This window comes from Orcinus orca, chromosome 1, assembly GCF_937001465.1.
Source record: "Orcinus orca chromosome 1, mOrcOrc1.1, whole genome shotgun sequence".
Lineage (NCBI taxonomy): Eukaryota > Metazoa > Chordata > Mammalia > Artiodactyla > Delphinidae > Orcinus > Orcinus orca.
In genome coordinates this window covers 91,790,338-91,934,516 of record NC_064559.1, presented here as the reverse complement: position 1 = coordinate 91,934,516, position 144,179 = coordinate 91,790,338, and the positions used below count along the sequence as shown (strand labels likewise).

General features: G+C 44.0%; 1 protein-coding gene and 1 non-coding gene across 2 annotated transcripts; one reads left to right on the top strand and one right to left on the bottom strand.

The window, feature by feature from the left end:
- Positions 1–71,639: 71,639 nt before the first annotated feature.
- Positions 71,640–125,952, bottom strand: LMX1A (LIM homeobox transcription factor 1 alpha). The gene is made up of 7 exons (XM_049709952.1): positions 125,948–125,952; positions 122,976–123,208; positions 85,224–85,396; positions 82,239–82,316; positions 80,728–80,797; positions 78,619–78,789; positions 71,640–76,660 (listed from the first exon to the last, which is right to left on the bottom strand). Exons 1-7 carry the CDS (start codon positions 125,950–125,952, stop codon positions 76,500–76,502), a joined length of 891 nt encoding a protein of 296 aa, XP_049565909.1. The 3' UTR covers positions 71,640–76,499.
- On the top strand, positions 91,701–91,830 carry LOC117197544 (small nucleolar RNA SNORA33). The gene has a single exon (XR_004478210.1). It is a non-coding gene; the product is annotated as a small nucleolar RNA SNORA33 (small nucleolar RNA).
- Positions 125,953–144,179: the final 18,227 nt, after the last annotated feature.

Below are 144,179 nucleotides of genomic sequence, written 5' to 3'. Positions count from 1 at the left end.
GGGGTAATCAATTAACAGCATTTGCAGAGTAATCAGGTTCTGGACTGAGCAGAAGTTTAGAACAAAGTAAATTAGATATAGTTATAGGAAATGTCATTCAAGTTACAGAAAGGCTTAATAAATGTCTCTATCCCACAGTAAGTACAATACATCTATCTTGTGGATAGAATTCTTGGAACCACTGGATATACCATTTTATTTTCTCTCTGGTGGTACTAAAATCTGCTGATGATTTTTAAATTTTCAGTTCTGGTTTTTAAAGTTACCATAAGGGCTTCCCTGGTGGTGCAGTGGTTAAGAATCCACCTGTCAATGCAGGGGACACGGGTTCGAGCCCTGGTTCGGGAAGGTCCCACATGCTGCAGAGCAACTAAGCCCGTGAGTTACAACTACTGAGCCTGCACTTTAGAGCCTGTGAGCCACAACTACTAAGCCCACATGCCACAACTACTGAAGCCCGCATGCCTAGAGCCTGTGCTCCACAACAAGAGAAGCCACCCCCATAAGAAGCCTGTGCACTGCAACGAAGAGTAGCCCCACTCGCCACAACTAGAGAAAGTCTGCACACAGAAGCGAAGACCCAACACAGTAAAAAATAAATAAATTAATAAATAAATTAATTAATTAAATAAAAATAATGTTACCATAAACCCAATGTATAATATGAGACAAGTTATAGTAAAGTTGAATGTTTTGCAGTTCAATTGGTTTTCTTAGCCTTGAATAATTCTGAGAACACTTCTCATATCCTGGCTACAACCATTGCCTTGTCTTCATCAACCAAGTCCCATAATTAGCTGAACTAGAATCATTGCAAGAGAATATGTCATTGACTATGGGCAATGCCAAAGTGATGTTTGTGTAACTTACAAAGGTCCAAGTTGGAAAGGATTTGAAGTTCATTTATCAGACCCCTACATTAGTTCCTAAGGAAAATTCCACCTAAGCTATCCTGAGACATGGTATAGAATCACTTGAAAGACCTGCAAGGAAAACCAGCAAAATGAGTGCTTGCTCTGTATTATTCTTTAAAATGATTTAAAATAGGAAATGAAGCTTTGGTCATAGAAATAATAAAATATTAAGAAATAAAATAGTCTCTACTATTCATTCATTTATCCCTTTGTAAGTTTGGCAGATATTTATTGTGGACCTCTGATTGACTGTATTAAGTGCAAGATGTGTCTGTGGCAGCTACCGGACCATCAGAGACTGGTGTCCTTTTTCCATGGTGTAGAGTTGTTGCTGGAAAGTGTTTCCCAGCCAGGACTACATGCTCCAGCATCTGAGTGACCAGTTCTGGTCTAAGCAATGTGAGTGTAAGTGATGTGTGTTACTTCCAAGCCAAGATTGTTAATATCCTTCCCCATTTTTCTTTCCTTCTGTTTTGTCTTTGGAGACCCTGTTAAAGATGGTGGCATCACAAGATGGAAGAAGCCTGCACCTCTGAGTCACCACTTGTTGGAGAGCCTGCCAGGAGAACCACCCAGCCAGGAGCACTGCATTGTATTTTATGTGAACAAGAAAAAATATTTTATTTTGTTAAATCACAGAGTTTGGGGGTTGTTTTGCTATAGCAATTAACCTACCTTGACTAATACTTAATACATAGGATTGGGGATAAAATTCTCATTTATTATAGGTAACTGTTCCCACTATTATGATCTTATTACATTGTTATGTAACTTTATTAGAAAATATTGGGGATTTGTGAGAACTTCCCTCTGGGGATATGAAAAACCTTCTTTACACAACAGAGTCTCACCAAAGAATGAGAACAACCCCAAATTAAGTGCATTTTGGCAAACATTCTGTGCATAATTTGGAAATTAAAGTCTCTCAAAGGCAATTGCTTAGTTTACTGAATGGAATATTGGAAAAGTTAGCAAATGAGACCATTGGGGACATGTACATTTTTAATAGGAATACTCTGTAAGGTCTGAAAAATTTAGCACTAATAGTTTGACTGTCTGTTTAGCTTTCACACCATGCCCTCCAAGCCTTCAGATATGTCTGATTTATGAAGAGCTACACCATCCGATGTGACATGGCACACAGAATTGGAAGTCCACCCATCAAGGAATGTGGCCTGGGTGTTGGGTCCTCAGAATGCACTTATGACTTCTCAAGCCCACCTCTCTCTGGAATTTTTGACATGCTTTATCCTTCCCAGGCTCACAAACTAGAAGAGAATAGCATACCTACAGAAATCACATAAAAGTTTCACATTACACTCACCATGATACATGCAACAAAGTCAAATATGTTCTGTTCTATTTCCTTTTATAAATGTTGATTGAAAACCAATAAACTGTTTTCATGATCCACTAAAGAATTAGAACTCTCCATCTGAAAACTGTCCCATCTTCTCTGTGTCACCTTTTTGCCTTAAAGTGCTCTTTTCCTTTGTGCTCTTTCCTTAACTAAAGCCTGCACTTAAGAAGGTTTCATTCATTTCCAACCTATTGAGAATTTGAGTCAAATTTTTACCTTCACGGGAAATATTTGAAATTTTTAGCCTTCGAGCTGAAGAAATCTTAGATCTCTTTTTCTTTTAATCAATGAGTTGACAAATAAGTTCGGAAAGGCTAAGTTCTTGGAATGGCTGGTGATAGAGTTGGGGATCAGAGCCCAAGTCTCAGATATGGGGTCATTTCCAATCATTGCTCTGCCACTTTACTAAATGAATGACTGTGCCCTCTCATTACCAATTTCAGGATTAATGAGATGTAAAGAGTTTTGTGGAGACAGGGTATTGAATACATGGAAGATTCTCAAATTTTATGTATGTTATTTATGTATGTTTGTATGTGTTTTTGATGATCAAATATCTCATTTGCTGAAAACTCTATTCCTTCATACAGTTCTATGGATTCTTTTATTGTGGTAAAATACACATAAAACAAAATGTACCATCATAACCATTTTTAAGTATACAGTTCAGTAGTATTAAGTGTATTCATATTGTGTGCAACCATCACCACCATTCATCTTCAGGACTCTTTTCATCTTGCGAAACTGAAACTCTCCACCTGTTAACAATAACTCTCAAATCCCCCTTCCCCTCAATACCTGGCAACCACCATCCTACTGTCTCTACCTCAAACTGTATTTTCAGATATCTTTTTCATCTAGGCTACCCAGCTGCAGAGGTGGAGTGGACAGGCAGGATAGCAGTCCAGCTCCATTTAGATGTGCACAGAATCCTAATTTTAAATGCTGCCTCTGGGCTCAGCAGGTGGCGCAGTTGGCCATCAGATGCCTCTGAAGCAGCTCATGAAATTAAGGAAACTATTAAGAAAGCGGGAGCTGGTGTGGAAGGTAGGCGAGGACAGCAAGAAGGCAGACACTGATCGGCACCTTGCACTCTGGCCACGGAAGCCACGTCTCTGCGGACAAGCAGGGCAGACACGGTGACTGACAGCAATAAAGATAGAGCAGCTGGTGTGCCATTAATCATCACAAGCTCCAGGGAATTCATCCACTTGCAGATGAGGACAAACAGTGCAGGCTGTCGTCAGTGTATGCTGGGAACACCCTTCAGTCACCCTGGAGGCATGACTTCATGTCCTTCACCTTTTCAACTTGCTTTTCTAGGTGGCTGTGACATTTATTTCCTGACCTCGGGGTGACAATTCATAAAGGCAAAATTATCCCAACCCAGCACCTTCTAAGCCTTTAGGCTTAATCCATGTAAATCATTACTGTAAATGACAACCTCCACCACTGACAGAGCCATATGGGTCCTAGAGTCCTGATCTTATCCCTCTCCTGTTTGCCCCAAGCAAAATATATTTTTTTGATCACACTCTTAATCCCTTATGTTTATGGTAGACTCGTCTTATATGGACAATGTAAGCAATTTACCAAAGTCACCCTATGAGCCAGACAGAGCCATTGTCAATAGTAAGCATAACGTGAGGAAAGACAGCAATGGCCCTGGACCATCAGCATTACTGATAGTTCTTGTAACAAGTGCCACATTCAAGCACTAATAAACGGCCAGGTGGGTATCTCCACCCAAAGAGCCAATATGAAATATTCAAGGAGAAAATAACAGGACACCCTTCTCAGTTTGGACTTCACACCAAGAAGAAACTCCAACAGTGGCAAGTTCATAGAAGCAACAACCTCACTGTTTAGGAATGCTGTGGGGCTGTGAATTGCCAAAGAATGCACTAAGCACCCTAAATACTGTATGCAAGAGAGCCTTGGATTTGGAGTGAGACCCTTGAGCTTAATTTCAGGCTAGCTGTAACCCTGAATAAGACAAACTCTCTGAATCTTTTTTTTTTAATTTGGCAAAATGGATATAATATCACTAGCCCCTGCCTTTTTCACAGGACTGTGAAGATGAAATGAGATCGTGTAAATAAAGCACCCTAAGCCTAAGTGGTGAAGGCAAAGTAAAAATATGCAGTTGGCCATGCACGTAGGTAGTCACATGTGTCATATATACACACAGGCAAAGAATTTTGATTAGTTTCATTATTAAGAATTCTTCATCAGTGCTTAATGAGAACCGCTGCCTGCTCTTCTGCCCTAGGAATATTCACTCTGTTCTATGAAATAAGTTCAAGTTGCAGCAAATGCATTGCCATTTGCAGGACCTTGGAATATCTGAAACAAAAGATGATGTGTAAGGAAGGTAACCATTTTGCAATGTGTGACTAAGGGGGTACATATACTGCAAAGTTATATAGAAGGGTTGTCCTAATATGTCCTAATGGATGTTACAAATTTCCAGAGTACAGTAGAGGGGCGTGGAATCACATTCGATAAACTACAATGAAAATACCATGTTCTTGCTTGTGAAGGCAGTTCTGTTTGTTGTCCTCATGGACATCAGCGTTCATGCATCCCATGTGTTTACTGGCAGCTGTGGTGGTTACTTAGTGCTATGGTCTCAAAGTTTGTGTCCCCCTCCAAATTCGTATGTCGAAATCCTAACCCTCAGAGATAATGGTATTAGTAAGTGGGGTCTTTGGGAGGTGATTAGGTAGTGAGGGTGGAGTCTTCATGAATGGGGTTAGCACTCTTACAAAACAGACCCCACAGAGCTCCCTTGCTCCTTCCACCATGTGAGGACACAATGAGATGTCTGCGACACAAAAGAAGGCCCTTATCCAACCATGCTGGCACCCTGATCTTGGACTTCCCAGCCTCCAGAACTGTGAGAAAAAATTTCTGTTGTTTATAAGCTACCCAGTCTGCAGTATTTGTTATAGCAGCCCAAAAAGACTAAGACACACAAGGAAGTGTTCAATAGAGGTCTGAGAAAAAGAGAAAAAAACATAAATCAGGCCAGTTCCTTCCAACCTGAAGGTTGAAGATGATGTAGGCACAAAGGATCTGTGCACAAACTTATCTTCACACAAGTAATACATGCTTGCTTGTCTGTGATGTGTGTCTGTGATGTGTCCATCGGGGTATCTGCCTACTAATATCCAGATCATCTATCTATTCCTAAGAGCACCTCCCACCATGCATGGCCCATTTGTCTGTTCCCCCCACCAACTATAGGCAGAGTTCTAAGAGGGCAAGGACTGTGTTTTCTTTCATTGTATTCTCAGCAGCTAGCAAACTGCTTAATAAATATTAATAAAATGAATAAATAATGAGCATGGCCAATTCTCATTTTTCTAAAAGAGAATTTACCAAGACATTAGAAACATAGCTCTTTTGCAGAGTCAGTTTGAACAATTCCTTTTGGGGATGCCTTTAAAAATAGGGGAGATGCCTCAGATGCTGTGAGTCCCATCTTGTTAGAAGGAAGTAGCACGTTCTAAATCCATGGACCATCTGTATCAGAATCAGAAATGAGACTTTAGAAAATACAAACTCCTGAGCCCAAGACCTGGGGGTTTCTGAGTCAGTAGATCTGGAATGTGGTCCTGAAATCTGTAGTTTTAAAAATTCCCATTGGTGATTGTCATGCATCTCCAGGCTTCAGAATTACTAGACTAGGGGACTCTAGTCAGCTTCAGGGTGAGTTTAGACTGGGTCTAATTTGAAAATAAGTCCTTCTCTGTCTAGATTCAAGTCAGAAAATCCTGCCTGGTTAGAGCTCAAGATGAAATGTAGATGTCGAGCAGTTGGCTGATTCTTCTGGATTTAAATACTTGAGATTACAAAGTGGGTTTAAGCCTCTGAAGGGATCATGAGCTCATCTTTCTCTGAGGCTCTCAGATTAAAAAAAAAAAAAAAAAAAAAAAAGGCTCCCTTCAGGGCACAGAGCAGGTGCTGAGATGGGAGAAAGAGGATGGGATTAGATTTTAAGATTTAAAAAAGTAAGAATTAAATAGAACAAAGAAATTTCAACAAGGTAAGTAGCATGATTTTTCTGCAGTCATTTGTAGTGAACAAATGGGAAATTTACCTATCACTTAAACTGCTCTGCATCCTAGATAGTTCTACTGCATCCATTTAGGAAATGGTGTTATCCAAAATGTCACGAAGGATGAAACTCAGGGATGTAGAGGAGAAGTGACTCTTAGTTGTAAGCAAACCAGATCATCTGCTCTTTTTATTTGCTATTAAGTAATAATTAGCAGAGAAAACAATCATCTAGCCCAAGTTTTTAGGCACATCAATCCTATATTTATGCTACAGACTTGACAAATTCAGTAAAGTATAAGTGTTCAATTATTCAGTCAACATTTTTGGACAATAAACTTTGTGAATCTCTCTGCTAGGCAGTCTGAAGATTCAGATGTGAATTTTTACATGGTCCTCACCCTCCTGTAATTTATACTCCACAAAATCAGTAACTTAGAATTTTATATGTCTTTAAATATTACAAAGTTATTTCTTATCTATTAAACCCAGACTTCTATATCTAACTGCCTATTCTACATCAACACTTAAATATATAATAGGCATCACTATCTTACCATATCCAAAATTTAACTCCTTATGTTTCTCCCCAAACGGGCTCAACTTTCAATCTTCCCTATCTTAGTAAATGGCCTTTCCAATTGCTCAGGTCAAAAAACTTGGAGTCATTCTTTTTTTTTAACATCTTTTTTTGGACTATTATTGCTTTACAATGGTGCGTTAGTTTCTGCTGTATAACAATGTGAATCAGCTATATGTATACATATATCCCCATAAACCCTCCCTCTTGCATCTCCCTCCCACCCTCCCTATCCCACCCCTCTAGGTGGTCACAAAGCACCAAGCTGATCTCCCTGTGCTATGCAGCTCTTTCCCACTAGCTATCTATTTTACATTTGGTAGTGTATATATGTCAATGCTACTCTCTCACTTCATCCCTTAGAGTCATTCTTGACTCCTTTTTACTCTCAACATCATCAACTCCTATTGGATTTACCTTTAAAATGTATCTAGAATCTGACCTGCCCTGCTGTTACCACCTTGGACCAGACCACCATTATCTCTCCCCTAGACAACAGCAGTAGTTTCCTTGCTTCACTCTTAAACCTATGTGATTTATTCTTAATACCTAGCTTGAGTAGCTAGAGAACTTTCTTTAAAAAGTAAGTCAAGTCATATCACTCTTCTGCTCACTTCCCTCTAATGGCTACCATTTTGCTCAGGATAAAAGCCAAATCCTTAGATTGTCACCTTTCCCCTTCCTGAATCCTCATTTACCCACTCCCTTCCCTTAACTCTATGACTATATCTCTGTTCAGCACAATAGAAACATTCTTCAAACACAATAGAAATATTCTTCAAAGCACTAGAAATATTCCTGCCTCAGGGACTTTGCACAGCTTGTTCTCTAGGCTTTAAATGCTCCTTCCCATATATCTGCATGACTAACTCCTTCATCTGCTTCAGGTTTCTGCTCAAATCTCACTTTCACAATAAGGCCTATTCTGACTACTCAGTTTAGAATTTCAGCCTGAAACTCTCCACATATACTCCCGATGTCACTTACTCTGCATCTCTCTTTTTTTTTTTAACATAGTTCTTATTTCCTTCCAGCTTATTACATAATTTACATATTTACTAAGTTTTCAGTTCATTATCTTCTGCTCCCTGGTACAATGTAAATGCCATGAGGCCAGAGACTTTTTGCCTGACTTGCGCATGGTGATATCCCAGGCATCTAGAATAGTACATAACAAATGGGACAGACTCCATAAATGATCATAGAATGAGTGAATATACTTTACTGAGTGCTTTTTAAAAATATTGATGTTTTATTTCATCCTCACCATAACACAACGAGGTAGGTAATATTATTATGCCTACAAAGTAGGTAATATTATTTATCCTTAAAAATATAAGAGAACTGAATCATAAAGAGACTTGAGTACTCAGCTCTGAGCCATTAGCTTCCAGGGCCTGTACACTTGGCCATTACGATAGAGCTAGAGCGTGAGAGAGGATATCTCCACTTAAAAAGTGGACCAAAGACCTTAACAGCATGTTAAAAAGGGGTAGAGTCTAATGCAATGACACAAGAAAAGGAAATAAAAAGTGTACACATTGGGAAGACATATGTCTTTGTTCACAGATGACATGATCGTCTATGTGGAAAGTCCAAAAGAATCGACACAAAAACTCCTGGAAATAATAAGTGACTGTAGCAAGGCTGCAGGATACAAGGTTAATATACAAAAGACAATTGCTTTTGTACATACCAATAATGAACAAGTGGATTTTGACATTAAAACACAATTAGAACCTCCCAAGAATAAATACTTAGGTATTTATCTAACAAAATACATAAAAGATGTATATGAAGAAAACTACAAAACTCTGATGAACAAAATTAGAGTTAAATAAATGGAGGGATATTCTATGTGCATAGATAGGAAGATTCAATATTGTCAAGATATCAGTTCTTCTCAACTTGACCTACAGATTCAATGCAATCTCAAATAAAATGTCAGCAAGTTTTTAAGTGGATATGGACAAAATGATTCTAAAGTTTATATAGAGAGGCAAAAGACCCAGGTTAGCCAATACAATATTGAAAGAGAAGAACAAAGTTGGAGAACTGATGCTACCCAACTTCAAGACTTACCATAAAGCTACAGTGATCTAGACAGTGTGGTATTGGTGAAAGAATAGACCAAAAGATCAATGGAACAGAATAGAGAGCCCAGAAATAGACCCACATAAATCTAGTTAACACTTGACACAGGAGCAAAGGTAATACAACAGAGCAAAGATAGCCTCTTCAATAAATGGTGGTAGAACAACTGGACATCCACATGCAAAAAAATGAATCTAGACACCTTTCACAAAAATTAACTCAAGATGGATCATAGAGCTAACGTAAATTGCAAAACTATACAACTCCTAGAAGATAACAGGAGAAAATCTAGATGACCTTGGGTTTGGTGATGCCTTTTAGGTTACAACACCAAAAACACAATCTACAAAAGAAATAACTGATAAGCTGGACTTCTTTAAAATTAAAATCTTCTGCCCTGCGAAAGACAGTATCAAGAGCATTGGAAGACAAGCCACAGTCTGGGAGACTATATTTGGGAAAGATGTATCTGATAAAGGACTGTTGTCCAAAATAAACAAAGAACTCTTAAAACTCAACAATAAGAAAACAACCCAATTTAAAAAATGGACCAAAGACCTTAACAGACACCTCATCAAAGAAGATAAACAGGTAGCAAATAAGTATATGAAAAAATTCTCCACAGCATATGTCACCAGGGAAATGCAAATTAAAACAACGAGATACTACTATACACCTATCAAAATGGCCAAAATCACACTGACAACATCAAATGCTGACAAGTATGTGGTGTAACAGGAACTCTTACATATCATTGTTGGGAATACAAAATGGCACAGTCACTTTGGAAGACATTTTGGTGGTTTCTTACAAAACTAAAAGTACTCTTACAGCACAATCCAGCAATTGGTATTTACCCATAGGCGTTGAAAACTTAGGTCCACACAAAAACCTGCACATGGATGTTTATAGCAGCTTTATTCATAACTGCCAAAACTTGGAAGCAACCAAGATGTCCTTCAGTAAGTAAACGAATACACTGTAGTACATCCAGAAAGTGAAATATTATTCACTGCTAAAACAAAACAAAACAAAACAAAAAAGAGCTATCAAGCCATGAAAAAACATGGGGGAACTTTAAATGCACGTTACTAAGTGAAAGAACCAGTCTGAAAAAGCTATATGAGTCCAACTATATGTCATTCTGGAAAAGGCAAAATGATGGAGACAATAAAAAGATCAGTGGTTTCTGGGGGAGATGAATAGGCAGAGTATAGAGATTTTAAGGCAATGAAAATACTCTGTATGATATTATAATGATGGGCATACGTCATTATACATTTGTCCAAACCCACTGAATGTACAACACCAAAAATGAACCGTAAAGTAAACTATGGACTGTGGGTGATCATGAGGTGTCGATGGGGGTTCATCCTTGGTAAAACCATACCATTCTGGTGAGTGATGTTGACAGTGGGAGAGCTGTGCATGTGCGGGGTCAGGAAGTATATGGGAAATCTCTGTAACTTCCTCTTAATTTTTTTGGTAAACCTAAAACCACTCTTTAAAAAAATTGTCTATATAAAAAAAAAAAGGATTAGAGTTAGAAATCTTGAGACAGTATGTGTCAAAATAAGGGCAAGCAGAGTCCTTAGATCTTCCCACATGTATGGCTTTCCTAGGGCTGCCATAACTAATTACCACAAGAAAACACTTATTCTTTGAGAATCTGGAGGCCAGAAGCCTGAAATCGAGGTGTCAGCAGAAACGCGCTCCCTCTTACGGTTCTACAAAGAATACTTCCTCGCCTCTTCCTTGTTTCTAGCGGCTGCCAACAATTCTTGGTTTTCCTTGGCCTGTAGCTCTATCACTCCAATCTCTGTTTCCAATTTCACAGCCTCTTCCCTCTGCGTCTCTGTGTTTCCCCTCTTCTTCTTATAAAGACACCAGTCACTTGATTTAAGGCCCACCCTCATGTTGTATGACCTCATCTTAACTAGTTACATCTGCAAAGACCCTATTTTCAAAGGTCCTGTTCTGAGGTTCTGAGTGGACATGAATTTTGAAGGGACATTATTCAACCCACTACACCATTTGTGACAGATTTCTTATGTCTCAGGTTTGGAACAACCTTATAAAGACATCTAATCAACCTCTTATCAGGTATTAGAATCCCATCTACAGCATTGTCATCAAAAGTTGGTCCATTCTCTGTTGGATTATTTCTAGGAGTGGCATGTCAATGCAGCCCACTCACTGCTGTATAGCTTTATTAGGAATCTATCTACATAATCCATTCTTATGCTGAATGTGTGACAAACAGAATAATGGCCCGCCTAAGATGTGCATGTCCTAATCTCTGGAACCCATGAATATATGGCAAAAGAGACTTTGCAGATGTTTAAGGATCTTGCCACAGGGAGATTATCCTTGATTATCCAGATGGGCCTACTCTAATCACCTAGGTCCTTATAAGAAAGGAACTTTTCCCAGCTGTGTCAGAGGGACTTCAGAAGAGTGATCAGAGAGATGCAATGCTGTTGGCCTTGTAGATGGAGGAAGGGAGTCAGGAGCCAAGAAACGTGGGCAAACTCTAGAAGATGGAAATAGATTCTCCCTTAGAGCCACTAGAAGGGACACGGCCCTCTTGCCACCTTGATTTTAGTCCACTAGGCTCCATGTTGAACTTCTGACCTATGCAACTGTAAGAAGATAAATTTGTATTGTTTAAGCCCCTAAGTTTGGGGTAATTTGTTACAGCAGCAATAGGAAACTTACACATAGTGGAAACTGACATTCCTGTAACCATCCCCCATTGGCTCTAGATCTGCCTCTGGAGTAAATCAAAACACATCTTTTTCTTTCTTTCCTAGAGCAGACATTCAACTACTGGAAGACATATTTCAAATTCCCCCTAAATCTTTAGTTTGCTAATTTAACATTGTCGGTGTTTCTTCATATGACAATTTTCAGATGCTTTATCACTGTAACTACAGTATATTTTTGTCCTCCTCCTCACCCAAAAAAAGTTGGTGCCCTGAACAGCACACTAACTCCAGAGTGGAATACGGGGGAATCAGCCCCTAAAAATGCTCTAGATTGCTAATTCCTCCCTTGAGCATAGGTGTTCCCATCCCCAATACTTCAGTGTAAACAGAGCCCCACATGATTCTATACAAGACTTATTATGGGAGAATGGAAAGAGCAGGGCGTTGGAATTAAACCCACCTGAGTTTGAACTGTGACATTTCTATTTTCTGGCTACATGGTCTTAAAAAAGTTAAGTAGCCTTTCTGTGTCTTGGTCTGTAATTCAGCTATAAAAAGTGGGGTTTATAGGTTGTGAAAAAAATAAATAAAATGAAATAATGCATTTGAAAATATTTTGCAGAAGGAAGGCATTAAAATAGGTTGATTTCCTTTTTTCCTAGTTCTAAACACTATATTTCCATTCACGTGGAGCAAGTTTGGACTCACTTTTTAGGCAAAAATATCACATCCCAGGTGATATTTTTATCAAGTTTATAATTACCTAAAAGCCTAAAGTCTTTTTAAGGGTATGCCTAGCAAGCCACCTTCACCCTAGTCAGTACTGGAACAGTTATTGATTTTATGTTATATTTATCTCGTGAAGTTTGGTTTATTGTCCCAGTCCACCAATAACATTGGGATTCTAATTTTCTCACTTAACATATTGGTCGTTGTGCCTAGCTTGAAATCATATGAGTTTGTCAGATGTTTCATTAAATACCTGTAGAAATCCCAAGAAGAAAGGAGATGAGCCTATTTTAGCATCACTTGTCCTCAATACATTTACGCCGGATCCAAGTGTTCACTGTTTCCTTGTCCAAGAGCTCACAAGCCAGCTTTCCAAAGACCTTTGATTTCTGGATTCCTCAGATTTCAGATTGTGCAGGGTCTTTCCAGTCAGCTCATATGCAAGTTCTCTCCTCCTCTGAAAGCAGTCCGTTCCTCTCGGGAGATTTGCATGTATGTAGAGCACCTTGTTTCTCCTTTATTGCTTCTCCTCCTTTCCAGGGCTTAAATCCCCTCCCAACAACGTTGATGTTGACCTTCACAGTTGTACAATCTTTCTTTTTAAAAAAGTATAGAAGCAAAGTAGGTATTGGGGAGCTCTGTTTTCTCTGTGACCTGTTCCTTTTCAACATTGACCTTCAGCAGAGAGATATCCTTTGTTACTGGATTTTCTTGCTCAAATTCTAATTCTAAAAGTATTTCTATCATTTGATGCACTTTGGTTGACTTGTAAATTGCCCCCCCAGAGGTCAATGGCATGGCGTTCTGTCCATCATTATTTTTAGGCACTTATCTCCATAGCTTTTTATGTCTGAACTCACAGATACATTCCCTGAGGACAACTCAGTTTATATTCCTAAAGCATAAGATTTGTGTCTAACTCTGCCCTATGCTCTTTGGTGCCGTGAAGTACCCACAATTTAGAGATTGTAAAGTCAAGTTTGGTCCTTGCTCTTCAGACATGATTTTGGCTTAACATCTCTCCAATCCCCAGAACCGAGAGTAGCAAAGGAATCTCCTCTCTTCCCCCAGGGAGGGCTCTCCTTAGTCCCAGAGGGAAGGCAGACCCTGGGGGGCTGAAAGCCCAAAAGTGATGGTTCCTCTTATCCCTTGCTATTGCTGAGAAGCTCAGAGAAAAAATCCCCTGGTTAAAAATCATGGTCCTATTCTTTCTTTCATCTCTGTATTTCCCTTTACTCAGATTCCACCTGCAGCAGGACTCAGGAGCCATGAAACACTGTGGCTAACAGCCTTATTTTCTCATCTGTAATATGTGGTTAACAGACCTGTCACAGAGGGATGGTATGAGAATTCAATGAGATGATAACTAGAAACCACTTAGCTCAGTGCCTATAAAATAACAAATGTCAATTAATGTTTGTCATTATCATTCACTGGAAATATGTTCCTCCCATGTAAGGTTAGAGCTTGTGTCTGGTAATTCAGCCTACCTAAAAGTCAGGTGAGGCTGCCACGTGGTCCAGGCAACCCACCACGGAGCATTCAGCCATTAATGTGACAACGGAAGAAAACAAGAAAAGGAACAACTACAGAGTGATAGATTCTGTGGTCCATTTACAGATACGGCCTCAAATGAAAGCTGAGTCTATAAGACATGAGGGCCAGAACTCAACCTGACTTCTTCCATAGAACTAGTGGTCATTCCATCAGAAAAACTCAGTCATTCAATTATTTGACTCCATTGCCCAGTTATTTCTGGGTCGTAAGTATATGGCAGATTCTGGTGGAAAATAGCCCAGTTGCATCGGTTTGCACAGAGAGAAGGGAATGGTGAGGGGTATCTTTTGTTTTTTAAATCTCAGCACACAGATGGATTTGAGAGAAGAATAGAGTCGAGGAGGACAGCAAACACAGCTTCCCTTTGTCCATCTGTCGGAACTGGCACCAAGTTGTTGGCAGCCTTTCGGGAGCCTCTGTGCCTGGGCTGGGTTAACTTGGCCCCATGCGTTTAAGAATATTTGATTTGATTGCACAGCAAAATGCTTTTGAAAAGCTGGGCTATTATCCCTGAAATAGAAAAATTTAAAAAAATTTGAAAAGCACCTTTGAAGTCAGCTACCCAAATGAAACTTGTGACATCAGAGCGATGGCAGATAAGTGGGGGGCAGAACAAGGCCGTCATTGACCGCTGAGGAGGCCAGGCCGATGCCACACTTTACACCCTACCAATATAAGTCAAAGATGAAAGATGCTCCGGGCAGCTCGCCTGACCCCTGTGCTCTGTTATCTCCAGTTGATTGCACAGTGTTTCACTCTGAACAATCCCTCACTGTCTACCTGGTGCAGGTGAATCTCAGCAGAACAGGGGCTTGGGCGGCTTGGCCAGGTTATAGGAATGCCATGCATAGCACAGGGGGCCAGAGGAGGGCTTGCTTGAATCAAGCACTGTCTTTATTACTCCTCTTATCCCCTGGATGCTGAGGACAGAACAGCTAAGTGCAAATTGAGGGCAGCAAAGAAAACCCAGGGCGTGTGTGGTGACAGACAGGCAACTCTCTCTCCAACTGATAGAACATCAGAGACTGAAAACAAGCTCCAGCTGCCACACTGCCCCCTGCAGATTTACATACAATGTACTGGAACCATGTTATAGCAGGACTTTAAACAAACCTGGATTGAGTTCTTGCATCCCTTAATATATAACAACTAGTTGCTGAAAAAGTTCAACTGCTAAGGAGAGTCCATCAGCGGTTCTCAAACTTGAGCATGTATCAGAACCACCTGGAGGACTTGTTAAAACACAGATTGCTGGGCCCAACCCCAGAGTGACTGATTCATTTCTACCAAATTTCCAGGTGATGTTGAGGCTGCTGGTGCAGGGCGCACACTCTGAAGGCCACTGGTCTTTACGGTAAATATCAGTCTTAACATTCAACACCATCATAAATGAGATTCATTTGAATTTAATACAGTTCAACAAGAGTCAGGTGCTATACTAAGTGCCGAGGGTACAAGCATGAATAATAGACTTCAGCTGAACAGTTCAATACACTCTAAGTTCTATCTAGAACAAAATGGGATCAAACAAAGCCCAATGGTATCCAATAAACCCAACAGAGCATTTGGGGAATCAGTAGAGTGGGTTTGCAACTTTAACAAAAAGAAGTAAAGGTATCTTGTATCTATCATTAAGAATAGATGGAACATGCAGTTTAGGAAGGGAATTTGGCAGAGAAAGGATTAGTCTGTTAAAAAAAATTTTTTAAGACAGAGGCAGAATGGCTGTGCATATCTAGAAGACACAATATGGAATGGAAATCCATGAAAATGAGGGTGAGGATGGGTGGATGAATATGAAAGGAAAGAGGGAAAGAAGTAGAGTCATTGTCAACGGCACAATTAGGTGGAGGAAATAGACAAAGTAATTCTGATTCCATTTTCCATTGGAGTCTGACTTAGGCACCTGTGAAAGAGAGAAGTCCCTGGGGGTCTTTCAAGCCTTCCTCTTCCACGCCGTTTCACCTTCTGTCACTTCCTCAGATACTCAACACACCGCTGTAGCTTCCGTAAGTTATCTAGGGCAGCTGAGGCAGAAGAGGAAAACTACTCTCAAACTGGAAATGACTTGATTGCTCCAAGTCTTCCTTTTCTGAGCTGGCCTCATTCATTCATTCAGTAGCAGCCCTGAGCAGCTCCTGAGTTCCCAGTAATGCGATGGGCTCAGAGGGGGTGAGCTCTACCCTCAAAAGCATGTGACATGATCACTGTCTTCAGGAAGCTTCCAGGAGACAAGAAGACACTCTTAAGAAGTTATTTTTCATTGACTAGCAATTTTAAAACTATTGTAAGAGATGCTACAAGCTATATGTGATTAAGGGCCCCGTGAGTAAATCAGAGTAGGAAAGTAGGGCTGTAGAAGACTGAACAGTCTCCACTAGGAGCGAGATGGGAACTCAGAGTAAAACATGTGTAGATATTATACAGTTGGAGAGATATTATCCAGATATTATACAGATATTATACTGATATATATATCTGAATTATACAGATATTATATTATACAGATATTATATCTGTATTATACAGATATTATATTATATATCTATATAATACAGATATTATATTATATCTGTATTATACAGATATTATATTATACAGATATTATACAGATATTATACAAGATGGGAACTCAGAGTAAAACATGTGTAGATATTATACAGTTGGAGAGATATTATCCAGATATTATACAGATATTATACTGATATATATATCTGAATTATACAGATATTATATTATACAGATATTATATCTGTATTATACAGATATTATATTATATATCTATATTATACAGATATTATATTATATCTGTATTATACAGATATTATATTATACAGATATTATACAAGATGGGAACTCAGAGTAAAACATGTGTAGATATTATACAGTTGGAGAGATATTATCCAGATATTATACAGATATTATACTGATATATATATCTGAATTATACAGATATTATATTATACAGATATTATATCTGTATTATACAGATATTATATTATATATCTATATTATACAGATATTATATTATATCTGTATTATACAGATATTATATTATACAGATATTATACAGATATTATACAAGATAGGAACTCAGAGTAAAACATGTGTAGATATTATACAGTTTTTTTCATTTGAAAGAAAGAAAGAAAGAAAGAAAGGAAGGAAGGAAGGAAGAGAGAAAGAAAGGAAGAGAGAGATAAAGAAAGAGAGAGAGAAAGAAAGTGGGAGGCAGGAAGGGGAGGGAGGAAAGGAGGGAGGGAGGGAGGGAGGAAGTAAAGGAGGTGGGAGTGTATGTAGTATACTGAAGGGCAACACAGTTTATCTTGGCTGAATCAGAGGGTTTGTCTCAGGTTGAGAAGAGACCTAGCAAAGTACTGCAGGCTGTCCTAAGGAATTCTGACATTATTTTCCAGATAATAGGAGATCAGTCATGCATTTCATTCATTCATCTATCTAATCCACACTTATGGAGCCCATACTGTGGGCCAAGAACAGAGTTCACTTGCAGGCTTAGAAATCGGTAAGACTAATCCTTGCCCTTTAAGTGTTCACTGGCTAGTAGGGAGACTCCATGGAATAAGATAATAACACAAAGCAGCAGCTGTAAGGAGGGAAGTTTGAACAAGGACAATGAAAATCAGAGGAGGCAGCAGGTGACTCTCCTGGGGGGCACTTCGGAGAAGCTTCACAAGACCTAACTCCTTGAACTGGAACTTGAAAATGAACAGACAGCCTGAAGACGGGCAGCAAAAGCAATCATCACTTCTCATTGTGGTCATCTAAGTCTGCTTCCTACTTTTCTCACCCACCAATCCTGTGTCATGAGTGAATGAAGGAATAAATGAAGGAGGGAAGGAAGGGAGGGAAGAAGGGAAGAAGGATGGCACAGGCTACAAGAGGGGAGGACAGCAGAAGGACATTTAGAAGGGGTGACAGGGATGTCAGCTGAACATCATGGTGTGCACGTGACAGCCCTAGAAGGAGCTCGTGAAGCGTGCCCAGCACTGCAGCTATCAGGTGACAGCAGAAAGACATTCTTTCAGCGCAGGGAAAATTCCCATATTTTTCCAAGCACGCCGTGTATGGCTGACCATCTGCCTGGTTCTCTTTCTACTCAGGGACAAATGTCCCCTAGTTGTGAGAGAGGATAGCTGATTGGTCTCTGCTCTGGCTTGAGGCACCCAAAGTCCCCTCATCTGTGCTGCCTCCACTCCACCAGGTTGGTGTGTGAATTCACTCCCATAACAGGCTTCGTGCATGGGTTAGGAAAAGATCAGGACTCCTTTTCAGAAGGCCACAATTAAGAGGAGAATGTGTCGGCCAGAAGCGCCGTCACCCCTTTTCCAGAGCTTATTAGCTAGCTTCTATAAAGTGAAAGGAAGGAGCTTTGAAAGGGGAGCCCCATAAGGAAATGGATCCTATCCTGCTATGAAAGCTAACCTAGGACCACCCTGCCAGTGAGTAACGGGAAGACTAATTTTTTCAAAGCACCACTGTCTCAAAGCCCAGCAAACAATCTATCTGAATAGATCATTTATGTGAAAAGCAAACTTTCAACAGCTAGAAGATCAAAGGAGTGATTCCAGTTCAGAACTGGATTTCAACTTTCTTTTGTCATTGGTGTATTCCATTAAGCATCATTCTTCAATCCTTCAGTCTCTTACGACCCACTCCTCCCCCTTCCCTAAGTGGAATTCTACCTAAGAGAGGAGTTGTACTAGCCCGGGACTCTGAATTAAGGTAACTTGGGGGTTATGTGGCCTAAGCGCCCTCCACAAGCAATTTTCCCCATCAGTCAATTTCTTCCTATTAGTGAGAAGGACCCCCAGTATGGCTGCTCCTGTGGTTGGATTCCAGGTCACTGCTGTGCCCCATGTAATTTAGGAACCTCTTTGATTATGCAGGTGAATAGCTCTACCTGTTTCCCCAGCAGATGTTTGGTTGAAGTTCCTTCCCTGTGATTATGATTTTCTTTGGTCAAAAGAAGAGTAACTTGAGAAAGCTGGTCCAGGAATGAAGGACAGGGAGGCAGCCACAAGATGAATTTTTGAACTCTCCAGACTGCATTTTTGACTATACAATCCCTGAACCAACCTTATTATTAAGTGTAATTACCAGCCCGAAGCACAAGCTCCAGGACCGCTACAGAGGACCTGAGCTTGCCGCTGTAGGTACCACCCAGGTAAGCTATACTCTTTCATGCACAATCATCTTACCAATTGAGGGATTATGAACTCGTGGGTGATCATTGGGTCAAGGAGGCTCCAAATGCCCAAAAACCCTGATAGGATCCTAAAGAATGTAAAAACATCCATCATTAGAACCTTAAAAGCTAAGCACACCCAGGCCCCACTTGAAAACACTAAAGATATGTTTAATGCAACATTCTTTCCCAATATTAATTATTGCAAAATAATTAAAGCTTCTCCCTGTCCCTAAAAAAAGAGACGTATATCAACTCCAGGCTTGTTCATTTGATAATACTCCTGGGAGATGGGAATAGGTGTTGGTTTAAGGATTACTAGGCCCTATTTCATAGGAGCCACAGTCACTAATCAAATAAATTGTTGGCATTGGGCCACTCTTTTTCACATTGTGATTGTGAAAAGCATGCAGATATCTACAGCAGCACATATTATCTCAATAATGCACCTCAGATTATTCCAGTGAAATATTCAAAGAGCAGAAGAGAGTGAGAACATGTACCTCTGGGGGACGAGAAGAATGCCAGGAGCCTGGGAATGTAGGCTGAGCCAGTCCCCACAAGTAAGACGTTTCTGTGAAGATTAATACTTGATCTTGAAAATTTATGAGGATATTACAGTCTACTTCTTAATATATCTGTGCTCCTCTTCCAACAATGACTTAAATTACTTATACCCCGAAAACTGATGCTCCAGGAAGGTTTGCAATGTTCATTCTGGAGCTAATCTTCTGTACCCCAGAGGACTGGTCCTCTGGCTCAGGAAACAAGGTCACGGAGGACACAATGTCTTGGTGAAAAGACGGACCACCAGCCCCATTCTTCTTCGGGGTAAGAGACCAGCCCAGGAAACTTTGATCTATGGAGATCCCCTAGTAGATATCGTAGCTGATCTTAGACAATTGGGGCCCCAGTCACTGTCTATTGAGGACAGATCACCTAGCCTCATTCTTACTGTTTGGGGAGGCAGATGTAATAAAGTGATATTACCTTATTATATAAATCAGAGATGCAATGGGTTTTGGGGGGGGCGGTTTTTGTCTGCGCCAAGCGGCTCGCGGGATCTTTATTCCCCGACGAGGGACTGTACCCTGGCTCGCAGCAGCGGAAACTCGGAGTCCTAATTCCTGGACTACCAGGGAACTCCCTCAATGGTTCTAAAGGGTGCTGACAAGTTGAAAAGTTGAGAAGTGCGTGTGTATACTAAATATGAAATCAGTCCCAGCAGTGCATTAGTGTACCACATGGTAAGAAATCAGTGGAGAACCTGAAGGAACCAGAAATCCTGAGCAAAGCGGTGAAGGAACGAGGTGTAACAGAGGCGGAGTCAAGAGCGCCATCTAGAGGCAGAAAATGGCAGGTCAGACGGGTCAAGCTGGGTAGGAATGAAGTGGAAGGAATAAGGGTCAACAGTGCGTTTCCCGGGCTGAGATGACGCACAGAGCACAGGGGATGAGGACGCGACCTCCAAAGGAAAAGTTATAACAAGAAGTTGTAGTTACTGAGCACTTTTCAAATGAGACAGGTATGATTCTTAATCCCATTTTTTCAGATGAGACAACTGGGATTTAAGGGAGATGAGCTCATTTGCCAAATTTCCTTCTTTTTTTTCTTCCTCCCTTTCTTCTTCACTTCTTTTCTTTACATTCTGTGGGTCAGTCACTGTTCTAGGCACAACAGAAAACAAAAAGACAGTTCTGGCCCCTGTGGAGTTCACAGTCTAGTGGAGTAATAATATAACTTTATATAGAAGATAATATGTATAGCATACTTCCAGGTAATGAGAGCGATGGAGAGTCATAATGACTGAGAGAGGGAGAGAGAGTGATGATGGTGGTGAAAGGGCATCCATTAATACAGATGCTCAGGAGAAGGTTCTCTGATAAGGTGACATTTGAGCAGCGACCTGAATGAAGGGCAGGAGGGAATCATTAACATATATACACTACTATATGTAAAATAGATAACCATCAAAGACCTACTGTATAGCGCAGAGAAATGTACTCGATATTTTGTAATAACCTATAAGGCAAAAGAATCTGAAAAGAATACATATACAAAACACTGAATCACTGTGCTGTACACCTGAAAGTAACATATTATAAATCCACTATACTTCAATAAAAAAAACTTTACAAAGAAAAGGTATCTTTGGAAAGAGTATCCTAGACAAAGAGGATAGCAAGTTCACAATGCACTTGTGGGTTGGAGGAAGACTGAAGAAGCTGCTGCATCTGGAGCAGAGAGCAGGAAGGATCAATGATAAGAGATGAGGATGGAGAGTAACCGGAGCACATACATACATTTGCCACATCCATGGCAAGGACCTGGGAATTTAAGCGCAATGAGAATATATCAGGTTGCTGGGGCAGAATAGACTGCAAACGGACAATAGTGGAAAGGGATGGGGGTGTGATGGTGATTCAAGTGGAAAGCAGTATACTAAGCTTGGTAATGATGGAGGTAGAGAGGACTGGCTGGATCCAGGTTATATCTGAACGTAGGACCAATAGGATTGGCTTTAGGATACAGCGAAGTCTAGTTTTAAACCTAGGTAGGTGAGCCCACACCCAGAGCCCACACTCTGGCCAATACAGTAGGCCAGTCTCACTGCATCAACCACCTCCATCCTCCGTTTCCTCCTATTGCTTCCCTGCTCTCAGCTGCCATCCAGCATTCACATGCTGCCTCAGAAGCTCCCCAGCTTGCCCTGAGTGGGGTGCCCATCAAATGTTTATGAACAAAGTGTCACCTCTCTGGGCCTCTGTTTCTTCACCTGTAACCTGCCAAGGCTGGGATAATTGTCCTCTAAGGTCACTTTCAATCCTGATTTTCTTTGACCTGTGATCTAATTCCCTATAATGCAGAGAGGACAGAAAAAGCTAAGATTGTGGATATTTATGGAATTTTTTTTCTCTGCATGAGTATGTTTTAAAATATTGCCTGGATAGTTCTTAAGCGTCCTGCTCTATTGCACAAAAAGAATCAAGGTGCTGTAGAATCATTAGGGCTTTTGAAAAGTTGGAATTGAAATGATTTAATTATTGTTTAATTAAAATGATATGAAACTAAAAGTTCACCTCTTAGAAAACAATTGGGTGGGTTCTCAAATAGTTAAATACAGGATTGCCATATGACCCAGCAATTCCACTCCTAAGTATGTATCCAAAGAAATTGAGAACAGGTATTTGAACAGATCCTTGTACACGAATATTCATAGAAGCACTGTTTACAATAGCTACAAGTTGGAGCAATACAAACATCCATCAATGGATGAAATGATAAATAAAATGTGGTACATACACTTAAAAGACTATTACTCACCCATCAAAAGGTTAGAGGTCCTGATGCACGCTACAACACGGACGAGCTTTAAAAACATGCTGAGTGAAAGAAGCCAGTCACACAAAGTCCTGTATCGTGGGATTCCTTTTCTATGGAATATCCAGATTAGATAATCCGTAGAGACAGAAAGCAGACTGGTGCTTGACAAGGACTGAGGGGAGGGTGGAAATGGAGAGCCACTGCTTAATACATACTGGATTGTCTTTTGAGGTGACGAAAATATTTTAGAACTAGATAGAGGTGGTGGTGGCACAGTGGACTAAAAGCCACTGAATTGCACAATTTAAAATTATTAATTTTATGTTATATGAATTTCACCTCAATAAAAAATAAAGCAGTTCCTCAAGTGCTCAGTAGCTACGTTCAAGGGCTCAGTAGCTAGGGGCTACCATGCTGGGCAGCCCAGCTAAACTGAATATTTCCATCACTGTAGAAAGTTCTATTGGACAGCTATGATTTAGACAATGCATGGTTTCTGAAACGATTGTGGAGAGACCGCAGGCATGGAGAAGAATAGGGAGAGCTGGATCCCATTGTTTTTGGCCCCTGCTCTTCACACAAGTTCCATGCATGTCTGTCCTCCATCGCAGAGCATCCTCAGCTCAACATTTCCAGCCAAATGCCCACCAGAGGGCACTCACATACCCCAGAAAACAAGGCTGAAAGAAGAACGCAAGGATCAAAGTATATTTTTAGCATCCAAGGCTGAGTCACTGAATGCTAAACAGGGGGTAACAGAAATGTGTGGAAACAAAGATTTATATGACAGATTCCATGTGAACTATCCTATTCCCACTTGTAAAATTGTTCATAATTGGGGGAAATTTCCCTTCTTGGTCATCTTGGATCTCAGCACATTTATGTGCCGATATATACAGGCACACACTTAAAGCAGATTAATGTGTATATATAGAGATATCACGCAAATGTAAAAGCTGAAGTCCTGTGGCACAGAAATTGTCCATCCCTGCCCTCCGCCAGTAAGTATAGTAAACCAAAACACCATGCTTCACAAGCATTTCAGAGAGATAACCCTCTAATTAAGGCAGCAGGCTCTTAGTGAACAAATTATCCATCTGGGATAGGAACTATACCAAAACCATTTGAAAATCACCATCCCTTCTGGGACATTAGTCAGTGAGAGCATTTATGTTTCACTGTTTGAGTTTTCACGTGAATCCTCTCACATGAAAAGCTGTTGTAATCTGAAAGTTGACCATTATCGTAGTTGGGTGCAGGCATTGCTGTCATTTTGCAAATCTCAATGTGAGAAACCAATCTGTCAATTTTACACTTGCAGAATAACTTTGTACAGGACACATCTATTGCCTCTACCATTTGGCACTTGGAGGAACTAAGATAAAATCCCTCCATTCCTGAATGTGGAAATGTTTTGGGTTAAAGATATAAACTCACAGGCTTCTGGAAGTGGAAGCCACTCAGGACAGGGGTGTAAGTGTAACTTGCCCTTACAGTGGTTGGTTGTTTTGTCCCATGATCATCAGTTTGGGTTTTCTTCCCTCCCGTCCTCCCATTCTCCTTCCCTTCTACTCTCTTTCCTTCAATCTGAGGTTGATTTCTCAAAATCGGAACAGTCTCTCCTAATTCTCAGCTCTCCAGAAAAAGTGGACAAAGCCAGACTTCAGCCTTGGATTAATGGCAGTCAGTGGTATAACAAAGAGAAAAAGTTACTAGACCTTCCTCAGCTGGATACTTAGAAATGAAAGATCTTTTAAATATCCTGTTATGTAGTACTTTATAATTTTTAATTTCGTGTATGTATAAAAATTTTATATCTACCTATTTTGTTGATACACATGTTCTTTAGGTCTTTGAAATCCAAGACCAAAATGCCATTGAAATTCCACAGGACCATCACTCCCTCACTTTCCTCAGGCAACCTTAAATATCTTCCATCCTCAAAAGTATTCAATATTACCTAAAATCAACCACATGCAGGCTAATCAGTTGGAAAGTGCTGTAAATTAGGGAATTATTGGCCAACCCAAACCCATTTACACAATCTTAATCTTATGTCTCCCTAAACCCTTAGAATTTGCAAGAGAGAGCAAAATGTAAGCAGCATTTCCCAAAGAATGTTTCACAGAAAACCAGTAAGAGAAGCACTGAGGAGAACAAAATGGACTTGCTGGCCAAATAAATTTGGAAAACATTGAGCGTTTGATCTTTCTCCTGACTCTTCACAATTTATATCAATGTACTACAGTAAAGGCTTTGAGGAGCTGCATTGTCAGTGCTCTATCCAGACCTCCAAGATTTCTTTACAGTACTTCATGCTCATCGCCAGCCTCTGTGTCCCCCACAGTTTTCTTCAGAGAACTGATAGGGGCCCTGAGAGCTGGAGTACTGAGTTCACATTACCCTGGGAGGCTCATGGCCAGTGATGACTGGGGCAGGAGTTTGGAAGCCTAGCTCCTTGTCTTGGAGTAGGACAAATTCTGCCAAGTAACATAAGCCTCAGAGTTTCCTGGGGTTGAGACTGAAGCTGAGACATAATCTGAAACTATACCCTGCCTCACTTCTTCCACTTCTGTCCTGTCTCCTGCCTCACTTACTGCCTTCTGCAGGGAGCACTTCCTTCATAAATCCCTGCCCATATGGCCTCACCTCAGGGTCTGCTTCTGGGGCAACTGACCCACCATACCACTTAACTCTGTTTCGCTCAGGATTTTGTTTGTTGATGCATTCATTCAACAATATTTTACTGAGTTTCTATCATGTGCCACCATTTCCTAAAAGTCCTTGATCGTGAGTGGCTGGCTAATGGTTGGCTGGTTTGTGTCACCAAGTACATAAGTGGGTGAGCTTTGCCATCCAAAAGAATGAAATAATACCATTTGCAGCAACATGAATGGACCTACAGATTTTCATACTAAGTGAAGTAAGTCAGACAGAAAGGCAAATACCACATGATATCACTTATATGTGGAATCTAAAATACTCCACATAAAATACGAATCTAAAATGAACATATCTACAAAACAGGAACAGAATCACAGACATAGAGAACAGACTTGTAGTTGCCAACGGAGATGGAGGGTGGGGAGGGAAGGACTGGGAGTTTGGGATTAGCCAGAAGCAACCTATGATATATAGGATGGATAAGCAATAAGGTCCTACTGTATAGCACAAGGAACTATATTTAATATCCTGTGACAAACCATAATGGAAGAGAATATATATGTATGTATATCTGAGTCACTTTGCTATACAGAAGAAATTAACACAGCATTGTAAATCAACTATACTTCAATAATTTTTTTTTAAATGAATAAATGGGTGAGTTTTCCCTCCCATGTAGCATCTGTCAGATTTCTGGGAAATTAGAATGCCAAAGAACTTACTTTAGAAAATGCTGACACGCAGAATTAGACATGGCACACACAAATCTCCCTCTCAAACAGCACTGTACATTCCTCAAGGCAGAACTGTAGGGTATATTTCTTTGTATCCACGTTATTATTGTTCATTCTGCATTGTGCCCTGAAAATACTCTGGACATGGAGTCAGAAGCCTTGAATTCTTACTCATCCTCATGAAATGAGGAGAAGCAGGAGGAGACAACCTGGTGATAAGATGTAACACTGGTAAATATGGGGGCGGGGGGTTAACACCAATTTTGTAGGATGAATAAAATTTTGGCCACCTGGCAAATCTGGACAAGATTTTCAAAAGAGTGTTGGGTAATAATTTCTCCCAAGAAGCTCCAAGTTCATTCCCAGATAGGGTGTAATCTATCTCCAAACATCCCTAAGAAATAGGAAGTACTTCAGAAGCTCACAGTATAATTTTTAAAGTTATGTCTGCCCAGTATTGAAACGTTTAATCAATTCATAGAACTCAGCATTCAATTTTGGTACTTGACATCACAGAGGAAAATGATCCAGGTGTTCTGAGGCTGGATTGAATGAGTAGAAAAGAATCTGGAGGTGAAAACTGAGTCAGGAGACATGCTTTCTGTCTCTACCTTTTATCTGCCCACCTTTCTCAAGTGAACAAAGAATTCAATATTTCATAGAAGCCCAGTGTGATGGGATAGTGGCTAAACCAGGGTCCATCAAGAACCAAGCTTGGTCAGGGACAAGCAGAAATGGGCGACCTGCTGGCTGCTTCTGGGGCGAACACAATGCACACGATGCCCAGTGCTGTGGCCTGAAGCCAAGCACTGGGATTCTTTGTACTTAGGTAAGATGGTTAAAAAAAACAAAAACAACAAACAAATCACCACCTGTGCCTAATACTCCTATTAGAAACGAGTAAGAAAAAGGAGGTGATTGAAATGACAAATAAAATGGTATCTGTGCGTATCTGCATCCTGGTCACAGCCTCAAAGGTTAAGAAGGCCGGCTTCAGGTAAATGGTGGAGGAAAAAGACTGGGAACAGGCAAGAAGTGATCAGAATTAAATGAGGGGCTCAGACGATCAGAGGGTTAAATATTCAGAACAGGAAGACACTGTGGAACAGGCTGGACCATGAATGGCTATACAGAGAAATCAAGGCTTGCAATAAGCCTCAGTGGAGTTAAATCTGGGGAGTTTGGTTACAAGTTCATAAAGTCTTATCCCAGGACACTCCCTGCCTCCTTTAGAACTGAGAGAAAGCCCTCTGAAATTCTAATCTTGACTCTTCTGAACAAAAGAGTCTAGAACTATAGCATGAACATTTTCAAGACCTGCACTTTTAACCAATCATCAAGGCCCATTGTTGACTTTTCCACTGGCTCACCTTCTGTCCATACTATAATACCTGTCCACATGCCTAGGACCCTTCCTCAGTGGCAGAGTTTTATTACTTGAGATCGAACAATTTGAAAGGAAGGAGCCATAGAATTTAAGAAGCTCAATGTATCCCAAGCTGCTAGTCTTTTACTTAATAGACAGCAAAAAGGTGTGGGCACGTAGGAGGGGAAAGGGACCTGAATCTGTACGTATAGTAAAGTCCAGCCACTGATACTGGTATGACCACCTACAAGACAATTATTAAATAGCACAATGCATATGACACTGTGCTACACTGTGGGAAGATCTCATCCAAGACAGGTGCAGCGACACAGGGCAGAGTGTCCAAACATCATCACAGTCTAATCATTGCCCTCCATTGCCTGATGGGTAGGGAGCATGCATGCTGCTGAGGTCAAAGGCATGACCTCGGTGCAGTGAGGAAAACTGGGTACTAAAAGTTAGAGTGCCTGGGTCCAACTTTTAGTTGGACCTCGGCACTTTCTAGTTCTGTGACGTTGAGAAATGCACTTAAGGTATCTAACTTGGGTTTCCTGTAAAATACCTGCCTTGCTTACTTCAAAAGACGGTTGTGAGGAAGTCAGATTTATCCAGTTTTGCCATAGCTCTAGGAAAAGGTTTACAGAAGAGTAAGGTAATTCAAGACTGACCAGAGGAAAGAGTTGAAAATCTGTGAGATGTTTCCTGTGGAAAATGCATACTTCAAAGGAGGTATGATTGGTTTACTGTTTTCATCTACCGTAACAAAAAACGTGACATTTATGCCTAGTTCAAGCATCATGTTTTTACATAATAAGAATAACTACTAAGCAATCAAACCAGAAATCTCATCACTTATGTCAAAACCTTCATATCAAATTTATCGCATTTATGTCAAAGAGACTACAAAATTCACATATAAAAGGATGCTGTTTTGCTAAAAACATAAAATTAAATTCAGTACCAGGACAAAAGACAAAAAAAAGACTGTTGAGAGAATCAGATGAAGGAACAAATGTGAAAGCATGTTGCACATGCAGAAATAGAATACAAATGGAAATTCTTTCAATGTAATCAATATTTAATTCTCCCCAAGCCAGTGCAAGATGGCGCAAGGATAATCATCATCATAATAGTTAAAATTTATCTCTTTTATGTCATAACTCTTTTATTTGATGTAATTTCAAATTACAGAAAAGTTATAAGGAAGTACAAAGAAAGCTGTATGTCCTTTACCCAGATGTACAATTGGTAATAATTTGCCACATTTGCTTTCTCTCTCTCGTGTCTCTCTGTCTCTCTGTGTCTCTCTCGTTGCAGACATCATGTCCCTTTAGCCCTAAATAACTTACTGTATATTTCCCAAGAACAAGAACATTCTCTTATATCACCCCAGTACAATTACCAAAATCAGCAGATTCAACCAACCGCAGATTGTATAGTTCTGTAGTATGTATTTATTGAAAAAAATCTGTATATAAGTGAACCCGCACAATTCAAACCTGTGGTGTCCAAGGGTAAGCTGTGTATATATTAAGCATAATATACATATAGAGAAAACATGAGTTTATACTGGTACTTCCATTCAAATCAATACTACCAGCGCATTCTAGCCCTTCCCCTGCCCATATTTGTAACTTTCTTCTCTGACAGTGAGTAACCTGGCTTCCATTCACAAAATACTTATTTGCCCAATCTTGAAACACTCACACAGTAGTTTCGAAATTGCTAACCCTGTGTTACTTCACTTAGTATGATAAATATCATATGATATCGCTTATATCTGGAATCTAAAAAAATGATACAAATGAACTTGTTTACAAAACAGAAATAGACCCACAGACATAGAAAACAAACTTAATGGTTACCAAAGGGGGAAGGGAGGGGAGGGATAAATTAGGAGTTTGGGAGTAACATATACACACTACTATACATAAAATAGATAACCAGTATTATGTTAGTTTATACTGTATGGCAAAGTGAATCAGCTATACGTATACATATATCCCCTCTTTTTTGGATTTCCTTCTCATTTAGGTCACCACAGAGCACTGAGTAGAGTTCCCTGTGCTATACAGTAGGTTCTCATTAGTTATCTATTTTATACATAGTGTCAATAGTGTATATATGTCAATCCCAATCTCCCAATTCATTCCACCACCACCCCCTTTCCCCCTTGGTATTCATATGTTTGTTCTCTACATCTGTGTCTCTATTTCTGCTTTGTAAAGAAGATCGTCTACACCAGTTTTTCCAGATTCCACTTATATGCGTTCATATACGATATTTGTTTTTCTCTTTCTGACTTACTTCACTCTGTATAAGAGTCTCTAGGTCCATCCATGTCTCTACAAAAAAGAAAAAAGAAAAAAAGGAAAAAAAATGGGCCTGAATATTTGTATTTGTGGATGTATTTGAGGCAAGAAATTTTGAAATTTTTGAGTACAGAATCAATTATCTTAAAGTAATTGCTTAATAAAAGCTTCAAACTCTTCGTGTTAAAAAAAAAGGTACAATGGCATGCAACGAAACAAACAAATCTTGTGTGATAGTCTGATGCATTTTGACAAACATTCAAGACAAGGAACATTGCCGTAACTCTAGAAAGTTCCCTGAGCCCCTTTCCTGTTAATTGCCCTCCTCCACAAAAGCAACCATCATTCTGATATCTAACCCGATAGACTAGTTTTGCCTCTTCTTGAACTTCATAAATATGGAATCATACAGTATAAAAAAAAATAGATAACCAACGAGGACCTACTGTATAGCACAGGGAAATATACTCAAAATTTTGTAATAACCTATAAGGGAAAAGAATCTGAAAAAGAAGATATACACAACTGAATCACTTTGCTGTACACCTGAAACTAACACAGCATTGTAAATCAACTATACTTCAATTTTAAAAAAAGAAAAAAATTGCTAACCCACACCACTATGAAAAACAAACCTGCTAAGTAGAGTTCAATATTTATTTCTTATTCTTTTTTACTTTAGATTGAGGTTATATAGTGAAAATACTGTGGTCAAATGTCACTTGGATTAGTTTTATTTCCTCCTTTGGTGTGATTATGTTTTTCATACGAAATGTAAATAGACCCATTTGTTTCTGTTTGTATTCCATTTTATTCCGTTTCTTCTTCGTCCTTCCTGATTAACTTTTTTGCGTAGTAAAACGTTGACCTGGTTCCAAAAGTTATCATACAAAAAGGTATTTTTAAATTGTCCTTCCCCAATTCTTTGCACTCCATTCCCACCACTCCCTGCAAATAACTAATCTCATGAGTTTGAGGTTTACTCTTTCTGTGTTTCTTTTGGCAAAAAAATAAGCAGATGCATGTATATTTCCTTAGAAAAATTAATAGCAGGATTATTACTGGCTTACAGGAAAGACACAATCGGTACACACCATATAGTCAGTCCATCAGATCAGGTTGCATTTCCTACTGACTCAGAGGAACCTGCAGGGGTCAGCAGGGGACACAGAGCCAGCTCTCGTGAGCTGAGTGGATATTACAAGTTCATTGCAGTCTGAACCCACATCCATCAACTGGCTGCTAATCCTTCTTGACAGACATCCCAGAAGAAACTTGATGTGTTAACTAGTTCCAGAGTTTAACGAGTGTGAAAGCCAAGGTTTGTGTTTGAGAAGCTGGAAGTAAAGTGATTTATTTCTACATTTGACTGACCATGAGAAGTCACTCAGAAAGTGGCTAGACTCAGTTGTTTCAGTGCTCTTCCACCTCTCCACCCCAAGAAAAAGAGCCTACATTTTTAGGGTTCTCCATAGGGCTGTGCTTAGGAGACCCAAGAGTCTCGAGTCCCAAGCCCTTCTTAAGATGCATTTGATATACCACCCTGTGCAGGCGACAATAGCAGGTCTGTCTGCCCGCCTGTCAGTGGGGCCTCTCAGCCCCACAGGTGAAGAAAAAGGACGGTGGCTCCACCTGAGTGCACCTGTGCTCACCTGAGCGGAGTCAAGAATGTGAACAATTCAAGTATTCTCCAGCCGAGAAACTCAGCTGCGAGGCTGAGAGGCTCTGGATGCACTTTTCTCTTTGGGAATTTCTCCTTTGCTTTTCTTAGCAGGACACAGTCTGTGCTGCATGGCAGGCGGAGAGCCTCAGATGGCTGTCTTGGCTCAGGCAAGCAGCGCTACAGCAAAGGAGGCAGCTTCAGCTGTTCTGTACAGCCAGGAGCGATAAAAGCCCACCTGGGCATGAGGGAACGCCCCCCGGCTCTGCCAAGTGTGCAGAGGGGCAAAGCTTTCTCCTCCATCTCCAGCTCTCCTTGTTTTCTCATTCAGTCCATCTTACATTCCCATTTCAGTACACTCAGTTGAGAAGTGTAAAGAGATACATACCCTTAGGGCACCGAAAAGATAAATCCTGCCCCTTCCTGATCCCATCGTAAACCCTCTTCAGGTTGACAGCAGCTCCCCTCTAGCCCCATGAGGCAGAGAATAGGGAATTATGTGTTGATGGATGGTAAGATATATGCTAGTACACTAATGTTCTACTACTGTGGCTCTTTCATAGAATCTTGGATTTGGAAGGACCTTGAGGTCACCCAGGCCAGTCGCCCACCTCCCCAGGAATCCCTCTGCAACACCTTTGACAGGCGGCCATTCAGTCTCTGTCTGAACCCTTCCAGTGATAAGGCACTCGGTACCACTGAATAGCAGACTGCTACTCATCCTTCAAGACCCTGATCAAGTGTCATCTGCTTGGTAAAACTTCTCCCAACTCCCCCAGGCAGATCAGTTACTTCATAATTTGTGATCCTTCAGCACTTTCCCTTCAGTCCATCAGAGCCTATTGCATTGGAATTTATCTGTTTACATTCATATCTGTCTCTCCTATTGGTCTCTGAGAGAGTGAGCTCTGCATATTATTCATCATTGTATCCTCAACTCTTAATACAACACCTGACACTTAGATGATGTTCCAGTAATTGTCGTTGACTATGAAGACGAATGCATTCCCCTAAAATAGCTCATACCATATTTAAACAGCTATAATTATTTAAAAATCCATCCTTATGTTGAGCCCATGTCTTCTTTCCTGCATTTTCCACGCAGTGATCCTTATTCTGCCCCTGGGCAAAGGGACAACAGGAAACTAGAGCTGATCAAATTTCCACTATTTGCTAGACGCTCTGCTGGACAACTTTAAGTAAAATCCATTTATTCTTTCATTAACCATCCTTCTGATATTTGCAGTCCTCATGGCTCCCGTGATGCTCTCCTGTTTAGGTTAACCCTCCCTGGTTAGCTGATGTGGCTTTAGGACATCAGCTCTCCATTTGCCCAGTTCTGCATAGGTTTACTTTGGAGAAGCTAAGGAAACTCAGAACCATGTGGTGAGTTCTATTATCTGTCCTTGGAATGCAATGGCTCACCAGATAGCATGTGACAGCTGCTCAATCTTACAGAGGGCAGATACAGAGGCTTAGGAAAAGAGGTCAACACTTTTCCTAAGTGCCAGCCACAGTACTTTGGTAGGACGTCTGATTTTCCTTCAAGCCAATCTCAAGGGAAGATCTTATTTTCTCCCAGCTAATGAAACATTAAACCTCTTTTTAAGATTTCCTTTCCATTTAGGTCACCACAGAGCACTGAGTAGAGTTCCCTGCTCTATACAGTAGGTTCTCATTAGTTATCTATTTTATACATAGTAGTATATCTCTGTCAATCCCAATCTCCCAATTCATCCCACATATGTATACATGTAACTGATTCACTTTGCTGTACAGCAGAAACTAACACAACATTGTAAAGCAACTATACTCCAATAAAAATTAATTAAAAATTAAAAAATAAATTAAAAAAAATTAACTCTGAGACCAAAGGGCCATACACCCCATCCTCAGAAGATTATTGTCACTAGTGTTGAATCCTCAGGCCCAGGTTTTTATTTGTAGGTCAATCAGCATTTTTTTCGAGTCCTGCCTGGATCTATGTTCTATTATGATTTCAGTTATTTTCAAGTAGGAATCTTCTCTGCAAAATGCTGCCAGAACGTGAACATATCTGTGCATCTCTCGTATCAGGTCTCTTTGCTCTGCAGAACACCAAGAGATCTCCGGGGGGGAGGTGGAATGGGAGGGGGAAATGACACAGAAAGCAAAGACATGCGTATCCAGATCAAACCTGATTGCGTGGATTCAGCCCCCTCTCCACTTCCACCGAAATGCACCGAAATAGCCAAGTGCTTCCCTTCCTTGCCATCTCCAAAGACAAATCTCTGAAGATGATGTATTTGATTTTAGTCACTCTCTTCAAAGCTGAAAATATAGTGCCCAGCCACCCCTTAACCATGTAACTTTCTTTTCAAAAACCACCCCAGGATTCCTTCCTCACTCCACATCATATTAGGCTCATTTTACTGATAACAGTTTTCAAAACACAATTGTTCCCCTCAGCTTAAATCACTTCTGTGCCTTACTGTACCCCAAGGGACCACCACTTCTACCCTGGGGTCTGCACTGCATCTTTGTAGAAGCTTCCAACCTAACACATGATTAAAGTTATTTGTTTATACAAATGTCTCCCACAGTAATCGTCTCTGAGCTTCCCGAGGGCAGGAACTCTGTCAGTCTTTGTGTTTCCAGGATCCAGCATAATCTCTGACATGTAGGAAGTACTCATTTGGCACTAATGAACTCCTTTTGCAACAGTCCCCAAATTGCTGTGTCAGTGTGTGACCTTAATCACTCCTCACACTAGTGGCTTTGAATCCCAGCTGGAGAGTTTGTTAGAAATGCACACCACAGAGCTGTTGACTCTTTTATTGGTGGGGTCAGGAAACTTGCATTTTTAGATAAGCACCCCAGGTGAATCTGATGTTGGTGTTCCTCATACCACACTTTAATGAACAGTGACTAACCTGCAGCCTTCTTTCCCGTCATGCTCTCCGTTCAGGGTAATTTGCCATTTCACACCCAGAAAATTATTAGCCTGGTAGATCAGTGACAAATTATAAATATCATATATCTGGTGTTCAGCAAGGCAAATGTCAAAATCTCTTATTAACACAACTAGGTAAATTAATAGCTGGTTAGACACTATCAGTCAGCACAGGAGAGGGTAGACTCCAGTAACAATTAACCATGAAATCCCAGTGACTTAATGTCGCAGAAGTGTACTTCTTCCTCAATGGACTTGGCAGGGAACTTGGTTCATTTGTGCAGCCAGGCTGATAGAAGTTCTATATTAAAATATGCTTCCAGAGACCCACAGCAAGGAGAAAAGGTGGCAAGTCTTGCAGTGGTCCCATGGCTTTGGCCTAGCAGTGACACCTGATCACGTTTCATTAGGTGAAGCAAATCCAATGACCACACCCAAACTCCATGGGGACGTGTGATCCTACTATATGTTTGGGAGAAGAGGAGAACCTAAACATTAATGAATAGCAATAATGACTACCCAAATACTCACTCACACCTAATATCGAAGTAGGGAGAGGGTGTCAGAGAGGCTGACACAAAGTACGTGCTCAATAAATGTTTATCAGATAAATAAAATGAGAAAATGTAGCACCCATGTAGGGAAACTACTGTCATTATCTTTCTACTTGCGAAGCTAGTTATATTCTGGTTTAGTATATATTAAAATGCATGTTCTATGCTATTGAGTGGGGGACCAGTAGATTACAGAACATCTGTTTGGTATGATTATGATCTCATTACCCAAAGTTATGGATGTACACATCACACCAGATATAGTTATATGTTATACAATGAGAAATAAATGTCTGGAATGGTGCTCCACCAAAAGTTATTAGTGGGTGATTTCAGTCTGGTGAGTTTTTATGTTTTCAAATTTTATTTTCCTATTTTGTTTGACACATTTTCAGTAAGCATGAAAATCAGAAACAATAAAGCAACTTTTGTTCTGAAAGAAAAAACACAGATGCTCATTGTAAGGGAATGAAGTAGACAGTACTAATAAAAAGCATGCATGGGAGAAAAATTAAAAGAAAATAGTCAGTATATGTTCTGAAATAAGAGCAAGTTTAACAAATGGCCTAAGATACAAAGACGTCTGTTCAAGGATAATCAGTAGAGCACTTATGATAGTGGACAATTGGAAATGTCCATTAGAAAATAAGTGCGAGCTCCAAGAATAGTATGGACTTGTGAAAAGGACACAGGGGCCAGCTGGAAGGGGCTCCCAATGGCCAAATCTAGGACAACATGAACCTTAAAATTAATAATAATAGTAATGAGTTATAATCCATTGAATAAACTAAGAACCAGAGAAGCTCTTGGAGGCTCCTTCACCCTCAGCACTCACTACCGCTGTAGGCACATGGTCAGTTCTCAGCCCTCATATTACTTGATTCAGAAGCAGCATTCAACACAGTTGATTCCTCCCTCCTCCTCTAAACATTTAAAACACTTTCTGACCTCCAGGACACAACACTCTCCTGGCTTTCCTTCTACTTCGTTGCTTCCTCCTTCTCAGGCTCCTTTATGCTTTCTTCCTCTTCTACCTCAAACTCTCAACATTGGAGTCCCCCAGGATTCAACCCTAGTTCTCTTCTCTACTTGTCGTACTTGCTCTCCTCCGGTGATCTCAGGCAGGTGCATCACTTTAAGTACCATGTATACGTTGATAACTCCCGTTGTCTGTCTCTCCCCCTGGCCCCACTCTCACTCCTGGACTACAGAGTGTACATCCAACATCTTCAGCTGGATGCCCAGTAGACCACTGCAGATCCAATATGTCAGAAACTGACCACGGATCTTTCCCCCAGAACTTATTCTACCTCAACCTTCCCCCATTTCCGTTGATGTCTTCTCCAAACGTCCATTTGCTGACACCAAAACCCTGGGATCTTCCATGATGGCTTTTTTTCTCTCATGCCTCCCCGTTTGATCTGTCAGAAAATCCTGCTGGTTTTGCTTTCACACATATACAGAAACCAATCACGTTCTGCCCCTTCTTACGCCACCACTGATTGTTTTCCCCACCTGGAATGCTCAGACAGCCACAGTCTAAATCTCTCACCTCCTTCAAGTCTTTGCTCAAATGCCATCTTCTCAATAAGGTCTTTGGTTAAAAATGTAACCCAAATGCTGCTCTATTTTCTTTTTGAAGGCACATATCATCTTTTTAGAGACTATATGATTCGCTTTTCATTTTGCTTATTGTTGGTTGCATGGCACAACACAGTGTGAACTCCATAAGAAGTATGATTTTCATTTGTTTACTTCCATGATGTATCACGTGACACATAATAGATATTCAAGAAAATTTGTTGAATTAAAAATTGCCATTTAAATTTATTCATAATATATCGTTGTGGGAAAAAAGCCAGTTACAAAACCAGAAAAGCAACATGATGTTATTTGGGGGAAAATAGTGCATATATGTAATAAAATATACATAATAGAATGGAAGGGACATATAACAAAATGTTTACAATGGCTTTCTCTAGGAAATGGGTCTAAATAATTTCCATTTTCTTCTTCTGGCTTTTTAGATTTGCATTTTTTAAAAAACATAAATATTATGCATTTATTATTTTCATAATCAAAGAAAATTCTTTATTTTCCTTTTATGGAAAGAGTTGTAAAAATAAAATGTCACCCAGAAGCCTACAGAGGCGAAAAAGAAATCTAATGTATGTTTATGGCAAATTCCTAATGCGAGGGAGGGTAGTGAGGATGCCGTAGCATCATGGCTATGAATTTGGGGTTTACATCCAGATAAACCTAGGCATTATTCTGATCTTAAGTGGTTCCCTCATCCATAAAACTCAAATTCACAAGGTTAAATGAAAAACGCATGAAAACCATTTAACCCAGTACCTAAATTAGTACAGTAAGTACCAGCTGTTATCACTTATCTCATTTAATCCTCCCAACAAGCTAATTAGGAAGCATCATTATTCCCATTTCCTAGAAGACAAGTCTAAGAGGAGTTAAGTACTTTTCCCCAGTAAGAGGTCAGTCCAAGATTTTCACCTGAGTTTGCCTGATAGGCGAGTCCACACTCACGGCGCTACGCTGCACTTCAACTCAAATCTGCACAAACACTGCAAATGTCACTATTTCATTATTGGGTAAGGAAGAAGCAACAAAAATTAGAGCATTCCTTCCCTGCTTTTAATTTTAAGATTGATGAAGGGGATGTCTAGAATCACAGGAAGACAGAGCTGCAAGAGTGTTTAGAGACCTTAAAAATAAGGAAATCAAGATCTGGGAATGTTAACGGAAGTTGCCAATGTTCGGTGGCTGGAACTAGACCTGGCTGCCTGTCCAGCCTCATTTCCACCTCACCCACCAAGTCAAGGCCTCATCAGGTACCTTGCCATGCGCCTGGGCAGCCCTGTTGGATCGCCTCCTCCAGGCTCCCCTCTCCCTGGGGCAAAGTGCACCAATTCTTTCCATTTTCTTTTAGGGCGCTTATCCAAGCCTTTCATCATCTCCACAGGTCTCTCTGTATTTTTTTTGTTTTTTTATCTTTAGTCTCTGAAGCTCAACTAAGGAACAGTTTCATATAAAGAGTGATTCTTGAGTTAGGAGAGAAATAAACATGCATCTGCTCGTGGGCAGCTGTAGTGAGGGAAGAGGGAAACGCATGCTAGCTGCCTCCCTGCAGGTCATCTCTCCTGGTAAGGATCAGTGGGCATGAGGGCTGGCCAGCCAGGGGGAGTGAGAGAAGAAATGAAATCTTAATTTCCAAAGAGCCTGGGGAATAAAGCTGCTGGGAAGAAAAAAAATGTGATCCTTGCAAAGATAAGACAGGCAGGGAAGAATCAATAAAATTACCAGCTTAACTATGAAAACATTTGACTACTCTGTTCTCTATACTGTCTCCTCCCAACACACATTCATGTACCCCCCCGCCCCTCCCCCCGACACACACCAGCAGCTGACATTACTGTCATCATAACAGCATGTTTCAACTCAAAGTATTTGAGGATCGCTCTCAGCATGCTGAGTTCCGCTTGGCATCCGTTCGTGTCTGAAGGACACCTCTACACATATTTTCCCCCTATTCCTACAGTTTTCCTTATCTCACCCCCAGTGGAAAACCAATTGTTAATGAAGATGAAAAGTTAGGTTGAATTAAACCAAAGATAAATTGATGTAATGGTTGAATGGTTAGTAGAAAGATCCTTGAACTGGAAATCACAAGATTCAAGTTTTATTTCCTCATGTCCTAAAATACTGTGACCTCAAGACTCTACCATAAAATAAGGATCACATCTCTCCAGGTCTCACCTTCCTCTACCAGAAAATAAGGATGACAATGAAAATTATCCTATCTAATGGCAGGTGACTATGTCAAATAGATGGTTTTATGAATCCCTTCCAGTTCCACAGTTCATTTATTTCTTTCTATATCTAATTTTTATTCTTTTTAACAGGCTCATTGAGATATGACTGGCATACAATAAATTGTAGATATTTAAAGAAAACAATTTGATAAGTTTGACACATGCATACAGCCAAGAAACCAGCACCACCATTAACATAATGAACACATCCGACACCCTCAAACTTTCCTCTTCACACTTGGTAGTCTCTTCCTCCTGTCCCCATACATTATTTTACATTTCCTAGAACTTTCCATGATAGAACCACATAGTACATACTCATTATTGTCTGGACATAATTTATTTATTTAGTCACAAGTATTTCCCAAACTTCTATAGCTCCAGACAGTCTTATCCTCAAGGTGGTTGGTGAGTGCTAGAAGGAAAAAATGAGCAGGAAAGAGGATAAGGATGCTATTCTTGGTAAGGTGGTCACTCTAGAGCCACGTGGATGCCTGGGGGAAAGGCAATCCAGGAAGCAGGAAGAACAGTACTTTCTCTGAATTCATGAACTGCATTCTGTACACATTTCCAAAGGGGCTAAAAGTCCTCCCAAAGTCTGCTTCCTTTAGAAACGTTAGAAGTGTGAAGGCCTGGCCAGCTCTGTCTTGGAAAGGCCAAGTATTGAGAGTTAGGAAAACGGGACCCCTTTTCTTCTTCCTCATGCCTTCCAGGACCAGCTGGAACGTAGCCACCTGTCTGTGAGCGGCGATTTTTCAAGAGTACTGCTGCAAACAGGCCCTCAGTTCCAGCGGATCTCTCGTGCAGAGCCCTTGTTAACAGCCCCCCCGTCCCCTTCCAGCTCCTAGGAGGATGATGACTCTTCTCCCAAAGCAACCTAGGAAAGCAAGCTTCCCGCTGGCTCCTCCCCTCTCGGTTCAGGGGCCGCGTTCTCTCACTCTCAGGCAACCCTGAAGCTCTTCTCCTCAAGTGGCACTTATAAGGCAGAGCATTGGTGTGATGGGAGGAAAGAAATAACCAAGCAAAAAAACCTGCCCCGAACTACTGCACAGGCCTCCCTAGGAGGATGCCGGAAAGTTCCACCAGGTAGCATTCTTTCAAATTAAAATAGTAAAGTGTCACTTTAAAAAATGCAAACATGGCGCAGTGTTGATAACCCTTTAGTGTATGATCTGCTCTTTGCGCGTGTTGTGGGTTGAATCATGGCCCCCCAACACGTACGTTCATGTCCTAACTCCAGAACTTGTGACTAGAACTAGTGCCCCTATAAGAGAGAGAAGGGGAGAAAACAAACACACAGGGGAGAAGGCCAGGTGAATACAAAGGCAGAGAGGGAGTGACACGGCCACAAACCAAGGACTGCCCGGAGCCCCCAGACGCTGGAAGAGGCAAGGAAGGACCCTCCTCTGGAGCTTTGGGGAATGTCAGCCCCGGCCAGCACCTTGATTTTGGACTTCTGCCCTCCAGAATTGTGAGAGAATAGGATTTTTTTGTTTTAAACTACCGAGTTTGTGGTAATTTGTTTTGGCAATCCCGGGAAACTCACATGACGCCTCAGCATTAGATTTCATATTTAGCATTATATTTATTAGATTTGCTTCTTCTGGCCCTCAAAGCTCTGAGACGTGGGACATTTTCGTGTTTCACAGGGAAGGGAAATGGAGCATTAGGAAATGTTGCTGAAGGGGATTGTGACGAGCAGACCCGGGGAGGGCACAGAATGTGGCAGATGGGTCACACCAGAATACTCTGGGGAACAGGAGGACATGGGCACCTGGGGTGAGAGGTGACAAGAAGGGGTCGGCAGGGCCTGGGCCTTGAGGGGTGATGACAGCTAACCCCACAGCCTACACATTTTTTTTTTTCACACAGAGGAAATGACAGCCTTTTTATTTTTATTTTTTTATTTATTTAATTTTTGCATTCCAAGAGACCCGGATGAATTTTACTAGTGTACAAAGCATATTGCGTGAATTTACCAGGGGTCTTTATTCTGACCTCACATATGTTCTACAAAGCTGTTTTTTTTTTGTTTCTACTTACACGTATATCTATTCTTTTTCAAATTATTTTCTCATTTAGGTTATTACAGAATATTGAGCAGAGTTCCCTGTGCTATACAGTAGGTCCTTGTTGGTTATCTATTTTAAATATAGTAGTGTGTATAGTAGTCAGTCCCAGACTCCCAATTTATCTGCACCCCCCTTCCCCTTTTGTAACCATAAGTTTGTTTTCTAAGTCCCCATGGCCTGCACTCGATATTCCCGCAGTTTTATGTCACTGCAGCTTCTAGCCTAAAGCTCAGAGAATGGACCTCATTCCCAGGAAGGACTCCGGCTCTCCCCAAACGAGCTGTTGATCCAACTCAGTCTCCTTGGAATAGGCCCTGGGCTGAGCAAAATGATTTATGAAAAGCGTTCTCAGCCTGCATTCATCTGAAGTGAAAGCTTGAAGAACCATCTGACTGGTGCTCGAAGGCAAAAAAAAACGGCTGTTGGCTTCAGATGAAGAAGTCGCAGGCAACCCAACCCTAGTTTGGAAGCCAGTTCGCCTGTGATTTGTCACACGGAGAAGGCTCCAGGGACTCAGGAGAAGCGGCTGATTTAGCAAGCTGGCACACATCCAGCTGTGGGTAGGAACACATGCACCCACCCAAAGCAGCTGACAGTTGAAACATCTTGCCCAAATTCCTTTTCTCGGCTGAGTTTGATGGCAATGATCGAACAGCCTCCTTGGGAAGCACCTTGAGGATACAGAGGGGAAGAAAGCTTCCTTTGGGGTTTCCAAAACACTCCCCTTTCATGCTTGTTTTTACTTAGTCATTGCCTCCCTCCTGGCCTCCGGCACCGAGCCTGCATCCTGCCTGCCCCAGGTAACCAGAGCCCTGAAAATACACAAAGCTCCACTATGCCAGAGTGATGTTATCAGGCGGGCCTGGCCTGCTCCACACGCTAAGACAGCGGCCGAGCCAGGGTGGCCAGACCCGGAGCTGAAACAGGATTCCCATGCGGCCGGCCGAGGACAGAGTGGCCTTTGTGAGGGACAAATCATATTTAGGCTGGTTCCTTATTAACATTGCAGTCATTAGAGCATTTTCTTTCCTGACTTCCAGCGCCAAAACCCTGTATAGGCTTCTGTAGGATGAGGATCAACCCTGGAGTTGACATTGGACGGAAAAGATGATGTGGCTTTATTTGTCCTCAGTCTTTGTGGGCCCATCAGGACACTTAGCACACCATAATTCATGATGCAGAGCAAACCTTGTGTGGACGAACCACAGGACTGAAGGCTTGATAGAGCAGGGTTAGACCAGAAAAGATTTGGTCATCATAGAGGGAAATAGTGTCTTTTACAGGAAAGAGGGCAGATTTGGAACTATATAACCTTGGATTATTGAGCCTTAGACCACCTTTCCCACTTAAAGCAGCACTGAAGGTCCTACTGACAAAGATGACCAGCCGTTGGCTTCCATTCTATGTGTGAGGAAAGCCGAGACATTCACATGGCGTATGGATAAAAGACTCACTATCTCCCTATGGCTATATTGGACTATGCTGGCTGTTTAGAATCCCCTTCTTTCTGTAGGATCCTCTTACAGTTCTACAAAATGGTCTCATGGCTAAAACTCACTGGTACATAACTGGTTAGGACATTTAACAGAAAATTTCATCCTTCATCAAAGCCGAGCTCAAACAACACCTCCTCAGCCAGAGCTTCAACTCCCCCGGACCATAATAGCCCAGTGTTTACACAATACATGTAGCCAGAGCAGATCAGATTATACGGTTTAGGATAGGTGGAGGGAAGGGAGGGGCTTTGTAAAAGAAAGAACACAAAATAAAAATTCAAATTTGATAGGAAAGTAAATATTTATATAGAATGAGAAAAGAAATAACGAATTATAAAATTTTAAAAGCTGGCAGGTACAACAAACATTGCAAAATCCAGAAAAAAACGTATTTTTTGTGAATGAACTGCCTGATACATTTTTATATGTTCCCTACATTTTTAGCTACATACTATTTTGTATGCATACATATTTTTGTAACGTTTTCTACCAAACAGAATAAAAAGATAATTTCATCTTTCTTTTAGCATGGTTAATTAAACATCGTTACTATTGATAGGTGGGACGCATAAAACATATAAACACACAGAGATTTACTCAGTATTGTACTACCACTACAGTTTGTTCCTACAAACACAGGAATCAGGAATTCTGATAGATTCTATATCATGTAATTCTCATTACACACCCACATACCCACACACCCACACTTTCTACCTATGTATGTATAGCGGGTGTGGGTGTATTTATAATTGCATGTATTCCATCCTTAAGTATGTTCCTGACCTGAGGAAAATTACATTTTGATTAGTCATTGACGAGAGCCAAATCCCCTACTTCCAATTTGATGTTTGGAAGGATTTTCCAAAGACTAGTTTCTGGGTCCATATATTTCAAGTCTTCTTTCACTCCTATGATCTACACAGTTCTGGTGCCAGGTGTGATGTGATCTCTGGCCCTGCATCTTCATTTCATCAGTGAACTGGAATGTGGGTAGTAGGCGTATTAGTGGGAGCCATTTCTGTACCAGCTTGGCTAGAGTAACTGTACACAGAAGTGACCACAGAAAGAACTAATCCCCAAACAACTGTAATCCCAAATCCACTGCTCCTTAACCAAACCTCAAAATTGCTCTTGTAGCACCACCCAACACTGAGGGAGATGGGATGGAAAGAAAGGCAGAGAGAAGAGAAGGTCTTAACTGATTCCATTTAATTCCATTTCATTGTACAAATTTTACAAAAGCCCATGACCGGGCTTCCCTGGTGGCACAGTGGTTGAGAGCCCGCCTGCCGATGCAGGGGACACGGGTTCGTGCCCCCGTCCAGGAAGATCCCACATGCCGCAGAGCGGCTGGGCCCGTAAGCCATGGCTGCTGAGCCTGCGCGTCCGGAGCCTGTGCTCCGCAACGGGAGAGGCCACACAGTGAGAGGCCCGTGTACCGCAAAAAAAAAAAAAAAAAGAAAGAAAAAAAAAAAAAAGCCCATGACCACTTGAACACATTCCTAGAACTTCTCCAAGGCTCTTTGAAGGTGCCCATGGAAGTGAGCTGTATTAAGACTGCAGATTCATTAGTTTCACAGGAACTCTGCCCCCTTTATATTACCTTTCTTGATTAACCTATTATATTGTCGCTTACCATTATCCTGCATTTATGTCTTTACCACTCACTACCTATGTGATTTGAGTCATGTCTATTAACCTTGCTGAGTTGCAGTTTGAAAATCTGTAAAGTGAGGGTGAAATAGAGAACGTTCCTGGGGCTCTTGGGAGAATGGTGTGAAGTGATGGCTGGGAAGGTTCTTGAAAACCAGCAAACAGTCGCCATGCCCATGGCAGATCTGGTGATGGAAGTGGCAGTGGATGTGTCCTTCACACTCATTGGTTATGACATAGGGGACAAAGAAGCAGGTGAGTCTCTGAACGGACCTTGGACCCTCAGAATAGCAGTCAATTTTTAAACAAAGCTTATGAGACCCTTTATGGGCTGGCCCTGCTTATCTCTCCCACCTTACTTCACCTCTAAAACTTTTCTCTCCAACACCCCCCCTACTCCATTCTTGCTGCTGAACCACTAGGGAATTTCTCCACCATGCAACACTTCTCTGGCCTTTGGGCCTTTTCTCATGCTAATCTCTCTGTCTGGAAGACTCCTATCCCCACAATCCCCCTGTTTGCTTCACTACCTTTTTTTTTTTTTTTAATTTTTTCTTTAAAGTTATTTTATTTATTGATTTTTGACTGCATTGGGTCTTCTTTGCTGTGCGTGGGCTTTCTCTAGTTGTGGCGAGTGGGGGGTACTCTTGGTTACGGTGCGCAGGCTTCTCATTGCAGTGGCTTCTCTCATTGAGGAGCATGGGCTCTAGGCGCACGGGCTTCAGTAGTTGTGGCACGCGGGCTCAGTAGTTGCAGCACACAGGCTTAGTTGCTCCGTGGTATGTGGGATCTTCCTGGACCAGGGCTCTAACCCGTGTCCCCTGCATAGGCAGGCGGATTCTTAACCACTGCGCCACCAGGGAAGCTCACTACGTTTTGATGGTCCTGCAGGACGCAGCTTAGCTGACGCCCCCTCCAGGACATTGTCTCTGAAGCCCTGGTCTGTGTCCTACGTGTTTCCTGGTCCACAGTACACCTCACCCCGACATGTCCCAGCGCATCCTGCTCTTCCTCTACCTCTGCACTTGGCGCACTGATTATAACTTCCTGCTCGTTTATCTGTCTTCCCCCACTAGCCTGTGGGTTCCTCAAGGACTCAGTGTACTTAGTGCCATGACTAGCAAACACTAGGTGTTCAATAACTATTTGTCAATGAATATACAGGTGAAAATAAGAAAAAAAGCTGACCCTGCAATCCCTTAGTGGCATCTGGAAGAAGCAGCATAAGGCAGCATCCTCTGGGATGTATCTTTGGGCAGTCGGCTGGCTTAAGAGCAAAGTAAACTTTCTCCTATCAAATGACAGAGGGTGAAAGCCTCACTCCCTAAAAGCACCTCTTCAAGGAGCATGGATACCATTTGCTAGAGTCATTGATCCCAGACCTCAAAAGGTTTGCAGAAGTTGTTGGACTAAATGAAGGAACCTTCTACAGGTCAGGGACAGGTGCCCTGAAAACATAGGCCTCCCTGATTGCTGGGTAACCAGCCACATAAAGGAGTTGCAGGTGGCTGTATGAGGTGTGGTGCTCACTCAGTGGCCAGCCTGGGGCTACTCTGAACAGGAAGAAGGACTCTGCCTTGCTGTGGGAGCACAGGAATAGAAGTGGAGGAAAGAAATGGGTCATTAATCAGAAGATAATGGCCTGAGGTCAGCCTTCTTTCAACCCCAAAATTCATCTCTCAAGTTCAGGGTGTTGCCAACAAATCAACTTTTCTTTGGAGAAGTGTCTAACCTGTGCTTGAATAAAGTCCCGTTCTCCTATGCGTAGGCAGAAGCAGAGCAGGAAACCTCTGTCGTGGGATTTTTTCTTTTAGATGCAATGGGGAAGCCACTTTACTCGCTCCTAATTTTCCTTTATGGTCTGAAATTCCACAGTTAGACATGCATTCCTTTGGCTTAGTATTTCCTTCCTTATTAAAATACAAATATCCTTGGCAGCCTGTGTTTTGAACCGTATCCATCATTTAATCCACTCCTGACCTCAGGATTTGCTACTTGAGTCAGGGGAGTTGGGAGTACTCTAAAGAGGATTTCAAGCCCCAGAGTCACTGTCCCCTCCTTTTCAGTTTTTCCAAGTGCCTTTGTCCCTGTCCCAACTAGAAATATTAGTAATCCTATGATACTCTTCACCATGGATACTGTTTTCTTTCTCTGCATTTTCTACTTCTCTCCCTCCATTATTTCTCTTCTTTCATTCAATTTCTTCTCTTCTTTTCTCTCTAATCCATCTACCCCAAGCCTGGAGAAACATCCATACATATGTTCACGGGCATTCTTTAACATAGTGGCAGTGTGGTATATGAGGAAGAGCACAAAAGCTTTGTTTTTCTAGCTTCTATTGTTTAGTACATATGTGACTTTGGACAAGTCATTAGTCTTATTTTTTCCTTTGGAAAGTGGGAATAATAAGTTATATCAACCTAGCAGAGAGCTGTCAAGACTCAATGTAGCCTGGCTGATATGGTTGGGTCACAGCAAACCGTTTCTGCTTTCCCCTCTATCTCTATCTGGGCCTAACAAGAGCCCTCAGTGAACCCGTGGGCATCGCTCAGCTATGGGGACTGGAGATCATTAATCTCTCTTGTCAGCCACTTTTACTATTATCTTTTCATTTTCCCTTTACTCTTCCCCCTATAATAGTGTTCTTAATTAGGTTGCAATAAGTCTGTAACATGGCAGCCTGGTATTGTAAACACAGGTGCTTTTCCTGATCAATTTCAATGGAAATTCCACAACTTTAGAACAATGCTTCCAAAAGCATGGTATTCAGTCTAGCTGTATCAGAATCTCTAGGAGCGTTTGCTAAAACTGCAGATTCTTGGGCCCTATCCCAGAGTTCTTAAATAGAGATCTCTGGAAATGTGGTCTGGAAGCCAATGTTTGCCAAGCACTCCAGGTGATTCTCATGAGAGCTATTGTCTTACAGGTTAAACTTAGTCTTACAGGTTAAGCTTAGTACCTACACTGACTATTGCAACAAAGGGAAAAGCATTCATAAGCTCTTACTGACTCTTCATAGCAGTAAGGTAACCTTTTTCCGCCTGCCATTAAGACCCAAGAAATGACTTGCCAGGAGGCTCACAGCTGGTTAGTGACAGAGAAGGAAGGAAACCCAATTCCCTGCTAGGAGGTTCAGGTCTGTCTCTACTGCACCATGCTGTCTGACCCTCCAGCCACCATCAATCCTTCTTTCAAAGAGTTCTCACCACTGAAGAAAATAGTTCCAGAATCTTCAGGCAAAAGAAGTAAAATAAGTGTGCGTGTGTGTGTGTGTGTGTGAGAGAGAGAGAGAGATACAGAGACAGAGATAGACAGACACAGACAGAGCACAGAGACAGAGAGACAGAAACAGAGAAAGAGAGGGAGAGAGAGAGATGTCTCTCTTTTACTACCTAGCTCATTACATTTTCTCTTATTTTCAAATTCATCATGAAGGTTAAATGCTTGATATGTTCTTTTTAAATTCTTGAAAATTCAATTTCAGGTGAGTATAATCATAATTAAATTTCATTATGGAGAAGGAATTTAGATGGCCAATGGCATTTTTGTCTTAATACTGAGATTTGATCTATATGTCCATTTAAGTATCTTATGTTCTTCCTTATAGTTGGGAGCTGTTCTATCAAGTTTCATGCTTCCACCTGATAAAAGATTTTTGGACTAAGGTAATCATTTAAAACATAGCTATTATCTGGCAGAGAAATTAATGTAATGATGTCTCAGGAAGAGTGAAGTTGAAAGAGCAATGGTCTGAATGTCAGCAGATTTGAGGTTCCAGCCCAAAGAATAAGATTGGAACCCTGGGTAAGTCACTCATCCTCCCAGGTCTCAGTTCCCTCATTGGAAAAATAAGATAGAAAATTTGAATGCTTCATGCACTGTGTTCTGCACAGTGATGTGCCTTGATACGTTAATGATCATTCATGGGAAATGCTGCCATACACCACATCCCATCTCAGAGAACCTTGACACATATTCTTGTAATAAAGGCTGTGAGAAACTCTGAAGAAAAGAATTTAGTCTAACTTTTCTCAACCCAACTTTTCCCAAGCCCATTTCATTCTCCATTCAAAAATTATTGATTGTGTATCTACTTTGTACAAGGCAGTGTTCCAGGAGCTAGGGATTAAGCAGGAAAAAGAACACACTGAAATGCCTTCCCACAAGAAACTTACATTCTAATGGGGGAGACACTAAAAGCAACATAAAAAATTGAAAAGTATATAGGATATTAGATGATGAAAAGTGTTATGAAATAAAATAAACCAGGGAAGAGAGTTGGTAGAAGGGAGGTGTGAGTGACCAATATTCTTTAAGAATAATTCTTATTAATATCTCTGGACCTGATGTTGTGCAAAAATATAACCTGGGCGCCCCTCTACTGGAAAGTGTCTAAAGGCTTATCTGCTCTTAAAGTCATCTGTTTTGCTATGAAAGATCATACTGAGAATCTCGCTGGTACGTGGGGCAAGATAGAGTTGGTCTGTGGCACCATAACTGATTATATAGTCAGATAACCCCCATGATGTCACCTAGAGAGTAACTCAGTCCACCTACCCTTTGTTCGCCTAGCACTACACTGGGTGCTATTAGGAGACACTAAAGTAGAAACCATTGCCCTGACCCTAAGGCAGTTGAGCGTCTTACTGGATAAAATAACTGAGAGAGTAATTCCAGGTCAATGTCTGCAGTGCAGTTGAATACAGGGAAAGATATTAGACAGAGAATCATGAGGTTTGTTACCTACAGGACATTCTGCCCCTAGTCAGTGGTTTTGTACCGTCACTTCACCAATCTCGGCTCAATTTTGTTACATTTAAAATGCAGATGTTGGACCAGATGACCTCCAAGTTGCTTATACTGGTGAAATGTTATTTTATATACTTGTATGAGGTAGATCTATGCATTCACTTAATAAACATCTATTGAGTTCCCAGTGATACTTGGCTCTGGAGTCAAGGTAAATGATGCAAGAAACCTTCTTTGAAAACCTCTCACATTTAGTAATGCTTTTTTGACTAACGTTTGCTGAGCACTTACTATGTGCCAAGAACTATTCTGAATGCTTTTCATATATAATTCACAACCTTTTGAGGAAGATACTGTTTTTTGCCCCATTGTGGGAAGCAGAATTCTAAGAGAACCCCAATGACTCTTGACCTTGTAGGATGCCCTCCTGTTGAATGTGGGTGGAACCTGTGAATCTGATGAGATGTCACTTCTGTGATTAAGTTATATTATATGACAAAAGGGATTTGAAGATGGAGTCAAAGTCCCTAATCAGAAGAAGGGGTGATGTATTTTATATATAGCAGTGTGTATGTGTCAATCCCAATCTTCCAATTTATCCCTCCCCTGCCCTTACCCCCAGTAACCATAAGTTGGTACTCCTTAAACTAACACAACATTGTAAATCAACTATACTCCAATGAAATTTTTAAAAAAATAAAAATGAAAAAATAAATTAGAAAAAGAAGGAGTAATGTCAACAAGATGGAGATATAGGAGTTTCCACATTCATCTTCTCACAAAAACATCAGTTTGAACAACTAACCATGCCCAAAAATATCGTCACAAGAGCTAAGGATTCCAGATGAGGGATTACAGCACATGGGTGGAGCACAGAAATAAGAAAAGACAATTCAAGAGGTTAGAAAGGACAGTATCACATTACACTCATCACCCCTCCTGCAAGCCTGGGCAGTGCACTACAGAGACAGACACCCACCCCATGGGAGAAAGAGAGTGCAGTGAGCACCCAACTTCACTGGGGACCCCAGCATGAGGTCCCCATCACCCCAGGCACCCACAGACCCAGTCTCCAGACCCACCCCTGCATCAGGACAGACTCTGCAGTTCCAGGCTCTAGGCTAGCCCCAGCACCAGGCTGGTTCCCATGGATCCAAGCTCCAGGCAAGTTCCCATGGCCCCAGGCTCCTTTCCCGCCCAAGTATCAGTCCAGCACTCACAGACCATGCCTCCAAGCCAGCCCCTGCGGCCCCAGGGTCTAGGCCTTCCCTAGTGCCAGACCTTCCCCTGCACTCTCAGGCTCTAGGGGAACCAGGGTCCAGGCATGCCCCAGCAGACCTCAAGGCTAGGCTGGTCCCCACTGACCCAGGCTCCAGGCCTGCCCAGGACCAGGCCAGCCCTCATGAACCCAGGCTCCAGGTCAGCCCACATAGACATAGGCTTCAGGCCTACCTCCACAGACCCAGGGTCCAGACCTGCCTCGGTGGGCCCAGTCTCCAGGCCCACCCCTACAGACCCAGTCACCAGGCTCACCCCAGTACTCCCTGGTGCCTAGTTGCCCCCTGCAGACCCAGGCACCAGACTGGCCCGTTTGAGAACTTCAAGCAGCAAGCGCGTCATGGATACCACCAGGTGAACATCTGGACAGGCCGACTGGTAAAGGGATTTCCCTGCCAAAGACAGTGTGTAAAGACCGGAAGAGATGCCTACTTCTTCAAAAGCACAGACATCAACGCAAGGCTATGAGTCATGACCTCAAGGAATGAGGTCACCGCCAGGGAATCAAATAAAGCACAAGTAACCAGCCCTAAAAACGTGGGGATCTACAGGTTGCCTCGCAATTCAAAATAATTAGTTTGAAGATCAGTGATGCAGACAGTTAAACGAAATCAGGAAAACAATATATAAACAAAATGAGAAGTTTAACAATGAGATATGAACCATAAAAAGAACCAAATAGAAATTCTGCTGGTGAAGAACACATATGGTGGGACTGAAAAATTTCATGCAGAACCTCAATAGCGACTCAATTATCAGAATAGATAGAGCTCAAAACGTTACATTTGAAATTACTCAACAAGAAAAACGAAAAGAAAAAAGAATGAAAAAGAATAAAGAAAGCCTGTGGAAATCATGGCGTATGATCAAGCAAAAGAGTGTACTCATTCTGGAAGCCCCAGAGGAGCAGTGGGCAGAAAGCTTATTTAAAGAAATAATGACAGAAAACTTTCTTAATCTGAAAAGGGAGAAAAGCATCCAGATCTGTGAAACCCAAAGAACCTCAAATAGATTAAATATAAAGAGAACATTGCCAAGAAACTTCAAAATCAAATTCTCGTAAGTCAAAGACAAAGAGAGAATTCTGTCGAGAGCCCGTGGTAAGATATTCAGGACTTTTGCTACCTGGTTGTTATACTATTGGCAGCTTGAAGGGCCATAATGGAAGTATTTACCTCATGGAAATCAGCAAGCACTACAAATCAGGGTTTTCTGTTTGTTTGTTTGTTTTTTTAAAGGGACAGTAGGTTAACCAGCTTTACGACTGAACTGATGGTTCCTCAGACACAGTATAGAGACCGAACATCTATCAAGTATGGCTGGTATTCAGAGAAAAGGAAGAATCATTGCATGATGAGGTCCGAGTAGGACAGCAATGAAAAGTAAGAGTCTGTAGGTGGTTCAGGAAACACGGCAGAGACTGTGGGAAGAGCATTTCAAATGGAGGGGCAGCACATTTGGAGCGCGGCACAGAGGTGGCGAGGAATGTCGTGTGTGCGCACCTGGAACGGAGGGCCATGCTGGGCACATCATTCTCCATCATGAGAGGCTGGCACGGGATGGCATCCTGAGAGCAAAGTGTGCTCTGCAAGGGAGGGGTCTGGATGGATCCCAGCAACCTACCAGATGGGCTGGGGGTGGGGCACTCACAACTGTCCATCAGGCACGACCCAGAGGCCCAGGGCACAGTATACTGGAATGGGAAGGGGGAGACCAGGGCCCCATCAAGAAGGAAGAGTGCTAATATGAACCCAGCGTGAAACCAGCTCAAATCAGCTGGCACTGCACTAGGTGTAGCCACTTAATAGAACAGACACATTCACTGGACAATAGAGGCAAGAATGGCCTTAAGGAGTTTGATTCAGTTTCAGTACTAAGTAAAAAAAATACAAATGTATCAACATTTAGTTGCGTACATTTTCTCAGAGCCCTACTATGCAGTGTCAAAAGAACTGGTTGAAAAGAAAACATTCCATCCTTTTAACCCAGGTGCATTGCGGTCCTGGGTACAATAAAAACATTTACTGGTATGTGTGTTTAATGCCCTCTGTTGGACACCCCCTTGAGCCTCTCTTCAGACCCTCTTCCCTAACTGCTGCAACCGGCTTCATGGAGGTCTGACTGGACAGCCCTCACCTCAGACTTCACCACTCACCTCCCAGCTCCTTCTTTGTTGATGCTGTGCTTTGGGTCACCTGTATTGGTGACCAGCTGACTCCACTCATGCTTAACTCTGCTTGTGCTTCACTCCTGCTTCCTGCTTCCTTTCTTCTCCTCTGTTAAATCTTTCACTCAGTTCTGCTGTCTGAGGAAACCAAGAGGAGACGTGTACTAACCGAATGACTTAGTATCTGGTAGACATAAATAAGAACAACAGAGATCTTAATGACTGACCTACCTACCAGGAATAGATTGATGGATAGAAAACTTTCTTAGTGAAAAGCCACAAGTAGTAGGTTTGTTCTGATCCTCAGATTTCCAAATTCCCCTAACCCAGACCTATGTGCTAAAGTTTGGATAACATGCAACATACTCACCATAATTTGGAAGAGAGAAAATTTCAAAGTTTGTTGGTTAAGATGTACAAGATGTTGGTTAAGATGTTTTAGTGGGTATAAAAAATATCTTGTTTGGGGTATATTGGTAACAATTTGCTCAGAGCTGAGGCACAAATACCATTGGAAGGAGGAAAATAGTTACATCACCAAACACAATGCCTGGAAATCTCTGACATCACTAGTCTAAGTAAGTCTAAGAATTACTTGCTTATTTTCTATTGAATTTCATGGGTAACTCTTTTTCCACACTGCTTCAGAAGTATACACATTTAAAGTTTAATAAGTAACTTTTTGGAGGGTATTTTTTAATGCTCTCTGCACAATGTAAAGTGCTTTAACGGGTTATCAGTTTTAAGGTTCACAACTCTGATGTGGGTACAGTATTATTATTATTACCCATTTTATAGTTAAGAAAGCTGATATCCAGAGACATAAAATAACTTCCTGAAGGTCGTACAGCCCTTTAACAATATAGAATAGAGCTGGGGATTTAGATCCAGTGGGGGCTGACTCCAAAGCTTGACTCCTAACCCAGTCAACACACTGTCCCACATTTTGATGCCCTGCTATGTTCAGATAGAAAAGTGAAAGATTGTGCAAATATTTGGTGAGTTGGGAATGTGGTAAAACATCAACGGATAGCTCAGAGCCTTACTGCACTTGGGCCAACATGACACCAAGTTAATGGATGAAAGTGAGGAATAAAATCCAAACAGGGCACTGTTTGGTACCCAGATGGGCTTCCCACTGAGTTAAGGTGAATCAGTTTGACTTCGTTTTGTTTCTCATGGATTGAAACAATCAACCAGTTGTCAGGGGTTATACTGATACCAATCAATTTGATTTTAAAATGCACTAAGTCCATTTATGAATGTTCCTAACCAAACTTTTGGCATTTTAATCAATTATTTGACCCAATTAGGATGCAGAAAGAAACCAATTACTATTTATAATTTATCTCAGCTTCTTGTCTAAACTGCTCTAAAATGGTTACTTGATGGCAAGAGCTGCATAGAACTGAGAAAAGGGTCCAGTAACTTATGCCTAAATCACATTAATTTGAGTATTCTTACTTTTGGAAATTATTTTGTTTCTGTCTAGAAAATTGAGTTCCTAGGCAGATCGTGTTCTACTTCTGCAACTGAACTGCCTCTACGTAGGACCATGTACGTACAGAAAGTTCAAAGACTAGATCTTGAGAATGTTAGAAAAAATTAATCTCTCTCCCATTTGTAAGAGTAGGAGAACTGAGGAATCTCACAATCCCTTTTTCTTAATCTTCTCAAAGAGCTGAGATCCAAGAACCTGTGGTTTTTCTTAGTTCTGAGAACACCTAACATTTGAACACCGGGCCTGTTATGTCACAGATCTAGTGAGGGGAGGGGGCCCCAGCTGTAAACCTAATTGGTCAATAAAATGTAGAAGAAAGGGCTGCAAGATTCCTGACTTTATGACGTGACAATGAGCAAACCACGTAACTTCCCTGAGCATCACTTCTCCTCATGTATGAAGCGACACAAGGTTGTCGTGGAGATGGAATAAGATGATACATGCGAACACTGTCCAGGGCTGTACATCTGCAAGAGGAAGATTTTATGTTATCCTCCTGTGCCCAGGACAGGTGATGTACCCAGATAGGAGGCACTTTGGAGGGCACGGTAGGCTGAATAATGGCCCCAAATATATCCACACCCTAAGTACCTGGAACCCGTAAATGTTACCATATATGGCAAAAGAGCCTTTGTTTAAGGTCAGGATCTTGAGATGGGAAGATTGTCCTCTATAACCAGGTGGATCCTAAATGTAAATCGTAAGGTCCTTACAAGAGGGAGCAAAGGGAAACTTGACTACCTACATAAGAGATGTGACAAGGGAAGTGATGGACTGGAGTGATGTGATGAATAAAGGATCGCCAAGGAGTCATGGCAGCCTCTAGAAGGTGGAATGAGGCAAGAGACAGATTCTCTCCTGGAGCCTCCTGGAAGGAACCATCCCTGCTGACGCCTTGATTTTAGCCCTAGAAGACTCATTTCAGACTTCTGACTGCCAGAACTGCTAGAGAATAAACTTGTGTAGTTTTAAGCCACTAAGTTTGTGATCAATGGTTACAGAAGCAACAGGAAACTAATACAGGAACCAGGGATCTGGTTCCCTGTCGCTATTGCTGCTTTCCTGCCTGCCTGCCAAAATGGGATAAACTGCTCTCATGTGCCTTCCAAACATGGAGCTCATGTCATGCTTCCAAGCACACCTTTCTGGATATTGTAGGGTTTCTCTAAGGAAAGTCATTATTCCATTTAACACTAACAGTGCATACAAGGATCCAGCCCAGTTTCTCTCAGGCAAAGGGAATTTACAACAGGTGTAAAGAGGAGACACAGTTAAGAAAAATCCTAAAGTGCTGCCTGTAATACAGGTGGCCGGACCAAACAAATATTCAACCAATTACCCATCCATTGGTCAACATGTTTGAGCAGTTGTATGTGTAGACAGTCACCGTGCAAGTTAACAAAAGAGAACACAGGTTTTCTGAAGAAGGAAGTAGTGTGGGTTAACAGAAAAAATATAGCGAAAAGAAGTCTTGCCTCTAACCCATCAGGAGGCTTTAACTAGTCACAACCTCTCTGAATCTTGGTTTCCTCTTAAGAGTAGGGGTTACACTGTAGGCAATGTTTGTGCTTTTTAAGTGCCTTGCTTGCTATATGAACTTCCCTGAATACCCACAACAATACTATAAGTGAAGTATTGCTATTTCCATTTCAGTGTGAAGAGCCAAGCCCTAAGTTCACCACACCCTCCAACATCGGTACAAGTCTGACGGCAGACGCCACGCTCCTCTCACTGCATCACGGTGCAAAACCATACTCAGCCTTCAAGCTCCCTCTCACCTTTAATGTTCTGCACCTGTCCCTGCCTTTGCCCAAGTAGTTTGTTCCCTCTGCCTAAAATGTACTTACCGGGCTTCCCTGGTGGGCAGTGGTTGAGAGTCCGCCTGCCGATGCAGGGGACACGGGTTCGTGCCCCAGTCCGGGAGGATCCCACATGCCGCGGAGCGGCTGGGCCCGTGAGCCATGGCCGCTGAGCCTGCGCGTCTGGAGCCTGTGCTCCACAACGCAACGGGAGAGGCCACAACAGTAAGAGGCCCGCGTACCGCAAAAAAATAATAATAATAAATAAAATAAAATGTACTTACCTAACCTTTGTTTATCGAAACCCATCATTTAAGACCCAGTTGAAATACCATCCTGTCACTTGGAATGAATTCTCCCTTTGTCACATCTCATAAAAACTTGCATGACATTTGTGACAACATGGATGGACCTGGAGGACATTGTGCTAAATGAAATAAGTCAGATGGAAAAAGACAAATATCATATGATCTCACTTATATGTAGAAATAAATAATAAACACAACAGCAAACCAAGTTCATAGATAGAGAACATATTGGTGGTTGTCAGAAGTGGGGAGAGGGGGTGGGAGAAATGGGTGAAGGAGGGTCCAAAGGCCCAGACTTCCAGTTATAAAATAATTAAGGTATGGGGATGTAATGTACAGCATGGTGGCTATAGTTAATAATACTGTATTGCGTATTTGAAAGTTGCTAAGAGATTAGATCTTAAAAGTCTTCATCACAAGAAAAAAATTTTTTGTAACTATGTATGATGATGGATGTTAACTAGACTTACTGTGGTGATCATTCTGCAATATATAGAAATACTGAATCATTATGTTGTACCCCTGAAACTCATATAATGTTATATGTCAATAGTATCTCAAATTTTGAAAAGCGTGTCAACATTTTCCATTTTGTGCTCTTTATGAACAAAAGCAATGGTGAGAGCCTTGTTCACCATTGAGAAGTCTGGAAAACTAAAATGTGATTGTATGTTATAAAGATGGAGATATTCTGAAAAGTGAGGCAAAGCAAGGATTTTGACAAGGGACAGTGTCTCTGGGAGGGTGAGAATGAACACCTTTAGGAATAAAAAGAAAGGATGTTAACTGAGAACTCAAGGGAAACCTTGAGGAGAGCCACCTTGCGTTCTGACTCAATTTCTCCCGCACTCTTGGTGGGAATGAAGAACGGTAGAGCCACTATAGAAGACAATTTCAAGGCGCCTCAAAAACTTAAAAATAGAACTACCCATATGACAGCAATCCTGCTTCTGGGTGTGTATCCAAAAGAATTGAAATTGAGATCTTAAGAAATATTTGTACTCCCAAGTTCATTGCAGCATTATTCACAATTGCCGAGAGATGTAAAGAACCCAAGTGTCCATCAACAGATAAATGGATAAAGAAACACACACAATGGAGGGCTTCCCTGGTGGCGCAGTGGTTGAGAGTCCACCTGCCGATGCTGGGGACGTGGGTTCGTGCCCCGGTCCAGGAAGATCCCACATGCCGCGGAGCAGATAGGCCCGTGAGCTATGGCAGCTGAGCCTGCGTGTCCGGAGCCTGTGCTCCGCAACGGGAGAGGCCACAACAGTGAGAGGCCCGCGTACCGCAAAAAAAAAGAAACACACACAATGGAATATTATTCAGCCTTAAAAATTAAGGAAATTCTACCTTTTGCAACAATGTGGATGAAACTGGAGGACATTATGCTCAGTGAAAATAAGCCAGTAACAGAAGGACAAATACTGCATGATTCCACTTATATGAGTTATCTAAAATAGTCAAAAGTATAGAAGTAGAAAATAGAAAGGTGGTTACCAGGAGCGGGGCTGGGGAGAATAAGGAGTTGTGCAGTGGATGTAAGGCTAAAGTTATACAAGATGAAGAAGTTCGAGAGATCTGCCTTGTAACATAGTATCTCTAGCTGACAATACAGGGTTGTGCGCCAAAAAAATTTAAGAGGGTAAATCCCATGTTGAATGTTCTTACAACACACACACACACACACACACACACACACACAAGGGGCACAAGGAAACTTTTAGAGGTGATAGATGTTTATTACCTTGATTCTGGTAATGATGTCTGGTGGTGTATACAAATGTCCAACCTCATTAAGTTGTATACATTAAATATGTGTGTTTTTTTTGTCTTCAGTTATACCTCAATAAAGCTGTAGAATAATTAAAAATTTTTGTTCCTCTGTAGGATTGAGAGTGAAAAGAAAACCACAAAACTGGGAGAATATATTTGCAATGTATATAAGCAAAGGATTACATCCAGATGACTAACAGTATTCTACATATCAGTACAAAACAATCTTTAAAAAGGATCACTCACCTGGGCACTTCACAGATGAAACAGAAACAGCTGACACACATGTGAACATTATGCTTAAGCACATTAGTAAGCAGAGAAATGCAAATGAAAATCACAACCAAACACTCCAATTTTTTAAAAAATTAGCATTCTGAATAAAATACATGTAACTTGTAAAAGGCAAATGGCATGTATAATTATGTTGGGAAATACTTTTACTTTCCCAAATGGAATTCTCAAGGGGTTCCCTGCCACCACTGAGAACTTCTACACAGTAAACTCCATGAAAGGGATGGTGTTTTTTTTCTCCTCATTATATTCTCAGCACCTATAATGCCTGGCACTTAGCATATACTCATTAAATATTTGATGGAAGGGAGAGAGAAAGGAAGGGAGGAAGGGAGGAAAGACTGAGAGCACAGATTATGTCCTAGGTGCTTGCACGTTTAGGGCCTTAAATCTCAAATCTGTAGTTTGTGGAGATGAAATCCTGAGACTAAGTCCAGGCCCTAAATTTCAGAACCTTAGGCAAGTCAATTAAGCAGCGGGAATCCATTTCCCCAGTTTAAAGGGAACAGGCCCCATCACATGGTGGTGGTGAGGATCAAGGGCAGCTCTGCTTGGAAAGTGGCTGGTCACCTACTAAAGGTCCCCAAATGCTTTGGCCCCAAGGTCTTAGACCTCCCTGTAAACATGTTTCTGGATCATTTGCCTCCAGGGCTATAAACCCCTCCCCTCCTTCTGGCTACTGTCTGTACCGCTTGAATGGCAGACAAAATCTTTTGCAAAGATAAGGATGCAGAAAGGGTGTTGACAATAAGCTTCACTGGCCTCATGGGAGCAGGCAGGTCCTGTATCGCTGAATGAACGTGAATGAAGACTGTGATGGGGCAGAGATACCTGTTTCCCTTGGGGGCAGAGTCAGGTCATGCATGGGCCCAGGTCAAGAAACTGAGAGGGCCTTCGGGGCTGGGGGTGGGCTGCAATCTAAATCCATTGTTCACCTTAGGGGAAAGGCCTTCCCTTTCTGACTCTCCCCCTCCCAACCCAGTCTAAAAGGTTGGAGGTTTAGGAATGTTATCCAACCTGGGCTTAGCCACAGTAGCAGGCAGCTGGGCCACTAGGGACACAAGGACAGGAAGATGGCCTTTCCATCCATACATGTCAGAAGAATTGGGGCAGCCCTCCCAGGGCCACAACAGCAGGAGAAGCCCACATGCCCCAAGGCGGTCTACCTGAGACCAGTGGCTGGCAGAGACACTGCTGGAACACCGGTCCCACCACCCCTCCCGGCTAGCAGGCGGCACCAGTCCCAGGTCAGCACGTGTGCTTCGGACGCAAAGGGCGGGGAACTGGGACAGGGCTGAGAGACTTCTAGGATCAATGGGACTCAGGCTGCCGTGGGTGGCACAGCAACAACTGCTGTAGCCAAAAGTCCCCAGGAGGGTGGGATATAGTGACACTTAGAGGGTGGAGTCAGCCCTGAGTGCACTGAAGGGTCAAAAAGAGATAGCAGTGATGGATAATAACAAAAAGATAAGAACCACATTTTCCTGGACGATCATTATGTGCCTGGCATGTTACATGCTTGTGTTCTTAATCCTTGCAGTCACCTTAGGTACAGAAACTGGCATCATGACCGTTCTGCTGAGGCATAGTCTCTCAAGGTCACACGAGAGTGCAGTCCAGAGCCAGTCTTATGAGCTCAGGGTGTCTGACTCTCTACTGCTCACTCCCTACTGCTCTTATGCCCACTGAGAACAGAAATCTGTTTCTGTGGTTGGTTTTCTGATCTGAGACCACTGTGTGTCAGGCCCTGAGCTCTTATGAAGCCAAGGCCAAGGCAGAGCTGCAAGAGAGACAGGCCAAACCATTTCATTTTGGCATATATTAACCCCTATAAGTCCTGGCACCAGCTAGGGGTCAGACGTACAAAAGTGGAGGACAGACCGGGTCCCACCTCCTGTAGCCCATGACACAGTCCAGTGGAGGCTCCAAGAGCCTGAAAAAGGGCAGAGGCCTGGACATGGAAGGAGGGGCAGTGGACCTCCTGGAGGACATGATAACTAATTTGAAACCTGAAGGATGAGTAAGTTAGTCAGGTGTGCGGTGGTGGTAGGATGCTGTACGACAAATAACCTAGGCCAAAACCTGGAGACGGGAGAAGGTGCAGCAGGCTGGGTGATTGGAGGTCTGGGGATGAGAACTTGGAGGGCACAGGGAAGGGGGAGAAGACGAGGCTGTGGATGCTGAAAGCCACAGCGATGGTGTCCAGTTTGCCTTTAGAAAGATCACTCTGGCTTCAGGGCACACATAGGGAAATAGCAGCCTTCCCTGCTTGCATGGACAGTGGGATAAACACCATTGTTATTATGGATGCAGGGGTGGGGCTTAAAAGTAGAGTCCGGGAAGGGTCTAGAGCAGCAGTCCCCAACCTTTTTGCCATCAGGGACTGGTTTTGTGGAAGACAATTTTTCCACGGACGGTGGGGTGCGGGGGTATTGTTCAGGTCGTAATGAGAACGACGGGGAGCGATGGGGAGCGGCAGATGAAGCTTCGCTCGCTCGCCCGACACTCACCTCCTGCTGTGTGGTCTGGTGCCTAACAGAGGGGTTGGGGACCCCCTGCTCTAGAGAAGCCTGGCAGAGCCTCCTTCTACTGCACTGCAGGACGCACCAAGGCCCTAGAGCACACTGCTTGGAGAAAGATGGACCAGGGCTTTTGGCTAGAGGCGCAAGGGGCAAGAACCCACAACCTGCCTTGTATTGACCCATGTGCCCTTGACAGAAGCATCCACAAGCAGACACCACCCTGGGGCTGGCAGGTTCAACCAGGGCAGGGGGCAAGCCCAGAGCAGTTGTTGGGACAGCTGTGTCTCGTGTCACTTTCCCTCCAACCCATCCTCCCCACTGCTGTCAGAGTCCCCACTGCTGTCAGAGGTATCTGGTATAAAACATAGCCCCTCATGTCACTGGTCTGCTTAGTGCTCTTAAGGAAATTGTTGGTAACACCGCTGAAGCCTTCACCTGATTCAAGGAAGTAGCCCCACATTGAACTAGTAGTCATTGCATTCTTCACTTCCTCACACTCCCATTTATTTAAAAGCCACTTTCATTTAAGAACGTTATAGATGAGGGACTTCCCTGGTGGCACAGGGGTTAAGAATCCGCCTGCCAATGCAGGAGACACGCGTTCAAGCCCTGGTCTGGGAGAATCCACGTGTCGTGGAGCAACAAAGCCCTTGCGCCACAACTACTGAGCCTGTGACCTAGAGCCCGCGAGCCACAACTACTGAGCCCGCATACCTAGAGCCCATGCTCTACAACAAGAGAAGCCACTGCAATGAGAAGCCTGCGCACCACAACAATGAGTAGCCCCCGCTCGCCGCAACTGAAAGCATACATGCAGCAACGAAGACCCAACGCAGCCAAAAATAAATAAATAAACTAATTAATTGTTTTTAAAAAGTTGATGATTTCATCTAACAGATATTTAACAACAACAAAAAGGATGTAATAGATGAGCCAGTAAAAATGGTTAATTTTATTAAATCTCAGCCCTTGAATACAGGTCTTTTTAAAGATTTGGTGTGATGCTATGGGAAGTACACACAAAGTGCTGCAGCTGCTTACTGATGGATGACGTTGCATCGCACAAAGCTCTTATGTGATTGTTCAAGGTGCGAGCTGAACAAGCTGCTCTTCCTGCAGGATACCATTTTTACTTGAAAAAGTGACTGACAAACAATGGTTATGCCAATTTAGGTATTTGTTAGACATTTTCTCAAAAATGAGCAAAGTGAATTTTTCAACTCAAGGGGAACAAACAGACAATTTTTGTTGCCAATGATAAAATTCGAGCGTTCAAAAGAAAATGAGACCCTTGAAAACTCCCATGTACTTGAGAGCTTGACAGCTCCCCGGTCCTCAAAGACTGCTCTGATGAGATCGGTGGTGATATTAACAAATGTGATGTTGAGTATGGTGTAATGAAATGTGTCAACGCTGGGAAGAGTTGTCTAGCTCAGAGAATCAATAGTTTCCAAAAGACCAAGGAACGATGTCACAAAATGAACCATGGATTTAAAAAATCTATTCGAAGTGCAAGATTGACCCTTGAATTTTTAAAAATAAACTTTATTTTTTAAAGTTTGTTTCCCTGAAGTATAGTTGATTTACAGTGTTGTGTTAGTTTATGCTATAGAACAAATTGATTCAGTTATATATATATATATATTCTTTTTTCATATTCTTTTCCATTATGGTTTATTACAGGATACTGAATATAGTTCCCTGTGCTATATAGTAGGACCTTGTTGTTTATCCATTCTATATATAATAGTTTGCATCTGCTAATCCCAAACTCCCAATCCATCCCTCCCCCACCCCCTCTCTCCCTTGGCAACCACAAGTCTGTTCTCTATGTCTAAAAAAAACCTTCATTTTTTATAACAGTTTTAGATTTAAAGAAAAATTATGAACTCAGCGAGTTCCTACATAACCTGTGCCCAATTTCCCCTATTATTAACATCTTGTACTATCATAGTACATTTGTTGTGATTAATGAACCAATATAGACACATGATTATCAACTAAAGTCCATTCTTTATTCAGATTTCTAGAGTTTTCACCTAATTAACTTTTTCCGTTCCAGGACCCCATGCAGGATATCACATTACATTTCATCACTATGGCTCCCCTTGCTCTGACGACTCCTCAGACTCTCCTTGTTTTTGATGACGTTGATAGTTTTGAAGAACATCGGTCAGGTATTTTGCAGAATGTTCCTCAGTTGAATTTGTCTGACATTTTTCTCATGATTCGACTGGGGTTATGGGTTTGGGGATAAAGACCACAGAAGTGGTATTTTCATCACATCATATCAAAGATATATACTGTCAACCTGATGTGTGACTGTTAGGTTCGTTTTAGTCACCTGGCTGAGGTAGTGTCTGTAAGGTTTCTCCACCATTGAGTTACTCTTTTCTCTATTTTCATACTGTACTTGTTGGAAGGAAATCGTTAACTGCAGCCCACACCTAAGGAGTGGGGAGTTAAGTTCCCCCTCCCAGCAGGCAGGGTACGCATATAAATTATTTGAAATTGTTCACACGGGAGATTTCTCTTTTCTCCTCCATTTATTTGTTTATTCAATCATTCATGTATATATATCAATATGGATTCATACTTATTTTATACTTTGGGTTATAATCCAATACTTCTTTATTAACTTTGCTGCTTAAGTTTTTCTAGCTTTGGCCACTGGCAGCTCTTTCAGTTGACTTCCGTGTCCCTTTGATGTACCCCCATCATTGTGTGTGTGTGTGTGTATGTGTTAAGGATCATCTTGTAGATATCCTGCCCCAGTCCTACTAGAATCGGTCATTTCTCCTAGGATCCCCAGTTCCTTGTATTAGAGAATGGTATTAGAAACCAAGATCTAGGTCCTAGGTACTAATGGTATTTAATGTAACAGACAGCATGGTTTCAGATTCAAATAACCTTTAAGGAACTACAACTTGTCAAGTTTGGGAGTAACAGGAAAGAAGAATAGCCACATAATCTTAAAAAGGCTATTAAAATACTGCTCCCTACAAACACATATTGATGTATCTGCATGAAGCCAGATTTAACAGACTGAGTGCAGAAGCAGATATGAGAGTCCAGCTGTCACTGTGAAGCCAGACGTTAAAGAGATGTGAAGAGTGTAAAACAAAGGTAATGGCAAATTATTTTTCTTTTGGAAAATATAGTTATTTATTTTTGTGGTATTTATGTTAACGTGTAATAGTTTATTATGATTATTTTAAAGGAGCTAATAAATATGTTACATTTTTCTTGGTTTAAATTTCTAAGATGGTAAATCCCAATACATACAGTCACATAAACAAAAGTTTGTTTTTTTTTTTACGGTACACAGGGCTCTCACTGCTGTGGCCTCTCCCGTTGCGGAGCACAGGCTCCAGACGTGCAGGCTCAGCGGCCATGGCTCACAGGCCCAGCCGCTGTGCAGCATGTGGGACCTTCCCGAACCGGGGCACAAACCCGTGTCCCCTGCACCGGCAGGCGGACTCTCAACCACTGCGCCACCAGGGAAGCCCAACAAAAGTTCTTTGAGTTTCTTAATAATTTTTAAACGTGTAAATGGGCTCTGAGACAAAAAGGTTTGAAAGCTGCTGGCCTAGCCACAGCAGATGATTGTCATCTCTCTCGAGCCTCTTTCACCTTCCCTGCACCCTTGCCTACCTCTGATCACGCTGGTGCTTAAACCCAGAACACCATTCCTCTCCTGGTCTCCAGGCCAACTCCCTCTCACCTCCCAAGACACAACTTGAATATCTTATGCAAAGCATTCCCCGAGTCCCCAGGCAGATTTAAGTTTGCCCTGTCCTATATTCCCATGCTCCTTGGTACAAATTTCTATTTCAATGTGTGTCTTGTACTGATTGTAATTTTGTGTACCCGCTTCTCTTTTGAACAAGGGCAGGGGCTCATGTGATTCATCATTATACACTGATGCAGAATGTAATGCCAGGCACATATTTGGAGCTCAGATATGTTTGCTGAAGGAATAAATGAACAGCTGACCCAGTGACACCCATCTCTTCTGGTGACTGAGCAGGCCCCCCTGCTGGCTTTACATCTGAATGAAATATATCTTTCTCCATTTTTCTAGGGCAAAGGCTAAATATTTACGTCTTGCAAATTTCATTTAATTCAGCGAATAGTTTTCAAATGTCTGGTATATTCCAGGCACTGTGCTAGGAATTAGAGGTAAGAGGTGTGGAGATGATGTCTAGCAGGAAATAACTGGTCATTTTGATGTTTGTCCCTGATATGTCTTCCCTAGTTAAGGGCATCCAGGACCAGTTGACATAGAACAGTCAGCTGCATAAATAGGCCAAGGAGCAAGCAATTACCCAGTGAATTCAAAAACTGTAGGTAGCTACCCTAAGGCGTGAAGTGTAGAAAAGATTTTATACTGGCTGGTGGTCAGATTTATCCAGATTCAACAACCATGTGCTATGATTCCTCTTGAATAATGATACACAAACATGACCAAGTCCTTGTTCTCTCAATATTTTAGCATTTTCTTTTTGGCAAATATGGGGTAAAAGGAGGTAGAAAGAAGAAAAGAGAGAGATGATGCAAGAAAATTAGAGAATTCAACTGACGGTGCCCTTAGCCAGTAACACGAGGGAAATGCTAACACGTTGCATTTGCAATGGAACAGCATTTTCAGATATTTCAAGCTAGAACTGCAGCATCTTCCTTTTCGCCACTCACTGGGTATTAGAAATTTTTTTGGCCCAAATTATCTACATGTGTGTTGTCTGATACAGTAGACACTACCCACATGTGGCTATCAACGAGCCGAAACGTGGCTAGTGGGACATGTTGAAAAATAATATTTTGAATATATGGGATTTAATAAAATATATCATTAAAATTAATATCACCCATTACTTCTTACTTTTCTTTTAAACATGGCTAATGGAAAATTTTAAAACCCACGAGTGGCTCATATTATATTCCTAGTGGACACTGCAGTATACTGTAGCCTCACTTCACCGTCTGATGTTCAGGTTAGCAGAGGCCCTGGTTCGAGTCATTTCTCTGCCCCATAATGACTGTTCACTTGGCTAGAAACCCCTCCATTTAACTCCAAGCCAAGGTCTCTGCCTGCCTTTGCAAAGTGAGGTAATTAACATAAGATCACTCAGAGCAGACTCTTGCCCTCTCCTGATAATATCACGTGGAACTCCCCACCTGAAAGATAATCTCCCAGCAAATCTCAGCCTGGCCATCGGGCAAGATCTGAGGACAAAAGAGGGGTTGTTGATGGAATGTCCCAATCCCCAGAGGAAGGTCAATTCCGAATTCATCCTTTCTCCTCGCTGCACCCTCCTGCACCTGAGGAGACCTTCATTTCCCTTGGAATCTCCCCCCAGAAGACCCCCACCTCTGAGCCTGTCCAGCTTACTGCTCTGCAGTAACAGTTGTCAGCGGCAGCCCTGGAATCACGGCAGGCATGGAGCAGCCTCCCTGGAGAAACTCCCTCTGAGCCGTTCCCCTGGCCGGGCTGGATCCCAGACGCGAGCCTGACATCTCACAAAGGCTGGTTCGAACCCAGTTCCGTGTTCTGTGTTTGTATTCATCAAAGGCAATCTTCCTCCACAAAGGAAGACGGGACGTGGTAAGATCTACTTGGTGTTGCCGATTTTAAAAGGCATCCCCATGTTTCTAGTCACTCAGGTCCAAAAGGTCTTTAATCTCTCTCTCTTCTTCCCTTGTCTGATCAGTGATCAAGTCCTGTGACGTCCGCCACGAAATCCTTCCCCCGATTAGTACCCTTTCTGCCCTTTCCCATCCCCCTACACCAGGCCATTACTTTGCCCAGAGTGACCACAATAATTGCCCCCAGATTAAATGCTGCTACTGATCTCATGCTTCTACGCCTCATACCAATCTGGCAACCGGGCATCTTTATCCCCATTGAGTGATAAGAAACAGGTTTGAGGGGGAAAACGTGTGGCTGGAAGTGGCAGAATGACAAAGCAAGCATATCTGAATCCAAAGTGCTCTTGTGCTCTTTCTACACTGGTTTCCCCATCACCGTGGAATGAGAAAGAGAGAACCGAGGTCATATCTGTCTAAGTTGTGTCTGTTTCTCCATTGGTCAATGTCTGAATGAAAAGTGAAAAGTTCAATCCATCACCCTAGGTCTTCCGAACATCTGACTGTTGGGGGTTGTAGGGACCCAGCTGGCTGACATGTTTGGAGTCCTGACTTGTTGGGATCTATACTTTAGGTCTCTGTTTTGTATTGCTGACTGTATTTTGTTTTGTATCTATTTGTCTCATATAGATTGTTAAATAAACTGTCAAATATTTTCCTAAATAAATATACTAAAAATACTTAATAATATGCCATGCCTCCTTACTAACCTTTAAACTTTATGAGAATGGAAGCTGTGTCTATCTTTATGGCATCCCATAGCAGTGTCTCTTTCTCGTAGATGCTCAGGAGATGTTTGTTGAATTGAAAAATTTCTAATGCCTGGTAGATGAGGTCCCAACCGCTAAGGAAGCATCTGAGGTCCTTCCCAGCCCACAAGGCCATAATTTAATTTCACAGCCTTGGGTCAGCCATTCCCCAACCCCTCTTCCCCTGCCTGCAGTGTTCTAGCCACAATAGAGTTCCCCCCAACACTGTATTCTGCTCTTTCTGGATTGTCCTCCCCTCTATTCCTGGCATTCCCCTCATCTTCCAAGGTCCCAATTAGATATCACCTCCACCGTGATGTCATTGCTAACCCTCCTTCTTCACTTTGCCTCTGTGGAACTCTGCACACACCCTTGCGAAAAGTCCAATTATATCATACGGATTTATTTACAAACCTTTTCTCACCAGCTAGAATTATGCTCTGTGGGGAAGGATTAATTATTTCCAGAACCTAGTGAGGCAGGAAAATATGTGACTCTAAAATATTATTTTATTCTATTGCAGCAGAATTCAATAAAGGCAAATGAGTAAGGATTCAGGACATGGGGGGGAAATGTCTTGATTGAAAACATAATGAAGAAAAGCTTTTTCTCATATTAAAAAGGGATCCCTGAGAGAGATGCGAGAGGGAGGAGATACAGGCATGTATGTATATGTATAGCTGATTCACTTTGTTATACAGCAGAAACTAACACATCCTTGTAAAGCAATTATACTCCAATAAAGATGTTAAAAAAAAAAAAAGGGATCCCTGGCTTGATTAGGAGAAGGAAAAGGGTGGGATACCACATAGGTTTCCTAGTAATGTTATCAGAAGACCCAACAGAAACCACTGCAAGGTGGGTCAGGACCCTGACAGCTATGAAAAAGGTAGATGGCATTGACCATGGTGATGGGCGCCTTGGGTTGACAGCCAACACCAGATGGGCCCCTTTCTCTTAATCTTTGGCTACACTGACCCTGCCCAAGACACAAGACTATAATATGGCCAAGGAGAGGGAAACCCAACCTAGAGGAAAAGGGATTGAAGCTAGACTAGGTTGCCATATAGAAAATAAGACAGATATTCTTCTTATAAAGCTGAGTTTTCAAATTAAAATTCATACTCACTATTCTAGCCTAGTGACTGGCACAGAGATAGCTCTGAAAAAGTTTGCCTAAAACGTTGAGTGGATGAATGAATAAATTTATTTAAATTTGCCATGCAATTGCTAAACTTTTATGGTAGGTCTAATGGGTATTTAATTGTTGGAGTTTTGGGGAATAATAAATAACATCATTGGTTCTGTTTCCCAAGTTTGTGACTAACCAGCAAATATTACAAAGGAATCCGCCAAATGGAGATTTTTTTAAAAATCAGCTTTATTGGTAAATCTAATTAAAGGATGAAGTTTAGATCTGCAGCCACATTCAAGATCCATAACACAATCGCCTTAAATGGAACTGTTCCCCCAACTGCATTTCTGTCCCAGGAACCTTCCACATGGATGAACCAGGAAAACCTAATGCTGAGTCCAGGCCACAGAGAGACACCAAAGACTCACAGACTCAGCAGGGCTGGGCCATGCATGCTCAGCTCCTTTCCCCAAACCACCATTCAGATACTTCATGCAACTCCTTCAGGGAGAAGGAAGTTAGAGGGGAGGAGAGAGGCCAGAAGTGTTTCTCCAGTGGAATTCTCCTCAAAGAAACATGAGACAAAGGGAGCAAAGTTTCCTCTCTAAAATCAATAAATTGTTTGTTATTGGCATGATGTATGATTTGTGATCAATCAACTCCACTTGGCCTCCCAAGTGCCTTAATTCTCTTCCAATCATATTAGATTGGTCCTCCACCCAGGCCTATCTGTTCAAGGCAGAATAAGGTAGACCAGATGCCTTAGGTGTCTTTACATCCTTTTTCCTACTTCAGAGTAGGAGCAAATTTCCTTAGACTAATTAGTTCGGCCTCCTGTTTTCTGCTTTCTCACCCAGATTATAGCAGATGGTTGGAGGAAGCAGTTTGTGTATCACAGGAAATTAAAAGAGCATTTTGCTTCTTTTCAACTCTCATGTCTTCTGGGTCCCCAATACACACAGATATAACCATTCTTAGGATTTGTCCAAATTCTAGTTTAGGGCTAGGATTAAGAGAAAATACCTGGCCAGCCACGAGAGAGTGTGATTTCTGGCCAAATCTCCTCATAAATATGTGTTATATGTGTGTGTGTATACATATTATGTACATACATACGCATATGTAAATACAGGTATTTATACATATATATGCATGTATGTATACATATATATGTGAATAATTTAAATCATGAATATGAATGTATATAAATGATTTTTACAGCTACACTGGTGGCTAAAACTGGGGTATGTAGGAAACAGTGTATAGAATTGCCTGTTCATTCTCTTTCAGGAGGCTGGGTAATCTGAACAAGTTCCACATTGGTTGTAGATGCCCAAATATATGTAAGATATTTAGAGAAATTTGTGATGAGGTGAGCAGATAAAAAAGCCACCTTGACATCCCTTTCTTCAAGGGACAAGAAGACCCAGCTCTAAAGTCTCTGCTTTTTAGATCATCTGTATATTCTAAAATCATAAGACTATCATTCCACCATCTATTTGCCTTGCCTCAGTTGACTCCCATTACCTAGGAATATATTGTCTGGACATTTCACTTTTTATCTACAGAAGGGGAACAAAATGAGCCTAGATTTCTTCCTAAATGGGTTAGGATTAGACTTAACTATGAGTCAAAGAAACACAAAACAACAGTAACTTAAAAAAAGAAAGTTTATTTTTCTCTCATATATACGTTAGAACATAGATAGTTCAGGGTTAGAATGGCAGTGTGTCTCTCAGAAGTCCTCAGGAATCCAGGTTCTTTCTACCTTGTTGTGTCACCATGTGTGGCCTCCATTCACAAATTCATCTCACAACCTCAAGACAGTTGCTCCAGTTCCAGCCATTATATCTGCATTCCAGGCAGGAAGAAGACAGTGACACAGAAGAAGAGGGGAAGGGCACATACCAGTTGTCTTTTAAGAAAGTTACCTCAAAGATGACATATGACACTTCTGCTTATCTCACTGGTCAAGATTTAACCAAATGAACACACTTAACTGAACTGGATTTTGAGAAATGTAGGCTTTATTCCAAGTTACCTTGTACCAGCTAGAAATGGAAGGTATTGCTTTAGGAGAGAATAGATTAAGGGAAATGACTAGCAGCCTCAGCCACACCTTGAAATGGGATATCTTGGATCTGTGTTAGTAAATCACTGGCAACAAGCTCCTGTCACCAATAGCTTCACCATCAACCTCATTCAATGCCTCAAATTCCACCATTAGTCACCCCTCCACTCCAACCAGAATGGCCTCTATGCATCTGTACTTGAACACACCTTGCATCCTTTCCTCTGTACTAGTACGCACTCTGGTCCTTTTGTTTAGAATGTCCTCCCTCTTTCTTGCTACCTTTCTAAATTCTATCCATCTTTGAAGGCTCAGTGCAAGCCCCACCTTCTTGGTAAAGCCTCTTCTCTCCTTACCTTTTCCCAATAACTTCTCTCTTTTCAGAATGCCCAAAGCACACATTACCTATGCCAGTAACCTGACACCTGGAATATATAGGCATATATGTTGAGTTTGTTTGCACATCTTTTACTTTCAACTAGATTGTAGGCTCCTTGTAGGAGGAAAGGTATCATAACTTCTCTGTACCTCTCACCATCCCTGGCATGCATGTGCTTCTAAACTTCTGAGTATCTTGACACTTAGAAGTCAGGGCTGGGGGAACAACAGAAAACTGAAATCTGGGAGAAATAAATTAGAAAATGCACTCCGACCCTAACTAGCTCTACAACCTTGGACTTAATTTCTCTGAGCTACAGGTTTCTCATCTATAAAAGGAAGGAAGTAACACCAGCCCAGGCTAATCCAGAGGGTTGTGGTAAGGACCTCACACACACACACCCTTTGTACAAGGCAAAACACCACACAAATTGTAGGTAAGTAGCTTTGTCAGGGCTTTTTGACTGCAAGCAACTGAAACCAACTCAGGCTAACCTGGGCAAAAAGGGTCTTTATTGGAAGAGCAGGAAAGATTGTTCACAGAATCATAAGGTATCTGGAACTCAGTCTCGGCAACTGTTGGGGAGCAGGGCAACTCTGGGAACCAGACAACAGGAACTGTTTGCCCATCTCATCGGGAGCACCTTCAGAAATGAACTAACTCCAAACAAGTTTCCAACTCTGCGCCACTCTCTCAGATGTCAATCCTGGGAGGAAATTGTTGGCTTAGCTTTGATTATATGTCCCTGCTTCTTGGTTACAGCAACCCAAGTCACCCTGATGGAGAAAGGTCAAAGTCCTGAAGGAAATCAGTGATGTTATCAGTAGAGTGAATGGAGGCTGGATAGCCAAAAAGCAGCAAATGTCCACCATCAGCTTAATAACAGTGTTGATTGAGTGACAGTGGTCCATTCCTTTGACTCTGAAGACATTTTGTATTAAAGATACCATAAGCAACTTCTTTAGGCCTTATCAGTGAACACCTTGGAGGGCATTAGTTCATCAGATTCTTTCCATGCATGGTAGTTAGAATAAGACCTTACAGAAAGGAGATGCAGAACTACATACTTGATGGGGGGAAGGCGCTAGGAGAGATGAAAAAAGACTCAGCTCTATCATCACTGGCTCACAGAAGCCTTCTCTGACCTTCCTGACTAGGTCACACCTCCCTGCATTCTGCTCTCTTATAGCTCTTAGTGTTCTTGGTGGCTCCTGATACTATGCAAGTTAAATTTATTAGCATTTTTGATTATTGATTCTTTCCTCCACTAAGCTGTAAGCTCCACGAGGGCAGGGCCAATGTCTCTTTCTGCTCACCTCTATTTCTATGACCCATCCCAGAGCCTGGCACATTCTAGATGTTCAGTAAATACTTACTGAAGGAATTAAATACATGAATAAATAAGGTGCTAAAAAGGCCAGAGTGATCAGCTGCACAACTATCTAGGGAGGGTCATTCCCACCACAAATCAGGGGCAGGTTCCATCTTTCCCGTCCTAGGCACACGGGGTGACAGGGGGGGAGATTAAAAATAGTGACAGATTAGCTAATGCACCATCCATTAGGGGCTGGGCCACTCCAGTTTTTTTTTTTTTTTTTTCTTCCAGAATCCACCCTTGGAGGGGAGAAGGCCCATCAGGCAGTGGCAGAGGTAATCCACAGCTTCTGAGAGAGGAAATAAGATAGTCTCACTCTGATCCTACATTCACTGTCTGATAATATCACCCTGATTTCCTTCCGGGCCATCCCTGCTGGGAGCATCCACCCAAGCAGAAGCACTGCTCCCCTGGATGCCATGATCCCCAAGTGGTCCAACTGCAGGTGCCTCCTGAGACAAGATATTAAGAAGCCCTCCTGTTTGTACAGCACTGTGGTCTACAAAGAGCTTTCGTAATTACTTCCTTTGATGCTCACCGTGACCAACCTGTAAGACAGGCAAGTGTCACTGGCGCTATTTTACAGATGAAGAAATGCAGGCTCAGAGCCCCGCTCAAGGTTATTTACGGAACTCAAATATGGCATAAACTTCAAGGTTAGGGAATCGCCCATTGTCCACATCATCCACGTGTAGAGGGACTGTATTTTTAGCATAAATGTCTCAAGGCCTTTTTCTTGAGCCCTAAAGATAGCTCTCCCCTTTTTGTCATTGAACAGAATGTTGCAACATGGAAAACAAAGGGATGCAGGAAAACAAGGTATTAACTTGGTTTTTATTCTAGTGAAATCATGTCAGTTTGCAGGTCAACTTGGATTGACTGAATATATTTGGATTTGTATGTGAGGAGATGGGAGAGGGGAGAGAAGGAGAGAAGTACTTTGATTTTACTGGAGGTTCAGTTAAAAATTTATTTTGTCTTTGAGTTTGGAATTGACAAATTCATTCCACTTTCTTCCCATTTTCACTCATGCTAGGTCAACTCAGAACTCTTTTATTCAGCCTGTGGCTCTGGGCTCTCGCTCTCTTCTCAGCCCTAATGTCTAAGGAAGGCCCCAGGTGACAGATGGCTGGAGAAATCACCTATGACCTGACTGCTTCTCCTTGGGGGTCAGAGTTCTTAATGTGTCTTTGGAATTGGAATTTTATCCTCACGCTTCGAAAAAACAAAACAAAACAAAACAACAAACCACTCCCCGACAACCATAAGTCAGGCTATAGAAGACCCACACTGAGATTTTTTTTTGTGTGTGTGGTATGCGGGCCTCTCACTGTCGTGGCCTCTGCCGTTGCGGAGCACAGGCTCCGGACGCACAGGCTCAGCGGCCATGGCTCACGGGCCCAGCCGCTCCGCGGCATGTGGGATCCTCCCAGACTGGGGCACGAACCCGTGTCCCCTGAATCGGCAGGCGGACTCCCAACCACCGCGCCACCAGGGAAGCCCCCACACTGAGATTTAAAGGAGCTCCGGTGAGGCTTGACTAGGAGCCTTCCTCTCAAGTGAAACTGGATGTGTTCTTCTTCTTCCTCAAATGTGGTCTGAGACTCCCAGAAGCCTTTCATCAGTGACCAAACCCCGAGTGCAGAGTCTGGTCCCTGGCACAGCAGCTAACACGTGGGGCACTCACCATGGGCCCAGTGCAAGGCTAAGTGCTTTGCGTGTGTTTTCTCACTCGTCCTCAACGCCCCTCTGAGGTAGCTGGTGACAAGGACCCCGCCTGTCCTTTGGATGAGCAGTCAGAGGCTCAGCAAGGGGAAGTAAGTTGCCCAAAGCCACGCAGTTAGTAAGGGGACGAGCTGGATTTGGATCTAGACACACCCACTTTCAGCTGGAAGGGGAGAGAAAGGAAGAACGGAAACAACCATTCCCCAGTGAAATCTTGGATGGAAGAAAGGTGCCCTTCTCACACAAACTCCCTCCCAGGCCTTTCATGCGAGCACAAATAGAAATTTCTCTTGTGTTGGAGCTATTAAAAAATTGGGAGGAGTGATCACAGCAGGTAGCATCAGCCCGGTTCCTCCACACAGGTACTGAACCCAGCCCTGCAGACTTCTTTGAGAAGTCTGCCAAGTCTAGGCTGACGCTAAAGGAGAAGTAGTTGTCAGGTAGGCACATATGAGGGGTGAAGGTCTCATCCCTAAGCTCTGTCTGGAAAGCTGGAGATGAAACCAGGGCTGGCCTAGTGGAGGTCAGTCTGAGATAGAGGCCTCCTAAGTGGGTTCCACCTGCCCACATCTCTCTCCTTCCAGGCCCTCGTGAGAAGCAGAGCCAGCTTCTACCATGGGGTGGATGAGCCAGGGACAGGGGTGGAAGGGCTGAACAACTGCAGGCGGCTGACCGAACATGCTGGTGCCTCCCCTCTGAGTGTGTCTTCTGGTCTTCCAGCCACACTGTTTCCTGACTCCTTTCCTCCATGAGCATAATCTTTGCCTATTCATACATCGCACTGAAACTTGTTGAGAATGTTGGGAGACTCTATCGGGGAGCCACACTGTCTGTTGCTCTGACCCTGTCCCTGGCAAGGCACCTGCCTTCAGTCCTGTGTGGAGAATCTTTCTCCTGCCCCGTGACTCTGCTCTGATTTCCAAGTAAATGCTCCCACAATGCGTACCACAGCTGCTCTGCCTCGAGTGAACTTGCTGGTGAGGGTGGAGTGTTGCCAGTGCCTCCTTCTGGAGGGGTGTCTGTATAGAGTGAGGTCTCTGAGTCCATCTTGGCAGGAGGGTAAAAGCCGCTTTCTCCTTCTGTTTTGCTGTCGTCACTTAGTCACGCTTTCCCTTCATGCAAAGCTTCCCCCGCTGTTGACAAAACATCCTGGTCCCCCAACCCCCAGCCCATCACCCCTGCCCCTGAATAAACACCAGCTCATTTGTAAGAGGTTTTTAATTTCACCTTGGTATGCCATTAAGGAGTGGAATAAGGATCTCTATTCATTTTCCCTCACAAAATATCTGCTACTTTTCTCCAACTGATCCTCTCACCATGGAAGCCTGCGGAGCCATATAGCATCTGCATGATTTTCACTCAACAGACTGGTTTGGGTTTCTGGGTGGTTTGCATAAATTATAAAAAAGAGCACAAAAATCATACAACATCAACTCTACCATAAGGGGGTGTGTTCCCTCTGGCCGTGCAGAGAGTGATGGAGACAAGTAGCTGTGTCCGAAGCTCTGATGACTGGTGACATCTCTAGGAGTGAGGCCAAACCTGTCCCAGCCTCTCTTGGAGGAGTCCTCCGTCTTCCCCATCAACTCATTCTGGTTTCTCAGGAAGCCTCCTATCACAGAAGTAGCCCATCCTAGCACCACAATTGGAGGACAGGGTGTGGAACTGTCCCTGTGTACAATGGCAACTGGGTCTTCTGTGTTCGGCGGCCCGGAAAGTGAGCCGGAAGGAGGAACCCTGTCTTTCCAACTGGACCCCTTCCGCCTCTGCGAACTCCAAGAGGTTGTTAGCAAACAGAGCGTCTGGAAAAGGAGTCAGCAAACTTCTTATGAAAAGAGCCAGACAGGACAGATAGGAACTATTTCAGGCTTTCTGGTCCAATACAGTCTGTTGCATATTCTTCTCCTCTTTGCTTTTTACAACCCTTTAAAAATGTAAAAACTCTTCTTAGGAGGCAGGCCATAAAACACAGGCCTGCGGGCTGTGGTTTGCCAGCCCCTGGTCTAGAACATGATGATGCCCTGTCCAACCCATCCGTTACAGCCTCCTTCCCATCGAAGGCCTCTGGCATCCCCCCAAGCTGCCCTGAGCTGGTATCTGCAGCGCAGGCTTTGCAGAAGGGACCGTGGCAGGCAGAGTTGCCCTCAGGTTCCTGCTCTGCAGCCCCAGGTATCCTCCTTTGCCAAGTGGCTGGTCTGGTTGTATTTTAAGCAAATATCAGATATTAGTCTCAGCCCTGCTCACGTGTCCTGGGGTTGAATGAAGCCTCAGCGTCCCCAGTGAGGTAGGTATATACTATCAGCCTCGTCTCACACTTGCAGATGGTGAAGTTCAAGAGCAGAAGTGACTTTCCCAGCACTGCCCATCAGCCACATGTCTGAATTTCAAAGAAAGCCGAAGAATCTAGGCTTTACATTTTCTAAGGACATGATCAGGGACTGTTCTGTCCCACCCAAGCCCAGTGATTCCACCTCAAACAGCGCAAGTCCAGAATCCACCAGTGAATACTGTCAACCACACAGAGTTGCTCTCCAGACCTCAGTGACACTCTCTGAAAACAGAATGAACGCAAGCACTCAAAGCTACGGGGCCTCGGTGGAGCAGCGCTCTCTGCCCTGCCTACAAGTCTCTTCAAACTCAAAATAAAGTTTATAAAAGTAAATTATCTCATTTTATAACTTAAGTGCATCAAGCATTTCCTTAAATATAGTTCACACTGAAAATAAAGTTACTTTTTGCTGTACAGTTGGTGTCTGTTATAATTAGGAATAAACTTTGATGATAAAGTATGAAAGGTTACACACTCACGCACACATCTATCTACCTGTCTGTCTGTCTGTCTGTGGGTGTGTGGATGGGTAGACGTATGCACCTCTTGAAAAGAGCTTCCCCAAAAATGGCGGGAAGTTGTTAGGGGTCTCTAGGTATCTAGTTTGCATGAAAATGCCTATATTTAAAATCCCTGTCCTTAACGATAAACACATCTTCATACCTAACACTAAGACTCTTATTAGAAACATTAAACTATGCAATCCGTAATGTATTCAGTCTTTGGAAATGCCGAGCTACACCATATCATTATACAACAGCATCCCGGACAAAACTCCCTCCCCAACCCACCTCTTCCCTGCCTCCCCATCCTAAAGCCAGCTGACCCCTCATGTAACGCGGTTGTTCCAGAATGGGAGCCTAGCCGGAGAACTCGAGGGGTGAACTCAAGAGGTGAAGTAAGAATTCTGCATGGAATACAGGTGGTCAATGGGGTTTCCCACTCTGGACTGCAGGGGCCCGGCTTCTGAGGTTGCTAGGAAGCAGTCACCCAGGTTACTGAGAGAGGTGTCATCACTGTCCAGGTCGTGGAAAAGGGGCTCAGCACCTGAAATGGAGAGGAAACACTGGCATGAGGGTCTGGAAGGAGGGACTCATTCAGTGCTGGGAAATGCAGCGGAATTCAGCCAGCGTGGTCTGAGCACGTCCCCCAGGGGGCGCTTTCTACTGGGTGCTGGGGAGGGGGTGGGGGAGGGTAGAGCTACACAGAAGAGTAGGAGCGGGCATAATCCCTGTCCACAAAAGATCTCCTTAGGGGGGCTCACGTCTACAACCGAAAATAATATGAACTAGGATATAACAAAGTGCTAAACTGAGTGCAGCATAAGCAAATGTCAGAATGTCTAGACAGTGAGGGTGGGAAGTGGGCAAGACACAGCACCACAGGCTGGAGAGACAGGGGCAAGGGCTTCTGGAGGACTTTGGCCACAAAACTGGTTCTTGAAGGAGGGATGGTAAGAAAACAAACATCAGCTCTGAGAGTGATGCACACGAAATCTCCGGTGATAACACCTGTCCTTTCAGATAGCACAAGTATACTGAGTGCCGGCTGTTTCCCCAGATTTGTACTGCAAAGGACAGGGAGGTTAGGTGCCCAGACTCAACTGATTTACATCTTTGACCAAAAAAAAAAAAAAAAAACAGGAGGGCAAACTGAGCAACAGCTGGGGGACCACTGTGACCGGAACCTTGAGGATGTACATTTCACCTCTACTTCAAGTAAACGGGAAAGATGAAAACTGCAGTTTATAAAAATGGTCATGTGGCTTTACTTATTCATTTTACTGAAGGATTCATCACAGGAGTCCTTTATGTAACAAGACCCCCAGGACTCTGAAAATGTAAGAATTTGCAAAAAAACCCAAAAAGTCATTTGCCCTGATTTTGCATAGTGGTGAAGACAGGTACAGACCTTACCTGAGTCTTCTAAGGGAGCAAAGAGAATGGCGGTCACTGGAGCATGCATATACATATATCTATGTGTGTATGAATGAATGAGGTTGGTCAATGACATTCCTGCACATGGCTGGATCTTGATAAGTGTTTGCTGAATGCATCACATGGGAAGATAGGGCTGATTTTAACATTATAGATAATTTTTTTTAATGAAGGCAAAAAAGAAGTTGATAATCTGTGCACTGAGGCATATATCTCTGATACTAATGTTTTGAAGGCTTGCGGAATAAAACATTCTTTTTAGCTATCAGGGTTAACAATTGCAGATTTCACAGTACAGATGAATGTATTACATAGGCCACTTACCTTCTCTGTATAAAAATGCAGTGGCCTATGTGTGGCACTGAGATTGAACTTCAGCCTTCCACTCCAGAGCTTGCCCATCCCATCAGGGTGCCCAGGCCCCAGCTTCTGTACATCAGCTTAAGCAGCAAACTGGGAAAATGGGGGAGTCTCAGCTGTCCCCATTCCCTGCGTTTAAAGCAGCTCTGTTTTGGCTGGGGTGAGACTGGGAGGAGATACTTTTCACTTCACAAGTCAGTTTATGTTTCAGGAATTACATTAGAACACCTACTAGTATCTATAATAGGAGAGTCCAATTCAAACATCTGTTTTCTGTGCTTTTCAATATATTTTTTTCTTACGTGAGAGTTCTCATAATTAAGGCCTCTGCCTATATCACTGCTGATAATGCTTATGAACATGTAAGTGTGGTACCTGGCAAGAAATGAAAGACTTGGGAAGTTCAATCCCAACAAACAGGTCTACAATGAAAACACAACCTCCTATTCAAACTAACAAATAAGAAGCTTTGGGGAAAAAAAGAAGCTTTGAAAAGGAGAATAAATGGAAGCGTGACTAATGTGTATATGTGCTGGTCTTTCTTCTGGAGCCATCAGTTGGGTGATTCTAGCAGTATTTTGTGGGACACTCCTTCTGCTTTGGAACTTTAATGAGCATCTAGGAACTGTGTAGAGGTGTCTGGGAGGGGATGAAAAACTCACGCAAGCAAGTTGTGTGAGGTCCCTGCACGGCTTGAGTCCCTCTTACCATAGGGGTGCATGTGGTCTCCAGGCATCTGGGGTGGGGTGAGACCCTGTCGGAAGGGATCTGAGCTGTAGACGCTCTGCTCGATGGCCAGGAGCTGCTGTGGGGTGGGCAGAGCGGTGTAGGGGTTCATGATCCCTTCCATCCCAGCGCTCCCGCCACCATTTGTCTGAGCTGTGGGACAAAGAAGAAGACAGATGATTCTCCACGTGCAGCCCAGCATCACACGCTGGGAGGGAGGGAGGGCCACAGAACAAGCTCTGAACTTCACATGCCCCACTGGCTTGTGACCACACAAGTTGTGTGACCACGGCTACATCATTCTACTTCCTGGATCTTGGTTTCCTCATTTATAGAACGGAAGGGTTGAGGTGACATCAGTGGCTCCCAGTCTGTGCCCTACCAAGGGCCATCAGGGATTGCCTTGAAGGACAGGCATGGCGGGTGTTGTACTTGGAGAGCTTCCTTGAACTCCATCACTAAAACAAAGGCGTTTGATGCTACACACAGGCTTGGCAGCCAATGGAGTGGATGCATCTAAAGAGCCTTCCAGCATTACCCCACTAGGAGTCCGTCCGTCAAGTGGGGTTCACGACACTGGCCCAGCAGACCTCGTGTAGCTGATACGAAGACTCCATGAGATCGTGTGTATGTGCTTTGGAATGACAACTCGCTACACTCGTGTACAGAATTTTATCAGAAAAGGAGGACTCTGCTCCTGCCTCCACATCCTGCTGTGGTTCTCTGAACACAGTGCCATTAACTCTCAGGGACTCAATCTGCCACCTTCTTAAGTGTACCCTAGGAGCTGCCCATAGAATTCTTCAAAGTTCCAAGCACTAGGAGTTTGTGTTCTCATAATGCCTTGATGAGTTCTCCTCCCTTTGAGCGTGTTGACCTATATGGAGTCAACTTACATGGCCCCTCCTAAAGCCCTCTGACACCTGTGACCCTCTCTGAGGTGCACAGTGCCGTGTGATAGGACTAGCAGGCCCCATTCCCCTACCCTAGGGATGTGAGCCTGAGGTGCAAAGAGACAGAAAGACAGGTCCCAGATCTCCAAACAGCATTGGGAGGTGGAACTGGGGCAGATTCAGGTCTTCTGACCAGCTCGCGGCTCCACCCTGCCCCAGGGCCCATGCCCTTGCTTCACTTCTCTCCCAGAGCATCTATCTTGCCATTAAGATACTGTTTGGCCTAGAAGGTCAAAAGCAAAAAGAACCTTGACTGCAAGAGTCAAATTCTCGTTGGAGCCTAGCCCAGGTATCAAGCACAGGTGAGGTCCGTGCAAGGACAAGGGGCTCTGTTTAGAGGTCAGACAACCAATGTCACATTCCACGGCCTTCCAAGTGTGGTCCAAGGCTGGCAGCAATGAGAGCTTGTTAAACATGCAGACTCTCTGGGCCCACCAAGACCTTAAGAATCAGAACCTACACATTACCAAATACCAGGTGATTTAGGTGCATGTTAAAGGGTGAGAATCCTTGCTCTAGGGTACAAAGAGACCACTCAGGTAACGCTGCTGGACAGCTGAGATGGGGAGGGGGCAGCGCATATCCCTTTAAGAATGACATTGTTCTAATATAGTTATTCTTGCTTTTTTTCTCTTAACTTCCTTGAAGGGTCCCACAACCTGTCCCTCTTCACACCCTCCTCAGTCCCCACACCACCCCTATTAAAAACAACAACAACAAATGGAGGTAAGTGTGAGTTAAGGCAGCGTGGCCGAGCGGAACTCAGAATCAGAGAGACAGGTTCCAGCCCAGTTCCATCTCTCATTGGTCTAGGACCGTGGTTGCCTGGAAGGAGGAGGGCCACGTGGGATGAGAAACTGGGCATGTCTTTGACCCTGTAGGTAGGCCTGACACAGTGCCCTGACACTGCAGCAGGGCCGGGTAAAGGGGCTTTGCATGAGGGAAGGGCCACCTCCAATCCGCAGTTCTGGACCTGCAGAACCCTCTCACAGTCCTGATGGTTTGGTCCTCCCTGGAAGGTCCCATCTCCCAAGCAGGTGTGGACTGGGCTTCACAGAGCTCAGAAATGTCACTCCGAGGGCTGGGTGGTTGGAGGCGTCTGGCAGGAGAGGCCTGGCCGGGAGAGGCTCCAGCTTACCGGAGCTCAGCCTCTGGGTGTTCTGTTGATCTTGCTGTTGCTGCTGCTGCCGCCGGGCCAGCTTCTTCATCTGATGAGGGGAGGACCACAGGATTAGAAGTCAGGGGGCCTGCAGCAGGTTCCTGCGGCTAGGCCAGGGGGAAATGGCTCGTGGGTAAAGCAGAGGGACCCCTTCCCCTGCTTTTACGCAGGAAAGGAGCCACACTTCAGGAACAGCGCCTGGAGCCCGCCCGATGCGTGGTGGCTGAGGGCTTTTTACACCGCAGCCATGGAAAGACAGCTGGCTGGGAAGCAACAGTGTGGCTGGTCTTAGCAGGAAGAGGGATTTCCTCTCAGTGCTTATGTTGTGACAGTTATATGTGAGGGGATGTAGGGTCTTCAGCCCAGCTTAGATGTGCAGCAAGGGCCTGCTGACAGGGTATGATTTGGGATGAGGCTGGTCCCCCTAGTCCCCTATCTGCTGGTCCTTGTGGCAGAGACTCCTACCAGGAGATGCACGCCTCTAGGTAAGGAGCTTGACTCCCAAAGCACCCTGTTAACACACAGACTTCCCAGAAGGAACAATGTAACCCAATGTTTCTCAAACATTGGAACATTAGGGTTCCATGAGACATTAGCATACATTTTGAGTGAGTGTGTGTGTGTGTGTGTGTGTGTGTGTGTGTGTGTGTGTGTAGGGAACACTAGACTTTTTTAAATCTAGTGTTGTTGTTTTTTTTTAAATTCTTTACTGTGAGATTTCTCAGACCTTCAAATATGCTCTCTGCTTATGAATCCATAGGCTATAGGTCCTCTCAAACCTACTGAACCATGAAATCCTCTCATAGAAAGGACCATGGACTACACACCAGCAGCCCTGGTGTGAGGAATTCAGTGAGGGAAATGATATCTTAACCAATCATTTCACCCACTAAAGATCAGGGCTGTAGAGAACTGGGCCACTAACTCATGCATGTACACAGGTAGGAGAATAAATAAGTAAAGGTCTAAAATAAGTAAAAGACCACGGCAGGGGGATGCAGACCTTGGTAGGATCCAGCAGACAATAGGATGGTTTGGGCCTATATCAGGGAAGGGTGGGGCACTGGGAAAGGTGAGTCAGGGCGTCCATTCCATGCGCCATAATGTTGTCTTAGACCTATCATGTGGGTGCTATGTAGGTTTCCCTCTGAAGCTTCAAAGGAACTCTGGTATCTGTGTTAAATGAATGGGAATTAAAGAACCTGCTTTTACCAAAAGACACAGAAAGGCATTTCTTCATGCAGATGGCTGTCCAGATTCACAGTCACAGCCACTAGGAAAATAAAGGCCATCTCACTAAAACAACTGCCCCGTCTCTCCCCCTTCTGCAGGGCTGCTATAGCTGAAATGACTGCTGAGCACAAAATTTCTGAATCAAGAGAACTATTCTATCCAATGAGTTGAGGTTAGAAAACCTGCTGGCAAAAACAATGTCCTACTATTGCTTCAGGAAACCGGCCCCACAGAGACAGAAGTAAGAAGCAGATTACCTTAGCTCTCTGGTTCTGGAACCACACCTGAACGACACGGACGCTCAGCCCTGTCTCTGCAGCCAGAGTCTCCCTCACCTTGAAAAAATGGAACGTTAGAAATATAGAAACATTGGCACCTCAGAGTAGAAAGCAGAACGTTCCCTACGTGGTGCACGGGGAGGCCAACAGGCTGCATCTTCCGTAGGAGCTGGCGAGTGTTCAGTGTTCAGCAAAATCCCAAACACAGGAACATTGCCCTCCTTCAGGCGGACAGAAGGTCCTTACCCAGGTAAATGAAGAGAAGAATAAGCATTAATTTTGATGTGCATTCCAAGAGGTGTTCATGGGTTTCTCTTCCTCTGGAAACTAGGCCTTCAGGTGGTTCTTAGATATTAGCAAAATCTATTGCTGTGTTTTTAGCTGTATGTCAGGCATATGCATTAACCTACTTAAGGAGAACTGAGGGTGAAAACGACTTTGCAAAAACAAATGGTTCTCTCTTGCTCTCTTCTCCTGTCTAAATTCACTGACTTAAATTTTTGGTTTTGTCCCTCATAGCTTTAGGTCACTTTGGGTGTTTCATGAATATTCATATTCACTGTGAGCCTTGCCCGAAGGAAGTAAGACAAGAGCCATCTGGGATCCGACAGAGCAAGAGAGACAGTGCTGATGCAGGGACATGTACTGGGACTGTGAAGAGACAGGACAATCAGGGTCCCTATTATGAAGACTCGTGTTTCAACATCTGCCCTCTATACAGGCATTTGGTGAGGGGCTGGCTAAGTGGCTGGAAGGGAAGGGGGAAGAAGCACAGATTTCCCAAGAGTGGTCCTGAGAGGCACTGCCCCCTCTTGGTTAGATTCTGAGGAGATGAGATGGTAGGAGCTCCTTGAATAAACACAGACGTCGAGCAAGCGGGAGGCCTTGGGAAGCGCTCATCTTTATCATGCCACTGGGGGTGAGGCTTAGAAGCAGGATAATTAGAGAAGATTTTACAGGCACATCCTTCTGCAACGCCAACTGAAACAGCAGTATGCCCGGGGGCCCACGTCCACCTGCTGAAACCCTATCCACCCTTCAGAGGCCCAGCTCAAAACCCACCTGTTCCACAAAGTCTTGCCTGACCCCCCAGACAGAGGCGACCTTTCTCTTCCGGCAGCTCCTGGCTGCCCCTCTGTTCTGGTCCTCAGAGCTTTCTCCCCAGTGTTCCAGTGTACGCATCTCCTCCCCTCTGGTGGCCTAGACGCTGCCCAGGAACAAGCACTGGGCACAGGCCATACAGAGGCTAGGAGTCCAGTACATGTAGAACAAGTAAACCAATGAGGAAGTGGGAACTGGTCCTTGCGCAGGTCTACCTTGGGGCTGTTGCCACTTTCTACCAGCTCTTCTCCCAGAGCTTAGAGGGCAGTGAGGGCAGGGAAAGGAAGTCATCTGCAGGCGGGAGAACTTTTTTCAAAAGGCAGAAGTGGTGGGAGACTGTATTATCGTTCCTTCCCGCCCCTCCTCCATGGAGGGGTGTACGCCTCCCCCTGTACTCACAGTGGCTTAGCCACATGACTTGCTTTGGCCCATGGAATGTAAGTGGATGTGAAGTTGGTGATATTCAAGGAGAGCCATTCAGTGGGACTGCCCAGTGTGACTTGGCCTCTTGCTTTCTGCCGTCGTCATGAGACCCGTGTGCCCCAGGTGGCCACTGCCCTGGACTCTTTAATGAGAGACCGGTGGGGCAGGCCTGAACCTGAGCCCAGCTGGGTCACAGCCAACCCACAGCCCAGGGGCAGGAGATAAATGTTTGCCGGGAGCCGCTAAGATTTTGTTTGTTATTGCAGCAAAAGCCCATTCATACAGAGAGGGAGGCGTGCTAAGGGATGGGATGCTAGGGACGGATGCTAAGAAATTTAAAATGTCTTTCTTCTATGAATTTCAATTCAATTTCAAGAAAGCTTTCTTTTCTTATTTTTATTGCATAAAAGACAGTACCCAGCATACGGCAGGGAGTCCATAAATGGTGGGTACTTAATAAGCGGACACAGCTATTTGTGGCAGAGACTACTAATCGTCTCCAATAGCCATTCTCTCCTTCCTCCTCTTAGCAATGTTATCCCCAAGTTTTAGCAAGGCACATGGACACCCAGATAGACTCATTTCCCAAGTCCCCTTGCAAGAGGTACAACCTCAGGATTAAACCCTAGCCAACACACATGAGTGAAAGTGATGCAAAAAATCCCAGGGTATGTCCCTAAAAGGGCAGCTGCTTGCCCCGACTTTCTCTTTCTCCACCATGGTGGCTGGAAAAAATGGTGACACCTGGAGCAGCCCCTTGGACCCATGGGATGGATAACAGAGCTTCTCGGCCAGTCTTGGATTGCTTATCTCTGGACTGTGATGTAAGAAAGACATACACTCCTATCTCATTAAGTCACTGTATTATTATTATTTTTTTACAGAACTCTTCACAGCAGCCCTATCTGTAACAGCCCCGAGCTGGAAACAACTCACATGCCCATCAACAGGTGAATGGTCAAACAGCCCATGGTACATCCATGGAATACGATGCAACAACAAAAATGGATGAACCACAACACGGATGAATGTCAAAATCACCACCTCAAACAGAACAAACTGGACCGAAAAAGAATACATGCTACAAGCCACTGTATTTTTACTGTGCTGTAACATTTCGATCTATATCCCAACTGGAACCTCTTATTGTTATTCTCCCCATTCCTCTCCATGAAATGAAAGGTATGAGCAAGTAGCCAGTTGGAGTGGGTATGCATACCCAAAAGCACAGGGAGATTCCACCATGACCCCGGCCACAGCTGCAGTGATCCCTGGAGTCTCCAATGGGGCTCAAAGCCACATGCCCAGACTCTGTCTGAACAGCATCTCCCACCCTGACCCCCAGGCGCACAGTGACACCCCAGAGGAGTCCAGGGTGCACACAGAAAAGAGGAGCCTCGTCCCCTTTCCTCCCTTCTTCCCCCCTCCCCGCAACCATACCTTCCTGCACGGCTTGGAGGATACTTCAAACGAGGCCTTGAATGCTCTCCTCTGTTGGGTTGTCAAGATGGTTCTGGGACGTTTAGGGCGCTTATGGTCCTTGCCATCCTCAGTGGCTCCTTTCCCTGCCCCATGGGCTGACTTGCAAAGACTTTCTTCATCATCACTTTTGCCTGAAAGAAGCAGAAAATAACGTGTTGAGTCCCTTAAGGCCACTTCCTGGAGTTGTCTGTTATTCCATAACAAGACACTTGGGTCCACGTTCCAAGGATGACTTAAGACGTGAATGCAACACCCTGTGTGATACTGATCCCAAAGCCCCCAGGAAGGGCTAAAGAAAAACTTCTAAAACGTGGAGACAGGAACCAGGAAGTCCACCATCACAGCTCAGGACTTTCTCTCGGGAGGCTCTCCTAGCTCCACGTTTACTAGTTGTGTGACCTTGGGCAAGTGACTTAACTCTCTATGGCTCAATTTCCTTATCTGCAAAATTGAGATATAGGAGTACCTACTTCATTGGGGTTGTTGTGAGGATTAAATGAGTTTATCAAGAAGGCACTCAGAAGGCTGCTTAGCATATAATAAATGCCCAGTAAGTGTTGGTGGTTAATATTTCTTAAATGTCATTTTTCAACTCTAGACCTGGATAAGTTATATATAACTTCCTAGATACTATGTCTGAAATTCTAGCCACTGCCAGGATGTAGAAAACAATACTGTTTAAAAGGCCACAGAAGACCAACATTAGACTACGTGCAGGTACAGATAACACAGACAGTTAGTCAAAACTGCCTGTCTGTAAAATAAATAACTCTCTATTAAAGTGACTGTATTTATCTATATTTACGTGAATTATTTCAACTCTATAAGCAGTGATCAATACAAGCAGTAACTTGAAGGAAATAAAGCCTTCAGTATATATGACCTTCTTTCCCAGGCTACCTCTTGTATCCCACAGACTTCACACTCCTAAGAAGGTGCTTCTAGGATCTGGGAAGTACCCATGTGAGAGAGACTCCTTACTACTTTCAGCATTAAAAGCCATAGGCAGTTGTGTGCCCACATTACCCTAATGAGACCCTCATTTCTCTCTGGGTCTTTACAGAGCTCAGCTGCCCTCTTTCCTCCAGTAAAAACCTTTGTCCCAAGAGCTTCCCCAGCTCCAGTCCCCTGATTCTGATCCCCTTCTGGACACTTCAAGAAATCCAAGATGGGCTTCCCTGGTGGCGCAGTGGTTGAGAGTCCGCCTGCCGATGCAGGGGACACGGGTTCGTGCCCCGGTCTGGGAGGATCCCACATGCCGCAGAGCGGCTGGGCCCGTGAGCCATGGCTGCTGGGCCTGCGCGTCCAGAGCCTGTGCTCCGCAACGGGAGAGGCCACAGCAGTGAGAGGCCCGCATACCGCAAAAAAAAAAAAAAAAAAAAAAAACACAAATCCAAGATGAGGCAACCCACCGTGTGCGAGCTACGCATCCTTGTTCTTCATCCCGCCCTCCTCTGGAAAGATGCTCTTTGCATATAATGTTTTAGTTTAGACTTTAGTTGAGTTCTAATTTTTGGCTCTACCAGAGACAAAAAACCTTGTTTTATCTGAAAAAACAATGGCTAAGATTCTTTTCTCTATGAACTTTTAGGCATACAATTTGAACGTGAAGGAAGACGAACCTCTGAGTTCCTTGAGGGCACAAGCCTTGCAATATAATTGAACAGGGTCTGACATAGGCAGACCTAGGTCTCCATCCAGCTCTATCCCTTGTTTTAAGTACAGCCCTGTGCAAGGGACATCCTGCACTGAGCCTGCACTGGAGACAAGAACACCCACCAGGGGATGGCATAGGAGTAGTGCTGCTGTGTGCAAAGCAACTAACACAGAGGCACAGAGGAGGCTCTTATTAGATGTTGTGGGAAGGATGTCTTTTCCCCTCTGCCTCACTCCCCTTGAGAGTACAGACAAAAAAACCCGCAAGATGAATGAAGAAGAGATTAAAGAAGAATCCTCCCGACAAGGAGTGGCCACTCTGGCATCTTCAATTCTTAGGCTGCTCTGTCCTTGATGGGAGTGGGGGGGATTCAGTAAGCTGATCTCAGTCAGACCTCAGTATTGAAGGGTATTTAGGATCTTTCTAGAAGGAGGTTTTCAGAATGGCAAGGAAAGAATAAGCATGTAAGAACTAAAAGCCTTAGGGAACTAAGAAGACCCCACAAGAGAAGAAAGGTAGAAAAAAGGAGGCCATTGACTATGCAGATTCATCCTTGCTGGGCCCTACCTCATGCTGCTCAGAGAACCCCCCACCCCCACAGCCCAGTCTTTAGTGACGTCAGTAATTCTCTCTGTTGGTGGATTCTTTGGGGTCAAAAGGATGCTCCTCTGGTACTGGTGATGCCTTCAGTAATATTTCTGAGGAAACGTGGCTGACATCCCATGCCAAGGATTGTGTAGATCTCCTGCAAGGCAGGTGATTACAAGGAACTGAGTCTAGAACAAATAAGTGAGAAGTCCAAAGCACAGAATTTACTTTAAAATGCAATTGTGGGCTTCCCTGGTGGCGCAGTGGTTGAGAGTCCGCCTGCCGACGCAGGGGATGCGGGTTCGTGCCCCGGTCCGGGAAGATCCCACATGCCGCGGAGCGACTGGGCCCGTGAGCCATGGCCGCTGAGCCTGCACGTCCGGAGGCTATGCTCCTCAACGGGAGAGGCCACAACGGTGAGAGGCCCACATACCGCAAAAAAAAAAGTGCAATTGTATCATCTTCAGAAACCACTTGTCTTATACCAGTTTTGTCCTTGAAATGGTATTTGCAAACATCTCACGGGGTCAGTCTGATTCTTTTACAGTCACATAGCTTGATGCAAATGTATATTGATGACTAGGATGATGTAACTAATGAAAATGCAAAATCTAAAATAATGTGGATTCCATGGTAATGGCTCATATATGTTGACGACATTCAGGAAAGCAAGATGGCACAGTGTCCACAGCATGGGCTCTGGAGCCGTACTAACTCGGGTTTCAATTCTGGCCTTGCCGGTTATGATGTGTGATTCTGAACAAATCCCCAAGACTCAGTTTTCTCATCGGAGAAAGTAACAGTGTTGTTGGAATTACATCAGATGATGCATGGAAAGGGTTCAGCGCTGTCTAGAGTGTGATAGATGTTTATTAAATCATCATCATCATCATCATTTCAAAAGAAGGGATCTTAATCTGAGACCCATGTTTTCTGTTATTAACAGTTGCACGTTGATGGGGGTTGGAGTTAAGGTTTTACACTACAAGCGTTCATTCCTCTCTCTTTGCAGATATGACCCTAGCTCACACTAAGCGTTGGTTTTATAGAAAGTGTGTGTGTGAGTGCTTGTGGGAAAGAAGGGGGGGTGGTAGTCGGGGGGCTGGTTCCAGAAGGAAGATGTGATTGCTGAAGTTTGGTCGGAGCCCTAGAAGTGGATGGCTGAGGTCCCTGATGTCTTCGTACTGCCTCTGGACTTACCCCAGCCTAAGATACATGCACATTCCCCAAGACCTGCTATCCCATCCTAGAACAGCAGAAAGGACCAGTGGGGGAAAGAGCCATCTCCTAGGGCAGCCCTTGGTGCCCATTTTGGGAGGATGTAAAGAGCATCACAGGCGACTGCTCATTCATTCTCTCTACATCCCTGTGAGAAGAGACAAAAACATCTGTTTTCAGAAGAAGAGGGAGGGACAGAAGTGGGAGCAGAGGGAGGACGAGATTAAGATTTGTCTCTGGAGTGTTTCTATCATTTTTTGGGGTGCATTTTCTTCTTCTGATTCCTCCTTTTTGCTGTTCAATATCTCTCTCTTCTGTCTGCTGAGGGTCCCATTTTGCCTTCCAAGAAGCACTAGATGCTCTAGACCAGGCATCTACAAACTTGTTTTGTAAAAGGCCAGAGAGTAAAATATTTTACTCTTTGCAGGCCTTATGGCCTCTAGCACAACCACTCAACTCTGCCACTGTAGTACGAAAGCAGCCGCAGGCAGGACGAGTAGGCATGGCTGGGCTCCAGTAAAACTATATTTCACAAGCAGGCACCAGGCCGGATTTGGCCTGCATACCATAGTTTGCTGGCCCCTGCCCTAGACCTCTCCTCACCCGTTCTCCATCAAAACTTACATATCCTGTGTTCCAGGCTTTCACGCTCTGACTCTGGGGCAGGAAGCACTGCTCATCTGCTACACTGAGTCAGGGATTAGCAGGGTCTGAAGTGTCCTCTCCCACAGTCAATAACACATAGACATGGAATGCCTCCAACCAAACAGTCACCACCATGGAATTTCAGGTGTCCTGGCAGATCTGAGCAAGAGAAACTCTGAAGATAGAGGAATGGAAGGCCTTTGGGCATTTCCCAAAGTGCAGACAGATGTCATGACCTGGCTGCCAAGGGGAAGGCAGACCATCGCTAACCGTCACCCAGCTTCGGTCTGCCGGGTTGTAAATATTACGAGCGTAGCAGTGCCCTCTGACTCCCTCGGGGAACTTCCAGACTGTTCAGGGAGGCTCCCATCTCCTCGTTCGGCAGGGGCAGGGCTGCCTGACTCTGATGCCAACTTCTCCATGAAAGCAGGCAGTGCCTGAAATATACACTTACTGATTTGTCCAAGAGAAAGGAAAGTTCTAAACGAGCCAGGAGATCTCTCCCAGGGCCAGCAGGAGTACTGGAGAGCAGGAGATGCAGAAAAACCTTCCAACAGCAGAGACATCTCGGAAGCGGAAGGAGGGGCAGCCCCTCGGCATTGCCAGAGGCTCCCACACCCAGATGCAGGCCAGAGCGATCCCTCATAATTTAAGCTGACACCCCTCAGCGGAGATGAAAGGAACACCACTTGCTGTCTCCAGCAACAAATGTCAGCATCCCTGGAGGCCATTTAGACACAAACGCAGCATAAATCTGACTCCTAGAGGGGAAGTCCAGAGATTAAGTCTCCACGCACAGCCTACCAGGGTGAAATGAATTTGCTTGGCACAAAGTTGGAACATGTTTCTCAGGGCCTTTCTTTCCCATCTCTTGTAAAAAAAAATCTGGAATGGCTCGGGGGCTGTTGCTTCCCGCTTGCCTGGTCCCCCCACTCATTTATGACATAAGCAATGGCAGATGAAAGACCCAGCCATGGTTTATGGCCCCGAGACAGGCTGTACTACCTGTGGGGCCTCACAGATTCATTTCAGGTTGTTGGAAAAATCCCAACAGCTCATAAACAGGGCAAGAGATATCAGAGCTTGGCCCAGGAGGCGACGGTGAAGGAGGAGGGCCAGAGACCCTCGTGCTAGGAAAGGGAGAGGCAGGAACAGGCCTCACATGCTTCCCACGTGATGGGCCTCATAAATGTCCTTCAGGCCGGGGGAGTAAGAGGAAGGGTCTGGGACTTGTGGTGGGTGGAGGGGGGAGGGAAAGAAGTAAGGGAGGAATTTATGAAGACAGAATATGTAGGAAACTATTTCAGTCGCTGCCCTGCACTGAATGGATCAGAATTCCATTCTCCCGGAGCATAACTGGATGCAAGGCAGCATTTCACATTCAAGAGGCAGTAGGTAAAGTTCCCTAGAATAGCAAAGTCCCTGCAGCTACTGTTTTGAAACTGCCTCACACAGAGTTCTTCAAGGAGGTCTCAACTCAGACCCAAATCAAGTTCCCGGAAAAGATTTGCCTTGCACCTTGTTCACGTAATCATCCGCTCAGTAAGCATTTATCGTGGGCTCGTGTATCACGCACTGAACAAGGACAGTTCTGGGCTACAGAGATGATTAAGACTTGCCCTCTGTTCTCACAGATCCCAGATTAATAGGGGAGAAGGATACAATGCCAAAATAATAGCTCTGCTTAGAGGACTTGGAGGAGGGGACTGGGAAGGTGACACAGTACAGGTGTCACTCGAGGTGAAAGTGAATGACAATGAACAGAAGTTGCCAGGCAGGAAAGGGCAGAGAGGGCGTTTTAGGTCCAGAGAGAACTTCTAACGGCATGGGAGCAAGACCTTGACCAGGGAAGCGAGGCTCATCCGATAGATGAGGTACATCCAATAGTACCTTGCATGTCATTAGGTACTCAGCACCCTGCACTGCATCGCAAGGGGATGAGTGAGATCTGAGATGACCCCTTGCTCTCAAGGAACAGAAAACTGTGTTAGAGTTAGCACGTGTGAAACAATAAATATAGAATAGTATTTGGTTATGCTCTTTAGGCACGGTATACATAGACGGGGAAAGGGGGGAAGGGATAAATTAGGAGTTAGGGATTAGCCGATACGCACTACTACGTATAAAAGAGATAAACAACAAGGTCTTACTATATGGCACAAAGAACTATATATTCAATATCCTGTAATAACCTACAATGGAAATGAATCTGTAGAAGTATATATATATATATATATATATATAAAACACTGAATCACTTTGCTATACACCTGAAACTAACACAACATTGTAAGTCAACTATACTTCAATTTAAAAATGTAGGCATAAAGCCAGCCAATGAATCTGCTTACCTGAATGTGTTTCTGCAGAAATTTAGAAAATGCTGGCAATAGGAAAGCCGTGTTACGAGCCTTAAAGACACTGAAGTCTTTAAGGTCCCTGAAAATGGCTACAAGACAAAAAAAAAAAATGTAGGCATATAGGAAAGAGAGATGTCAAAGTGCCAGAGGAGATAGTAAAGGCAGGAGCCTAAATGCAAGGGAGGAGGGAGGCGTGGATCTGGAAAAGCAGAGGCGAGAGGGCAGGGGTTCTGAGAATGGCTCAGCCTTGAACTGGAGAAAAGGGGAGAGAATGGGCATGAGGGAGACCTCAAGGCCCTGGCAGAGGGTGCACTTCTGAGGGGAGAAGAAATGCAGGGTGAAGAGGCCATGTGGAGCTTACTCCAGGGGTCCTGATGTTCCAGAGCCGATGTTGTTAGCAATGGTGAGACATGGGGGGAGTTCTGTGTCTGGTGCTACACAGGAAAATTGTGGACCCAGAGCGCAGGGCACCATGGACCGGGAAAGCACAGACACCAGCTGCTAGACTGCTGTGTCCATGTGTGGGTGACACCACCAGGCCACCAGGTCCACTTTGCAGACTGGGGTGAGGGAGTCTCTCAGGTCTCAGCGCTAGACAAGGGCCCTGAAAAAGAAGAAGCAAATGCCCACATCCCAAGCACCAGCTGTGTGCCAGGCCCCATGTCCAGGGTAAACATTTCATCTCATCTCTGTGGCAACACAGCATGGCAGGCACTGGCGGAACTCCTCTCCTACCTAAGGAATAAACACAGTCTCAGAGAGTTTCAGGAACCTCCCCCAACACACAGGGCCTAGGCGGGATGGCCAGGTTTCACGCAAAGCTTGTCTGCTTCCAAGCCCAGGCCTGAGACACTCCTACAGGGAGCAGAGAAACAGGCTTTTTAACCAGCAAATCAGGCATAAGCAAATGACAGTCACCTGTGCACGTCCCAGCCCAAGAGTGGAGGCAATCTAGATGCTAGGTTGCCAAAGACCACGAAAAGATCACTCTTTATATCCAAAGAACACATGGAGTGGTGGAAAGTAACTTTAGCCATGAAATACGAGACTTGGACCCTAGTTCTAATTTTGCTACTAAGCTGTATACCCCTAAATGAAATTCCTCACGTTTCTGAGACTCAATTTCTTCATCTACAAGATGAAATAAAAAGCCCTTTCCCTTAGCTAATAGTTGACTGGGCTTCTTCACTTTACAATTGCATTATTTCATTGTTTCTATTCGAACAGTAGGAGGCAGGAAATGTGTTATTATGCAACCCCCCCCCTTTTTTTTTTTTTACCACAGATGAGAGATGAGTCAACCAGGCCCCACGGACGTGGGTGATATTTGCCCAAGGGCACACAGCTGGGATGCTCCGTCTTCCACTCCCACTTCCCCTCTCCTGCCTAAGCTGCCTCTGGGGTTGCTGGATCTGAAGATGCAAGGATACCTGTGACTTGCAGAACATCAGGTGAGGCCCAACGGCAGGCAGCATCACTGTTATTAAAGAGTGAGGAAAGAAAAGGGAAGGCTTTCTGAGGGGTACGGATCATCCACTCACACTCTTGAGCTCCTGCTGGAAAAGCCATTCTTTTCAGTCCAAAAGGGACAGAGCTTAGTTTAAATCCAGGTTCCCCCCACTCCTACCCACCCTCCCCAGGCACCCCCTGCCACTGCGACCCCACTCAGGGACAGGGCACTAGGCATTTCAAGAGCAGGGCAGACAGAAGCCGAGCTGCTCTCCTGAGTCAGGCTGTGGGTAAAGGGTCCCAAGAAAGACACCTTTGTTCAGCGATGCCCACTGTGGATGGAGACTCCTGTGCCAGGCAGAGGGAGGGGAAGGCAGGTCAGAGCAAGGGCATCCAGCTCCGACATCCAGGCAGCCCCTCGAGGGGAGCTGGGTCTTCACTCTGGGAGTGCTGGCGCCTGCCACAGCCTGGACCCCTCTCCTTTTGCTTTTCTCTGCTGGCTGGTGCTCCTGAAAGGGAAACCTTGTGCCTGGGAGGTTTGTAGGGAAAAGAGACAGTATTGGTACTGACTGGTGGAATTACTGTGAATTTGCATCAGTTTGGGGTCTTTTCGCATTCAAAAAGGATTTGTGCTGGCATCTACCCTGCCTCACTCCCTCCCCCCTTCTACACAGACACACACACTCTGCATCTTTTCCTCTCTGAGTTTTTCCGTCTCTTTCTCCTCCCCTTCCTAATGAAAACGTGGCCACGTGCAACCCAAACTGATAAGCAGAGGTGTACATGCTCAAAGCACCTATGCATAGCTTTGTCATATACTGGAAATCCTGGTAATCGAGATATCAGCAGACACCTCTGCCCCTACATCACTGTATTCCAGTCAAGCATGGATGCATATACTAAATAAAAACCATAACTTGCTCGTTTGGATTCGGCCAGCCCCAGAGAAGGAGACCGGGAAGCCCAGAACAAGATGAATCAGATGTTCGGGGCTCTGCTCTCAGGCTCAATAAAAGCTCATTAATCCGCCAGCCCGATGGTTCACTAGGCACGGGTGTGACATGCATGACATTATATTCGGTTCATATTAATGAGGTTGGAGTGTGTTTGCTCCGATTTACGAACTGACTTAAGTGGATCAATACCATATCTCTTTGGAATAGTCCCATTTTGCTGCATTAATCACTAGTCTTCAGGAGGATAAAATGATCTGGGATGGGAGACAAAGGGTTAATTTTCTTTCCAAAGTAAAAAAGACCCAAACGAACAATCTTCTAGGTCAGCAGCAGTCCCCAGCCTTTTTGGCATCAGGGACCAGTTTCGTGGAAGACAACTTTTGCACGGACGGGGCGCGGGTGGGGGGTGGGGGGAGTGTGTTGGGGGGAGGGCAGGATGGTTCAGGCGGTATGAGCGACGGGGAGTGGCAGTCGGCTCCTTGCCCGCTCACCTCCTGCTGTGCAGCCTGGTTCTTAACAGGCCCCTGACCGGCCTGGGTCTTGGGGACCCCCTGCTCTAGGTTACTGCGGAGCTGGGGTGAATTGGCTCACACTCTAAATGTTATCACAGAAGTGAGTCCTCCCTGGACAAATTCACCTTGGACTTGACCACAGAGAGAATTTGCCCAGAGGACCACAGCTGATCTGAATGCCTGCCCCCTTGGTGGAGACGTCCTGGTTCTGCAGGCCCTCTGCTGGTTTGGAACGGCAGCCGAGGCCAATACCCAGCCAAGTCTGTGCCTTCAGACTCTAGACCATTCCACAAACTGCTGATAGGCTCAAGAGAGAAGGGAAAAGTGAAGTCAGACACCTAGTGAAGTCAGACACCTAGCCTCTGTTCTTATGTCCACCACTCACTCACCTGCTGTGTGACCTAAAGCAAATGACCTAACCTCTCTGAACCCCACCTTCCTAATTTGTAAAATCAGGGGAATAAAGATCTGCCAAGCTACCCTGATAGGATTATGAACTCAATAGTAAGTAAAAGCACTTTGAAAAAATTTTGTAAAATAGCATAAAAATGTAAGATTTTAAAATATTTTTATTCTCATTATGCATCTTGAGTGTTCATGAACTTACTGTATGTTTCCACTGACTATGAAACTCACACTCCTCATACGGAACTCCTGTCATTCAACAACTACATCAGGAGTGTGCCTACTACGTACAGGCACCTTTCTAGACACAGGATAAGGAGTGAACAAGGTCCAGACAGCCTCTGCTCTCCTACCTCTAGCGGGAGAAGAGAGACAAGGAATAAAGAAACACATAATTTATTCTTTAACAATGTTAAATGCTAATAAAATAAAATCGAGCAATGTGTCAAAGAATGATTGGGGGCAGTGGGAGAAGCTTCTTTCGGTTCCATAATTCTGTACCACCAAGAAGATCCAAATCTATCTTCTCCTGAAGCCTCCGTCAACTCCTTCGCATGTCAATTTCTTCCCTTTCCACACACCTGGAGCACGTGTTTGTCTACCTCCACTGTTTTCATTACTCAAGTATATGCAAATTAGAAGACAATTTTATATGTTGCCTTACATTATTCTCCAACTATTTTAGCCAAAAACAATATTGCAAGTGCTAAGATTTTTTGAAAAAAAAAATTGCACTGGACTAATATAGAAATTCCGTTATGACGTACTCCCGGAGGCGCTACAGCAGAGTGGTTAAGAGCAGTGCTTTGGGCTTAAATGTCAACATTTGCTCCATCACTTATTAGCTAGTAGTCTGGGCCAACTTGCCTCTGCATTAAGTCTTGGTTTCCCATCTGTCAAATGGGGTTAATAGCACCTACCCAATAGGATAATTATAATAATGATATAGACAATTTATGTGCAGTATTTATGGCACTAAGCTCATGATAAGAACTTCACAAATGCTGTCTATCATCATTATAATTTTGTGTACCTTCTATATAACCAGAATAAGCTTCTAGAAAACAAAGATCAAATCTAAATCATCTTTGTATCCTCCACATACAACACCACGCTGAACACTCAGGAGATTAATAGTTTTAGTAGTTGGTGTCCAGTTAATACAGAATGAAGTGACGCACTGCACTAACAGGCGTGCTGCAGAGTCTTCCCTGTGTTTCCATTTTTCACAGATTTGTCAATGCCAACCAACTTCCAGGGGTTACAGAAATTATTATAGAATTACAAGCTACTTCCATACTTGGGGCTCAGCTGGAATGAAATTTACTTCCCTTAAACTACAATCTGTATTTCTCTTTCATGTTGATATTGATTCCACTGATGGCCCAGTTTCATCAGTACCCATCCAGTTATGCTTCCACAAGGAGAACAGGAAAGTGAGCCATGAAAAAGAAAAACCCAAAATATAATAACGAAGGATAGAAAGGGGAAGGAAGGAAACTAAAGAAAAGAAAATGGAAATGGGACAGAGGGAGGACAACGCTGTGGGGCAGGTACCATGCAATTTGTCCTCCCGCCATTCCTTAGGGGACCGGAAGGCACAGTCTCCAAGGGCAGCTGTGGGAAGGATGGGGCCCTAGGGCAGGAGGCCCTCAGCCCCTTCCAGCTGGGCTGTCTTTCCTAACTGAGAGAGCTTCAACAGACATTTCCATAGCCGTGATTCTTCACGGGTAAGAACACAGATTGGGTGAGGAAAACAAATATCTATCACAGGAAGAGCTTTCCCTAAATTAACTATCAACTGAGTATAACTGTGTGCAGTGAACTCCATTACAACAATTTGCAGAGTAGTTATGGTTATTACCCGTAAGTGAAGTTGTGTGTCCCAAGATGGTTTTGATATTGATGAAATCATTGCTAATGGCACCATCACGAATGCTTCGTGTAATTAGTTAGCCTTGAATTTCTTTTTTTTTTTTTAAAGAAGATGTTGGGGGTAGGAGTTTATTTATTTATTTTTGCTGTGTTGGGTCTTCGTTTCTGTGCCAGGGCTTTCTCTAGTTGTGGCAAGCGGGGGCCACTCTTCATCGCAGTGCGCGGGCCTCTCACTATCACGGCCTCTCTTGCTGCGGAGCACAGGCTCCAGACGCGGAGGCTCAGTAGTTGTGGCTCACGGGCCTAGTTGCTCCATGGCCTGTGGGATCCTCCCAGACCAGGGCTCGAACCTGTGTCCCCTGCATTAGCAGGCAGATTCTCAACCACTGCGCCACCAGGGAAGCCCCAGCCTTGAATTTCTAACCCTAAAAACTCTTCTTTGCAATCCCGTCGTTACTTGTAAAGTATGGAGTTTACTGTTGCTATGAGGATGGGAGGAAGAATACTGTTATTCTGAACCTAAGACCACTGGAATTCAAGTCTAAACTTGGTTCTCAAATCTGAGCACACCTCAGAATCATCTGGAGGGCTGGTTAGACGCAGACTGCTGGCTCCACACCCAGAGTCTCTGATTCAGTAGGTCTGGGATGGAGTCTGTGACTTTTCATTTCGAATGATTTCCCAGGTGATGCTGATACTTCTGGTCCAGGAATCACACTTTGAAAATCACTGATCTAGAACATTCCTCCTTACCCCTACCCCTACCCTTGCACGAATACACAGGGAGGTCTGGCAATCATAACACATTCTTACTTTCAGCTAACGGAGGCCTTCAAATCTTTTCAATTACTCCAAATCTTCAGAGTAATTCCTGCCAGTTTTGATAATTAGGGGAGAATAAAATTATGATTAAAAATGTTTCCCTCTTTAAAAATCATGGTGTGCGAGTGTAAACCAGAAGTTGCAAACTAGCTACTTCGGCCTTGACAGTGTTGGCCCTCAAAGTATTTTTGCTTTTAAGTTGTTACATGAATTGGCAACATTAAGAACGACCAGATATTCAAATAGGGAGTAGAAAAGTGGTTGCCAAGGGGCTGGGAGTGGGGGAAATAGGGTGAGCCCGGTAAAAGCGTAGAAACTTCCAGATGAATAAGGTTTGAGGATCTAACATATAACATGGTGACTAGAGTTAATAACACAGTATTTTATAACTGAAACTTGCTAAGAGAGTTAAACTTAATCGATCTCACTAAAACAAATTTAAAAAATAATAATGGTGCACACAGAGGAAAGGTGGGGTTGAGTGTGCAGTGACTTAAGGTTGACATGAGCAGGGACAGCCCTTGGTATGCGTCGTCTTGAAGTACCCTACCAAGCATGGGGGTCAGATCTGCCTCTTTGTCAAGTGTCACGGCCACGAAACACCAAAGCCAGGGACACCTAAGCTGGTAAGAGAGCAGTGAGCCCCTACAAGGACTCAGGGGGATGATTCAGCTCTCCCTCACCCTCGTGTGGAGTTGCTCTCTTCCCCTCTATTTAGGATCGCCTCTTCCAGGATTGAAGCAAAGGGCCGGGCGGCCCTTCTGCTTGCCTCACCCAAATGATTCAAAGCTATGCACTGCTCACAAAAACATGGATGTCATCAGATGTGTCCATTTAGCTTAGTGTCCTAGACCAAGTCTTAAAATGAGTCTTCCTTTGCAGTCAGCTGTTTCATCTCTACTGATGCCAGTGAGAGCCGGGGCAAGAGGTTATCAGGAAGCTTGACAATGTGGAAATACCCTACCATTACAGATACAGCTGAGCTTCGGGAAAATGTAGGTGGCTAATGGGCTGTAAGAGCAGCTGCAGCTTAACCTTGCTATCAGGTTCTAAGCTAATATAGCTCCTCTTTATATCACACATCTTGTTCTACAGAATGAATGTGCACCTAAGAAGTTGTGCATGGATCAAACTCTTTATGCAAAGCTGAATTTTATCCTCTCAGTGAAGAAGAGTTCTTAGTTTCATAGATTCTTTATTTTAAGGAATAAATATTTTTCAATATACAGGGGGATCCTAATACTTCAATCATTCATGCATTCACCTAAAAATTTTAATTAAAAAAGTTTTAATTGAAATATAATTGACGTACAACACTGTGTAAATTTAAGGTGCACAAAAATATGAGTACCACAGTAGCATTAGCTGACACCTCTATCATGTTGCATAATTATCATTTCTTTTTTGTGGTGGAAACAAGATGTAGTCTGTGAGCAACTCTGAAGTTTATGATACAGTATTGTTGTCTATAATCACTATGCTGGGCATTCCATCTCCAGGATTTATTTATCTCCTAGTTCCCAGTTTGTACCCTTAAATGATATCTCCCCAAATCCCCCACCACCCAGCCTCTGGTAACCAGCATTCTACTCTCTATTTTTAAAATATTTACTTTGCAAAGTACTTAGCATACATCCATGAACAAGACAGAGTCCTGGCTCAAAAAATGTACAGGCTAGTGGAGGAGACAGCGGGTGAGCAGGCATTTACAAAGCAGCAGGAGAAGTGTTTTGATGGGGAGAATTCCCCATCAGAGTGTGATGCTGGGAAGAATTCCTTGGAGGGGCAGCAAATGTGGTCACTGGGGATCAGCGTGGGATTACTCAAGAAGACTGTGGAAAGAATAGGCTGGATTTAACAAAAATAAATTTAAAATAAAAGAGGAAGAGGCAAGGATATTCTAGGCACAAGCGAGAGAGCAGAGCATGGACAGTGAAGGAGTAAGTGGAGCTGATCAAGAAGGCTCTTGCATTTTAGTTTTCTAAAACGTAGAAGCAACACAGTGTAATGATTCAGAGTAGGGGCTTTGAAATCAAAGAGACCTAGGTTCAATGCTGGCTCCTTTGGAAGCAAATTACTTAATTTCTCCAAATCTCAGTTTTCTGTACTGGGCACAGAGTAAACATTTAAGAAATTTAAAATGTTAATTTTCTCAGTTACAACTACGTAATCATAAAGTAATATCATATACTCTATCCAAGAGGGTCTTACTAACATGAGGAAGGGCCAAAATTTTTTGCTGTTTAAAAAAAAAAAAAGGAAGGAAGAATGGGCTTCCCTGGTGGCGCAGTGGTTGAGAGTCCGCCTGCCGATGCAGGGAACACGGGTTCGTGCCCCGGTCCGGGAGGATCCCACATGCCGCGGAGCGGCTGTGCCCATGAGCCATGGCCGCTGAGCCTGTGCGTCCGGAGCCTGTGCTCCGCAACGGGAGAGGCCGCAGTGGTGAGAGGCCCGCGTACCGCAAAAAAAAAAAAAAAAAAAAAAAAAAAAGGAAGGAAGGAAAGGGGAAAAACACTTTAGTCTCAAACTAAGGAGACCGTCATATGAGCAGCTAATTTCAATGTCATTTAAAGGCATTCTTTGGTTCACTACTCCGGCAAACATGTACTGACGCCACATAATGTTTTGGCCACTGTTGTTCTAGGTTTGGGGACTACATTGGGGAAGAAGACAGATGAGACTTCTTCCTTTTGGGGAACCTACCTATCTTTGGGGAAAACATATCAAATCAGAATGAACTAGATCATTCCAGAATTTAAATAGTGAAAAGTAATGAAAAGAGATTTACAACAGGGTGACTGTGATGGAGAAGTCCACAGTTAAGGATGACATTTTAGATAGAGTGGTCCTGGACATTTAGATAGAGGAGCTCCTGCTGAGAAAGTGACATTTGACGGTGACAAGAAAGAGCAAGAGCTCAGGGCAGAATGTTCCCAGCAGAGGAGCAGAATGGGCCAGGTGGACTCAGCTGTTAGGGCCATGTCCTAGTCCCTGAAGAGGAGAGAGGTAGAAGATGAGGTGAGGAAGCAGGGGCAGGCCAGGTTAGGGTACACAGGCCATGACGGAGACTCTGGATTTGTTCTCAGTACTATGGGAAGCCAAAGCGAGTCAGTGGCAAAGGCTGAAGTAGAGTTACCGTCCCCATCCCTTACCTTCCTAGTTCAGGGCTTTTTTCTATACTTTGCTCCCTGTCTCTAGGAAGTCAAGAGACATGCCTTTCCTCAACACAAAAGAAGGCCTCCACTTTTGTGAACACATACTTACTTTTAAATTTTCTTTCCACCATTTTAGATGTCTCTAATTTTCTTCTTCATCTGTTTTCACAGGTTAAGTGCAATTCCTTGGCACTCAGATTTCTTCCTTGCCTCTCCTCTATGTCCTGTGTATCACCTGGGGGCTGACCCTTGCAGGCTGCTACATCTGCCTGGGTCCAGCCAACGGGAGGCATTTACAAGGAAAACAGAGGAAAGGGAGAAACCAAGGTGTTCCCTCGACCCCCTTCTGCCTTGGGTGGTTTCTGGTAGCTGTTGCATCTCCTGCACGGCTCCAAGGCACACCTAAGAATCCCACTGTAGTTTTTGTTTCCACCAGATGTCCACAGAAGTCACATCACCTGTCACTCTGAGTCTTCTCTCCTTTGCAAATTTGTAGATTGTCTCACCACCCCGATCTGTTTGCATCCCAGCAATCTCATCACCGTGTAACCAATTCTCTGTATTAGACTCTGTTTGAAATGCTGACAGTTGGTTCTGTCCTCCTGGCTGGTCCCTGGCTGATACAGATCTCGAGATTGACGAGGGCTTTCACAGGTTTGGCAACCGTCCCTTCATCTGCCAGGTGAGTATCTCCAGACACTCCATTTCACTAGCCACACTGAAACCTAAGGTAGCTCAAATCACCCTCTCACTTCCTTTGTTATTTTCCTTGGAACTACTTTTGAAGGCTTATGCCAAAGTAGAATTAAGTAACAAGACATGGCAATTATCTGCCCCAGGATTTAGATTTTAGGTACAGGATTTGCTGGAAATCAGGAGTAAAGGTCTATGAGCAGTCAGCACCATGGCCAGATCCAAAAGGCCACAGACAAAAACTGGAGGCCAGAAATGACTTCAATGGAACTTTATTCCAGCGACAAGAGAGAGAAATTGGGCAGCTTATCATTTCTACTGGTAGAGCCTCCCTTCAATTTGTCTCCAATACCTGTACCACTGTGTCACATTGAGACCAAGTAATTAAAAGGACAGGTTTTGCCACATGCTGCAACACCTTTAGGGACAGATAAAACTGAAATGATCTCTACAACCTGTCCTGGAAGTTATCTACCATATTTCATCAAATATAAGATGCTTTTAATCAGAAAACATGTCATTGTTTTATGGACCACCAAGGAAGAAAATGTGACAAATGAAACTTTGATACAATGCTTTCTCATCACATCAACTGTGAGTCACGTCCCAATTAGGGATATGTTAAAATGCAGCCAGTAAAAGTGTCTTAGAATATGAAATACAGCATTGGCCCTCCTTAGACACCTAAGTCTTCTTACCAGATAAACTGGTTAAAGAACTGGTTATTCCTGAAAACCCTCAGGCTCCGGACTTTGAGGAGGGCATCCATTAATAGAAGTTATAGACAGCCCTCCAGTCATTTCAATTATTGGTCCCAAACATCTCTTTGACCATGTCAATGGGTGAGCCCTGCAGTGGGTGAGAGACAGCCTAATACTAAACATGCCTCCTTCAATAATTACAGTGCCTTGGATGAGTCACTTAACCTCAGTTTCCTCAACTATGAAGTGATGTCTTAGATTCCTTTCAACACAATCTTCTATGTTTTTAAATGAAAAAAGAAAATATTAGCAAACCTGCTATCTGGTTATGATCACTCAACTGACCAGTGGTTCTCAATCAGGAATGTTTGGTCCCACAGTGTCATCTGCAAATGTACAGTTTTTTCCTGGTTGTGACAACAACTGGTGGCCTTATTGGCATTTAAGGCATGGAGGTCATAGATGCAAAATAGTAAACTGTCACACCCAAAATGCCAATAGAGCTCACATTGAAAAATGCTGACTGAGGCCTTCTGAGATGGTGTTTATGATGGTGAAAAAAACCTCTGTGCTTATGTTCTGTTTCCATTGTGATTTTTTTCTAATTTTATTATAGTGACTTAATATCAATAGCTATAGAAGGGAGAAAGCAAGACTGTCACTTAGGCAATGCCTAAGGACCACACCCGCCAATTTTCTCTCTAGATGACAATCTAAATCTTAACATTCTCCCACGAACTTTTCAAGTTTCACTTTCCCTGGTGATGGGATCAGCCCTACATATAAGGCGATAAGTCCCTGCACGAGTTAAGTGAAATCAACAGGTTTCCACTGCCATGTCACATTGTTCACAATTCAGCACATAAACACAGCATCATCACTTACCTTCCAGCTGCCCCTTGTTGGAACATGCTGAGAAACAGGTCGTCATCAAAGAATAAAGGAACCTGGAGAACATCTAGATCAATGACTTCACATTACAGTTGAAGAAACTGAGCCCCAGTTAGGTGAAGGAGCGTGTCCAAGATCATACACCTAGTAGTAGCAGCCCGCATTACAGGCTCCCAGTCTCCTGGCTCAGTCTTCCTCACACCAAGTATCCATCACAGGTAGTGAGAGGAGGAAAGTCCTCGACAGTTCTGAGTCAGGCTCCTGCTCAGCTGATAAGGTGAACACCTCAGCATAAAACTTTGTTGACCCACTGCCCAGGGAATGGGCTACTGTTTTTTTCCCCCTCTAAATACTTAAATATTTCCTAAGAATCGTGATATCTTTGCATAACCACAGTACAATCGTCAGAATTAGAAAGTGACATTAATGCAATACAAATTTGAATCTTCATTCAAATTTTGCTAATTGTCCTTCTGACGGCCTCCTGCTGGTCCACAACCCAACCCAGGAAGCCACACTGAAATTAGTTGCTGTGCTGCCATAACCTTTCCCAATCTGGGACAGCTCCTCAACCTTTGACTTTCGTGAGGCTCCACTCGTGAAAAATACAGGCCAGATATTCTATAGAAAGTCTATCAATTTGAGTTTGGCTGATGTCTCCTCATTATTTGTTTTAAATTGTGGATCTGGGGGCAGGAACCCCAGGACTGATGTTGTAGAAAAGTGCTATTCTTGTTAACGCCATGTGCTCAGACTGAAGGGTTGAGCACCAACACGCCTAACATCTGTTGATATAAAGTTTTCTAATGTAAATTATTCCATCTTTCTGCTTCACTAAGTTTATAGACCGAATTAGTCTCTTCTGTATGGTTCTCAATTTTTGAGTAAGTCCTGAAGGATACTGTTTTAAGCATAAACAATTGCTTTATACACCTGCAAGGGTAGAAAGTCTAGAAGATTGGGCTGAGTGGGGACTAACTCTGGAAAAACACTTTTTCAAGGTTGTTGCTTGACATAAATCTTTAATATCCATTTATTTTCTGATTGATTCACTCTTTATACCACAGGAGGACTTCAAATGACATTCTGCTTCATTGAGAGTTCAAGTTAGTTGGGTGACATGAACCTATGTTTGATGCAAAATTATAACCATTGTTATTATATCTGAATAATCCTTCCCCCCTACTTACACTAATGTAATAGGCATTTTAACCTGTTCTGAAAATCATAAATTCTAGAGCTTATAACTTGAGAATTCTAGCCTTTGAGATACAAGTTTCACCCAACTTTCTGGAACCTTAAGGATTATAGATCTGTTGTTACAGGGAACTTGCCTACATAGACTATCCAAATGCATTCAGGGCATTACAGTGACTGAAACCAGTCTGTCGTATGCATTTGACTAAGTACTCTCAAGGACGAGCTCTCAAACAAGGAGAAGGAAAAACCTCTTTCTGGCCCTTGGGCACACCCAAAGTCAAAGAATATGAACAGCGTGGGGAACACTCTGTAAAACCTGCCTCCATGGCTCATGGTGTAGGGACAGCTGGGGGAATGCCCCTGTGCTAGGGCAGCAAAGGCTCCAGCTGAGGGTGTGCAGAGGCCTGTGGGAGCCTTGACACTCTGGGGAGAGGTCCAGCCCTGCACTGAGCCCTTCGCATTGGCAATTACTGTGTCCTGGCTCAAAGACCCAGGGTTCATCAAAGAGAGGGAGGCCTTTCCGTTCCCTTTCTCAACCCAGGAAAAGCACCAGAAAAATTCCAGTGCATGGTTCTACCAGCCTTTTGGAGGGAAAACCCAGTCTCCATGGATCTCTCTTACAGGTAGTATGGAGTAGGCTTACAGCATCCCAGAGAACCAGGAGACACGAGCAAAGGAAGGAGTGATGGAGAGTGAACACTTCCCTGTACTTTTTTCAGGGTAGGAAACGTCTGATATCATTGCCTCATCTGCGCTGGGGGACGCACATACTTCTGCAAAGGTGAGAAGCTTCCCAAGTTGTAGTTCGTTTATGAAGAAAATAAACACTATTCAAACCAGACTGCCCCATATACATGAATCTAAACGAATTCTTGGGGAAAGTGCTAGAATCAATGTCACACTCCCTTTGGCACGTTCCACTTTGCAGGGATCATGTCTGGTGTCCTTTGTCCCTCCTTTGAGGGCCTGAATTCCCTCTCATCACACCCCAGCTGTTAGATGAGGTAATGCCAGCTGTGGTTCCTCGAATCACTGTCAGGCCGCCTAACACACAGCTTCTCAACCATGTGAAAAGGGCACCGTGGTGAGTCGGAAGATGTCCTTGGAATGTTATCACTTCTTGGATTTCCTCACTCTCCTTTGCCAGTGTATGAATAGGATGTCAAAACGACAAGCAAAAGTCCCCCGTGCATATGTACAATGACAAATTCTCTTTATTGAGCACTTACTGTGTGCCAGACACAATAAACACTTTTACATATTATCCTGTACAAGGCTCACAACAGCCCATTTTACAAGTGAGGAAAGGGAAGCTCCCACCGCTTACCCCAGGTCACCAGCTAGCAAGTGGAAGAACTAGAAATTAAATCCAGGTGTGCACAGCCTCTGTTTTAAAACAATGCATTAACTGGATCACTGACTACTCCCGTCCTCATCAATTTCTCTCTTCTCTAAAATCATTCAAACCCCTAGAACATACATCACATCACTGTCAATTTATTCAGACGACAATGTATTATTTGCTGGTCAGTTCGAGTGTGTTGAGGCCCATCTGGACCACGGAGGTGGTGTTTTTTGAATCTTTTATGTTCCCTGAGTGACCAGTCTGAGGCTGGTCACAGAGGATGGGTTCAAGTGTTGCCTGAATGAATCACATTGGAGGTGACGGTAATAAAGAGGGACTTGTAGAATGGTTGTGTGTGTGTGTGTGTGTGTGTGTGTGTGTGTGTGTGTGTGTGTGTGAGCATCATTCATACCATAGAATCAGAGTTAAAAGGAATTTCAGAAACGGTTTTGTCAAGCCTTATCTGATGCCTAGGTCCTTTCATAACCGTTCATTCATAGTATGGTTGGGGATATAATAAAAACATGGACAAACAGAAGACTGCATTCATCAGAATCTGAGGTGAATGAGACAGGGTAGAAGCCCCACAATACCACAGATTACACTAGAATGAAAAAAGAAGCTGGAATCAAGGCATAACACTTCAGGATGTAAATTAACGTCTGTGTCCACATGTTCCCTGGGGGAATCAGAACAAGCCACAGGTGTCCTGGATGTAGACACATCCGTTTCTGTAGACAGTAGTCCTAACAAGTACTGCTCATGCGTGAGCTATAGTCATCGTGGCTTGTATCTGGTAGGCTGTATGGGCTGCTCTAGTTCAGTAGTTCTCAAATTTTACAGGGCAACAGCCTCACAGATTTCTGACCCCACCCCTAGGGCGCCTGATTCAGGAGGTCTGAGTAGGGTCTAAGAATTCACATTTCTGACAAGTTCCCAGGAGATGCTGATGCAGCTGGTCCTGGGAGATATTTACTTTGAGAACCACTGTTGTACTTGATGTCTGTTGTTATTGTTTTGTTGTTTGTTTTCCCATAGCCATGCAGACTCAAACAACTGCATCGGTGGAGACACTGGTGAAAAACTACCTAGTTTTAAACCCTCAGCTTTTCTGTGATCCTCAAATCCACACCTGACCTCCCTCTTGAATCCCAGAGATGTGTTCAACTGCCCACATGCACGTGGTCCACAAAAACCTTCAAATTCAACACGACCCACCTGAGTTCACTATCTAGATCTTTCCTTCTTTTCTGAACTTTCTAGCTCTGCTTGTGATAACAACGTTCCTTCAATTTAGAAACCTCAAAGTCACCCTCAACTTCAGCTTTTCTTCCTATACTTAACATCATTTAATTCTAGAATTTAAGCTCCCCAATGGTGGATATTGGCCTGTTTTGTTTACCATTATGTCCCCAGCACTTAGAATGATGCCTGGCACATAGTAGAGATTCACTTGGTATTGAATAAATAAATGAAGGAAAGAATTCTCTGAAACCTCTCTCTAATCTGTGCCTTGGTTCAAGCCTTATCCCTCACCTGTAACATGGTAATAACCTCCTGCCCAGCTTCCCTGACTGTAGTCATACCTCAACTCCAACCCACCCTCCATACTTCTATGTTGAAAGCACAGATTGAGTAACGTCACTGCTGTGTTTACAAAGTTCTGATCAGACTTTAAATGACCATCAGGATAAGATAAGATGCTACACAAAACACTTCACATTTTGGCATCACTCTTGCCGTTCACCAACACCAGGATCTCAGACCCCCAGAGCAGGGGTCCCCAACCCCTGGGCTTCGGACCACTGCTGGTCAGAGGCCTGTCAGGAACCAGGCCACACCTGTCAGGAACCAGGCCAAGACTCCCCATCACTCCCCCTTGCTCACATTACCTCCTGAATCATCCCCCCGCCCCCCACTCCTGCCCTGTCCGTGGAAAAATTGTCTTCCACAAAACCAGTCCCTGGTGCCAAAAAGGCTGGGGACCACTACCGCAGAGGAACCCTACATTCCAGCCCTCCTCTCATGCCAGATACATTCCTATTTCTGCAACTCTGTACGTGCAAACCTATACCATTCTAACAATGTACTCATCTGCCTTTCATCACCTGAAAATGACGTACTCTGTCAAAACCACTCTACTATGTCACATCCATTGTGAGCATTTTTAAAAACAGTCCCCTGGGGCTTCCTTGGTGGCGCAGTGGTTGAGAGTCCGCCTGCCGATGCAAGGGACACAGGTTCGTGCCCCGGTCCGGGAAGATCCCACATGCCATGCCGCGGAGCGGCTGCGCCCGTGAGCCATGGCCGCTGAGCCTGCGCGTCCGGAGCCTGTGCTCCGCAAGGCAACGGGAGAGGCCACAACAGTGAGAGGCCGCGTACCGCAAACAAACAAACAAACAAACAAAAAACAGTCCCCTGATCCCTCTGCCCCAACAACGTATAAACACTCCAAGAGGAATTACTGATCCCATCTCTACGATCACAGCACTTTGTACCTCCACTATAACATACACACATATTATATTTTACTGTAATTATTTTGTTACTGGAGTTTCTTATCCACAGAGGAACCTGAGAGCTTGCAACACAGAGGTTGTTTCCCTTCCTCTTGTAATCACTAGTATCTAACCCAGAGTCTGACAGATAGATAGGTCCTCAAAATGTTTGCTGAACTGGCCTCAATTTAATTTAGTTAGCATCAATCAGAGAGTAAGGAATAAACAAACAGTCATGGACTTAGTGAGACTAATTCTCTGAGGTCTTCACCACCAAGGCCAAGCTGAAAACTAAAGTAATTACTTGGGTCGTTAATTCATGAAAGAAGGAAAACCATTTGCATTTGAATGATCTACTGAGGCTTTTCTGCTTGTTGATGTTTCTGGAATTTTTCAGATAATGGTTTCAATTCTTTGATTCTTTCATGGTATAGAGAGTAGGCCAGAAAGTTAATCTAGCAATCATTCTCCCATCTGAAACCGGGCAACTTTCAACCAGTTGTGCTGAACAGAAAGCATCCATAGAGACCAAGTTTTTAGAATGCCGTGATGTAGAGGTTGAAGGACCTGCAAGGTTCGGATTCAGCACTCCAAAGAGCTCCTAAAGAAGGCCAGTTGGTGTTAAGTTGCTTTCCTGCTATCTAAATAAGCTCAGATCTGGCCACCATTTATTTATGCTCTTAGAATTCTCAAGGTTGGGGCATGAAAGGGGTGGGGGGAGACAAGTCAGTAAGTGATATCTGTAGCCCAGTGTGCAGGAGTCCTGAGTCCCAGGAACAAAATCCAATCCAGGATGCGTAGGCCCCCTGGGAGCCAAAAGGAAAGCCCAGTTCAGGTGGCATGTGTCTGTGCCTCTGTCTGTCCCCATCCGAGTGCACGTGCAGGGGTGGAGGCACGGGGTGAGGGGGGAAAGGTCATCTCAGCCTCCAAAACTCAACAACACGTCCCTCCCTCTTAAAACAAACACACACACACACTCACGCACGCAAATCCCCAGCACCTGCTTCGGAAAGCCCTCCCTCCAAGGCTGGCCCGCGGGCGAAGGCGGCTCCACCAGAAGAGAGCGGCGGATTTACCGTGGCATTACTTTTAATTAACTCTGCGGCGGGCGCGGGGAGCGCAGGGTGGGCCCTAATCCCGGGCCCGCCTGACGTCACCTGGGAACGCGGTGGCGCGGGGCGGCGGGGACCGGCGACGACCTCGCCGCGACCCGGGCGCGCCTCCGCCCGCGCGGGGCTTTGCTCGGCGGGAATTAAGGGAAGGAGAAATGTTAGTACACTTTTAATTGGAAACCGAGTTCTGCTTTCAGAGCGGCTTGTTTACTCAGGACCGGGCATTAGAACTCAGGGGAGGCTCTAATTGAAGTGACGGCTTTGGAGATTATGGGGAACATATGGCCCTACCGCCGGGCTCTTTATCTGCATTTTTCTCATAAAACTGCCGTCCGTGTGTTTCTGCGCTCGTCCTTGTATATTTCTAAAGGGCCTCGGAGGAGCGGGTGAATGCGGTGCCCGGATGTGCTGGGGCGCCCGGCACCTCGCTCTCCCTCCCGGCCTGATGGCAAGGGGAGCCCCGCCTCGGCTCGCTGGCTCAGCCTGAGCGCTGGGAGCGAAAACGAGAGCGAGAAAGAAAAGAAATCGGACTGGTGAGCGCCTAGCAGGAGCGTCATTCAAAGGGTTGTGAACTGACTGCAGGAGGGAGTTGCCAAGGTAACGGGAGATTCCCACTCGCCGCCTTTCTCTAAGGCCCAAGAGAGAGAGCCTCCTCGTGCCTGGCTGGGGCCAAACCCGCACACGTAAGGGAAATGGGAACTCGGGTGTCTTGAGACAGGATTACATTTCTCCCTATCTAGCTAGCATCAACCAACCAGTCAATCAATCATCTGTTTATACACCTATGCAGGCTCCAGCACCAATCACCACCCTATTGGTTACACCCGCTCCCCACTAGATGCTCACCGTATCTAGAGGTGCCAGATAAAATACAGGACACAGAGTTGAATTTGAATTTCTGGTAAACAATAACTTTGTATGGCATAGGATATAGTTATACCAAAAAAATTATTCACTATTTATGGGAAATTCAAATTTAACCGGATTTTTCCTTGCTAAATCTCACCACCCTTCTCACTCTAATGAAAAAGCTGCCTTCTGTCTTAATTCTAGAATCTCTTTGGTTCAGCACCAAAGCTCTGCAGTTGGGAAAAACAGCTGATTGAGGTGCCCCAACTCTGTCCCCCTGAGCTTCACCTTCGACTAGATCAGTGGTTTTCAACCCTGGCTGCACATCAGAGTCAACCACGGATCTTCCAAATAATCCCTGAAGCCCAGGCTGTACCCCCAGACCCATTAAATCCTCAAGGCCCATTCCACAGGAGTCCACAGTATTTTTTAAAATACATACGTAGAATAAGTTTTATAGGGTGACTACTTTGAAGAGTAACTCTCATTTGAACATACAATCTCATTTATCTATTTATTTGGCCATTGACTGTCTCCCTCCATTAGAGTATGTTTCATAAGAGCAGAGCTTTCACTCAACCACCTATAATAGGCCAGCTACACAGTCTGTGCTCTAAAATATTTGCTCATCAGCCAAACCTCATATACTTCTACTTGTTCCCCCCCATGCCCCAAACCCAGTCCTTGCCCGATGCAGGCACTCAGCAAATTTCTATGGATGGAACGAATGTTGAGTTGGTTCAGTCACTGCTTCCACCCCGCCCCCACTTATGATTCCTAAGAAGGAATACCTGGACATTCACTTCGAACACCAGCTTGGTCCACTGATCCTACCCAATGCACACATGCACATGCTACTCAAATCCCCAAGAAGAGAAAAGCACAGCTCTGGATCCCAATGTGCAAACCTGGATTTGGACCACTAAGAATCCAAATGGTTCTTAAATTACGCAGTCTTCCATACACTTTTACAGCATCAAATATCAAAGTGCTCAGAGGAAGCCATAACCTGGTTTGCCACCAATCCTTAGTAAACTGGACTTTGGGTTTTTCCTAGGTCACTGATACCAGGACACAGGGAACTACTGGGGGTGATTCTTCCTTTTGCTCCATATACTGTCTAAAGCTTCTTTAGACCCATCATGAAAACTCTTGGTAGGAAATCTAAAAGTTGATAGACTTGGCTGGAAAGTCAATGTAAGAAAACTGGCGTCTTTTCTGCACCTCCTCCCCCATCTTTACTACATGATGGTAAAGGAAAGTGAGTCTCTGATTATTTAGCTCAGGTCATGAAAGGTCAAAGTCACGGGTTGGCTCTGCATGGCCAGAGACTTCACTCCTAGCACTCACCAGTCACACTGCAAAGCCCTGCCCTTGTACCCAAAGAGGATCCGATACGAAGATGGATAGACAGAAGCACAAATTTCATCATCGCCGCCGGAAAAACTAATCTGAATGCATTTCTCCTGAGAGTGGGGTTATAGCAGAGGGCAGGACATTCCAGGTCAGCCTGTAGAAGCCTGTTAGAAAAAGTTTTTATAGGTACTGATTTACTCCACCGTTGTACTTTTATCCATTTAATTAATGAGGACTGTGGTTTGGATGGCTCTACCTCTCATCTGGACAAAAAGAGCAACTGTTTTTTCCTGCTGCCATCAAATAAGCCATAGGGAGCAGAACAGAAGTTTGTTGAGTAGTTGTAAAAACAAAACAAAACAACAAAAAACAATAATAGTACCCTATGCATACTTTTAAAGTACTTTCACATTCATACATCATGTCGGCTTTGGACCCTTGAAAGCCTCCTACTTCCTTATAAAAGGTGTGCATGTGAAGTATAGTGATAGTTATTAATTATATTAATTATTAAGGAGAAACCTTAAGGAGGTTAGAACAGAAGGCAAACTTGTGATTGATTTGAAAGGGAGTGGAGACTCAGTTCAAATCACCTTGTTTTCATTGCTTTAATTGTACGTGAAAAGATTTTTCAGTTGGGGTGTCTCAGGTAGTAACTCTGACAGAGTACCTGGAGCCCTGCCATAACTAGCAGGGAGAGCTGTCAGTGAAATACATGAACAAAACGTGAGGTCAATTTTTTTTTTTTTTTTTTTTTTTGCGGTAAGTGGGCCTCTCACTGTTGTGGCCTCTCCCGTTGCGGAGCACAGGCTCCAGATGCGCAGGCCCAGCGGCCATGGCTCACGGGCCCAGCCGCTCCGCGGCATGTGGGATCCTCCCAGACCAGGGCACGAACCCGTGTCCCCTGCATCGGCAGGCGGACCCTCAACCACTGCGCCACCAGGGAAGCCCCGTGAGGTCAATTTTAATACACGTGTACATTTTTATCAACTAGGCAATACAGCCTAGTTATTAACGAATCAGACTGCAGCTGAACTGCCTGCGTTTGAATGCTGGCTCTTTTCATTACTAGCTGTAGGACTTTAAGCAAATTAATACTTTGTCCATGTTTATCTTCCTAATCTGTAGAATGGGAATTATCATAACGTTGCCTTCCTCACCAGCTTGATATAAAGGTTAAGTTAGTTCACTCATGTAAAGTGCTTAAGGCAATGCTTTGTGCAGAGTGAGGGCTCCATAATTGTTAACATCATCTTCATCATGCAAAGATCACAATGATCAGTTGTCCACTTGACCGATTTTTTTTCCTTACAGGGATTGTGCAAAGAAATGAATGCACACAACACACTATTATAGATTAAATATGCTCTGAAGCCGTTGCACTAGTTTTAAATTTTGGTTTTTATCAAAATTAAGTGTGAGCACATATCCAAAATTAAATTACAGTTCAGCAGAAAAGAGATAATGCATAATCTGTATTTTGCCTGTAACGTTTCAAGCACCAAAGATAAACTCTACCCAACTCATAATTACAGCAAAGGCTGAGTATCAAGTATCCTGACTGGTAATTGGTAGAATTAAGTTCTTATTCTGGCTTATCCCCGACTCAAGTATCCTGTGTCCTTATTTTTCCATCTATAACACGAAGACAAAACAAATACACTAGAAGACAAAGGTTCAGAAGAGACAAGAAGCTCTGAGCCTCAGGCAGAGGGCAACAAATAATTCTGGTCGTCAATTTCATGGCTGTGATACTAACAAAAGACAAAACTTGATTTTGGAAAAAAACTTTTGAGAGGCTCAGGCAATTATAACTGCCTCTTGCCTACTATCCAGAGATGCCAGATTAGTAAATCAAAAAATGTCCACAAAGACCTTTGTGCTAGTCATGATATAAATATGTGTGCTCTTCATGTCTCCTTAATAATACCAACAAAGATGAAAACAGATAACAGTAATTGCGTGTTTACGCACGGCATTGAGCCAAGTCTTTGGGGCCAGACGATATCTTCTGAGTCTTTGGTGTTAGTCGCAGCACCTGACACAGTGTGGGTATATGCAGAAGATTAAAACATATTCATTAGCTTGAAATTTGAGGAATTTATAATTCCAAAACCTGGGGATAGGGTTGAAAGTAACTGCCCTTTGAAGCAGTATTTTTCAAACTTTAGGCCATGATCCACCAATGGATTATGAAATTAATAGAGTGGCTAAGACTAGAATTAAAAAATAAATATAATGGATAATATCTGCATGTAGATTAAGCAGTAAATCAATATAACTGTTGAAGTTTTTTTCATATACACATATAAATGTGTATGCTAGGGCATAATTTAAAAAACATATTTTTACTGAGCTGCAGTTAAAATTTTCTGGACAATGCTCTTGTAGAGGAGTCTTGAACACACTGCTTTAGGAGAAAATATAAAATAGAATTTAAATGGTTTCTTAACAACTATAATGTTTATCTAAGTATTTTAATATCTACTCAAGGTTTTTTGTTTTTGTATTTGTTTTTATAATAGCTCACCCCCTTGTTTCTTAAAGGAAAGGATGACAAGGCTGATCTCCAGGCTATGTCTCTTTTCCTAGCTCTCAGCCCCTTTATATCAACTAGGTTGGCCTCACTGTTCCCCCTGATATTAGGAGGCTGGCTTTGTGATGTTTTTCTGATCTGAGTTGCTCAGTATTCTCTAACTCCTCCGCCCTTCTTTTTCTGCAACTAAAACACAGCATTTAGCACAGAGCCTGACACGGGGTAGGCGTCTGTAAGAAATATCTCTCGGATTAAAGGTTGGTTAGGTGGCTGCTTGGAAGGACAGAAATAGATCATGGCATGTGACAGAGCAATGCTGAGGCCTCTGCTGGAATACAGTGCATTATCTAACAGGTAACTGTCAGGTTCAGTGTCCTTCCTGAACTCAAAGATGAGTGTTGCAGAAGAGAACAGCAGCTAAGTTCAACACATCCTTTCCATTCTTGCTTGAAATTCCTATTGAGTCCCAGAAGCGACTGCAAGACCTCCTGGTCTTCTGCACTGACTTTCCAGAGCGCAATGCTAGCTCTAATGTTCAAAGCCTGGAGAGTACCTTTGAGACACGCAGGCCCATGGAGTGAATCGACCCCTCTCCAGTCCATCATCCTAGCCACCCCAAATGAGAGGCCCTCTGTACTACCCTGAGATGCCCTCGGGTCAGCTATCCAGAAGCATCTAAAATAGAAGCGCAAAGACAGAAGATGAGATGTTTGTGAAATGACAGATCTTTGGAGAAATAAGCTTATGAGCCATGAGCTATCCAGAAGTATGCTAGCCTCTGCACCAGGAGATAATAATGACACCTGCCATTCACTGGGCATCCAACAAATTTCAGGCCCTTGATACACATTACCTCTCTGCATTCTTACAGCAATCCACAAAAGAAGTGTTATGATCCACTTTTTACTGATTAAGAAAGAGAGTCCTGGAGATGAGAAGTACAGGCAGACCTCATTCCATTGTGTACCACTTTACTGCGCTTTGCAGATGCTGCATTTTTTTTTACAGATGGAAGGTTTGTGGCAACCCTGCACTGAGCAAGTCTGTCGGCGCTGTATTGGCCATAGCATTTGCTCCCTTCATGTCTCTGTCACGTTTTGGTACTTCTCGCAATATTTCAAATTTTTGCATCATTATTATATTTGTTATGATGATCTGGGATCAGTGATCTTTGATGTTACTATTGTAACTGTTTTGGCATTTTTTTAAAGCAGTAAAGTATTTTTTAATTAAGGTATGTATATTGTGTTTTTAGATATAATGCCATTGCACACTTAATAGACTAGAGTGTAGTGTGAACATAACTTTTATACCCATTAAAAGACTAAAAATGGCTTCCCTGGTGGCGCAGTGGTTGAGAGTCCGCCTGCCGATGCAGGGGACATGGGTTTGTGCCCCGGTCCGGGAGGATCCCACATGCCGCGGAGCGGCTGGGCCCGTAAGCCATGGCCGCTGGGCCTGCACATCCGGAGCCTGTGCTCCGCAACGGGAGAGGCCACAGCAGTGAGAGGCCCGAGTACCGCAAAAAGAAAAAAAAAAAAAAAAGACTAAAAAATCCTTGTGAGTTGCTCTATAGAGATAGTCTCTTTGTTAAGGTGGTCTGGAACCAAACCCACAACATCTCCAAGGTGTGTCTGTAACTTTTCCCAAGATCACGCTGCTTCTGAGTGCAGGCAAGACTCAACTTCAGATCTGTCTAACTTTAGATCCCAAGCCCTTTGTACTACCAGGTGGAGAATGAGACTTCCTCATACCTCCTGCTGACTTCTCCTTGCATTTTAAAATTCATGACTATGAGCTGACAAGATAATCCCGCAGGACAGTCAACTATTTTCCAGAGCTCATGAGGTAACTGCTGCCTCTCTATTCTAATTTATCGAAGAACAAGAAGAGTTCCAAGATAGGCTGAAATATTTCTGTAATGAATACAAAAAAATCAGTTCCAAGGTTGTAGAAGGAAATGAAAACCAGTATCTAAATATCAGTGGTAATGAAAAGAGGAGGAGAGAGAGATGTATTACACAAGGAGAACAAGAGAGTCATCTGAATCGTTCAAAGCAGCAATATCCCACATCCTAAGAAAAATTAAGAAGGAAGAAGGATTCGTAAACTCTGGGATGTGTGAATAATCTTCATTCCTGCTCCGGTAAGAAGAAAGTCACACTTCTGGTTGGTGTTTCTCTGCTGAGGACCACAGAGGCTAACGTGAACAGGTATTCACACAATCAGCAAACATTTACTGAGTGCCTACTGCATGCCAGACACTGTGCGAGGGCCAGGGGAGTGCAGACCATTAGGAGAGAAGCAGCATAAGCCTTTCAGTGCTGTCCAGACAACCCGATAAACAGAGGCCACCAAATTGCTGTAGTCATCCAAAACATAATACCTCCTTTGCAGAAAGGCTACTCACGATGGGACTTCATGACCCAGGCTCCTTCTGGGAAAATCCCTCTGCAAAAGCAGAGCATCAGAAAGAATCCTGCCTTAGGCTGCTGACAGTTTTAACTCTAAGAAGATAAAGGAAGAAGTGCAAGACCAGCTATTCTTGGACTTTGGTCTGACCAAGGAAGAGCTGGTACCAGAGGATGTAACCCTGGGAGAAAATCATAGCCAAGGAATAAACCCTGGGCACGATCTAAAATGCATGCCTTCTTCAGTTAAGAAAATCTTAAAATGATAAACAAACGAACCCCAAAACGAATAAGCAAAAAACAGATGGATCCTATGGTGAGAGATGCTAAAAGGAAATAAAACATAACAGATACTGCTGGGGGAGAGGCAAAAATGAAATTCTGACTAGGCATTTCTAGTGATCCCAAAAATGAAGAAAAAAGGCAATTTAACATAAATATAACATAAAACTAAATGCAACATGGTATCCTAGATTGGATCCTGGAATGGATAGAGATATTAGTAGAAAATCTCCTGAAACTGAATAAAGTCTATAGTTTGGTTAACAGAGCTGTACCAATGTTAATTTGGTACGTTTATCAAAATGTATATTTAAATGTAAAATGTTGACATTAGGAGGAGCTGAGTGAAGGGTATATGGGAAAGTCTGTCCCACTTTGCACCTGCTCTATAAATCTAAAATTTTATTTCAAAAATTTAAAAGTTTTTTATTTTTATTTTTTTTAGCTGTACGCGGGCCTCTCACTGTTGTGGCCTCTCCCGTTGCGGAGCACAGGCTCCGGACGCGCAGGCTCAGTGGCCATGGCTCACGGGCCCAGCGGCTTCGCGGCATGTGGGATCTTCCCGGAGCGGGGCACGAACCCGTGTCCCCTGCATCGGCAGGCGGACTCTCAACCACTGCACCACCAGGGAAGCCCAAAATTTTAAAAGTTTTTAAAAATCACTACACAAGACATTCTTAGACAAACTCTGATGTTAAAAGAAAATGTGAAAATAAGAGGGCTAGGTAATTAAGAAATGCAACATGGACGAGCCAGAAGCCCTGATGGCCTATAGTCAGCCCCCAAGTCTCCACCCCCTTCCCCAGGTCAAAAAAGCTAATGACATCAATAGAATACGATGTCCATGACAGGTAGTAATAATAACATGGTGCTAGTTCAGACCACATATGGAAGATTTTATCCCCTTCTGGGTGGTACATTCTAAAGAGAATATAGTATTTTTGTAGATAGAGCAAAGAGTCCCTTCTAAGGAATAGCTGGAGGAAAGAGGAAGAACTAGAAAGGAAAAGAGAAGACTTAGGGAGCATAAGGGATTCTGTCTCTAACTCGAAGGGCTACCACATGTCAGGGAGACGGATATATTTTGTGAGTTCCTGAAAGCTGAACCAAGGCCAAGGCTGAGGTTACACATGGAAATAGATATTGGGGCTCAATTCAACAGTTCTGACAATCCACACTCAGAATGTGAGGTCAAGAGCTCCCCATGGTCAGACAGGTTCAGAGGCTGGATGAGCTCCTGGTGGGAGTCTGAACCAGATAACCTCTAATGTGCCTACCAATTATTGTCAGAGCCCAGGATTCTCTGATCAAGAAAGCACAGGCACGAATGTTGCCAGGTCTATACTGGAGGCCCTCGGCATCCAAGTTGCCCAATAAACCCAAAGAAAACGGTCTGACTCTGGCTACAAATACAATTCCACTGCTTGGGAGGGTCCTTCAAGGCCACTGGCAAAGCAGGAACCAGGACAAAGGAGGATTTTCTGGCCACACAAGAAAAGAACATCCAGCACCCGAGTATCTCCTGAGTTCGGTGTCCCATATAGCTCTAAACATGTCACATGCTTTTGTGTAAGTTGGAACAGTCAGCAGCATATATTCTAAAATCCTAGATTTAAGCAGCCCTAGAGGTCACTAACCCAGTCACCCACCCACTGTAATTAAAATGTTAAAAGACAAGCAGGTTTATTCCCCATGAAGGGAGTCTAGTCTGCACCCTTTTTGGACACAGTTCTATCCTATATTGAACCAAAATCTGTCATTTCACTCCCAGTACATGGGTCTACACCCTTGGGTGTGACTCTCATATCTCCTTAGTCTTATTTTTACAAAACTAAATATACTGAGTTTCTTTAGATATGTATCATTTAACGAGCCAATCGCTCTCCTCAAGACTTTCTCTAATTGGTTTGTGACCTCCTAAAATGCATCGTTTAAACCTAGACCAAAAATCCTAAACGTACTCTGACCAATGCAAAAAAAAAAAAAAAAAAAAAATGGAACTGTAATTACATGTTAGGGACATCACAGTTCTAGTAATGTAGTATATGGCCTTTTGGTTCCTACTGACTTTATGATCAACTAAAACCCCACGTGAAATTCCATGAAAAGAGGCCCCACTGCATATAATTACTGTTGAATTTGGGAACCCAATGGCTAGATCTCATCTTGCTGACTTTGTACTGTTCTGTTAGCTTGTCAAAATCTTATTGAACATCGCGAATATCAGCGGCCACACCAGCACTCCCTGCCAGGTTTGTGTCAACTGCAAATCGAATAATCCTGCTTTCGGTGTCTTCATCCAAACCATTGATAAAAACTTTAAGATGACAAGTCATTCAATCATTCACTCAACAAATATTTAATCAAGCACCTACAATATGTAAAACACTCAGGACAGAAATGAGAGGAAAAATTGTATCTGTATTGGGACAGATCCTAAAATTGTTTGCTTTCTGTAAATATGAGGTGGACTTCTTTTCTTGAAGATTTAACTCAACTCATTAGGTACTTATTGATCACTTACTCTTCTCTTGGCATCATGCTAAGCTTTGTTAAAGGAACAAAGGAATTAAAAGCTACAACCCTATTCTCTAGAAGCTGTTCCTCTCATTAGTGACGATGGCGCACAAAACATTTCATGTTGCAACATTTATGTAATTGACAAAATTAGTGATACAGACAACATATTTGATTCTGATTGAGACTTTGTCATTTCGTTTAAAGCTGCAAAAACAATGATAGATTTTAGAGCTGAAGGGGGCAACAGAGGTCTTCTGGCACCATCCTCCCCTCCTACCTCGCCAATATTACTTACAACAATTGGGTATCTCCTGAGTAGTTACACTGTGTTAGACCTTATAATTAGAATAACATCGTAACATCCCCTATGTTGAGTCAAAATTACTTCCCTTTGCCTTTTCATCTATAGTATAAATACTCAATGATTTTGTTAAAGAATTGAATGAATTCTAATTCTTCTCTCTGAAGCTAGAAAAAAAAACAGGTCGGGTCCAACCATTTGAAGGCAATAATTATGTCCTTATTTAGTCTTTACTTTTCTAGCCTAAATATCTCCAGTTCCTTCATCTGACGTGGGTTGGAGACCTCCCCACCCCCATGCCATTCTTGTCATTCATAGCCTGACACCATGCCTGGCATAAAGCAAGCACTCAAGATACGTCTACTGAACAAATGAATACATGAATAAGCGAACTGGAAAGCTCCAGTTTGTGAATATCAGCCTCAGAAAGAAATGCCTGGAACTACAAAACGTATCGCTGAAAATGTGGTTGGAAAAGTGGACCCACTGCAGTTTGCTTACTCTGAACATTATACTTTTTTTAAAATTGAAGTATAGTAGATTTACAATGTTGTGTTAATTTCTGCTGTACAACAAAGTGATTCAGTTATACATATACATACATTCTTTTAAAAATTCTTTTCCATTATAGTTTATCACAGGATATTGAATACAGTTCCCTGTGCTATACAGTAGGACCTTGTTGTTTATCCATTCTATATATAATAGTTTCTGGGTTTTTTTGTTTGTTTGGTTGGTTTTTTTTGCAGTATGCGGGCCTCTCACTGTTGTGGCCTCTCCCGTTGCAGAGCACAGGCTCCGGACGCGCAGGCTCAGTGGCCATGGCTCACGGGCCCAGCCGCTCCGCAGCATTTGGGATCTTCCCGGACCGGGGCACGAACCTGTGTCCCCTGCATCGGCAGGCGGACTCTCAACCACTGCGCCACCAGGGAAACCCAATATATATAATAGTTTGTATCTGCTAATCCCAAACTCCCAATCCCTCCGTTCTCCAGTCCCCACCCCCTTGGCAACAACAAGTCTTTGAACATTATACTTTTAACACTCCTTAGATCCAACTTCTTTTTGTCTTTGCACATGGGGAGAGGGCAATACACTAGTGACTCATACTGTCTGTAGCCAATTAAAATCTGTAACTGGAAAACACTGGTCAAGACCCACACAATTTCTAGCAAGAAAAGCTAGACCACAGCATTTATTTCCATGTGAGAAAGAATGGTATGTCCTTCTGTGTGTGCATGTCTTTCTGAGGTCATGCTGGTATTTTGATCACCGTAGCACCTAAGCCCCTCGGGAATTTGAAGATTGCGCAATATTCTGCAGAAGAGACCTAGTGAGTGGGTACAGCATGACACCGAAAGGAAAAGTAGGATGAGATAACCTACTAAGTGGAGGCCATGAAGCTCAGTTTAGGATGGGCCCAGTTACCCAAGAGTGAGACGTTGAATATTTCAGTGGCAGTGTTACCGACAAGGAGAAATTTCCCTCAGATTAAAACATCCAGGAAAATTTATGTCTAATGAATCCAATAGAAGTTGGGATTGCCCTGGTGTCAGCTTACTTGTGGCTGCAAGCGGAGTCAGGCAAGAAGAACCAGCTGGGAGGTAAAGGAAGCAAAACACAACTGCGATGAAGATGCCAACACCAGCAGGCACTTGGTAAATAAGCACCAGCACTTACATACATTTATCTTTTATTGCCCCAAATAAAATGATTAGGTGGGCACAATGTTCACCATTTTACAGCCGTGGAGGCTGAGGCTGAGAGAGGTTCCAAAACATGCCCAAAGTCACACAGATCTAAGTGGTGCAGTCAGAATGCCCACCTGACTACCTCCAAAGCTCTCGGACTCAAGCATCGCGCCGTAGGACTTCCGTTCCATGTGTTTATTCATCCTTTAACACAGATTTTGTCAAGCACCCTCAGCGTTCCAGGCGTGTGCTAAGCCCCGTGGATACAGTGGTAAAAAAGACACACACGGTCCCTCATGGGGCTTAGCACTCCGGCAAGGACAACAAACAGCTAGGCAAGCAACTCCAATCAAGTAGGATCCATATCACGGCAGGAGAGGTGAAGGGTAAACTCACCCGGCACATGGGAATAGGAGTCTTCCTCGATGAAGCAGGCCTTAGAAAGAGGCTTAAAAGATATGCAAGCAAGACAAAAGAGTGAGGGAAAGAGGCAGAGAGGGAAGAAACGTTTACGATGTGGAAGTGAGTGGAGACACTGATGTCTGCTGAGTGTAGAGGGGAGGGCTCAGGGGCTCCCACGAGGTTGAAGAGCTGGGCAGAGTGAGATTCCAGAGGCCTTGTAAGCCATAGTAAGGCGTTTGGAACTGGACTGTAATCGGCAGTGGCAAAAACCAGTAAGTTTACATGGATATCACCTAATTGGGTCTCCAGATTCTTCCAGGAAAATGGAGGCCAGGCTAAGACACACGCTGCCCTGTGGGACAGACATCCTGGGAAGACATTCCATGCTTCACCTGGGCCGTTTTAATTTCTCTGGCCTTGTAATACCTGCTCTAGAAGGACTCTGAACCTCTGCCATGTCTTCTCTTTTCCCCCTCCAGGGAGGGTGGGTGGGTCTTGGGTGAGTGGAACAAGTGTATTCTAGATGCTTTCTTTATGTGACCCACCAAGCCTTAGAGATTCCAGCTTTCCCACTTGACAGATGAGGAAACAAAGGCGAGAGTAGTTCAGTGACTGCGGCAGATGGAATTATTGGTTCCAATCCATCATTCTCTTTAATAGTTTTATGAATCTTTACCCTGTCAGGGCCTCGCAGTACATGCAGTGTATTTCCCCTCCCTGGACTTCGGGTTTCATCTTCTGATTTGATTTGGCCAGTGAAATATTAGCAGCCATGATATGAGCAGAGGTTTGAAATGTGCTTGCATGGTTGAGCATGCCTTCCTGCACTTTTGCCACTGCCAGGAAATTATGCCCCAGCATAGCTGCTGTTTCTCAAGCCTGGACCCCAGCATGAACCACACAGAGCAGACTTGAACCTGGTCTACAGCCTAGAGCTAAGCTCGGCTGAGATCAGCAGATCCCAGGTGACTTGAAGACCTTCAGTGTGAAGCAAGGTCACTTCCATTAACCCAGAGACTTGTGGATGTGTGAATAAGTATTTCTGGTCGTACACCATAGAATTCGGGGGTAATTTGTTATGCAGCATCATCATGGCAATAGCTGACTGATAAGAGCTTACTCCAAGCTCACAAAGAAACTTCCTGGAATGCACAGCACTGCTCTGCCATGGGACCAGGGTGCCCTGGTGGCTGGCTCTCTAAAAGAGAAAGCAATGCAGACTGCCACCGCACCCCACTCTCCCACACCCCGCCCCCCACCGCCCACCGCACGGCACTCACCTGAGTCTGAGGCTGCCGGGCTCACCAGGCTGAGTAGCTCCCTCTCCTTCTCATAGTCCCCTTTGCAGAGCAGCTGCCCCTCCTTCAGGACAAACTCATCGCCCTTCTGGAGCTGCCGCTCGCAGACACAACAGCAGAAGCAGCTCAGGTGGTATACGCTCTTCTGGGCCCGCATCACAAACTCATTGGGCGCGATGGCCTCAAAGCAGCCCCCGCATTTGACAGCAAACAGCCTGGCAGCATGGGAGAAAGCAAAGCAAGGTCAGTGAGAAAGATGGCTGGGTCCCAGGTCTCCTCTCAAGTCAACAACGAAAGGAACTTCAACAAGAACTGGGACAAAGAGGCTTGGAATGGAATAGGTTTTAAATCCAGATGATTTATTCCCTGAGGAGGTTGCATCAAAGAATTCAGTTAAGTTACTCTCTCAAAGGCTTAAGAAAAGCAGGCTGAGAGGTGCTGGAAGAAGGGTGAGCTGAAGCCCAGCGTGTATTTGGTGTGGTCCGTGGCACAGTGTTACCAAAGGATGCCCTACAGGCTGGTGTCAGGCAGGCTGCCCAGAATCCCCAGGGGGGTGATTATGGAAACAAAATAACAATAACAAAAATGTCCAGGCCCACTCCAATCAGCAGGCAAAAGGATGGGTCCCAGAATGTGAATTTTTAACAAGCTCCCCAGGGCATTCTGAGGTGTAATCTAGTTGAGAGATAAACTACATCCCAACTTCCCAGCCTGAGGTTCAGTGCATTCAGCCCAGCTCTCGGGACTTAACTCTCATCTCATTTCACTTACTTTCAACCAACCACGAAGAGGGTATCTATCTATGCCAGGCGGATGCAGTAGGTACTAGTGATATTAAGGTGAATAAAAGAAAATTCCTTCCAGAAATGAGCTCAGGCTAATGGGAGAGACAAACATGTGCAAATAACTAGAGGGTCCCGGGAACACAGAAGAGAGGACAACTGTCAGGGAGTCAGCATGGGGATTTGCATTTTATTACCCATTCAATAAATCTTGGTCAAACGGAAGACAGGAAGGTGGGCAGGCAGTAGGCCTGAAGGGGTTGGGGAGTGGATTCCCCACAGAAGGAACAGCCTGGGCAAAGGCCTGATGTCCTGCAAGTACATGCTGTGGTGGGAGCATGCTGTGTCCTCCACCAGGTTGGAGGCTGGGGGCCTGGAGAAGGGTGACAGGTGAGGCAAGTCATGACCGGATTGCACACTGGGGCTGGACAGCATCTGACAAGCAACCAGAAGCCTTTGAACAATTTTAACATGCTAAGAGCCTGTTTTAGAAAAGGAGCTCTTTGCAATGTGAAAGGTGGAGGGGAATTGGGGTTGGAGAGATGAGTGAGGGAGAGCAGCTGAGTGGTGACAAGGGGCGGCACTAAGGCAGCAGCAGGGAAGCCAGACAGGAGGGGACAGATCCAGGGCTTGGAGACTGGGAAGTGTGGGGTCGGCTCCCAGGCTCCTGGCGGCCAGAGCTGGAGGATGGTGATATGTCACCACACCTGCGCACAACGTTTCTGATTTCCTACCTCTGGGCCTTGTTATGCCTTGTCGCCCTCCTGCAAAGCCCTTTCTTCTCTGTTTAATCTACCTGAATACAACACATCCCTGAGGACACAACTGCTCCCACCTTCTCCCTGAATCCTGCCCGGACCTCCCCTACACCCCTCCAGAGTGACCGCACCTCCTCTGAACACTTTCACCATGACCTGTCTGTGCTGATCACTGTGCAGTTATCTGGAGATGCTTCAAGACACAAGAATAGCCGATCTGGAAGCCTGGGCTCTGCCGCCCGCTCTGCAGACAGCTGTCTGCAAAACCTTGCTGTTGTTAAAGATGTGAGGCCACACAATCTCTTCCAGCTCCCAAAGTCCCAAGAGCATTGCTCCCTAATGCTGACTTAAAATATCTTAATCTTGCCTTATTATTTAATTTTCCCATGTTTACAGCTTATCTTGCCAACAGCCTGTATTCCAAGAACTAGGCCTACGGAATATTTATATGCCCTACAACCTCTTGCACATGGTGGGTACTCAATAAAAGTTGATTTGATTTGACCTGTTGATTTCACCTGCTCACCCTCTTCTGAAATAAGATGTGCAAAGAGCCTGGCCTCAGAGCTGACCCACAGTAGGTTCCCAGTAAAGGTGGCCCATCTCTTCCCGGTTACCCCAGATCAGTAAGAGCTCAGGGCAGTCTATGAAAGATTAAAATCTAAAGTAGATTTCTCCGTTTCTCTTTCTCTTTTTTAAATTGCCTCATGATAACATAATTGCCTTTGTCAAAGCCTTGGGTATAAGCACAGAGATAACAGACCCTAAAAATATCTCTGGGATTCATTCATTATAGCATTCATTTTTCTATTTCCAAAATAAAGAGTTATTTTCTTTTTTAAAGTAGTAGCGCAATGTGGGGGGGGGGAATCTCTCTCAAAAACACTCTCTGTTTGTCTCCACATACCAGAGGGGTCACTAGACATGGGAAGGTCAGATGGTATAAGGGAGAGGATGGTGCCAAGCGGAGACAAAATGGGCAGAGTGAATTCACAGAGCTCCAAACACCCCTCCTCTCATCACAAAGGCAGACACAAGCTGACTCAGAGGATATCAGGGGACTGAAGACACCCTGCTCTGCTCATGAGCCCTACCTCGGCAGGAGACAAGGAAACATAAATAACTGAAGAGCATTTTTCTATAGACAGGCCATCCGCCATGATGGCTTAAGTGTGGCCAATCCCATCTCAAAAGCTCATTCATACATTCACTCGCTCATTTAGTCTTCATTCATTCTCTCATTGATTCAGAAGCATCCACTGTGCACTACACAAGACACTGTGTCTTAACAGGGAGGTGGGGAAAGAAAGCCCCACCCAGCAACATCCATGTTCATAAACCAGCCTACGTGGAGTGTCTGTTACGTGTCAGGCACTATCGTGGGCACAGATGATAGAAAACAAAGTCGCCGTACTCCATGGAGCTCATATGATAGTGAGAGAAACAGCAAACAAAGAAACAAACAGATAAATAATGTCTACCCAGAGGGACTGACCTTTGGGAAACAGAATATAAGAATGATACAAAGCAATGTTTCATGAATACAAAACAGTGGCATAAAGCCATAGTCTGTTTATAATATTTAATCACTTCTCAGCTCTGAAGCTGTACTAGTTGATGCCTAAGTCTATACATGTGCACAGTGTGTTTATCTTGGAAGCTTCCTGGATGAAGGAAAGAGTTTTGAGGGTAGAGTGGAAAAGCAGGTAAGGAGGAATTCCCAAGGAGGGAACTGGTACAAGAAAGAGGGAGGCCATTCAAACTCTTTGAGTGAAGGAAGCCAAGGCTTGGAGAAGGGATTGAAGCCGCCTCCCATGAATCTACTAGGGAACAGCCTCCCTGGACAGAGGCCAGCTTGCAGGTGACTCCAGCACAGCTCGGGACGAGAAGTGCATGTGTGGTCTCACTCTTAACCCGGACCTTGGGCCCCAACACCCATCCTCCCTGCCCTTGGCCATCAGAAGCACATTAGAAACACCCATCCTGATATACCTTCCCTCTGCCTCTCAGCTTCAGAAAGGGGGGTGAGGTTGGGAAACAGTTCTAGGGCTGGTGCGGCTCTTTCACCACCAACAAGGTATGTGACAGCCCCCAAAACAGAAGTCCAGGTACCAGCAGTCCTGCCCCTGACCCCTCCCTTCCCCCAGCTGCCCGGGGTGGTTTTGCTCTCCGTGTCTGAACCTCAGGGCGCCCCAGGCCCTTGAACAACTGCCTTTACTCCCCTCCCCCCATGCTGGATGCTGTGCATCGGACAGAAAACCCACCCGGTTCATCCCTGGCCCGGAGTCCCTAGACACTGTTTGCCAACCTGAGCAAACGAATCAGTACTTTAACAGGAGCTGGTCAAAGGCCCTTTGTCCCCAAGCCCTCCTTCCTTCTCCTCCCCTTCCCCAGGAATGAACTGTTAAACAGACTCAAGGCAAACGCTCCCAGGAGTCAACAAGCTCTTGAGAATCCACAGCCGCAGGTGGTGGCATCTGTGCTTGTCTAACTTCCACCCTGTTAATCTCCTCCTCCCTTCTTAATTTCATCCCCCACTCCAAAAATTTCCCCCAAGTTGGAGAAGGGAGGGTTAGGGTGAGCTCAACAAAGAAATCCCACCATATTGACTCAGGAACGGCCAGAGGAAGTGGCAGGATTGTCTGGGCTCAGATCGTGAAATGGTCATGATTGGGCGAGGGGTGGGATACAGACCCAGAAGAGGGGGGCAGTCCCATTTCTCTCCATTCTCTGCATTGGCTGCCCCGTTCTGGGTAAAGACCAGGTTGACCTCACCTTACTGCTCTGGCTCTCGTTACCCTCACTAACCCCAGGGCAACCCAAGGAGAAAAGGCACACGCAGTCCACCACCTGTGTGCCAGATGTGTACACAGCTGTATGGGTACCACTGTGGACCCAGCTGCCGACTACACACTTCCCACAAGTTGTTTTCTCTAAGGCTCAGACAAGCAGAGAAAAGGATTTGTTCAAAAGTCCAGGTCGTAATTAAAACACAGCCTGTCTCTTCCCAACGCCCTGGATGGCGGCCCCCACAGTGACTTTGGCCTCTGAATGCTAATGAGACCTCTCTCTGGGTTCAGAGCCTGGCAGCCTGCCTGTGCTCTAGAAAGCTAAGCACGGTTTCCAGAAATGCCCAGCTCTTCTGGGCATACACAACAACTCTCAACTTTGCCCACTGTTAGAAATTCACCCACCCCTGAAATCTCTCCAGATGATTCTTTATCTCTTTGTTGCATCTGATCCCCTCACCTGTAAAATGGGGTTAACAGGATCCAGCTGGGGGAGAAGCGTCCAGAGCCCAAGCTCCCTAATACTGCTCTCCTTCCTCTGCCGAGCAGTCTCCGTGGGGCAGGCGTAGGGATGGAGTGCTAAACAAGGCTGCCCTGTCCTCAGGGAGCTCACATTCTCCAGCAGGTAGCAGGCTTTCAGCCAATGACCATAGGAGGGTGTGTTTGGGGTACGTAGCAGAGGATTAGCCAGAATGGCCCAAAGCAGAGCCCCATCCCCTTGGCTTGGGCTAGAGGTCACCGAATCTTCTTTCTCTTCCTTCCCTCCCTCCCTCTACACCTATTTATTCTCTTCTTCCCTCTGGCCCTTCCCCACTCCCTCCACCAGGCAGAGAAACAGAGGCTGGCTGAAATTCCATTCTATGCCTTGCCTACGTCTCTCCCAGTACAGCCACAAGCTCTAAGATGCACAACTTGTAGTTTTGGTGAGAGAGCCGGAATCGGCAGGCTCTGCCACTTCCAAGCGGTCGGTGTGACTCGGAGCTCATCACTTAATCTTTGGCAGTCTCAGTCTGCTCAGATGGAAGAGGCAATGATGACGCTGACACTCCTGGATTACTGAGGACTAAATGAAAACAGGTATAAGGACTTTGTGACCTATAAGGAAGAGCACAATTTTTAGTTCTTTTTATTTGCCCGGCCTCCGTCTTTTGACCTTTGTGGATTGTGTTTTTTTTTTTTTTTTACCCCGAAGGTGGCTCTCTGTGCTCAAAAGTTTCCTGAGCCCTACACTGAGAGAACACTTCTTCCTCAGCAGCCGGAGTCCTGCTGACTTCTCCCAGCTTTGACACGGGCATGACTTCCTCTCCAAAGAGTGTGGCACTGACCCAGGAGATGAAGCCGGGGATGCACAGCTGGCAGGGCTGCCACACAGAGCACACGCCTTAGACAAGGCACAACCTCCCACCACAACATGCCAAGACAATGCAAGGGAAACAGTGTTTCTTGTATTAGGTGCCATGGAGGGTAGCAAAGAAGAAAAGAAAAGGTGACCTGATTCATGGAAAGAGCACAGGACTTGATGTAGGAAGACCTGGGCTCACGGGTTCTTCTTTTACCAAGAGGCCTCAGAAAAGCCACCATCTTTTCCTGGGCCTCAGTTTTCTTATCTTTTTTTTTTGAGAAGGGGCAGACAGCTTATTTATTTATTTATTTATTTATTTTTGGCTGTGTTGGGTCTTCATTTCTGTGCGAGGGCTTTCTCTAGTTGCGGCGAGCGGGGGCCACTCTTCATCGTGGTGCGCGGGCCTCTCACTATTGTGGCCTCTCTTGTTGCAGAGCACAGGCTCCAGACGCGCAGGCTCAGTAGTTGTGGCTCACAGGCCCAGTTGCTCTGCGGCATGTGGGATCTTCCCAGACCAGGGCTCGAACCCGTGTCCCCTGCATTGGCAGGCAGATTCTCAACCACGGCGCCACCAGGGAAGCCCCAGTTTTCTTATCTTTAATGGAAAAGTACTGCCCTAGATCAGTGTGTTACGTCAAGAATTTAGAGGCTGTGGAAGGGGAGAGTCTTTATTCCGCGTACCTCCTTTCAACCAGAGAAGCCCACTCTGCCGCACCTAAATCCAGGTGTCCAGATGGTGTTTCAGCATGACAGGGCCTTGCTATGGTAATTCTCCAAACAAGGTATTTTCCAGGACCATATCATTCACAGATACACCTATATATATATGCACATATATACATATATGGAACAGGTAAGGCCAAATGAGGTTATGTACGAATGGACACACAAACACACAAAACATACATACACACACACCAGCTGAAACCAACAACTCATTCACATAGTCTCTTTCTTCCTATCTGTATGGTACAAATATATACGTACTTCCAGAAAGGATTTACATTACATATGTATATAGATATATGTATATATAGATATATTTTATACAAATATACAAGAAGAAATCAATTTGCTCCTAAGGCGTGTTTGAAACCCATTAGGCGGGATAATTTCTTTTTATTTTTTTTAATTTTTTTTTTTTTTTTTTGCGGTACGCGGGCCTCTCACTGTTGCGGCCTCTCCCGTTGAGGAGCACAGGCTCCAGACACGCAGGCTCAGCGGCCATGGCTCACAGGCCCAGCCGCTCCGCGGCATGTGGGATCTTCCCGGGCCGGGGCACGAACCCGTATCCCCTGCATTGGCAGGCGGACTCTCAACCAATGCGCCACCAGGGAAGCCCTCTTTTTTTTAAAAAAAAACTAATTTTTTTATTTATTTTTGGCTGCGTTGGGTCTTCGTTGCTGTACGTGGGCTTTCTCTAGTGGTGGCGAGCAGGGGCTACTCTTTGTTGCAGTGCGCAGACTTCTCATTGCGGTGGCTTCTCTTGTTGCGGACCATGGGCTCTAGGGTGCGTGGGCTTCAGTAGTTGTGGTGCACGGGCTCAGTAGTTGTGGCTTGCAGGCTCTAGAGTGCAGGCTCAGTAGTTGTGCACGCGGACTTAGTTGCGCCGCGGCATGTGGGATCTTTCTGGACCAGGGCTCGAACCAGTGTCCCCTGCATTGGCAGGTGGATTCTTAACCACCGCACCACCAGGGAAGCCCATAGGCTGCATACTTTTTAAATTCACTCCCATTTTTATGATTCATGCTTTTATTATAGGGTTGGGGATCCTGCTCTGTAGCTAAGGAGATAAGAATGTTTCCAAAGCAGATATGAAGGCTTGACACTTGAGAAACTCCTAGAGAACATGTCTAAGGCAATCAAGACAGAGGCCAGACCTCTGGGAAGCAACAGCACACCCTGCGCACTGTAGGAGTTACAGCAGAAAGACGACCACGTGCCAGGACCCCTTGTGGACACCTGGACTTTGATGCTGGTTACGTGAGCTCAAGAAAATCATTCCACATTCAGGATATCGGGGTCCTAATGGTTAGAATATATTTCATCCCCCAAATTATTCTACTACAAAGAAAAAGCAGCTTGTAGAAGATAGGAAAAAAGGAAATTGGTCTTCACTGAATAGTCCCTTGGTGCCAAGAGCTGTGGTGCTTCTTACATTCATTACCTCACTAAATTTATGGGGTAAGAGCAAACAGGACTATTTTATGAACTCAAAGAGAGCCTTGTCATATTTCAGCTCAGCTTGGTTCACGATGCCTGTCTTCCGCAAGAGAGACAGACTCTGGGAGGGCCGATCCATAGGTTCTTCTCTATACATCCTCTCTAGCACTCTTTTCACAGGAGAAATAAGTGAAAAGACCAAGCAGCTAAGACGGAGGCCTGAGCTCCCGCCAAGTTTCCTGGGTGGGCCCATGGCTTTGTGGGAGGTCCTGAGACCCTGCTGCCCACATGCAGGTGAAAGGCAGGAGTTAGGAACCAAGTTGATTCCTTCAAGCTACTCATCTCTTGGGCCCCAAAGTATCTGAAGGGATCCCCAGAAGAGCTCTCTCCTCTGTGGATTTACGTTAAGAACAAACAGTGTCCAGTAGATGCTTAGACCCAACACCACCATGCCCAAGAGTCTACTCTGATTGCAAAAAAGATGGGGAAACAAGTGAATTCCTGTTGGAATCCCAGTCACTGGGGGATTTGGTGGGTCACTGTTTTCAGAATACAGGCAGAAATGTAGGCCATGGGGCTTGGACCCAGAAAGACCCAAGAAAGCCCAGCCAGAGAGACTGAGCTGTAGAAATAGCAGGACAAGGAGGCAACATGGTATTCATCAAATAAACTTAGGTCCAAGTCCCTGCTCCTCCACTTATTAGCTATGTGATCTTGATCAGGCTATGGCGGCATTAGTTTACTCATCTATAAAATGGAAATAATAAAGGGACTTACCTCAGAGAGACACAATAAGAATTAATTGAACGGACACATTAGAACTGCTTAGCAGAGTGCTTGGCACATGATAAATCCTCAGTAAAAGGGTAACCCTTGGGCTTCCCTGGTGGCGCAGTGGTTGAGAGTCCACCTGCCGATGCAGGGGACACGGGTTCGTGCCCCGGTCCGGGAAGATCCCACATGCAGCGGAGCGGCTGGGCCCGTGAGCCATGGCCACTGAGCCTGTGCGTCCGGAGCCTGTGCTCCGCAACGGGAGAGGCCGCAACAGTGAGAGGCCCGCGTACGGAATACTAAAGAACATGGCAGCCTCATGCAAACCCAGATCTATCCCAGGGTAAGGGCTTTGAGACTCATGAAGGCTGAGCAGAAACATAAGGGGAGCCCCCATTATGATACTGTAGAAGGTTCCTAGATCAAGAGTATGTTTGGAAAGACTGAGACCTTCATTAACCTTGACCCAGAGTACTGCATACCTCAAAGGGAGCCTCTCAAAGCCTCCGCACCATAGACAATTAAGTGGAAGGATGGAAAACAAAATAAATACACGAAAAACCCTAATGCCAACTTAAGGCCAACTGAAGGGATACTGTTTTTTCCCACCAAAATAAGAAATCAGAGCCACTTTTAGCCTTGGACAGCAGACAACTACAGATCATGCAGCCTTTCCACAGACACTGACAACACTATTTTTAATCAGATATATGAACACTTTGGTCTAGAAAGTAGGAGCGGGTTTTTGTGCAGCTCTTTAACAAGACCACAATAATCTGCCTATCACTCAGTTTCCACCCTCTCCACCAGGGGGCAGCATAGCAGCATGCATTAACTGCCATGTTGACTTGGTAACTGAGGTCATACAGGCACCGAGACAGCGATTGGCCATATGCCAAAACTGTCTGTCGGGAAAATCTGCCGCTGGGAGTCTGGGAGACCATGTGGCTAAAAAGAAGGAGAGATGGTGAGAGAGAAGAGTATTCAAAAGTACTGGGAACCAAAAGCATGGCTTGTGGCCTTAGAAGTAGTGACACGAGCAACCTTGTCAGCTGGCTCAAGGTCTCTGTCCTTGAGGCTGAGCCAACACCACCACAATAAGCAATGGAGCCCGTGGTCCTGGGGCGGTGGGAAAGTCTGCAGGGACAATAGGAGTGGCAGGATCTTCTATAGGAGACAGTCTCAAGACTCTGCAGTGGGGAGAAAATGGAAAACAATAAGTGGCCGGCAGAGCCAATCAGAGTCTCTGTCTCCCTGGGGCTCCTGGGGAGCTGTAAGAAGGACCATACAATGGGATGAGAACTGCTAAGTGTGATGTCTGCACGTCCCAGAGGCTCCGTGAGGCTCTGGCTTCACCGAGAAGTGCAGGATAACACAAACAGCTCATCACTGATGGCAAATGTTGCTGGCAATGGGCAGCTTTTACCTCGAAATGGTGGACGGAGTACTTTTCTTGTTCTCACAAAGCATCTGTTCCAGAACCAGCCAGGCAGAGTGGGAAGAGCCTGGCTTTTGAAGTCTGATAGAACCTGGATTCAAGTCTTGATTCCACCTTTGAGAACTTGAGCAAGCTACAGACTCCTTTGGAGCCTCAGTTTCTTTATCTATAAAATGAGATCATAACTATCCCACAAGATGTTTTGGAGCTTAAATAAGATAATGTATCAGAAGGATCTGATACACACTAGCTGCTCTCAGTAAGTGGCAGCTCTTAACTCCCTTTACTGAAATCAATTTAACATATCTGCCCATGTACGTATTTGTATAAGATCATTTATTTCAAGACAGCCAACGGAGCCAAAAATAGAACTTCATGAGCATCTCAAGGCTCTGTTCTTCATTACTATAACAAATTAAATCAAACTTCAACAAGCCTTTCATATGTTATCAGAGAAGAGACAAATGGACAAATATGAAAGGACAAATACTCGAGAGGAAACAGGGTGCATTTCATTCAGGCAACCATGGCTATGGTCTACCCTAACCCAAAGTCAATATTGACATTAGCCAACCAGTGTCGACCAACACCCACTTTCATTGCCCAACACCCAACATATGTTCAGGAAGTTGGCAGCTCCATGTTTGACCAACAAGAGCCAACAGTTGCTATTTGGTTAATGCTGACATTATCTGACAAATGTTTGGAACAGACCCTTTGCCTGTATCACTTCAGTTCTCAGATGACTGCCTCTCATGGAGGCTGCTGACCACTGTATGGACCTACACTGAGATGCCCATATTCTTGCCTTGTGCCCCTAACTGTCAGACCCCCCACCCCAAGATTAGTCCACCTCCCCCCTCATTTTATAAATGGAAAGAAACCAAGGCCAGAGAAGGAGCAGTGACTACCCCTGACCACAGAGAAAGTTCAGATTATTGAGGTTCGGTTAACAATCGAGATATAAAAGAGGTTATAACATGGCCCAGCTAGGGATGGAAACGTGTCCCCCAGGCTCTTAAGCAGTGCCCTAACCAGCTGAATGAGCAGACAGTGTACGTCAGTGAGCCTCTCCTGCTTAGAAGCTCTCGCTTTCCCCTCTCCCTCTTCTTTGCCGAAACCTGGGAAGCTGACTACCAGTCAGGCCATGGAGCAAAAGACTGCGGTGAAAGCATGGATTCCAATAACCCAAGCCAAGGTGGCACGATTTATATTACAGACTTTCCATATTGTCACACAGACATGCAAAATGGCAAGAAACATAAAACAGACATACAGAAAATACATGTTTCCTTTTTAGGGAATTAAAGGTTTGGTTTCCTTTGAAAAATGTCAGTTTTCCTTTCCCTTCATCCTCATTAGCCTCCTGGGACACTCTTAAACATACCCAGCAAAGAACAGAGCAGAGGGAATGAGGTATTTTTAGCTGATATTCTGGGCACAGATTCCTATTGTTCCATAATTTTTGGCTTGACTGGATGGCACGTGGCCAATATAATGTATACGCTTACAAAGAATGTATGTTTCCTGGGCTCTGTGTGTGTGTGTGTGTATTAATAGTAAGAAGGACAAGGACATTATTGATGATGTTTTGATGGGAAAGATTCTGAGATCCCAGCAGGGGTAACACCGAGCTCTCCATGAATCCCATTTGCTTTTTGTCACCATCACTTTTCATTATTACCGCTGTGCTATATGTCCAAAAAAAAAAGAAAAAGCCATGTTGTCACAATCCAAAGCTCCTCATAGAACCAACTGATATCAACTGCACTATATTAGGAACTAGATGGATTCTGAAGACCAGTGATGACGTTCTAAATCATCTGGTGCAGTGACCAGCACACGATAATGTTTAAAACCGTGGTCCCCAACATTTTTGGCATCAGGGACCAGTTTCATGGAAGACAATTTTTCCTCGGACGGGGTTGGGGGGTATAGGGCTCAGGCGGTGATGTGAGCAATGGGGGCAATGGCGAGCGGCAGGTGAAGCTTTGCTCACTTACCCGTCGCTCACCTCCTGTTGTGTGGCATGGTTCCCAACGGGCCGGGGACCAGCACTGATCCGTGGTCCGGGGATTGGGGGCGACCCCTGGTTTAAAACATTACCAGTCACTACTATCCTTCTCCTCAGTTGTAATACTTCTCCTCAAGGATCACCCACTCTTGGGCGAAGGGGAGACAAGGAAAGACAAACACTGACTGACCATCTGAGTAAAAATCTCTCACTGTGGCATAAAAGCCAAAGGGAGCACCACGTAGGACTTTCCCTTTCCATGTGAGGGGTGGAAAACATCTCCGGATAATCTGAATTTCCAGAATGCCTTTAGTTCAAAGATCTCAAAGCATGTGCAATCTTATGTAACATCTCAGCTCTGAAGTAAAGGGGGTGTGTGTGTCAGATTTTATTATCTAGTATCTTCATCACACAGAAAACTGGCACCACAGCAGGGTGTGGCATTTTTGGTGTATAACAGCACCAAAATTCAGCAGTGGTGGAGCCCAGAGTAAAAAAAAAAAACGTGTCCTGAACCTCTGACGCAGCCTCTTTCCCATAACATTGCATTGCTTTCCTTTTGACTTAGATTCCATATGTCTTGAGAGCTCCAGAAGAAAGGTTTCAACAAAGTATGACCCAATGGAAGGGAGACAGTTTTTATCTCTCTATTTTATTTTTTTATTCTATTTTATTTTTTCTTTTTACCCTTCAACATTTTACCCTTTTTTATCCTTCATCTCTCTCCTCACCCATTAAAAACTGCAAGACACCACACCCATTAGGGGGGCTACTATCAAACGTGGAAAATAACAAGTTTGGTGAGGAGAAATTGGAACGCTTGTGCACTATGGACTGCAAAATGGTGCAGCTGCTACAGAAAACAGTATGGTAGTTCCACAAAAAGTTAAAAATACAATGACCATATGATCCAACAATTCTACTTCTAGGTATATACCCAAAATAATTTAAAGCAGAGACTCAGATGTCTGTATATTCATATTCATACCAGCATTATTTATAATAGCCAAAAAGGGAAAGCAACCCATGTGTCCATCAACAGATGAATGGATAAACATACTTTGGAATGTATTGGAATATTATTCAGCATTAAAAAGGAAGGAAATTCTGATACATACTACAACATAATAAGGATATTATGCTAAATGAAATAAGCCACTCACAAAAGGACAAATATTATATGATTTCACTCAGATAACCTCAGTAGGCAAATTCATGAAGACGGAAAGTAAAATAGTGGTTGTCAGTGGGTAGAGAAAGGAGGAATTGGGAAGTTACGGTTTAATGGGTAAAAAGTTTCAGTTTGGAAAGATGAAAAGAATTCTGTGGTTGGATGGTAGTAACGGTTGCCCAACAATGTGATGTACTTAATGCCACTGAACTGTACACTTAAAAATGGTTGAGATGGTAAATTTTATGTCATGTGTATTTTACCACAATTTTTAAAAAATTAATTTAAAAAACTGGAAGACACAATGATTGTTCATACTCTACCTCCTGTAACCAAAATCTAAGTGACTGTGTTCCCAGTTGAAAATCTCACCTGCCCAGGCTCCCTTGCAGCTAGGAGTGGCCACGTGAAGCAGTACATGGGGTTCTACTGGGGGTGGAGGTATGAGCAGGAAGTTTTGGAAAAGCTATTGTTCTCTTGATGAAATGAGACAGCCTCAGCGGGTGCGTACATTTTGCTCTTCACTCTTTCCCTATTTCTGTCCGGAACTAAAATATAACATCTGGAGATGAAACAGCCATTATGGTACCAAAAGGATGAAAGCTGTCTGTTAAGGATGCAAAGCAAGAGAAGAGAAGCCTGGATCCTTGAAGACTTGTATGAGCAGTTGCACCATCCTTGGACTCCCTACTTCTTGACTCCCTTTCAGTGAGAAAAATAAAATCCCTTTTTAATTAACCCACTGTAGTCAGGATACAGTTATATAAAGCCAAGTATTTTGAAGGACTTCCTCATCCCATCCGAGCTCTATCTAGGGCAACTTCTCCACTTAGACACTAGACTTCACCACTTCCAGCTTACTCAAAAGCTATGTCATATATTTTCCCTCTCTGTAAACATTTTAATATATTTTTTAAATTTCTCCAGTGTTTGGAAAAAAATTATCCTTCTTTTGATCCTACTTCCTCTACCAACTATGTCCTAATTTGTTGACAAACTTCGTAGAAAAAATTCAAAAAGAAATTACTTCTGTTTTTTTTTTTTTAAAACAAATTTATTTATTTTATTTATTTATTTTTGGCTGTGTTGGGTCTTCGTTGCTGCGTATGGGCTTTCTCTAGTTGCAGTAGGGTGGGCTATTCTTCGTTGCAGTGCATGGGCTTCTCATTGCAGTGGCTTCTCTTGTGGAGCAGGGGCCCTAGGCTTGTGGGCTTCAGTGGCTGTGGCACGCAGGCTCAGTAGTTGTGGCATGCAGGCTCTAGAGCACAGGCTCAGTAGTTGTGGCGCATGGGCTTAGTTGCTCTGTGGCATGTGGGTTCTTCCCGGACCAGGACTCGAACCCGTGTCCCCTGCATTGGCAGGCAGATTCTTAACCACTGCGCCACCAGGAAAGCCCCTACTTCTGTTTTCTATCTCCAGTTCCTCTCCTTCTACTCTCTCTTATGGCCAATCCAATCAGGCACTTATTCTACTCTTACTAACAAAACTTTCCTGTAAAAGTCATTCATGGCCTCCATATTTCTCAGTCCTCATCTCACTCAGCCCATTAGCAGCATCTGACATTGGGATCACTTGGCTTTCAGGACCATTCACTCTCTGGTTTTCTTCCTATCTCACTGGTCACTCCTTCTTGGTCTTTCTAGTTTCCCTCATCTCCCTAACCTAGAAATATTTCATCCCCTTCTCTGTCTAGACTTATTGTCCTTGGTGATCTTATCCAATCTCATTACTTTAAGTATCGTGTATCTGCTAAATTACTTTGAAATTTCTATCTCCACCCCAGATCACTCTCCTAAATCGAACTTATATATCCACTCAATATCTTCACTTGGATTTCTAAATCTCAAACTTCAAACTAAAGTAGAATTCCTGATCTTTTCCCACCTACCTCACCCTGACTCAAATCTGCTCCAACCAACCACAGTCTCCACTCTTCTGTTGGTAAACGGCACCTACATCTTTCCTGTTGCTCAAGACAAATATCTCGTAATCATTCTTGACTCCTCTCTCCCACACGCCTCATATTCAAACTGTCAACAAGCCATTTCTGCTCCACCTTGAAAGTATAACCAGAATCTGATCACTTATCTCCATTACTCCCTCTGTGGGCCGTGCTTCCATCATATTTTCCCTGGATTACCTCAACAGCTTCCTAAATGGACCACCTGCTTCTTCTTGCCACCTGCCAGGTTGATTTTCAACCCAGAAATCAGGGCAATCCCATTAAGAACTAAATTAGAGCATGTCACTCATCTGCTCAAAACTTATTCCCATTTTATAGATGAGAAAATAGAAGCTTGTGAAGGTTTAAGTAATTTGCCCAACTTTACACAGATAGTCATTGGGGGCAGGGGGCAGGATTCAAATCAAGTCTGCCAAGGCTAAAACCCACCAAAGGTCCATTGTATCATTGTTTAACTTAGCTCTGAGGGCTGCCTCATCAAATGGTAGGATGGTACCTTACAAATGTAGTCTATGTGACTACAAAGCAATGCTTATCAACCACCGTTACCAACCCAAGCTCCAGATAAGGTAGAGGTAGACGAATGAGGTTCACCTACACCTATATTGCAATATCAGTCAACTCTACTGAAATATTATACCTAGAAAGGAAAGGCCAGATGTTGCCCTCACTTCTTGAGAGAGAGCCCAGGCTCTGAGATCAAAGGCCCAGGCCAGGTCTAACCCAGAAGAGCACCAGCCTTGCAACTTGTGCGAGAAACAAGCGAGTGGGAATTGGGGAAAAACAGAAAAGCCAGGAGGAGCAGTGGCGAGTGTGAAGCACCAGCCAACAAACCTCCACCCCAACCACAGTGTTCGTGTGCAAGTCTGGGGTATAATTTTCATCTTGGATGCCTTTCATATGGCTCTGCTCCCCACAGCCAGCCCCATTCAGAGGATTAGAGAACAGGGACAGACATGAGGAGCTAAAGAACCACAAAAATCTCTGTGAAACAGGATTCCTGGCTTGGAATCACAGTGACCAGTTATGTGTACAAGTTATGTGGACAGATGTGAGTGCACACACACACACACTCCCTTGGATTGGGGATCCATTCGGTTTCATAGCAGACGACGGCCAGAAGTTAAGAAAAATAATTTGTAACAGCCCCTCCCTACCATGGGAATAAATAATGACCAGCTAGGGTGTCCCCAAGCCAGAGGAAGTCTTGAAGGGAATGTGAGCTTTTAGGGGTGTCTCCGTTCCACTTAGGGCAGTGAGCTCTCAGAGTCTATAAGAAGGGATCAAAGGGAGGATGGTAATCAAGTAGCCCACCACTTCCCTGCTTCTCAGAGACTCCGGGTTCCCAGGTAGAATTTTAAGGACAGTTAGGAATTTGAAGAGCAGTTCTTCCAAGCCAAAACCTAAGGCTGGAGGGACCTCGTGCCGGTGACAGGAGAAATGCCTGCCTTCAGTACTGGGTGCTAGGCAGATTACTTCAACCAGGCACAAAGGCAGGGGTTTGTGTTTCATTTGGGCAAGGGAGTAGGCAGAGGAGCTTTCACGAAGATGCCTCTCAAAAGGCCTGTAGACCTTGCCCCAGTCCACCAGGAAGAAGGGACTTCTAAGGAAAAGGCAAGAATTATTTTGCACTTGAACACGAGTGTTTCTCCGAGCCCTGCTTATTTCTTCACTGTGAGGAAGGAGCTGCATATACTGGCATCAACCTCCATCCCAACTGTACCAAGAAGAGCCGCACGGGAAGAACATTCGGTAATTGTTCTTGTCACTGAAACATATTGCTACCTAGACTATAGTCGTGGGCTGAATCCCTCTAAGAACAGGTCAGTAGCCCCGCGAGAAAAAAGTTCTTTGTCCAAACTGCAGCCATGGGAGGGGAAGAGAAAAAGAGGGGGAACATACACCACAACACATCTTCACCAACCAGAAAACAACATAAACGTCACGACCAACTAATTTATGGCCACGCCTGGGGGAAAAATAATGAATTTTGCAGCGTTCCTCACAAAGGGACACAAGGTCTTCACAACTTGCAAATATTGAAAAGGAAGTGGGGAAACTCAAATTATAGATCCTTATGGAAAAGGTTTTATTCACACATATAACAAATGACTGTGTAGTGCCTACGATTCCAGCTGCGGATATCGAGGCACCATTCTAGGTGCTAGAAATATAACAGTGAACAAACCAAGCAAAATCCCAGCCCTTGGAGTTTACATTTGATTGAAAACAAACAGACGCCAAATAGAATGTCAGATGAGTGCAGTAGATTAAAAGGAAGGCATACAAGAGGATGGGAAGCGTGCCAGGGTGAGGAGTTGTAATTTTCACTGAGTAGCTGATGTTTGAGCAAAAATCTGAAGGAGCTGGTGAAGTAAGTGAGCCTTACCGCTACCTGTGGGAAGAACCTTCCTGGCAGAGAGAACAGCAGGTGCAGAGGCCCTGGGGTAGGAGCAGGAAACAGCGTGGAGTCCAGTGTGGCTGGATGATGTGGGCAAGGGGTAGAGTGGTAAGAGCTGTGACTGGAGAAGTTATGGGGGAGAGGCTAGATAGGCCACAGAGGACCTTGCAGATGACAGTGGGGACTTCAACTTTTCCTACAGAAGCCAGTGGAGGGTGTTTTGCAGAGGAGTGATTTGCCGGATGAAGTTTTTCTTTTCCTTTTTAATTTATGGAGGTAAAATTCACGTAACATATTTCAAAGGGAACTATTCAGGGGCATTCAGTACCTTCACAGTGTTGTAGAAGCACCAGCTCTATCTCATTCCAAAACATTTCCATGACTCCAAAATAAAACCCCTTAACACACTAATCAGCTTCTCCTCCCTCCATTCTCCCCTGCCCCTAAACGTGGGCAACCACTAATCTGTGTTCTGTCTCTACTGATACCATTTTGGATATTGCATATAAATAGAAGCATACAGTATGTGTGGCTTCTTTCACTTAGCACGTTTACTAGGTTCATCCACGTTGAAGCATGTGTCAGTATTCCATTCCTTTTATGGCTAAGTAATATTCCATTGAATGGATATACCACACTTATTTATCCATTCATCTACTGATGGACGTTTGGGCTGTTTCCACCTTCTGGCTACTGGGGATGATGCTGCTATGAACGTGCATGTCCATGAACTCGACTGGGTTCCCGTTTTCAATTCTTTGGGGTATAAGGATGACGTTTTAATGGGATAAAGTTTTAATGGGATCATTGTCAGTGCTGTGTTGAGAGCTATGTGTAGGGAGGGGAAGGTCAAAAGGAGGAAAGCCAATAGGAGGTTTTTTAAATACTCCAGGTAAGAAGAGACAGACACTGAGAAGAAGTGACCAGGAGACAGGGGAAAGAACAGGAAAGTGCAGTGGACGCCAAATGAAGGGAATGTTTCAAGGAAACAGGTGGGATGAAACCCATCCAGTGCTGCTGACAAGTCCAGGAATATGAGGACTGAGCACTGACCACCTGGCTTAGCAATGTGGTGAGGGAGGGTGGATGGCTGGGGGAGGGGTGCAGTGGAGTGGGGGACATGGGGACACAGGGGTAAACAGCTCTTTCAAGGAGTTTTGTGAAATAGCACAGAGAAAGGGAGTGATAGCTGGAGGGGGATATAGGGTCCAGGATGGTTTCAATGGTAGTAATTACGGAATGTTTGCCCACAGGAATTATGTGATATGAGGGGAATCTTCAGGATGGACGTCAGAGGTAGGGGAGACATGCTGGAGCAACATCCAGCTGAAGGAGTGGGTATCCCATGGGACCCAGCACACACATGGAGTAAGAACTGGCCTTAACTTAGAGCGAGGTAAGCCTCCTGGGTGCTATAGGTAGAATTCTTGCAAAGTCATACTGAAAGGAGCCCAAGTCTGGACCACTCTGGATTGTTTGATCTAATCAAAAGCAGAGCCAAGCTTAAGTCAAAACCACATAAATCAAAGCACTAATATTTGGCAATGAATATGCCAAGTAATTTTCCTTTTTTTTTCTTAAATGGGACTTTTGAGGTAACTTTTATTTTGACTGATTGCTTGGTTGATTAAATGACAATTGATAAAAATTGGCCTTTATTAATTTTTTTTGCAATTATAGTTTCTTTTTTAATCTAATTTAATTTAATTTTTATACAGCAGGTTCTTATTAGTTATCTATTTTATACATATTAGTGTATATATGTCAATCGCAACCTCCAAATTCATCCCACCACCACCACCATCCCCCCCTCCCCACTTTCCCCTCTTGGTATCCCTACATTTGTTCTCTACATCTGTGTCTCTATTTCTGCCTTCCAAACCAGTTCATCTGTACCATTTTTCTAGATTCCACATATATGTGTTAATATACAATATTTGTTTTTCTCTCTCTGTATGACAGTCTCTAGGTCCATCCATGTCTCGACAAATGACCCAATTTCGTTCCTCTTTATGGCTAATATTCCATTATATATATGTACCATATCTCCTTCATCCATTCATCTGTCGATGGGCATTTAGGTTGCTTCCATGACCTGGCTATTGTAAACAGTGCTGCAATGAACACTGGGGTGCATGTGTCTTTTTGAATTATGGTCTTCTCTGGGTATATGCCCAGTAGTGGGATTGCTGGGTCATATGGTAATTCTATCCAAGTAATTTTCCTTTGCCTCAGATCTACACTTCTTGTGATGCTCTTGGGCTAACGTTAAAGCCACAGTCATGAATGGTGGAGCAGTTGGCTCAAGAGTGAGTGGAGAGACTGGATAAACCAAGCTCTGCACCTCACACAACATGCAAAATACTGAGGCCTTAGGAATGGCTTTGAGAGAGATTGTTACTGTCTCAGTAGGATTGCTAGTAAATATTCCCACATCTACTGCAATATGTACAAATAGGAAGTAAGGTGGAAGGGATGCTAAATGTCTTTATAATATAATTTAAAGGGAAATGATAGTGTAGTGGGAAGAGCACTGAAAGGCATGAGTTTGAGATCCCACTCTACCACTTACTATCCATGTGACCTCAGTCAAGCTAACTAATTCTCTGAGCCTGCATCTCTCAACTGAAAAATGGGGTTAATGAAAACCACGTCACCAGTTTTCAGCAGCAAATGAGGGGATATCACTAAAAACGGTCTGTAAAACAGTCCACGTACCAGGTTTTATGTACATGTACATAGCCTGGTTTTAGCTATCTAGATGTGCTTCATATTTTTATGAAAATTTTTGAAAGCTATTGCAAAGACCCTATGACAGGCAACAAGAATCTCTAGAAGGGAGCCATGCTTTCTATATACTGGACCCGAAGTCGAAGAACAGGACAGAGAGAAATCCCCAACAGCTCAGGTGTGTGGCTTCTTCAAGAGCCTAGACTCATCACCTCATCCCTGGCTAAGCCACCAGAGGCTCACCAAGAGCTATCCAGGGATGGATCTCCTGTTTCATCATTTACCCCCATTACCTCTTTAAGCACACTTCAGTCCCTTGGAGGGTTTGAGACAAAAGAGGGTGAGATACTCTGGACTCTCAATTTGGAGACTGGCTCCAGAGGGTGTTACCTGTCCCAGTGCTGAGAGCAGGGCTACATGGGAATACCCTGCTGAGAACCAGCTTCTCAAAGGCCTGTTTGTATGTCCATCCCCACACTAGAGACTGCCAGGTCAGAGTTCAGCAAACTAATAGAATAAACGTGGGAACTGTCCCTGCACCAAAGGACATCAGGATTTCAGCCCCACTAGACACCTCCCCGGGCGACCCTCCAGGTCAGCACTGCCCAACAGAACTTTCTACAATGATATAAATGCCCTATATATGTGCTATCCAGTATGGTGGCCATGAGCCAATTTCACATGCTCCTAGAGAAAGTGTTAAGATGCTTGAAGGTGAGGCAAAAGCAGGAATGTGAAGACCCTGGTGTGTTCTTATTCACAGTTGCATCCTGCCCCCTCAACTACGTGGCATGGCTTCTGTCTTCTCAGCAAACGAAAACCTGCCCGGCCTTTAAGGGTCAGCTCATGCCTCAAGCACCGCTG

What these genes read in the sequence shown, in the direction of transcription:
- LMX1A (XM_049709952.1), bottom strand. An exon ending in CACCCAGAGGCTGAGCTCCG is followed by an intron (nt 78,790 to 80,727) that starts GTAAGCTGGAGC and finishes TTTGTCCCACAG; the next exon opens with CTCAGACAAATGGTGGCGGG. An exon ending in AGACCACATGCACCCCTATG is followed by an intron (nt 76,661 to 78,618) that starts GTAAGAGGGACT and finishes TCTCCATTTCAG; the next exon opens with GTGCTGAGCCCCTTTTCCAC.